This window comes from Motacilla alba, chromosome 1 (assembly GCF_015832195.1).
Source record: "Motacilla alba alba isolate MOTALB_02 chromosome 1, Motacilla_alba_V1.0_pri, whole genome shotgun sequence".
Taxonomy (NCBI): Eukaryota; Metazoa; Chordata; class Aves; order Passeriformes; family Motacillidae; genus Motacilla; species Motacilla alba.
In genome coordinates, this window is record NC_052016.1 from 56,664,245 (window position 1) to 56,795,299 (window position 131,055).

General features: G+C 42.3%; 2 protein-coding genes, 1 long non-coding RNA gene and 2 other non-coding genes across 13 annotated transcripts; 2 read left to right on the forward strand and 3 right to left on the reverse strand.

Moving 5' to 3' along the window:
• Positions 1–1,335: 1,335 nt before the first annotated feature.
• On the reverse strand, positions 1,336–34,655 carry LOC119699416. 6 transcript variants are annotated; one of them, XR_005256416.1, is made up of 7 exons: positions 34,009–34,379; positions 23,916–24,059; positions 23,231–23,401; positions 21,311–21,414; positions 20,911–20,977; positions 15,543–15,686; positions 1,336–2,499 (listed from the first exon to the last, which is right to left on the reverse strand). It is a non-coding gene; the product is annotated as an uncharacterized LOC119699416 (long non-coding RNA). The 6 variants fall into 6 exon arrangements; XR_005256415.1 differs by having other exon boundaries at positions 23,916–24,175; XR_005256419.1 differs by lacking the exon at positions 34,009–34,379 and adding an exon at positions 22,383–22,515 and having other exon boundaries at positions 23,916–32,226.
• A 3-nt stretch (positions 34,656–34,658) lies between these two features.
• On the forward strand, positions 34,659–50,869 carry USPL1 (ubiquitin specific peptidase like 1). Of its 4 annotated transcripts, none has more exons than XM_038132844.1 (9): positions 34,659–34,778; positions 38,902–39,068; positions 39,610–39,738; positions 40,955–41,612; positions 43,725–43,811; positions 44,227–44,356; positions 45,212–45,337; positions 46,001–46,161; positions 47,712–50,869. In XM_038132844.1, exons 2-9 carry the CDS (start codon positions 38,970–38,972, stop codon positions 49,610–49,612), a joined length of 3,291 nt encoding a protein of 1,096 aa, XP_037988772.1. In that variant the 5' UTR covers positions 34,659–34,778; positions 38,902–38,969; the 3' UTR covers positions 49,613–50,869. The 4 variants fall into 4 exon arrangements, with proteins under 4 accessions (XP_037988772.1, XP_037988793.1, XP_037988766.1 ...); XM_038132865.1 differs by having other exon boundaries at positions 34,761–34,778; positions 38,902–38,997; XM_038132838.1 differs by lacking the exon at positions 34,659–34,778 and having other exon boundaries at positions 34,785–39,068.
• Positions 50,870–53,662: 2,793 nt separating this feature from the next.
• Positions 53,663–53,735, reverse strand: TRNAV-AAC. The gene has a single exon. It is a non-coding gene; the product is annotated as a tRNA-Val (tRNA).
• A 247-nt stretch (positions 53,736–53,982) lies between these two features.
• On the reverse strand, positions 53,983–54,056 carry TRNAN-GUU. The gene has a single exon. It is a non-coding gene; the product is annotated as a tRNA-Asn (tRNA).
• A 6,237-nt stretch (positions 54,057–60,293) lies between these two features.
• LOC119709722 (arachidonate 5-lipoxygenase activating protein) lies at positions 60,294–68,574 on the forward strand. Its single transcript, XM_038157845.1, has 5 exons — positions 60,294–60,513; positions 64,540–64,639; positions 65,619–65,689; positions 67,005–67,086; positions 67,712–68,574. Exons 1-5 carry the CDS (start codon positions 60,444–60,446, stop codon positions 67,872–67,874), a joined length of 486 nt encoding a protein of 161 aa, XP_038013773.1. The 5' UTR covers positions 60,294–60,443; the 3' UTR covers positions 67,875–68,574.
• The last annotated feature ends 62,481 nt before the right edge of the window (positions 68,575–131,055 follow it).

Here is a 131,055-nt window from a genome sequence, read left to right on the forward strand (position 1 = left end):
AGACTGTTTATCCCAGAGAAAAACATGCAAAAGCAAAGTATGAGATGGTTTTGTTTTCCTCATAGCAAATCACTAGGCTTGGTGACCAAATCTCAAGCACTATCCATAGATAAAGCAGACATTAACAAGAACTGAAACTCAGACCATGGTCTGGCAAGGTTTCTCTGAAAAAAAACTTACTATGCTACCAAATTCTAACATAAAAAATAACAAGATGAGCTTGTGTTCCTAACACAATTGCTCTGGCACTGGAGCCTACACCCCATCCTCAGTAGTTTACAAACACAGTGGGCCACTACAATTTGACTGGGAAGAAGATTAAAGGGGTAAGCCAAGAGCAAAATTTTCTATTATTAAAGTTTTTGCCATCTATTTGTGAGATCAAGGATCAGAAGGATAGCCCCTGAAATTCATTGTGGAGAGAAGCGGGAACATCTCCTTATTTTTCAATAGGAAAATGTAGGAGAAAAGCCCTCCTTTGATTTTTGTTTCTTCATTTAAATTATTAGCAGACTACAGCAACACCCCTAATGTCTATTGCACTGAGAAGGTCTGGAGGAGCTAGTTTTTGGGTGTGGGAATGCTGAGGAGAAAACAAAAGCTAAAGAGCTGGGGTCAACACTCCACAAATAGTACCTGAGACTTGGAAGCAAACTGGATACAGCCGTGGTGTTAAGCACCCATCCTTCTTCCTTCCCTTCCTCCCACCGGCTGATGTTCTGTGTTTCACTGAGCTGGATATTAACGTTCACAGGCTAGACAGGGAATTGGTTACAACCAGTTTTAAAAGCTTTCATTTTCCTCTTGTTTCTTTTAAAAATACTTTGAGCTATGGCTATAATAAGTGACATTAAAAGAACACTGCTTCATTGCAAAGTTTAAAGGCACTTAACAGCCTTACTCTTTGGCCTCGTGCACTGTGCTGAATTTTTCCACGGGACTGCGGCCACTCCGTGTGTGCAGGACACGGCTCAGGAAGTGAATCAGGGCTGTGCATCAAATTAGATTATTTATTGGTTGGTATACGTGTTGTCTTTAGGAGTTCTGCTGAGAACAAGACAGACAACTACAGGAAGAGAGCGATGGGCATGTGGTTAAGGCAGTTGAATGCTACACAGAACACTTAGTTCTGCCTCTGCCTTCACCAGCAGCCCCCGTGAGCAAGGAGTGAGTCAGACCTCGCACCCTGGCAGATGGCCAACCAACCTTGTCTTCCTCATTTTCTGGGAGTCCAAACAGAAACACCTTGGGCCTTTCACGTAGACATGCAAAGCAGATGATGGCAATAGAAGGTTTGGGTCTTGAGGGAAAAACGGAGCCGGAGGCACAAGGTTAAAGGACAGGAGAATCCATTTAATATCATTGACTTTTACTACTGACTAAAAAAGTGGCTCAGTTTTCTCTTGGTCTAACAGGAAAATGGTGCTTTTCTGTTCAGGGAATATGCAAAAATTCATAAAATACTGTGAAGCTCCTTAGTATCATCAAATACTGTGAAGCTCCTTAATATCATTGTAATAAGCCTAAAAAAACTAAAAAATTTTTTCTGATTCTCTGTATACAAAGGACGTCTGCATCTTTTAATCTTTTAATTATCATACACTGCTAAGTACTTGCTTTAAAAATATATGCAACATAAATACTAACATGTATAGCGATAGAACACATCTATTTTTCCTATCACACTCTATTTGTGATCACACCCTACATGTGATTTTTCAAAGTCCTTTCTACAGCTTCTGCCAAGGCTGTAACTTTACTATTCAGTTAAACTGCAATATGGAATAGGACAGGGAACTTATTGTCAACAAAAGGTATACACTGGCTCACAAAAAATACAAATATCTTCACTCTCAGTTGTATGTTGTGTAACCACAGCCACAGGAATAGAAAAGCAGGAGGAGAGCTAGTAAAAGGGTAATTTCCTACTTATTTTATTAAATCAGCATATCATCATACTGAAAGCTTTCAGTAATACTAGGCTACCAAGTTTGCAAAATAAAATATTATACTTTGTGTCCAGCCAGAAAGAAACAAATCTACCTACATCTTTAAACATAACAGTTTCAACAGTTACTCTGACTTAAAAATCTGAGTTAAGAGAAATACCACAATGATTGAAAACACAGGTGATGATCTTCTCCATTTTAGGTAGAAAGGCACTAAATAGAAAAATCTAACACAATAATCAGTGCAATCATGAGGTTTAGGCACACAACAGAACAGAAATATTTTAACAATGTCTGACAACATCCCAGGCACACAGTGTCTGAACACTACTAGAGTGGATGTGCATGAGAATCAAAGACAACACCATTTTAAAGGATAACTTTCATCATTTAAGAAGCAAACACACAGGAAAACAAAATAGAAATTTAGGTTCAGGCCTACAATCAGATCTTCAGAGCGGGAACCTGCAGCCACCAGAGTCCCATGAACTTCATCAGGCCCCCAGGCTATTGAGGTCCATTTGAACAAATCCAGTTACAGGACTAGGACCTAAATATGTAAAGAGAAAAAGAATGAAATTAGGGCACACAGCTCTAATTAAAGAGACAAACTAATCACAGAAAAATAATCTCAGTGCCTAGACCATGACAAGATCTCTATTTTTACCCTAAAATGCTGCAGCTACAGCAAAGGCAACAGTAATTTCTTATGCCAAGAGATTTATAGAGCATTAATTGATCACAGCACATTCCCCTTCAGGCAAACACAAGTACCTGCAGTGTGTTTGCTCACCTCCTGTGTGCTGCTGCTTTTTCATTGTTGTATGTAATTTGTTTTATTATTTTTAATAAAAGAGAGTGGTCTAAAATCAATAAAGGTGATGTATTTATCTTCATCAGCTCTTCATGGAGATTTTCAGCCTCTTAGTAACATGATGGCCAAAACTAAAATGAGATAATCTGCCTGTATTTTAAAACACTGTAAAATTGACAGAAAGCAAATAATATTTCTATAAGAAGTGTCATTGCTATGACTATCTGAAGGTTGTGAGAAGTTCTAGCTTGGCAGTGTGTCTCCCCAAGGTTTCAGTAAAACTCCATGGTAGCATTGCACCTAGTATCATACAACTGCTAATGAGAAAAGAGACTAGCAAAAAAATGCCTACCTCATAATGAGGTTTGCCCACCGAAATATAGACTTTAACACAACAGGAGAGTGTGACAGAAGCAGTGAAGACACTACAGGAATATCAGATTTATGGTGGCACAAGCACATGGAATCACAGGGTACACCGTGGGGAGCTGTGTCATCCAGGCTTCCACATCAGCACTTATCATCCACCCCAGGAAGGGGTCCATGCTTCCTCTCTACCTGAGGCTATCTCTCAGCTTGGGAGAGATACACCACACCTGTAAATATCATCACTGCACCTTGTACCTTCACTAGCATGAGCTCTTTGAGACAGCCAGCCCAAAGACAGAATGAATTGTCCAGGAGTATGATACCGTTCTTCCTATTACTAGAGCAGAATTGCACCTTCAGAGATCAGCATGTAACCAGACAAATCAATTTGAATACACCTTCTACCCAAAAAAAAAATGTTCAAGACAATCAACAATCTCTGATTACTTTTGTATCTCCTACAGGATGGCTTAAGATGCAGCAAGATCCTTTACGTAAAAAAAAAATAGTAAGTTTAAAAATTAACTCAAGATGCGTGAGGACACGAACATCTTAAATTCACTGAGACATTGATTTGCCTATAGCACTCATAGAGAGATAAGGACTCAAACTGCTATTATTTCTGCATAGGAAAAAATAGTAGTATATACAAAGTTTTCCACACACATGGACATTAAGAAGCCTTTTTTGCCAAGATGACACACTGACTTAGACCACTTATATATAAGGAAACTCAGATATGCAAGGCAGACATTTCCAAAATTCATGAAGAAAAGACATGTGTTTGTCTTTTTAGAATTGGTGTTAGCTCAGGACAGATAACAAAATCTTTACTCCTATTTTAATATTGAATTCCCAGTTATATCCCACATGTATGTCTGAAACAGGCACATGGTAAAGAATCTATAACACTGGACTTAAAATAACCAAAATCTGACACTATATTTAATCTCCAGAGAGTTACAGCCTCAAACCTGGGGTCACTCTGTAGGCACACAGGGACTTGGGGGGAAGATGCAGCCGGCAGGGCTCAGCCTTGTGCAGGCAGAGGTCCCAGTCCCAGGACCCAGTATGCCCGTGGGGTATGTTTGCTCAATGAATTTATGATTTCACAAATTTTCATCAAGCAGAGAGTAATCTACTGCATTATGTGGCTATCAACGCTCTTTCTTTGAAAACCTGAAGCTATTGATGGGCCCTTAATATCAAATTCCTTGCCAGAGTTACATTTCCAAAGAAAAGCTTTAAGAAAAGAAAACCTGCCTTATCTTTTTAATCTGGACACTTAACTACTCAACACCTAAGACAACCTTTCTTCTTGCTCTTGCAAACATACATTGACAGTTTAGATTTCCACACCTGGCAGAAATTTATTGAAAAACAACAACAACAACAAAAAAACTGTTTGGATTTTTTCTTCAGGCTATGCGTCCTTGACGCTAAAGCTGCCTCTTTTCTGGTTTAAGTCAGAAAAGCCTAGAAACAATTCTAACTCACACCTGCTTGCTATCATGTCCATACAACTACACACCACTGGAAACTTAGCCAAGAGCAGATGTATTTCCTCTGTCCCTTCTCAACCTGTGAGTTCTGGGACATGCTAAAGGGGTAAGGGAAAAATTACTGTGGTTGGTATGGGACCTGGCTATAAAATTCTCAAGCAAGCTGAAAGCTTCTTCCTCCTGGGGGGAATTCTTGTATCATTAGGCAGAATTAGAATAAGGAACAGAATCAATTAATTATTACTGAAATACTATGGAGTATTGTTATTAGAAGACTTGACTTCATAATTTAATTGTAAGAAAATTACTGCATCTGTGTTCACCATTACGATAAACCAAATGAGAAGATCAGTGCCTTCCCAGCAAATGCAAAATACATCTTTTCACACTAGGCATCCCACTGTGACATTACAAATCGAACTCAACAATTACTGTCCAGTCCTTTGTGGCAGGTGGGGAAATATTCCAAGCTAATATTATGTGGGAAGCAGTTGTAGGAGTGAGGAACGTCAAATAATAATACAATTATATTTGAGGACAGATTTTACAGTTTTTCCTATGAATGACTTAACTCTTGGTGACACACAGAAAGCTGCATAGTTACACCATCATCCTGCCTATTGCTCAGACATGTAACTCTTGCATCACCTCGCATCCCAAAGATACTCCAAATCCCAAGATTCATATTCATAATTTGCAGATACTTTCAATGCAACATTTCCAAGATGGTATTTTTCTTAATCCTCCCAATCAGCTAAAGTATTCAATCAGATTAATCATCATCATCATGTTTTGATTCAGCAAGATTTTGCTCTCTGCTTTTTGATTCAGCAACATTTTTTTCTCTCTGTTTTTGACAAACACAGCCTCATATCACACTCATTCACCCAGAGAACTGCTGCAAAGACCCTTTTTCCTAGTCAATCACTCGGAGAACACATCACTATCTCCACAGCTCTCCCTGGTTACTTCTGCAGCATCTACCACATGTCTCCACTTTCAAGGTCCATCCTTGCTGATCACCACCACATCTATTGCTCCTTAATCTTTATCAGGAAGGCAGCTGTGATTTGCTCATGTTTGAAACCGGGCCAATTTTCATAAAACATAAAGCTCAAAAGACCATTAGATCATACTGTCTAATTTGATTGTTATGTTGTTTTTGGCTAAAACACTTTAAAAACCCTCCACTTTTTACTGATACAAAAATAAATTTCAGGGATGCTTCTTGTATCTCTTCCCTTCCTATCTCCCACCTGCCATTCAGTGCCAGGAGTCCAGTTTCCAGCTCCTCTCACACCCACATTGTGTATTTTCAAACAAACTTCTTGTGCCTTTTTCTGTCTTACACCTTATACTTTATGGAAACTCCCTCAAATATCTGAAAACGTACTGCATTACTGTTGTTCAAATCTTTCTCTGAAATTCAGCTTACTAACATGCCCCTACAGCCCCTATGAGCAAAATGTGTGATAAGTAGTTATATACACATCACCTGTTTTCAAATGTCAAAAGTAAGCAAGAGTGGGATGCAGGAGACAGATCCTACCCTACAGTAAATAGAGAGAGGCTTCTTGAGAGAGATTTGGTAGAAGGAACTCCTGAAACACTGCAAAATATCCTGTGAAGGAGTCTCTGCATATGCTGTGGAAATGGCCTAAGGAAATCAGTCTTTTGATTTAGTTACAGGAGTTGGATCCCTAAAGTATGAATGTTCCCTGACTACTAGCATTTCCCTTTTCCTCTGTGTATTTTCTACTTTCAACTATATTGTATTTACACTGCTAAAATTTAATTTGCAGATATTCTTTCCAGCACGTCTGCATGATGCAAAGCATCATAGGAACTATTTTACAATCATACAAAAACAGTCTTACAATGCCCTACAGTATTTCATTAGACAGATCCTGATCATGTAATTATCATAGCATTACACACATACGCCTGGTGGATGATGCACAGCTCTGTGCACTAACTTCAACTCTGGCATTTACTAAATTCCTTAATCCTATAATAAAGACCTGGAATGTGTTCATGGCTGGCACCAGCTTTTTTTCTCCCCACTGTGAATCATGGGCAAATCCTCAAGACAAATCAACATAGCTGAAAAACCAGAGAAAGGAAAAATAAGAATATTAGGAAGAATTAGGATATCAAGAAGAATTTATTCATATAAAGGGTGATTTGACATTGAAATGGGCTGCATAAACAATAATCAAAAGTCATACCAGGCACCATGTAAAAAAGAAAACAGAACAGAACTGCTATTGGTTTTAATCTAGTTCTTGCTCCATATAACAGAAAACAAGTTCTTTTAAAGCCCAAAGAGAAAAAGGCCTCCTGAAGCAATCAAACAAAAAATGAGGACACAGTCAGTCATAGACGAAAATCTGATCAAAATCTAACCAGGGAAAATATTGAATTAAATTATTTGATTTCATGATAATAAATGTCCTTAATAGCAAAGAGTTAACCACAAAATGCTGAAAGGGACGTATTTGGTCCTGTATTACAGTACAGTTGTTAATAATTCAGAAACTGGGGCAAGTATCATGGCAGAAAATCTGCAGTTATTTCAGTTACTCAGAATGAAGGAAAATTATTAATCTAACCAAAATTAATAAGTGGACCCCAGAAACACTAAATAAAGTTGAAATTATGACAGACAGATAACCGACACATATTAAAATAAACCCTTTAAAAAAAAACACTCTGTGTTCTATGAGGTTTCAAGTTAAAGACACAACTGTAAGGAACTTAGTGCAATAAAACTCAATGTGTTAGGCAAAGGGAGGGTAACAAAGGGAGGGTTACCTATAAAGTCTCCAGATAAATTGACATTAGTCATTAACATTTAGTCTCCCATAGATTTAATTTACTCACAGTCTTACGTTCACTTACTCACAAGCACTGACACTTATCTCTTTAAAGGTCTGGCCAAGATAACTTCCATGAAAAAAGACAACGGCCATCAGCTATAAAGTCCTTGCCCCATTTCAGGAGTTGTTTTAATTATCAATATCAATTAGACAAGTCATACCACTAAATGGTTTGGTTTGGAGGGGACCTTAAAGATCATCTAGTTCCAACCCTCCCTGCCATGGGTAAGAACACCTTTCACTGGACCAAGTGCTCAAAGACCCATCCAGCCTAGCCTTGAACACCTCCAGGGATGGGGCATCCACAGTTCTCTGAGAAACTTGTTCCAGTACCTCACCACACTCACAGTAAAGAATTACTTCCTAACATCTAATCTAACTCTATCTCCTTCCAGTTTGAAGCCATTAACCCTTGTCCTATCACTACATGCCAGTGTCAGGTGCAAGGGGGTGGAAGGATTGCATCTGTTTAAAGGAAGTCAATCATTAGATCAGTTATCCCATAATGGGAAAACACAACACTTGCTTTGGCCTCAGGAAGGAACCAGGGCCCACTTCAGCAGTTCAGTGAAAAATGTCTGCTTAACACACCATTACAATCAAAATTAAAATAATAAAACAGGCAGCTTAAACAATGCAAGACAATTAGAAGAAAACCAGTGTAATAGGATTATAAAAATCAGTGCTGTGACCTTACCAGAAAAAAAAAAATCCCGTATGAGGTACAGGTCACTCTTCCTCCAAAAGGATACTAAAGATATAGACAGGGTTCAAGTGTGAACAGTACTAAACATAGAAAATATCCTATGAAGAGAAATTAGAAACTTTCAAATCAGGAATATTATGCATGCACATGTAAAGTAATTGCTCTAGAGAGGTAAGATCAGATATGCTTGCTATCTTAACACAAGAAAAAATACAAAGAAGCACTGAAAGTGTGCAGAGCTGAAACTGAGCGGAAGAAATGCTTTTTTCACATCATATATAACACATTCATATTTATTATCATAGGAATTCAGTTATCACTCTAAACACAATGTCCCTATCAATGACAGGATAAATTAAACCAGTTACTACATAGAGAAATCAGGAAGGAACTTACTCGTAGTTAACATCAACTGAAGCATTAGGAGGTATTTTACCAGTCAAATGGGAAACTGTATTATGGTTTAAGCAAATGTGATAATGCCTTTGTAAAAATGTAAATTAAAAAAAAGGAATAGCAACTTGATATCATTATTGAATTTTTATTCACAATCTCACAGTAACTCTTCCTACAGTTTGCATTAAATACTATTTAGAGCTCATTAACAACAGTAGTTGTCTTTAGAAGGTTTGGAAACAACTAAAGTTTGGACACATTAAACTTTTATGTGAGCAGTAAAGTCAAGTACATGAAAAATTAAAAACTGCATGATTATGAACTTGTTTACTCCATCACTGCAGGTTCTATCTAAAATATCTTTTTTCCTCATTTCCAATCACAGCCAGTTTCTTAGAAGCTTGTCTATTTTTCAAAAACCTGATATTGAACAGTGTTCCCTTTATCACTTTTTAAAGGATTACTTTAACAAGGATTCTCATCACAAATCTTGCAAACAAGCACCCAAAAAGTGACTACTTACCACTCACCCACAGACAAGCCAGCTAGAATTAGCTTAAGCACTGAGTCCTTAGCATGCCACAACTATACTGCTTGGTTATCTTGATAAGATCATCCGGGTTTAGTTTGAAATGCACATTGTCACTGCTCATACTGAGACCCACACTGCCCTGCTGTATTAGCAATTACAAAAACATGTATAACATTATAACCTATATAAAACATAAAACATTATAATTTTTTATCAAAGAGTAGAGTCTTAGTTTTATTAGGATAGGCAAAAATGAAAGAGAGCATAAGGATGTGGCTTCATATATTTTGGTTGATTTTTTTTTCATCATATCTGGGAAGGTAAAGAGAATAGGATATTGTCTGGAGATGGGGGAGCAGGAAAGGCTGCCAGCACTGTCAATGCAAGGTTGGACTTAGTCAGGGGCTGGGTCAGGTAAACAGGGCAGAAGTAAAAGGCTGAAGCATCACACAGTACAAGAGACTGCAAAAGTGAAGACTCATACGTCAGTAATATAGAGAGCGCAAAGAACCAGAAAGATTGCTTGGGAACTCTTTCTTGGATAGAGAGAATATAGCATGCACTAGACACAAGAAACTGGGAGATTTAAAAAGCTACATGAACTTCATGTGGTGATATTTAAGTGTAGGCTCTGGTAGAGAAGGGAATTTCAGTCCATGGGCAGTTGTGGGTCTGAGAAGACCTTACTGCCAGCAATGACAGGAAAACTGTCTGGAATAAAAGCAATGCAACAGGTTGCAGAAAGGATGAAAATAAAATTTCTGAACCCAAAAGGCAACATCATCTGTGTTCTGAAAGCAGCAGACCATTCACCAGCAGGATACTAAGAACATAAAAGTTATCCTCCTTGGGTAACTTATTCTGTTTTGCTGTTTCCATGGGCTGTGTATTTGAGTGCAAGAACTGTCCCTTGGCAGATTTACCTTTCAATTCTATAGTTTCTACCTGTGATCATTTTAATAACACATCCCATTAACAAATAACGTCATTTTCTAAAATAAAAGCGACATTTTGCTTTTCTAAAGCTATTATATGCTTGATAGTATGTTCTGAACATACATAACTTGAAATATACCTCATTGGACATTTATCTGAAAAGTTGCCTCATGCTTTTTTTCCTTTTAAGTAGAAGGTGGGCAAGAGCAATAAACTAACTCATGGGAGAAAAGGTGTAAACTTACTTAATTTAGATGTAAAGGAATTTCTTGTTAAGGACACTTCTTTGCTTATTCCAGCAGTACCAAAGCTATTTATTTGGTAATAAGAGTTTCTGGACTGAAACAGACATTTCTGAACTTGTTGTTGAAGATTAATGTACAGTTTAAGAGAGCCATTACTTTGTGACAGGCACTACAGAAGCCAAGTGTCAGATAATATATCAACTTCTGCTCCAGTCTAATTCTAATTTAATGGTTAGAACTCTTACTCTTACGGTCTTGTTTCAAACATGATACTACAAAGAGTTCAGCAGGATACATAGCATTGCTGTAGAAGTCTTGTAGTGCGAATATCATGTGGGCATTAAATTCGATGTATTTTAACATTAGCCAAAGCACGTTTCTGAAAACGAACACGTGCCACAATCCCCTGCACAACCACTACGGAAGAGCTAAGTTTCTGCTGTAAATGAACAAAAGAAACCTGCCACGGAGCCAGCGTGGAGCGGGCGCTCCGCCCGCCCGGCCCAGCGGCTGTTCGGCGGGCAAAGGTCCCTCCAGCCGCGGCCCCAGCCGCTCCCCGGGGCCGCCGCCGGCGACCTGGCGAGGGAGGGGGAGAGAGGGACACGCGACCCGCCGGGTCCTAATGCCGCCGAGCCCGGGCAGGAGCCTCTCGCCTCCCGCCCTGGCGGGCTAAAGGCACCGAGGAGATGTCCGGACCATCCCAATGGAGATATTTCTGGCCGCGCTGGCTCGAGGACAGATCTCACGGGGAACACCTGAGGCCACTCGGACGCGCTCATGTGCGACACGGTCCGTGCGCAGGTAACTGGCAGAGCTGAGCACTGCCACGGGTGAAACCACCTCCCCCCTCCCCCGAGAGAAAAGCACCGAAGGATTCCACGGGAAAAGGAAGAGGGCGGCACCCCAGCCCACCAGCCCCTGACATCGATGCTCCTACTATACCCGTAAGAAACCTTGATTTGTTCATCAAAACTCAGCCCCTGCGCTTTACCTGAGAGCTGCTCATCTTCATCACACAGTACAGCAACAGAAAAAATGCTCTGGAACAGGTGGGAAAGTGAGAGAGCAGGACTAAAACTGTACATGCTGCAGCAGACACGAGAACGATTCCAGGATCTCTCCTGGCAAACAAAGGAAGGCTCTTGACAAGCCAAAGACTGCAAGAAGTCCGGCGAGGCAGCTTTTACACCTATAGATGTGGAAAACACCAGCACATCTGCTTTCTGGCTTGCTGTTGTTACTATGGTCTATTAAAAGCAAATGCAGCAGTATAAGATTACTACCCTCTGCACCTTCATACTATTCTTCCAAACACATCAGTTGGCCAGAACAGTAATTTCTGATGTATTTTCACTTTGCTACCTCCTTTTTCTTGCATCAACATCACTCTAAGATTAAACAGTAGACTTGTTATAACTTTATATGTTTTTAATACCATTTTAGTGAGACATCCTTAAGTGACCTGAGATGACTTGGTCTGGGGGCGCTAGAACTGCAAACAGGATTGAAACAGTTGCTTTTATTGCCTTCCAATGTTTCCTGTGCAATTGCGATCAATGCTACTAGCAGTTGCACATAGTTTGCATTAACGTGCCTAGTCTTGCTGCCAAAGCTGACAAGGGACGGGACAGATGAGCTCCCCATCAGTGAAAGTAGAGTGAGGTGGGCAGTGACAACCTCCTCATGAAAACAAGCAGGGACACAGACAGAAAAAGTTGCACCCAATGTACAGCCATGAGTAATGTTGAGTGAAAAATTTCAATTGAAGAGTGGTCTTCCCATAAATGTGTCTGTTCGCTTTGGCATAAACTCCTCCATTACATACTATGCACGACTGAACAAGACCATTATTTAAAAGCCAAAATACCTGACTTGTGATATGTTTTATCTCTCCTGTCACAGCAATCTGTCTTACTCCTATCAAAACCACAAAACAAAACCACAGAACAAAATTCTGGAGCCATACACATACTTTCACTATATGAATCAATGAAGGCTTAGAGTTAACACAACTATATGGCACATGAAAAAAAGCCCAAATGTCCTAAAGATTCCATACAGTATCAAAAAAATTTTACTTCATATACTTTTCAAAGCCTTTCCTCTCGCTGCTGTGAGTGCACATCTCTCTCCCTGTTACAGATACTGAAGAACTTGCTCCTAGCAACATTCTGATGTGACAATTCTGTAATGTGATAATTTTTGTGACTTCATCAATAGGTAAATCTGTTTAGTCTTCCACATTCTTAATAACATTGAAAAATCAAATGGGTAAGAAAGCCAACATTCAAGGAGAGCTAAGGTAATCAGGTCTAACTTGTTCAATCTAACACTAATTAGTGTTTTCACAATGTGGATAGCATTAGATCTGTGCTATTAACTTCCAAAATAAAGCAATTTCTGAATCTGTCAAAATACTTTTAAAAAATGCACAGGTGGCAATGCAAATCAGATACTTCTGTAGCTTCTCATCAAATAGTCCAGAAATGAATACAATGAAACTGTACCAACTTGTTAAAAGAAACAAAAAACCAACAAAAAACTACTATTTCTCAGTTCCAACTTGGGCTCACCAGACAGATGTATCTTACAAACTCAGCAAATCAACGCTGTGAAAAAGAGCAATCAGACATGGTAAACCACAGCTTTTTGAAAGAACACACCTTGAGTAATTGCTAGCACACGCGTCCGAAGTGCACAAAACTTCCCAAGGATTCAAACGGATATGAGCATCTTCCACATTTTTATGTGCAATGGCATCAAGTTTCACTGTGGGCTGCAATAGCGAGGGCATGCCTTGGGGCTGGCATGTTCATTTAACATATGAGTCATTCAGTGTGGAAACAACATAACAGAAATATCCACAAACCAATGAATTGTGAAAGAACTATAACATTTTCCCCCTCAGGCCTGCACCTACTAAAGTATCACAAATGAAGTTAATATCACAGAAATTATTCAGCAAAAGAGGAATTAAGCAGAAAATGACAGCCAACTCTTTTACAAGTCAATAACTTAACTGTTTTTATTTGAAACCATACCAGTCAGTACAGTCATTTTAGAAAAGATCAACAAAAAAAGACACTCCAGACTTGACTTTTACAACTAGTGCAACCACAGATAAGATACCTCTACAATATGGAAATTGCAAAGTATGTTTTTCTTCACTGGTATCCTACTTCAGAATTGGAGGGAATTTAAAACTGAGAACTTAACACCACTCCCTTAGCCCCTTCTCCCTCCACCCCTCTCCCTGAAAAAAAAGTTGGTTTAAAATATAAATAAGATAAAATAATTAACCAAACACTTGACATGCAATGAACTTGAGCGGAAGATTAGCCTGGCAAGAAAAATAAGTTGTAGAGCAGCCTAGTTTCCTCTCCATTAGCTTCTTACTACATTAGTCCACAGAATCACAGCAGTCAAAAAAAAACCATTTATAAGACATCAAAGCAGGTATCTAAGTTTACATTCATATATCTAACATGCATATTTGTCCAAGTGCAGTTAAGAGAACCTAGTATGCCCCTAAACTTAAGTTGCTGATGTGTGTTTCGTATTTTGGCACTGGAATGAGTATATAGTGCTTTGAGGGTCAGATTTTATCTCCCTCCCACCTTGAAAGTAAGAATGAAAAACTGAATGTTAGAGAAAGGGATATTAAATAGATATTCTTAGTCACCTTGCTTGCCAATCTAATTTCAAATAAGGGGATTGCTTACAATAATCTTTTTAGGTCCAACTTATGCACTTATATGGTCTGTGGAGTGTGGCCACAGACCTTTCAGGAGCTTACCTACCGGGCATTCTTTGTCCTTCCTCCCCCAGTATCTTAATGAGGATGCTCTGTTTCAATTAATGCTGCCCTACGTACGTTAATTATGATGTACATCTATACTGTGCAATGGAGTCCAGAGCAGCTGGGTTCTGCCAGCCTGGCGCTCACCCCCACAAGAATACATCCCTGTTTTCCCGCTCTCACTGTGTGTCCATGGGAAGTATCTGTGTTGGCACAAGGATGTGTCTGAGCTCCTTATCCTTGCCTCTCAGCAGGGCTAAGGCCCCTGACAGGCCCGCTGTTACCACTCAGACATGAACCACCACCCCTCTGACCAACACAGACTATCCGATTAACGCCTAATCCGCTTGTGAATCGGCTCCCGAGCCACCGCTGCTTTCTGCAGGGCATGACAAAATTCAGAGCTCCTGAGGTGTGTCTAAACCCTGATTTCACTGGAAGTAGCACACTCTGGAACAGCTATCTCAGCTATGAAACTGGCTCAGCAGAAGAATGTGCAGTGTCTGTGCTGCTCTTTACTACAGAGCATATGCACATCCAGCAGCTCAAAATACCCTTACCAAAGAGCTTCGAGAACTGCCAGCAGCCATCAGAACAGTTCCCCTTCAATATAAACCAGCAGTGGGATTCAAAGAGTAGGATGAAAAAGAGGCACAAATTCTTTGTTAATTTCAAGAAGTCATTATCCACACAGATAAGAATATACTTGGCTTTGGTGAAAACAAAAATTTTCTCTTAGGGAATTGTTGGCCCAAGTTATTTCAAATACTAAATTTAAAGGAATCACTTGTACTACATTGCAGTTACAGTAAAACTTTAATTTGTGTTTTTACTTGCACTTTCTAATTGTGTACATTATTTAAATAGTGTGAAACTTCCAACAGAGTAGTACCAATCAGTAATTTAGCATGCTGCCATATTTTTTTAACCAATATGAGGATTACAAGTGTCCAGCTATGATTAGTTTGTCAATAATTATGTGTTTTGTATCTCCTGCAAAGCTGGATGCAATGCCTGTTAAAACATTCTCATGTGTAGTGGTGAAATATGCCATGAGAGATTATACTCTAAGTGAAAAAAAGCCTTTTTTTTAAATGATAGTTCAAAAATATTCAGTTCTAAATATTCAGAGAAACAGGCTCACAAAGAGTGAGCCATAAATGGCCACTAACTCCCTCTCTAAAATAACTTTTCTAAAAAGATGTTTTCACTATTTTTATATGCAAGAACTCAATGCTAAGTAAAGTTGTTCTACAAATGCTTCAGAATTTAAAATACTTCATGATGTAGAGGAATCCTACTACTTTTCACATTTTAGAAGAAAATTCCATCAGACAAATCCTCAGAGAGAGACAAAAACACACTTTACTGAGAACTATCACGTAGTGTTTAATAAATTACATGCAAATTCTTACCAGAATGCCACTGCTTTTGAAGATGCCATATCCATTGTTATCCTCAAGATATCCATTCTTATTCATCATTAGTACCCTGCTTCCTTTGCACTCGAGCTTCGGAACGGATTTCTGACAAGCAACCCACTCCTACCAAAATGGTTTCTAGAAAGCAAATTATATAGCTGTAAGACATGGAAAACAAACCAGCAATTTGCAAACCACTGCAAGTGCAATGCAAACACAGCAAATAGAAAATTCATTCTGAAACGTTCATCCTATTATGCTGGACACTAATACAACCACAGCTGTAACATTATACTTTTAAATCATGGTTCACCTATCGAAAAACTGCAAGAGCAAAATTCCTTTTTATCCTGTGGAATCTCATATTTCATCTCATTAAGGGTGGTCATTTGCTTATGAATGATTTTTATAAAAGAACAGCATAAAGGAACATTATTCTAAACTATACTTAAGGTCTTCTAAGGACTTATGAAAATTGAAGTTCCATTTATGCTGGATAGAGCAAATACAACAGAACAGTAAAAGGTCCCCGACCACATTAAAAAAAACCCCAAGTCTAAACAGGTAAGACAGCACAGGGGAAAAGTCCACACACAGCACAAACAGCAGGACTGCAGTAAATGTAACAGTAGTTCTACTTTGCAGGTGGCTTTTGCTTGCAAACAGCCTAGAAGGAGGTACAGGGTAAGGAGGGCACATTGGGTGGGAGGAAGCATATGCAGTATGCAGGAACAAAGCAGAAGTGAAGAGGCAGAATGGACAGCAAGAGGTGGAAGAAACAATCAGTAAGCACAGGACAGAGAACAGCTAATTAAAGTTAGTGAATGTTCTCTGAGTGGTCAAAGGTCCCTGGGCTTTTGGCTCTTTCTGTTCCTGTGAGTTAGTCTCTGGCAAGGTCCTTTCTTTACTGCTCCCAGGCTTAGACTTTATTTTATACTTATTTTCAGTTCTTTTCCCCATCACAAGATGGGGAAATCTTAAGATGGGATCAAAGATCTCTCCCTCACTTGTAGCTTTAAAACAGACATGATCTGAATCTACTCAACAATATCTATATAGAACAAGCACATGCAGATCAGTCCTATTTGCAAGTGATCCAAGTTCTTATATTCTGAATTCAACCTTCCTAACTCTTTCTTAGGTAACAAATACTGGATATTAGAAAAGTGAGACAAGACACTGTTCTATAAAACAGCAGTTGAAAGTTGACAAGAGTACATACAACATTGTACTTCATGCTGAATAACAGAGTGTTAGGATTCAGGATGGGGATAGCTGCTCTATAGGCTCTGGTGCACACAGCCAGATGGAAATATTCTAACCTTCACAGTAAACTGTACTTGTTCTAGCATTAACTGAATAGATTAGGCTTATATCAAAACAAAAGATGCATTTTCATAGTCAAAACACTCATTGTTTATATCCTTTAGCATAAATGGAGATAAGTCAGTGTAAAGAGCAAGTCTGCCTACAAAGGCTAATCAAACCCGTGAAACTGAAGTGGTGTAATTTTTTATGGAGCTGTATGGATAAGGGCAAATAAACTAGACTGAAGTCACTTTCATCTGGTGCAAGATCTCCAATAGGAATAATTTATACTGGCATAGCAACTGCAATATAATTAAAAACAATTCCTGGAACTGGGCCAGCACTCCCAGGTTGTTTCCTTCTAAGTGGAAATAAGCTACCAATAGATACAGTTTAATACTGATACAGCTCTATTCACTCCAGGGAAAGGCGGCTGATACTTTAATTATGCCAGTACAGATAAAGTAGAGAAATGTCTGATAGAAAATCAAGCGTCTCAGATTTAGTCCATTTACCTATTGCAAGATAGCAACAATATTCCTAGCACAGGCAACACTTTAGAGTACTAATTCTTAACTTAAAAAATAATCCCTCCTGTGTCATTCCCAGAACATCACCAACCTTTGAAATGCTAATGGAATTACTAGAGACAAATCAGACTTTGAATTTCTGCCAGATTCTTTCAGGAGTTCATCTGACGAAAGTTTTCTCCATGCCACTCAGGTGTCACTATTCTCTTCACACCTCCTTTTTTTTTTTTTTTTTAAACAAACAATTTTTTTTTTTAGCAACAATGTTGTGGTAATTTTGAATCTTTGTAAAAACACTGGTAAAAGTAAAGTGTGTGTCTTGGCTTGAAAAATACACATAAAAGCAATTATTACTTCTTTGCCAGACTACAGCTTTGGAAATTACCTGTAACTTGCCAATGACAACAACAGGCAAGTAGTTACCCAGCAAAATTCCTTTAGTTCAGCTTCCACACTACCTGCACTTTACTTGGTTGTTTGAAACAGCATCTGCCAATTCCAGCTGTACTGTTAAAAAAAACCCAAAAAGCAAACAAACAAAAAACCCAGCTGTTTTGCTTCTAAAGGAATAAGGTTCAGTTATTTATCCAAGTGTTCTTTAAAGGCCAAAACAAATGAAAAAAGAAAAGTTTTAACTACTGTGCTGTCCCTGGGACACTATGAATGGTAACTCCCAGACAACTGAGTTGAGACACCAGCATAACCTGATAAAACAAGAATGCATTTTCCTTTACTTGTGACTTCTTCCAAAAACAGACTCAAGAGAAATGCATTGGTTTTGTCTCCCTATCTCTGCCTCCTGCTAAAATAAGACCTCTGCTCTCAGGAATCTTTGGAGAAAGTGAAATATCTACAATTGCAACTTACCTATCAAAGGTGAACTGTATGTGCCTCACTAAGAGTATGAACTGCAGCGACCATAACCTAGCACACATACTGATAGGTATATTAGGTATTAAAAAAATAGTAAAATATTGACTTCTAATAGCATCAATGTTCTCATCTCAGGGATCAACCTGTGTTAAAAGTGAGGTGCTTAAAAGTAGGGGGTTTTTGTTTGCTAGTTGATGAACCTCGGTAAGAAGAAAAAAGTTGAAAATAAAAATCAATGGTACAATTCTTGTATAGCATGCTATCATAGATTAATGGAAAGGGCATACTTATATAGAAAATCGTGTTAAACAAACATAATATTTCTAAATAGAGACATTATCTCATTGCAAATAGTTAACAGAACACTTTAAAGACCTGCAAGTAAATGTAGTCTATTATATACAGAAATTATCATTTCTCAATACTCTGAAATTCTGTAAAAATTAATCTAAAATACTTTTAACTTACAGAAAGCATCTTGAAGGATGCAATACTTAATATACTCCTTAAAAATCAACTTCACTGCTCTTTTTGACAGTATTCCATAACGTAGACAATTACCATTCCACAGCATGATAATGAAGTTAATCTTCAAAGCACTATACAGGTTTAATCACCTTTTCTTGGTGAGCATATCAGGAATGGGATATCCTCTTTTGGAAGACCCTGAAACTCCCATAGCTGTATTGCAGATAAGGCAACAGATTCTCCTCCTTCAAAAACACAACCAACCAATCCAATATGACAACAATAAAAGAGTGAGATCCAAGAGGAGAGCATTTAAGCTGGATTTTCATGACCAAGATAACACATTTCTAGGCCTGCTCTCAAAAAAAATGTCATGATGTTGGGACCCAAAATCAGTGTAGCATGTTGGGTGGTATCCAGTCCTGCCATTGTTTCTAATCCCTAACGTAAGCTACACATCAGTTCCTACATGAGCCCTCTCAGACATTCTGGGAACACAAGTCCCAAGAACAAGTTAAGATCCATCCTTCTGAGCAGGCAGGAAGCTAACTGTGTTCTAAAGAACACTGGAACAAAGATACTCCATAAAAATAATATATCAATGGATTACCCACAGAGAGAAGTACAAGCACAGCTTATGTAGTGCTCAGATACTTCTATTTTAAAGGGCTAATGGCACAAATTTGGTATGAACTGTCTCTTAAAATACATCACTTCTCTAAGATTGAATGTGCTGTGTGCTACATGATTTTTGTTTTAAATTATAAAGAACCTTTAATAACTGTTGCTCAGATTTTCTATAACTTTACAAATTCAAGAAGTACAGGAATTTGCCCCAATCATTTAGTATATCCTGTGGCAAGAATTTCAGGGATTACTCATTTCTATAGGGAAAAAAAAAACCCAAACCTTGTATTCTTCACCACTTTGGAACACACAGCTTATTACAAGCATGCGATTCTCCTTCTACTTACTTAAATGAATTAGGAAGCTACTATAAAGCCACCTCTATTTTAGTAGGTTTTTTTTAACAAATTGCTTGGAAGGAATAGTTGCTTACTTTTTAAAGCAGATGATCTATTTCAGATGCAGCTGTTTCTCTCACATTCTATATTGCCTACAGAACTGAACATAGAAAACCCTAAATATATCTCATTGATGTTAACAGTCCATTGAAGTAAAATATCTTAAAAGGTAATACATGTATTTCTTTGATTTGTTGTAATCTTTTATCTTAAAATACTCTCAATTTTTATTCTTGATCCCAAAATACTGATCCTTTTACATTATCTTTCTGGTTTTGAAGCTGGCAAGGAAGTAAGTCTATAGTTGAAATTGGGTAAGTCAAATCTTAAAAACAAATACCCAAATCTGTCATGTTTTCTCTTTGAAACACCTCGACAGAAGGAAAACTGTTTTTTAACAAGGAAAACTTACTGCTTTTTTTAACAATTACAGAACTATTTTCCACTTTTTCCTCCCCATCCCCCTCAAAAAGCAGAGCAAAAGAGGACCCTGGATGATGAACTAGGAGAAGCTACCAGAGAAGGCCATAACAGCTCCTGCTGCCATTGCACACTGCTCCCCTCCAAGTTTCCTGCCTCCAGTACTGAGGCAGCAGCACCGCTGTACTTTACTAGAGCAGAAATAAAGTACAGCAGCACCAGTTCTGGAGGACTTTAAGGCTCTCTGTTACAAACTATACTGAGCTGTCACAACACAAACTGAGTTATCCTGTCCTCGGAGAAAGTGGGGACTAGCCAAAGCAGGAAACAAACCAAGTTTATCCCATGAGCTGAACAGAGCCCCTATAACTTACTCTAATATGGAAGCTGGTAGTTCTAAATTATACATTCAATATCAAAAGACATCTCTTTGCAAAATAAAAACCACAATAGGTGAACCAACTACACCCAGGTTCACATTGGAAAATGGGATTAGAACTAGACATTCATGTTCTGTGTCAGTACAGAAGTCATCTTTAGAAACAGTACTGCTGAAATGTTAGATAATTATATAAGGCTCAAGCTGCAACTAACAAATACACAAATATAGACATGTCTATTTTAAATTAAATGTTAAGTGAGAAATATTTATAGTTTAAGTTGCACACTTTGCTACTTAATTATCATAATTTTAAAAAGAAGACACCTTTAATTTCTTCCTCCAAAGAAGTTATTTACCTGATCTGTAGCTTGGGAGTCCCCAGTAGTCATTTCTGAGATTCTCATCCCACTGAATGTCAAGGACCTAGCATTTGAAGGATGGTATTTCAACACCAGTTATTGACAACTTAACTTTGACTCACCAAAGATAAACCAACCTTCATTCCCACTCAGGTCAGCTCATTGATTTCACAGAAAACACATTTAGAAAGCAGAGTGCTGAATGCTTTCAGAAATTCCACCCATGATATAAAAAGGGGAAAAAAATCCCAGCCAGCAAAAATGAACTGATACAAAATGTTTGAGACCTCTTAATGCATGATGAATCAAGTCTTTTTGTATATTTCTGTGCAAAGTAACAAATAACCAAAATTACTGTTAATTGCTTGCTGAAATGATATAATCTCAAATACCTTACCTTCTTACTCTTCAGATACAGGACTTTGTTCTTTGACCAAAAAACCCAATTTTATCCTTGTACCAGAGGTTGTGTTGGGAAAATAACACTTCAGCTGAAAGAGTCTGAAAAAAAAATACACTTGCTGCTCTCAATATCCATATTATAGACACCATAAGCATTAGTATGAATAATACTGAACTTGGTTTCTGTTTTACTCTTGTCCTACTTTGGGTTCAATGGAACTGTGTTCCATTGAACCCAAAGTAGGGCAAGAGTAAAACAAGTTTGACTTCATGTGTAGCCAGAATAGATTCTCACCAACAGGACCTAATAAGCTTAAGAATAAATATTGTCCTTCAATTACATTAAAAATAAATTTGGATACACCAAAGCTCTCAGTTTTTATAATTCTGTATCATTAAAAAAATTAAAATTGTATCTAGTGAACACTACTCATAGCATTCATACTGCAAAATAGGACCAGATAAGTCTAGGTTGTGATGATTTTATTGACATGCATTTCAATTTTTAAAAGTACACTGAAGCAACAGCCTCCTTTTCCCTACTGCCTTCCCTGTTTGGAGTACACTAACAGTTCAAAAGCTATTTTAAACTAGTTTCTGACTTCTAATTATCCATTATATTTATAAAGCATTTATTTAAAACAACACTTCCATGATTCCTACAAGAATAAGGGGACTAAACTAAAGGCTTACACTTGAAAAAAAAATTATGCTCTTTCTATGTGACCGAAGTTCTCAGTTCTCTACCAGGAAAGCACTGACAGGAAGTCAAATGTGCATGAAAACACACAGAACAGGAGCCTCTGTTTTCAGACCCAAAAGATACCACAGTAATATACCTGAGAAATTTGAAATCTGTTTAATTCTGCAGGATTTTTAGCATGACAAATGATATTAAGTCTTCTCAGATCATATATGCATCTAGAAAGATTCAAGTGATCGAGTAATTTAACTAATAAATTTAATTTAACTAACTAAACGATTAATTTAACTAACAGAGTCGACAGATATCAATAAAAGATTCTTGATTTGTGCATCACTGAAAAGGCTGTCAAACTGTACTCTACCTGATAAGAAGCATTTGGCTGTTGGGTTTTTTTCCCAAATTATCATTTATTTGTCTGCTGGTTGGAACACCAAACTGATCGCCAGTTAAAGAATCCCCACAGTTTGCAATGAGAATACAAGAAATTCAAGTGCCTGTTTAAATAGTCACAATTATTTTATTAATTTACTGCTAATAGTTCTTATTGAATGTACATTGCATATAGCTCCCATACAGAATATTATTAGAAATCAACTTGTGCTGTGAAGTCATGATTAAGTTATAAAAATAATTGGATGTCTTGAAAAAAAAAAACCACTACATACAGAAACCATTAGTCTAAAATTAAACCGTGGTCAGGTGTTACAATGCCAAGATTTAATAACACACTTCAGAAAAAATAAAATTAAAATAATTTTTTTTTAAATTCCAAGGGTGATTTTTGTAAAGTAGAAAATTTTCGAAGTTGTGAAAAACTAACTTTGCCTCCCTTTTTACTGCCTCTGAATGACTTGAGACTTAACATCTTGATGGAAAACAACAACACAGGCTTAGCAAAATACCGAATTTATGTAATAAACACATACAAGAAGTCTGAAAAAGCATGCAGCAAAAAGGAATCGTGTCATTAAGATCATAACAGCTCCACTGACAGCTACTCCAGAGATAATAAACGGTGCCAGAATTATTTTCCAGACTATTTCCCTCTACTCATCTCGTATGTCTACTCCTACATGTGCCTTTTAATTTCAACATACTTCATGCATCAAATGACCAACACAAAGGCTCTGACAGGACACAGCATATATGCTAATGTAAATGAAATGCCAGCATACCAAACCCAAGTAAATATAATTAAACAAAACGTACCTGGACTTGAAAAAGCACCCTTGAGCTGCATCAGTGCTAATTCCCAAATGAAGACTCTTGCAAATGAGTGAGCTTTCTTCAGATCATTATTCTGTGGCACAGGCTCCTCCAAATGGCAGAATGAATGTATTGCCATTATTGAAAATTTACAGATCATCTGAAGTAATTGAACTGAAAGCAAGAAATACAGCAATTTTATTTGGTCTAAAGTTACTGAAAACACTTTACTTAGTTTTCAAGAACTTGTTACTTAACAATAGCATTTAAAATACATAAAGGATATATATATGCAGTGATTGATAAAGGATAAATTAATTCATTAAAACAGACAGACAGTTCATCTAAGCAGAGATGCTCAGATAAGGAACTTCCATTTAATGATGCAGAGCACCATTTCCATACATTTTATGGATGTTTCTTATACATTATACATTTCTTCTCTTCAAAGAGACTCTCACCTGGGTATCTGTAATGATACATGTATTTTGCAGAACATTTGCTTGTAATATAGAATTATCTTCAAGTATCCAAGTTACTCTTTCCAGCATGACTTATTTTGTAACTAAAACCACCAAATGTCATCTACCACCATGGTGCTAGACAGCTTGAGAAGGCTGCCTTCAAGTTTCTTACAACTTTCGCTGATTTTACAGAATGTATTCCGTATTTTACTTGGGATGCTTACTTGAGGGCAAGATGAGTCACAGATTCCAGAGGCATAATCTGATGAGCATCTATTCTGGTAAAATGCCAGTTCAAAGACAGAGGACCCTCCTGCTGCTTGTTCTGATCCTTAGGCCATGATTCCATCTCCTGGTGAAGCCACCCACTAGACCAGAGTGAGGAACTAGCTTGGGTTAGAAATTGCTGCTTGCCACACACCCCTCTCAAAGTCAGGATCAATTTTCTGATTCAAGTCACTGCATGATGGTACAAATCACTGTGCTAATAAAACAGGAGGGAAAGTGAGGGAACAAGACTACACAGCTAATTGAGGCTATAAATGTCAGTACTTAAGAAACTGCTGTTGTCACCTGAGTGTGAACTACAAGGTACATCACAGCTTTGCCACTGAAAGCAGCACAGCATACTACTGGACTGCTTTAACTTTCATTTCCTCTGCATCACGGGTCATCATACCCACAATGGCATCAAAAATGACAACTTGTAGAGCCTCACCAAAATTCTGTGGGGTACAATTTCCTGCCAAAGGCCATATGCTGCAAGTTTAAGGTGGGATGAACTAAACAGGGTGCGTGAGTTTATCAGTATATAGGTTCATCCTTCTCTTGTCTACTAATAACAGAAGCAACTTAGTCAGTGTTTAGACTGCTAAACACAGAAGAGATTAATGCAGTTAAACATCTCTGCTTAGGTTGGGCCTTGCTTTTTCTAACTTTCAAATCCACTCCCTCATTTCAGACTTTATCAAAAAGGAAAACTGAAAAGTCATTCATGGTTTAATAAGAATTCAGAGATTTCAGAAATCCAAGTACTGGGCAGATAGATATAGAAGACCAACCCACAAACAGGCCAAAGTGAAGGACAGACTGCAGTCTATGCCCTTGTTATTAGGGAACAAGCACACAAGCAAGAGACACATGACAAGTACCCCAGCTGCAGCTGGTATTTTTCATTACCTCTAAGATACCACTGCATAGAAAGCTGTTGTATCTTGTGCTCACAGAACTGCTAGACTACCCATGCAGAATTCAAAGCTACTTAAGTGGCATTAAAATAAGAGTCCTTGGTCTGCAAATTCCAGCTCTGCTCTTTGTGTTCCGTTTAGAAGTACAGTATGTACAGCACTTGATAGCTTCCGGTCTCCCGGCACAGCATCTCATCCTAACGAGATGCATTCTTCTTAGCAGATCAGCCACTTCATCCTTTAGAACCACTAAAGGAATGAATAGCATGGAGTCCTGGTGACTCAGGAGTCTTTAGCACTTCATTCTAGCATTCAGTCTTTCACCAATCTAATCCCATAATCAGGTAACATCCAATCAACATTATTTGAAAAGAATAAAATGCCCACAACATCGTTGTGGTGCAGAGCAGCATAAAGAAATAACTCCACTCCTTCCTAGCACCTCTTATTCCTTTTAATTGCTTTCTATACTCCCTAAAAGCCCAAGAGACCTGCCAAGTCCGTAACACATTACTTGCGATGTTACCATACTCCTTGTATTTTTAAATAAAAGCATACAACCAAGTGTTTTCCTGAAATAAGACATGACAGCAACTATAGCCTGTTACTGAGATTAATGCAACTATTGGGAGGCTTAAAATGTTACATAAAAACATTTCTGATTGCATGCAAGTGAAAGTGATCGGCCTTTTAACAGGCAGCAGTTAAGAGATTTCCTCTCCTGTCACCAACTTCTTGCTTAAAAGTAAGTAATTAACAATACTAAATGAGAACAGTTATAGAAGTATCAATGGGTACAAAGTTTATCCAGACACAGGAAGAAAATCCATATGATTCCCTGCACATGAGAAGGATTATTGTTTATTAAACTCAACCAGCTCTGTCTCAACATCTACACATATTCAGATTCTACATAGTATATTCTAACAGTGGGGGGGCTTGTTGAGGTGGTAGTGGGTTTGGGATTTTTTTTAAACGTAAGAATGCCCTCTCACATTGAGTCCTTGCTTGGAAAGTTTTTAGGGCTTTAAGCCTTTCTTAGGCTGCTAACCTGCACTGATGCCTCTGTTACCATAGTCTCAGTACTAGTGGTACCTGAATTAGGCAGAGTAAGTTTAAATCCATTCACACACCTCAATTGCACATAAAGCATCAAATTTTCAGGCACTCTGCTCTGGACTAATTCTAGAATAAGTCAACTGTATGCTAGGAAAGAATTCCTACAAAAGGAATTCAATCTGACATAAAACTGTATACAAAGAATTTGAAACAATACACAAAAAAGGCATGGGTGTATTCCTCTTATTGTTTTAAATCTTAAACTTGGGTCAAATTTGCAGCTCCATGCTACTACATAATGCAATTAGGTAAAATAATGGCAGTGACTTATGAGAGTTTAGCTTATCCAACTAATGATTTTTTTAATAAATGAAGTTATCTATTTGCATAATACAAGTGTGATAATCAAAAAATCATTCTAGTAGGAACAGGCCTAAAAGGTCATCTAGTTCAATCTCTATCAAAGCAGCATTAACATGTGAATACTCATTAATGATACAAGTTGTACTCTCAACCTTGCAGCCCACTTACCGCATGTAATCCTTAATCAAATGCACTCAACTGCCTTTGATAGGATTACTTATCTGCAGAAGGGTTTGTGGGACCAGTCACTTGCCACACACTATTCCTAAGCATGGAACATTATAGCACTTCCAACTGTACTTAGAACCAGTACCACGCTTGCATTTCACTTCAAATGTCTTCCAATCAGGTACTGCTATGAGAGCAGCTTTCCAAGGGGACCTGCTGTACAGAGGTAGATTTTGATGGATGACAAAAGGATGGAATGAAGTAGGGGGTGATGAACTCCTAAGCACAGGGTCGGGTCCTGGCTTCAGGAGGTCCACAGGTTGATGACTGTGGGATAGAGGTCCTGCCCTGAGAGAAACCTATAAACCTAAAAAATCCCTGTAAAGAGAAATTAACACCACTGGCACCAACAGTCCTTTAGATATCAAGGTCAGTGACCAAACTTCAGCTGAGTAAGTTTGGGAACTTCTGCTATAGTCCTGCCATTTTGTTTTGTTCCCCCAGTTTTGCTCTGATAAGGACCTCCATTTTGGATTTGTGCATAAGTTTACATCTTTATTTCATGCATGAAATATGGCGCAGCGTTGCTAATTACAAAAAAAAAATAATTTAAGAAGCCCTCACTAAAACAATCCACAAGTAATAACAAAAGAAGTTGAAATGTTTTATAAAAACATGGTTACCCAAGCTGCATTACAAAATAAATTTGCCTTATATTAGTTCAGTAAAATCCTCTGTTCTGAAGTATGAAATAGTGACAGTTTATCTATGCTGCATGACAATACATGACCTCTGCCAAACAAACTAAATAAAAAAAACTTCATCTTCTAAATAATGATTTCATTTGAACATTTAATACCTGCTATTGTAAGTAACTTCAAATATTAATACTGTGGGCACTACTATAAACAATATAGGCACTATTTAAGTAGTACCAACAGCAACAAGAAATAAATAGCAGAATATGTAGAAAAAAAGAAATTTACTTTAGCAGCTTTGCTAACCTTGGCCTCAGGACCATCCAAAAGGTGTTTTAAAACACTGGGTTCTAGGATATTTTTATATACACTGAAAACCTTCTAAATTCTACAGTTCCAGACATTATTTTCACGCCTTCCCCAAGCATTCATTAGTACCCACTGCTGTTTGCTAGGTCGCACAGAGGGCCTGTCCCTATTCGTCCTCACCTAAACTACAGGATACTCCAACAACATCCACGAAAACAGTTAAATTTTCCACCAGTGTTTAAGTGGCAGAAGTTAGGTCACAGGATGGTGCACCCACATCAACTATTAAGTCATGAAAGAAAGGGACATGGTTCAAAGATGCAGGTAGGAAGCAGCAAGAGACAACAATCAAGCCAGCAATTCTAAAGCCAAAAACAAGAGGTCAGTCAGATTCTCAAACTGACAGAGCATCTTCACCAGCAAATTCCTACTTATATATATCTTTATTTTATACTTGTGTTAAGAAACTTTAATATCTTTTATGATTAATAAAGGTGAGTAATTGATTCTACTAAATATTTAAGTTCCCTTTTAACAATGAACTCTAGTGCTTTTGTGTTGTAGAAAGAAAAAATTTACTTTAAAATAGTTGTTTGCAATAAAACTAACTGCATTTCCATGTTTGCAGCCCTGTCTAGAAGTGTGGTGTTTGGCACACTAGTTGAGAAAGGAAGGTCAATACCTGACTACCAAGCAACACGTCCCCTGTCCTTGCATCCTGTCTGAGAGGAGAGAGAATAAATTGCAAGGAGATGCTCCGTGGTATGTTGCCAACACAGGTATGCCCACACATTGCTAGGTGCTGCTGCCATGTAAAAAACAGATGATTGGTTTTGAGTTTTAGCCAAGGTGCAAAATTACTTTACTGAAAGCTTTTAACTAGGAAAAAAGCAACCAAAAAAAAAAAAAAAAAAGAGAAACAAAGAGTTGTGTCAATTATACTGTATTGTGTACAGAGAATGACATCAGCACACCTCAAAACTTCTGCATTAGCACACCACAGGTTATATAAAAATTACCAGTCTGCCTAGTTAATAACATTTCTGATATTTGGAAAAAGCACTATCAGGCTGAAAAGGACAATTACAGCCATTCCTTCTGTTCTAAAGGCAAAGGTAGAAATGATGCTTTACACAGAACAAGTACTGAACACTACCATAGCTTTGGAACATATCTCTAATTTTAAAGCACAAAGAGAGGCTGAGAGATTGACAGGGAAGACATGCAATTAGATACACTTAACAGGTCAATGGGTTGCAACATTTGAGAAGGAGAGAGGTGCTAAATTTACATCAGCAAACCAGAACTCAGCAATATTTTATTTCAGCTAGAAGTTGAACTTTTGAAATTTTAGGCTAGAGAGAAAAAAGGTAATAATTTTTCTTATCACCATGATCCCACTCATCCACACTCTATACCCCCTGTCAACCCACGGTCCAAGAATTACAGAAAAAATGCTCTAAAAACAGTTTGGAGATTAAAGAAAAAAAAAATTAGAAAAGGGTAGTAGTCTCCAGGCCCAAAATGTCTCCTATTTGAGGGTGAAGAACTACATGCATTCTTACAGCAACTAGCATAATAAAATCATGTGGTGATTCAGCACCAGAAGCAAATAAAAGCTGTCACATAAAAATATCTGGGTCCTATACCTTAATAAAGACAAATTATTTTCTTTCATTAGCCCTACCTAAGGAATGACTTCACATTCAAAAAAATTTTTAGGCATTTAAAAAACCAAACAAAACCACCACAGGATAACTCAGAAACAAGAAAGATTTTGCAAGGGCTTTAAGCTCACACAGAATTAGTCCTACCAACTTTAACAAACTCTTTAGACTCAAGCAACTCGGTGAAAAATCAGGGAAGTATGCAATATGCTGGCCAGAAAGAGGAGACAGGACAAGCATTTTGAAACTCTTCAGAATTCAGCATCAGTCTTTCTTTGCATTTACACAGCACAGCACTTACTTGAAAGACACGCCAGAAGCTGGAGCCTCTGTTCACACACCAGTGTAAAGTGGCTGTAACAATATCAGCATCCTTACACTGGATGTTTAACCAAAGGAGATTGCAAAAACCTCCAAGATTAATAAGAAAAGAACCACAAGATAATGGTGATAAAATGTAGCTCAAGTGCTTCAAGTACCAGAGGGTACCTGAAGTCTCTAATGGACAGGTAAAGGGAAAGTCTCTAATGGACAGGTAATGCTACATCAGTATAAGTTTAAATAGTAAGTAAGAATGAATAATCTGTCACTTCCAAATTTCACTTTTAAAAATGAATCATTGTTCTTTTTTCCTTTGTCGGTATCAATTGACATCTTACAAACTTAGGATTAGTCTACCTGAAAAGACTTCTTCCTTCTGAAAGTACCGGAATACATGAAAAATATCTTCAAAAATATCTTCTACCTGAAAAGACTTCTTCCTTCAAAAGTATCGGAATACATGAAAAATATCTTCAAAAATATCTTCAAGATATCTTCAATATCTTTTTACACATTATGGAGTGTAAAAAGAACTGGCCAATTTCTTGGACAGCGAGTGTGTTACTTAATATTCTTTGCTCTGCTAACACAGGAACTGGGTTCTGCAGCCAAGATACTTAGATTTTTTTTTTTTCTCAAGATTCACAAGGGTTCAACTTTAACTAATATGTTTGATTACCCCTTCTTTGTTCAAGAAAGCAAAACAGCCTATAAACTTACTTTGAAAACAGAATAAAACAACTAAGATTCTTTCTGGAAGTGTCATTTTATCAATTATTGTTTACTGGCATAAATATAATTTAGTATTAATTTCCCTTTTATAAACACACACAAAAGAGTGATAGCACCTTTTACACCATCACAGTTTTCCTAAATTCCTGTACAACACTGTCTTTAGCAACTACTGCTGAAAATCACTATTCTCAAAATGAATGAAACCCTACTGAAAAGACATCTTGGAATTCTGCTAGAAGTCAATCAGTTAAACCTAAAACCACCTTAGAAATTCCAGATTTTCATACAGAAGAGTAGAAAAACAGTATAAAGGCCAAACAAAAAAGGAGAGTCAAATATAACCTGCCTTAAAAGAGTAATTAATGTATGAAACCAGAAACCAGCGTATCACATCTGGGCAAGTGTTAACTATTTGTTCATTTAATTTTAAAACACTTCGCTTGCTGTAATCCTTCTTACTTCGTAAGTCTTTTAACCAATGCAACTCCAAACTTTCCCATCAGTTTTTCAAGTCCTTAACATCAAGCTAGCCAGTATCTTTGTCACTAGAGAGACATGAATTTTATTTGACTGTTGTTATATTACCTCATGCTGAGTCCTATCCAAATCCTTCCATCAACGTTAAGCTGCATTTTCTATTTTTGCTCATTTTCACAAGACTAACAATACAACACCACAACAGAAACATATCCTAACTACTGGAAGATTCCTAAGGACACAAATGCACTACATAACCACTATGATAATATCAGACAGCAGTCAGCTTTCCCTGGGTTTCAGAAACAACATTTCATCACTGGTATTTTCCCACTAGAAAGATTTCTCAAAACACAACAGATACTAAGGTAACTCTTGGCTATTGTTCCCTACTAGAATGGGGTCAGAAGCCTACAGGCTGTAGGAAATGGAGGTAAAATAAGAATAGTATGAAAATTAAGAAATTATTTTGAAGGCCAGCTGCAATTCCCAAATGGGAATCTTTGCAGTGATTTCTGAGAGCACTGCATCAGGTATCAAGTGTTCAGCTTCTCTCTTTCTACACAGCAAAAAAAGCACTCCTGTAAAGGATGACAAAATAAGAGGCACTCTTATAAGACCCAAGAAGAAAAAAGAAATCTACCTTTACCTCAGAGCAATATATAGATTTCTACTGCTCTGTCAAGGCTACAGGCACCATAGTAGGGAAAAAATGCAGCACTTTTTTTTTTTTCCTATACTTTTGAAAATGAGTCATAAAAATGTAAGAAGTTTTTACTCCAGAAAAAATAAAGGGTTTAAACAAGCAGCAGCTGACAAAAAAAATCTGGCCTCTTATTTTAGGATCTCTCTCTTAAAAAAGAACTCCCTCCCTTTGGTTAAAGTACTGCAATGCAATAGCAAAAGGATACTATGTGTATCTATCCCAATCAGTAATGTTACTTATTTGTGGGCTTAAAAATAGTTGAGGAATGCAAGAAAGTTTACAATCACAGTCACCTTGATTTCATATACAAAAAAAGATAATCTAAGCGAGACAATGGCTTTCTTGTGGTCTGTACTTGAAAAAGAGAACATAATTAATATATTTAAGCATTACACAGAGAAAAAGAGGTACATATATAATTAGTTACTTTATTATTCTTACATTAAAATTTAAACTTGCGAAGTGTCATTTTGGAAATGTTCTCATGTTAGGTTTTGGAAAAAGAAAGAAAGTCAAGCAAAAGTAAAATCCAAGAAACAAAACCTTCAGAGCAAAAGTTTTCAGCTGGTACCTCCCACTCCATTCTCAGTTTCTCAGAGACCATCACGCAGTAACAACATGGTTAGAACTGAGCAGCCAGCGGGTGTGTAATTTGCATGTGAAAATATTTTTAGAAGATGCACATGAATAGCATATGCTCTCAGCCCAAGTACAATTTTTTAAATAAATGCCCTGAATATTATTTCCCCAACGTTCCTAACTACGTTCCAGATAATGGTTTCTTGTACAGATTTGTTACTCTTTGAAAGCACCATATATATATATATATACACACACACATACATACATATATATATATATACATACATACATACATATATATATCAAGCCTTAAACAACACTTTCAAGAGTTCATCTTGGGGTTTGGGGGGAGACTCTGAGTCTTCACTGTGTCCATGTAATCACAAAGTTGGCAAATAATGCTTGAACAGAGTGCAACAAGAGGACAATTCCCTGATTCAGGAAGTTAAATCAGACATGGATGTTCATTCACTTGCCTGAACCAAAGGAGCTTCAAAAATTGTATCTTAAAACCCTCCTAATTCTTCCTATGTTATGAAAAAAAGTTTCAAAAGGCAGATAGAAACTGATAAAACAAGAAATAAGCCATGTGCTCATGCACTGTTAGTTAAATCAAAACCAAATCTAGTCAAATTGACACAATATGCTAGACAAAACTCCATTTAAGCAAGTGGCAGTCTAACTAGATCCCAAAGTCATTACCAGTCCACATCTGGAACACTCAAATCAATTCCTAATGACTGCAGAGTTGGCAGCATGTAGTAATTATTACTATAGGACTGTTTCGTTCAGGACAAATGAAGTTCTATGGTAAAATCAGATGAAAAAAATCCGTTTCTTTTCTTTGCCAATGCAAAAATTCTGTTCCTCAGGCATATGGAAAAATTCAGGTTCTGGATTCTGTCTGTGGCAGGAGCTTTCCTTTAATCAACTTGAATGTCAGGAAGGAAAAAAGATAAAGGACACCAGTAAATCCTACTGTGGCACCCACGGGTATATAAAAAACACCTGAAATAATGGAATACTTTGGGTTGGAAGGGACCTTTAAAAGCTCATCTAGTTCAACCTCATGCAATGAGCATGGACATCTACAAGACCAGCTTGCTCAGAGCCCTGACCAAAATGACCTTGAATCTTTCCATGGATGAGGCATCTACCACCTCTCTAGCAACCTGACAGTTTTTCACCACCCTCGTTGTAAAGTATTCCTTCCTAGACCCTGCTAAAATGTCTGTTCCCAAACATAAGTTAATTTACCAAAAAACTTTGGGGTGGGAGGGAGGAGACAAAGTAGAGAATGGAGGTATTAAGTAGCTTTAAAAATACTCTTAAGAGTATTAAGTCATGAATTCTAACTTACCAGAGAACTGGGATCTAGTACTAGAGCTTTTTCAAAACCAGCCCATGCCAATAAGCAGGAAAAACATCTACTTAATCCTTCCAGAGCACAAACACATAAAGTAAACACCTTTTACCACATTATCTCTTAGGCTGTACACACCTGAAACAAGTTTGTGGAAGGCCAAAACAAAACGGCAGGCTCTAGTCACCCCTGGGAAAAGGTAAAACCTGCACTAAAATCAAAGCACTAATGAAGCAAACCCCAGCATCAATCTAAAAATAAGCACTCGTGACATAATTCTTCACAAATTTCCTTGCAGTATTTCTCCAATCAGGCATAAAACTTCCTCCAAACAGAACAAAACACTCTCAAACATTAATTCAACTTTGACAACACTGCTGCACAAATTAAAGGAATAACTACAGCAAAAAAAAAAAACAAACTAGATTACGGATGTTACGGCGGACCCGTTATAGTAACACATCATTTCGCAATGTAAATCATACAGCGCTAAGCGCTTTTTAAAAACGCAACCAGGAGCAGCGTGTCAGGAAAGCAGAGACAGGCGGTAGGAGAGAAGGCATTTTCTGTGCTAGCACTGGAACACTCAGTCTCCTGACTCACTCCCTCCTGCAGCCCCGGGGAGCAGGAGGCTGGGGCCGCACTGACAGCTTTCCTGACGCAAGAGAAGCGGAGCACTGACCTAAATGCCGCAGCTGCTGAGCTCCTTGCAGCTCAGCCCGAGGAAAAGGGGCCAGCACGGATTCAAGTGCCAGCCGCAAACACTCGAGCTCCTGCAGCCCGAGGCTGCTGCTGCTGCACAGACGCTCGCCGAGACCCCCACATCACCTCGACCTCTTGAGCCTGAAACTTCCAAAAACGAATGCGAGGCGAGCTCTAGGCTGAGATTTAGAGCAGATATTTTCAACAGGGAGCCGCGCATCCCCGCAGCGCTTCGGCGGCAGCAGCAGAACCGGCCGCCCCAGGGTCTCGGGCAGAGAGCCACACGAGAGGCACCGGGCCTCGGACAAGGTTAAACCCCACCCTGGGCGCGACTTTAGGCAGGCATTCAATGGCCCGCAGGTTAATCATCAACTCCCTGCCGCGGGCACCGCGCCAGCGGGGCGAGCGCCGCGGGGCCGCCGTCTCCGGGCCTCAGCTGGGGGGAGCAGGTGCGGGCCCCTCCCCACCCGCAGAGGCGCCGCAGCACCGGCCCTCGCCGCCGGGCCCTCCCACCGCGCCGCGTGAGCGACGGAGCGGGGCGGAAGGACGCGGAGGAGAGAGGGAGGGAGCGAGAAATACCTGGGGCGCTGGCTCCGCCTCCGCTGGCTGCCGGAGCGGGGCGGGCCCGCATGGAGGCGGGAGCGCGCCGGAAGCTGCGCAGCCGCCGCGACCGGGCGGAGAGCGGCGGCGGAGGCCACGCGCGGCGGGGTCCGGGGCAGCGGCGGGAGCCGGGAGGGGCGGCGGCCGCAGGTGAGAGCGGGGCCGCCGAGCGCAGCGGGCCGGGGCTCGGCTGGAGCTCCCCGCTCGGGGGGCGGCGGGCCCGGCTTGTCCCGGTGCCTTCGGTGCGACCGGGGCGCGGAGCGGGGGGGGGGTCTCGCGGGTCCCGAAATGCCGACTGAGTATTTCATGTCAGTAGCATTGCGGGGAAGGGTGCGGGCCTTCCGCGCTTCGCTCGGCCGAGGTGCGCCCGGGCAGGCACCGCGTGTGTGTGTCCGCCCGCATCTGCCCCTGGCACGGTATTCTAGTGCTCAGCGATTAACTCTGTGAACGCTTTTTCCCTCTGCAGTAGCGTGTGGATCGCTCTGGATGTGGAATAAGAGCTCAGGCGGCAGTTTAACCGCTAGGTTTATCTGAAAAAGCCGAGCACATTTCGGGGAGGGGGGAGGGCAGTAGCTCCGCACTGGGCCGGCCCAGCCTGACGGCTGGTTAAGTGGCATCCACACCCCCGTGCCTCTGGTTTCCACTGCCTTGGGACACGGATCGCCTGCCTTCCTGAAGTCTTGCCTCTTCGCTGCAGCTATAATAAATAAACTGCACTAGTTTCAGGCTGTGTTTTTCCTACATTCGCATTTTTGTTTCGGAAGCACTGAATGATTTGCCCGCAAAATGTAGTCCCTGTCCCTTGTCATACACCCATAAAAGCATTTAATATGTGGACATTCAGAGAAGTCTGCCTGTAGAACAAACTCTTAGAACAGTGAAGTAATGATGTTGCACGCTGGTTCGTTTTGCAGTGTCATCAGATTTATCTTTATTTGCTTAGTCTACGTTAGGCTATTTTCAGGAAGGGAATTCATGTTTGCTCCCACGCTGTGGAGCCTTGCAGTTCTGCCCAGTACTTACAGGCTGGGCTGGAGAGAGAGTTGCTTTCTTACAGGAACAATGTTACTGTTGCATGTAACAAAATATTTTGTGGCCAAGACTGTCAATTTTTGAGGGAGGGACTGGGATTTGGATATTTGTAGTTATGGCCTCAGATAAAGAAAAACCTTAGTACTCTGATTTCTTATTGCATAAAGAATGGAAAGTAACTAACACCACTTTCTTTTTCTTCACATTTGTTTCTTTTAATCTTTTCAATATCCCCTTGATGAAGGAAACAAGACTTGTAAGGTGATTTACAAAAAGGTTATTTTTAAATGTCATTTTAGCCTGTAAACAAGGATATGTCCTCTTCACTGTAGTGTAATCACTGTTGTTACCTGCTTTTTGCAGTTTGTAACTGATTGTAATTCATAAGGTACTGTTTCATGAGGTACAGTTATTATCAAAAAGGCCCAGATCCTTTTTTCTGTAGAATTGTTTGATGCAGTGGTTTGGGCTGGAAGGGACCTTTAAAGAACATTTAGTTCCAACCCCGCTGCAGTGGGCAGGGATGCTTTCTACTAGACCAGGTTCTTCTAAGTTCTGTCCCACCTGACCTTGAATATTTCCAATGATGAGACATCCACAGCTTCCTTGAGTGACCTCTTCCAGTGTCTCACCATCCTGCTTGTAGAGAATTTCTTCCTTTAATCCAACCTAAATCTGCCCTCTTTAAAACCACTGCACGTTGTACTGTCACTATGGATCCCAGTAAAAGGCCTCTATCTCTTCCTCATAAGCCTTTTTAAATTACTGAAAGGCTGCAGTAAGGTCTCCCCAGAGCCTGCTCTTCTCCAGGATGAACAATCTCAGCTCTCACAGCAGTTCTGCATGGGAGAGGTGTCTGGACTAACTCCAGCAGGTCCACATCATTACTCAGTTCCCAGCACTTCAGGGGGGTTCTCACCAGAGCAGACTGGAGGGGCAGAATCCAGATCCCATAGTCTGTGTCTCTTTGCTGAAGAAAATAAACAGTTTTGGCCCCACTGTGGGCCCTTGAGGGACACCACTGGTTTGTGCTTGGTACATTGAGCTGCAGCTGTTTGGATGTGGCCATCCAGCCAGTTCCTTAGGCATTTAGCAGTTCTATTTCAAGGCCATGTGTCTCTATTACTTCATCTTTTCCTTATTTTCTATCTCTGCCCTCCCTAGGTCATTGGATTTTTCATAGGCCAGTTTAATTCCATGGAATTGCAGAAAAACTTGTTCTTTACTAAGCTTTCTGCTGTTTTGTGAGTTCATTTAGTTCATAAAAAGTCTGATGAGGACATGAGTTGTTGCGGGAGGGAAATAAAAGAGAAAAGCGACGCCCCTATTCTGCAGCAGCAAGTTGTTACATCAACTCATCTACTCAAGGAAGTGTAGCCACAGCACAATGATAATTTAGTCACATCCATAGCATATTTTACATTACATTTTTCAATATTCAGACTTAAAGGAGGAAAGTAGCATTAATTGCTTAGAACATGACCTAGTGAGGCTGAACGTGCCTTCCTTTGTATTTGCCTGTCTGTAATGCAGTTATTGCACGTGGCTGCAGTGAGTTGTTGCAGTACTGATGCAGCAGTCTTTTACTTGGCTGTTTTTCTTGGCAGTGTTGATCTGATGGCCAGCGTTTGTACATTGTGCAAAGATCACCAATACCTTCCTGTAATGTTAGAAACTTTCAAGAGTACAGGCAGGCCTATTTTTTTGCTCATTGTGTTTGTCTTTGAACTAAAAGGATAATTAATTTTTAAAAATGTTATTATATTTGTAAGACAAATAGAAGTCTTTCTTTCGGTATTGTGGTACTGTTGGCTGAGTGATTATAGCTGGGGAAGGTATTGTACATCTCAGAAAATCTTATACATCTCGGTATTCAAGCTTTAAAAAGAACAGCAGAAGTAACAGAAACTGAACACAACCAGAAAAAAACAACTTATTTTCCTTTTGAGAGAGCTGATAGGGTAAACAGGGCCTTGCAAAGAAATGCATGTGTTTTATAAAACCAAGCAGCATGCTTAAAACAGAATAACCTGCAGGTTCTTAGTGTTACTAACCTTTTGAGTATGTGGTGAATTTTTGTGGTGAGAAATTTCTCAGGAGTTTCTGTCATGTCATGGGATCTGTTTTTTATTTACTCTGGAGCACTGAGACTGCTTCATGCCAAAGAATTGACTAAAAGTCCCTTGAAAAGTAAAGTTATGTATTTTAGTATGATATATCCTATGATAAGGGTTGTTATCTGTACAACTTGTAATTGTATAAAAGAAGTCAACTTCCTGGCTAGACTGATATATATGATAGCAGGGTTGAGTTACAGTGTGATAGCACTGTTGCTGCTGTGTGCAAAGTTGGGGTGCTTGTCTTTCCTTAACACTCCACCAAGCTTGTATGCCTTGAACTAATTCATTAATTTTCACCTTGCATGAGCTCTGGACCGTGCTGTTTCTTGTGCACCCTACAACATTACTTGGAAAGCTAAACATGCTCTAAGGGACATGGATTGATAATTTTTATGTTCTTGCCTTCCAACCATCAGTTTAATCAGTCAGGGAATACTGTCTCTACATGATGCAGACTGGTAATTCTGAAAAGAGCTGCTGGACACCCTGAAGGTTTAAATAGGATATAATCTTGTTTTGATCCACTCTTAAGTTGCCACGGGGGTCTGATTTGAAATCTGAGTGGTTGTGTTTTACTGTTGTGCTTTTTTAGTTCATGCTCTGTTGATTTTTAGCATTCCATGCAGTTCTGTAGGGTCTCTTCTTGTCAAATATTGTAAGTAGGTCTAGGTTGAACTAGTATTTATAGAATGCCTGGAGATTTTTTTTTTTTTGGTGAGGAGTTGTTGCTGGACTGTATTAAAGTGTTTAAAGGACATCATGGTGTGTGAGAGAATGTTTTTCAGGGAAGTGATGAAAAGGGAACAGTTGTGGCTCAAGGAAGGATACTGCATTGATGACTTTGCAATTCAGCTTAACTTCCTCATGCATCTTGAAGAGATATATATTTATTCCAGTCAGTTTCAAGTCAACAGGAACAGGATTGGGTCCCTGTAGTTCTTAATTAAAAGTTTTGAGTTCACAGTCTGCTCTAGAACAAGAAAAAGTATTTTCAGTTTAGAAAATACTCTTCTGAATTAATTTCCACAAACTATGCAAGCTGCATTGTTGTTGGTATTTTTTTCCCCCCAAACCTCAGTCTAATTTTTCTTTAATTGTTTTATTCACTTCTTATTTTTCAGGAGTCTTTGAAAAATCCTTAGTGGTCATGACATTGTTACAAGTGACATAAATTAGCCAGTGGCTCAGAATGATGGATACCCAGAAGACTACAAATGGTTTGCAAGTGATTGGAGAAGGGACTGGTATAGGGAAATCGACACTCCACATGGTGGGGTATTTGGGAAAAGTCAGTTGAAACTTGTTTTACATATGTGCAAAGTTCATATTTTTCTCTGTTTTGAGAGATTTTTAATTGGTCTTAATTTTACAAAAAAAAAAATCTCAAAATTATTTTCCACGGAAATCTATAACAATGGCGAAAGATTATTCTAAGTAAATATGTGCCTATGTTTTTTACTGGCACTATTTTTACAACTGTTTGCATTCCTATGAAAATTGATTTGTCTTTCAAAGATCTGAGCTTGTGTTCCCTGGCAATAAGGGTCCTGTGGTTTAGTTCAAGTAAAATAAAATGTGCATAATTGTGTTGTCAAAGACATGTTATTTGAATATTTAAATAAAAAGACAAATTTATTTAAATTATGCTACCGTACAAATATATTAAAAATAACAAAAAAGAAACCAATGTCGTTTGCTTTTTATATTGTATCATATTATATCTAGAAATTGAACAATGATTTTGTATAAGTATGTATATTACCTTGGGATAATGTATGAAATACATAAATTTATGCTGCTTTATCTTTCTTGCTTTGTTTTTATTTTAGAACTGTAATCCTGTAGAAACAACTGCACATGAGTATTGTCCAGTCTGCAAAGAGAAGGGTCAGATCCAAGGTTTACGGACTTACCGCCTTAATTTTCAAGAGTCCATTTTCCTTTGTGAAAATCCTCAGGTATTACTCTAATAAAGAGTTTTATTTGGCCCTGCAGAGGCCTTTACCTTCAGCAGTTACACCTCTCTAAGTCAGTGATTTTGTTGGTGGTAAGCAGACTGTTGAAATAGGACCCCTCTGAGTCTGCATGCTGCAGGATATTTGCTTGTAAATAGGGAAACGAGAACTAACCTGTGTATATGCAGTGTTTAGGCATAGGTAGCTACCCTAAAGGATTAAAAAGAGTAAAAAAAATGAAATAAAGGAGGGTTCTTCTCAATTAGCAAGGGATCACAAGTGATACTAAATAAATTTTTGTACAAGTCAGAGTAAAAGGTGAATATTTGATGATCTGTGGAACTAGTGCATAACTCTAGGAGATCTGAGTCTCCCATTTTCCCTTCTTTAGGTCTGGGTAATGCATATAGGTTTATAATTGTAATTGCTATTTTTTTCCCCTTTTTAATTTTAACCTTAGCTGGATTTCTGTGCTGCTTAATATTTGAGTTGTGATTTTGCAACCTCTCCCTTCACTGCTCCGTGTATGTGGGCAGGGTATAGCAATCCCAAACAGACTTAAATTGCCCTTAAATTAGTAGAAACTTGACTAGATACGTGTCTCAGAGTTGTTTTTCCCATTCTTTCCTGCTTTTAACTAATTATAGCATAGTTCTGGAGATTGGTAATAGGGATTTGTCTATATTCATTGAGCTAGCCTGAAAGATACCCTGTCAGTTTGGGCACCAGTAGTCTCTCAGGCATGAGATAATAATGTCAAATCTGTACCCTGAAGGAGTGGATTTAGCAGAATAAGACAAAAGGACTCTCCTTGGCAAATTTTTTTGCAGAAGTTGGGAGAATTTACTGGAAGAGTCATGTTGAAGTATCACTACTGATATATTTATTTCACAGTTGCTTATAAGACAATGGTGGGTTAACACACCCTTCCTGTCATACCTATGTTGAATATATGTATTTATTTAATTAAAATATCACTTTACAGGAGTCCCTATTGCTGGGTTGGATGGAGGTCTAAACAACTTGGTCCAGTAGAAGGTGTCCCTGCCCATGGCAGGGGGTTTGGAACTGGATGGTCTGTAGCATCCTTTCCAAACCAAGCCATTTTATGATTCTGTGATTCAACTCCATTTTAAAAGTATGTTTTGTACTTTCTTTAGCTCTTGTTCACCTGAAATTGCTTTATAGATTTCACTGTAACCTTCTTTCTTTCCTTTAGTGTATCTACCCACTTGGTTATAAACCATTAAACAGCATAATTTCTTCTACTGGTTCAGAAAATCATCAAGCTCCATCTACTCACAAGAAGAGGAAATTTGGTGATATCAGTGACTTTTCTGCTGTTGAATCAGATCCAAAAATCGCAAAAACTAACAACGTGCTCAATGTTCAGCACGCCATTAGTGCAGACTCTGTTGTGAAAGGCTGCCAGAGTAGTTTGTGTATTCCCAAGGCAGGTCAACACAATGTATTACAAAATGACCAGCAAAACCCTGGCAGCCATGTGGGGTCTTGCATGCAGAATGTGGATTTTGAAACAACCACCAAGACCAACAACTACCAAGAAAGTCTACCAAAGACTTCTAGTCCCAAAACACAACTACTGCCAAACTCTGAGCTTTTATCAACAGCATCTGAAATTTCACTCAAAGAGGATAAAGGTTCCACTAATAACAGAGATTTGTGTCTTCAGTGGAGAAACATACATAATCTTTGTTGGTTAGATTGTATTTTGTCAGCACTGGTACACTTAGAAACTTTAAAATCTGCTCTAGCAGAAGAATGTAATGATGGAAAATGTTTACTCCAGAAACTCTTAAGAAAGTATAATCAAGCATCTGTTCTTCTGAATACCTGTAAAAGGAGTAAAGTAAAAGGTGAGTAAATTTATCTGCTGTTTTCTCATAGTCAGACTGATTTGCTACAAATATGTGGAATTTAGTACAGTGTTCTTATGTATGCCTCTGTTCTATTTCAAGATGGCAAAAAATACAACCATTACCATGAATTTGCAGAATAGTGTGCTTTATCTAGCAAAATCCTGGTAACATGTGAAATTATTTTTCCTGGGCAAACATACATTTTTTGAAGGCATCAAACACCAAGCATCTTTTAAATTTTTTTTGTCATATCCAACAGAAAGATATTATGAATTATTTATGTAATTCACCCTTACTTTGTTTCCTTCCCCTCTGCTGGTTAACATGTGAGGATACTGTTATAATCTTGATCTTCGAAACAATTTCTGTTGTGGTTTATATCCTTGTGTAAATGGGCAGTTGCCTTGTCACACTGAAAATAGTAAAGCTGGGAACATAAGTTATTTTCTGGCTCCAGCTGTGCTCATTGAAGGAATTGCTTTCCCTGAGGTCTGCAAGCTGCTGTAGATGACACCGTTTCCTAACCTGCTTCAGTCAGAAGCAGTCAGACACAACAACCTGCATCATATGGTCTGGAAAGGGTAGTGAGTACTCAGTAACCCTTAACAGGGGGTTAGCAGGTCAGCTTAGCTTAACACATTGGAGGACTGTAACTGAGGAGGATGTGTCACTGTGTTCTACTGGTGTGGCCTTTAGTGATTTTCTGTTATGTGGATTCTGTTTAAGACTCCTAAACTAGATCATGGGTTTTTTATTTCTCTTGAACTGGACCATTGGTGTCATAAGTCTAAACTTCTAAGATATGGTCTGTTACAGAAGGAATAAGGCTCTCTGGTTAGCCAGTACCTCTCCTGAATTCCTGGACAATGTTGGAGTATGTGTATTAGAATATAAAAAGCACAATCACAGAACACCCCTAGGTAACTAGAAAAAGGTCCTATCTTTCCTGGGGAAAACAATGTGTATCAGAAGTTGTTTAATCTGTGTTACCAAGAGGGGAAAAAACCCCAAAATATTCTGAACTAGTTCATGTACAGTGCTTGCCAGGAAGTCAGGCTGCTTGAGTTTAGGTGGGAAGCCCTCTGCTATCCTAGAACCTGTCTGAGATGTTTTTCCTTGTTGAGCTGTGTTTGCAAAGGAGCTCTGCTGGTGTGCAGTAACCCTCAAATGGGAATGTGAAGTGTTGGAATACAGTGTTGTTTTGAAAGAACTTAAACCTTTTCATTTCAATTGCTGCAAAACAAATCAGTTTATTTGGGTAACAATAGAGAGGGGATTGGGTGAAGAGTATTTTTGTGGAGAATAGGTGTAGAATTCATTCTGTTCTTCTGTGTAATTTTACAGTATCTTTTGCATGCAACTGCTTTTAAAAAAATCAAAATCAATATAGCTGGAAGGAACTTTGTTTCTTTTCTTTCTATACACAGTTTATATGTATTAAGCAGTTTCAACAGCCATTCTAAATACTTCCTTTCATTTCTGCAGGTTATGATCATGAATGTGTAGAAGTAATGTTCTTGCTTGTGTTAAAAAATGTGTTTAAACAACATACAAAATTAAAATACTAAGATACATAAAATAAAAAGTTATTTTTAAATTTAAAATTATTTTTACTGTTTTAAAGGCTCACTTAGGACATTGATATTTAATCTGAAACAATACATTAAGATGTTTTATTATTTGAATTGTATAACCTTAGAAAGCATGTCAGCAAATTTTTGTGCTTTTGGCCTTAAAGCTTAAGTTTTAAAGTTTTCTTTTAATCTCTGAATCTTGAGGATTTGTAATGTGTGGTCACACTGTCCTTAAAAATTGTTACTACAAAGCTGTTGGCGCAGGCTCTTAGTCATAATTTAAGTCAGAGCAACTAGTTTTTAGTCAGCAGACTGCAGTAAACTGTGAGAAACTTGTGTAAACTCTTCTCCAATTTTCAAATCGATTAATACCAAGAACTGGCTGTTCTGCCAACAAGTCTTAGTCAAGTATGGGTCAATATAAAAGGCATTGGTTTGCAGAGAGGGAGTGCATGCTGGGGGTACATATGTGTATGAAAAGGTAGGGGGGCTGTTACACATGACTATATGAAGACATACGATTTTTTTTCTTTAGATGTTCTTCCAAAAGCAGAATCTCAGCTCAATGAAATCAGAAACGTAATCTTTACAGAACTTAAGCATCAGCTGAGGGGTGAATTGGGTAAGTAATTAGTGCAGCATCTCAGCAATGACTTTCCGGAAACCCTAGATGTAAAACCTTTTATGCCATCCATAAAAGTATGTGTGTAGGAGTGCATACAAGAAAGTTTGGAAATACATTTGTTTCTGTTGGTAATTTGCACATACTTTACAGTATGATCAGCTGGTTTGTCCTTTGCCCATTTTGACTTTTTAGAGAGCAGATAATCTTTGTAATTATGCTGTAGTCATGAAATTGTCACTGATAACAACCTAATAACATGGATCAATCCCTTTGCTATGATAATTGCAAATAGAGCCTTGAAATAATAACTGACATTTAAGTCATAGTAATAAGCTTATGTTCTTCCTTTTTGAGGTACTGAAAGGTGATTTCCGATATTTAGTGACCTTTTTTTTCTGCCCCATCTTTGAAGGCACTATGAAGAATCCAGTGTTTGCACTTCAGCTACTCTTAAAAGTGGATCAACAAGCTGAGAAACTATTCTTGCATTCTTTTTCATGGAAGTTTGAATGTGTACGTTGTGGCCACAAATACCAGGACCGGTGAGATTTTTACATAAGTAGCTTCTACATAGCTGTTCTATCTTAACTCTTTAAATCTGCATGTAATAGTTGGTTTTCTTCAGATTTCCAGGTTTAAGGTTATTGTTGAAGTTTTACATAATCTGCTTTTTCATTTGCAAATAGTGTACTGCTATTCCATGTCTTAAGCAACCATGCTATCAATTAGTTAAGAAAGAAACAATAGGTAACTGTGTGAGTCTCTGAACATACTCACTCTGATATTTTGCTGAGAGTATACAAATTGCTGTTGTTCTAAAGAATGTATGCCTAGTATACTTGCTGTTGAGAAATACCTGGAATATTCACTTGGGTTACAAAGAATCAGAGATTCTCTAACATAGTTTGTGTATTTTAAAATAGTATTACAGGGGAGTAGTTTCTTGAGAATTGATTTAGTTCTGTGTAGCCGCAGGTACAAGCTCATAATTTAGGCTCCTTTTAGAGTCAGCAGGAAAAGAAACACCTTCAGAAGACAGCTCATCTTATTTGATAAACATCTGTATTAGGTAGTAAATTATGCAGATCCTGGTACAAACTCTGTCTTATGTTGGAAAGGAAACAAATAACATTAAAAGGGAGAAAAAGCAAATAATGTGAAACAGAAGGCCACAGGGCTGCTGAAAACAAATTGTGACTGATGCTGTTTGGCAGAACTGAATTCAGGGCTGACTTGGATGTGATGCTGTCACCGTGAATTCCACACAAATGGCATGAACATGAATAGAATTTGGGTTTTTATAATGTTTTTATAACTTGTTTCCTGGTAAAGGATGTATATTTATTGTTTTCTGATCGCCAACTCAGCTTACTCTTTAAATGTGTGTGTGTGTCCAGATTGAAGAATACACTAACGACGTTTACAAATGTAATCCCTGATTGGCATCCGCTCAATGCTGTTCATACTGGACCATGTATTAACTGTGGTAATACATCTCAAAGACAACAGATGCTCTTGCAAAAGTAAGTTTGAATATGTGAACTTGAAAGTTAACATACATAAAGTTCTGAGACTTTATTTGTTGAACCTATGACTTTTGAAACCAAACTATTACTGTGGGTTTGCAGAGATTCTAAACCTGAAACTCTGATCAGTACTCACTTTTAAAGATTTTTAGATCATTCTTAAAAGCTGAAATAGCAAACAGTGTTTACCGAAGATGAAACAGAGCAGCATTTAACATGCTGATCAGCATATGTGTTTGAGCTTGGTCATAAATACTTAACTATCAAGTAGTAAATACAGACAACTGATACCCACTGTCAGCCTTTTCACAGCCCTGGCTGTGGATAAAAGTCATTTGATCATTTGTTTACTTATTTGACCTGGGAACAATGTCCTTGCTACTGTGTTTATGGCACAGGGGTGTTTTTTCTCAACTTTTCCCCACTCCCCAAATCCCTTATTTGGTGTTGGTTTTTTTTTTTCCCTAATCTATAATTAAATGGAACATCAGTTGGGATATTCTTTTCCCTTTCTGCGTACTGTGCAATATGAAGAGTCTGTGAGGAAGTAGAATAGTAATAGCAGAACCACATACTTTTAGAGGTGTCTTTTTAATTTGGAACTTTTGCCACTTTTATTGTAATAAACTAAAATAAAGTTCTTTATTGTTTCTTTGTCAGAGTACCCTCAATATTAATGTTGCATTTTGATGAAGGCTTGCCACATAACAACCTGGAGAAATATTCATTTCAATTTGAGGAAGCCACCTACCAAATAACATCTGTTGTTCAGTATCAAACAGATAAGAAGCACTTCATTAGCTGGTCGTTGAATCCTGATGGTAAGAATCACAGAATGGGCCCAGTTGGAAGGGACCACAGTGGGTCATCCAACTTCCCTGCTCAAGCAGGGCCATCCCAGAGCACATGGCACGGGATGGCATCCAGATGGTTCTTGAATATATCCTGTGAGGGAAATTCCACAACATCTCAGGGCAATCTGCTCCAGTGTGTGGTCACAGCACAGTGGAAGTCCTTCCTCATCTTCAGGTGGAACTTTCTGTGCATCAGTTTCTGCCTGTTGTCTTCTGTCCTGTCGCTCAGCACTGCTGAGCAGCGCCTGGGTCTGTCTTCTGACACCTCCCTCTGGTTGCTTACAGACACTGATGAGGTCCCCTCTCAGCTGTCCTTTCTCAAGGCTGAACAGGCCCAGCTCCCTCAGTCTTTCCTCATAAAAGAGAGAGATAAGATAGAGTTTATGGTTCTTATCTACCATAATATTTCATCAGTCTACATGAAATGTTTTATGGGTTACTGCAGTAGTCTCAACTGTTGGTATATAATAACAAAGATTTCTTTTGTCTGTGTTCTAAACTTCATATTAAAACGTTGCAAATAATTGGGGGGACTTGTTTCTCAGAGTGCAGGTTTTCGGTTGGTTTTATTGCACTGTGCTGTCTTACAGAGCATTTACTGGAAAATGTAATTTGGCTATAGAGTTTTTTTCCCTTCATAACTTCGTAAAAGTTAAAAAATGCAGTCTGACCATGACTGTGGAACAAATAGTATTGTTTATTTTTAAACCAGTGATTCATCCATTCTTGGCTGGAAGCAAGGTAACCTATGGTAGTATGAGCAATTAATGAAGTTATTTTTTATATCTGAACTTTATGGCACCTCAGGGGTGGGAGGCAGGAATCCATGTTAGAAACAATACTAATGGTATGATGGTTGTACCACTGATGGAAGATCCATAAATAGAGAAGGTGAAAAGATGATATTTTGATAATCATGCCTCTGTAGAGAGCATGGGGTACAGTCTTATGAAGTGTTGTGACAACATGAAAATTGTCTAAGTCATATTGCCAGAGATAAAAAAGAAATGGGAAGAGGAAGCAGCTGGGAAATGCCTAGTTAAGAAGCTCCTATATGTCATATATATGTTTTAAAATTCTTGAAACTATAAAATATTCTTTCACGATCTATGAACAGTTTGCAGGTGATGAGACAAGAGTATTAAAATAAGCAGCTTCTTTCTAGCCCCTGTGCTTCCTACCCAGGCAATTAAAAGGTCTACAGAGAAACTTAATTTGAGAGGTGGTTCTTACCTCAGACTTGAGAGTATTTTCAGACAAGATGTTTCAGCCAAAAAAAACCCTTAGCTAGCTTTGTTTTATGGTTGACCTACTCTGACCTGTAGTAATATTGCTGCAACTTCTTGTATTTGATCTTTTTACAGTGGAAGTCTCCCAGTTTTCTCTGGAGGAAAAAATAAACAAACTCTATTTTCTGCTTTTAGGGGAGTGGGTTAATAAAAATACTTGACAAGTGTGAAGATAGTGATTTCAATTTTAAAAGTCTCTGAGTCTCTGCACTGATTGCTATTTTTCAGGAACTTGGCTTGAATGTGATGATTTAAAGGGTCCATATTGCAAGAGACGTAAAAGATTTGAAGTTCCTCCTTCAGAGATTCATATTGTTATCTGGGAAAAGAAAGCATCCCGTGTGCCACAAGAACTGAATTCACAGTTCCAAAGTAAAAATAGTGAAGATATTACTCTTAATAATGTACATTCAAATTCCACAGTGTTGCATTGTGGTTTTGATAACACTGTCAGCGAAACACCTGCAGAACATCACAGAGAGGATTCTGTGAGGACTCCAAAGAAGAAACAGCAGCAAGTAACTGAGGACAAAAGTATTGTTCATCATGGTTCAGAAAATCTGGCAGATGGTGATCTTGTAACACTGATGCTTGAAGAAGTTCTAGTTGACTCGGAAGATAAATCGCTGCCTGATGGACAGATGGTGGGAAATAACCTTCTTGATGGATGGGGCACACCAGAACAGCAGGAACCAGCTTTTTCACTTAGCACTCCATATACAGCAGAGTTTGCTGGACCTAGTCTAGCTATGAACAATAAATCCATATTCTATGAAAATTCCAGTATTTGCTTACCTCTAGAAGAGTTGAACCCAGTAAATATTACTGCTCCTATGCCCAAAAAACATGACCCTGATTCATCTGACTCATTACCTTCTCAATTAAATGACAGAGCTAATTTAGCTAACAGAGAAGAACATGGATTAAATTCAGAACTACTGCTAAACAAGAAGTTGTTAGCAGTAGAAAATACTGTACAAAAACCACCTGACTTGAAAGATGCAATCAAAACTGTAGTTAATTCTCAAGTTGGCAGTTCTTCTGGTGCCAGTAATTCAGTTCAGTCCTCACACAAAGACAGAAAAGGAGGATTTGTAGGAAGCTGGGTTAAGAAATTAAACAAGAGTACTTCTTTTATGCCTTCAAGTGCCTCAGCTCTCAAGAATGAGAGAAGTTGCAAAACTCCCTCAGTGCAAAAAATAAGTGAAGTTCGGCTTCCAATTAAGGGTGCAAGTAACTTTGGTGGATTTCAAAGCAGAGGTACAATGAAAACAACTGAGACCCCAAAGTTAGTGACTCCTCAGAGTAATAATCATCCTTTATCAAATTTCAAAGGATTTTCTCAAAGCACTTGTCTTCCAACAGCAAATCATACCACTACCGTAGGTCCAACTTGGAATAAGTCAAAAAGCACATTGGGTACCTCAGGTAAAGTGACTCAATTCCCTTTACCTGGCTATAACTCTGGTAAGGCAGAAGAGTCAGACAGTGACAAAACAAAAAAACTTCGCCTAAAATTGTTAAAAAAACTTAATGCTAAAAAGAAGAAGTTGGCTTCACTGGATAGATTAGCAGTGGAGCAGATGAAACAGGAAAAACCTGTGAGTGGAGACGTAAGCACCCCATCGCAGACTGAATCTCAGAATGACAGTGAATTATTGCAGAGCTTTTTAAGGGAGCTGCAGTATCAGATCGATGTCACAGGTAATGAATCTGAATTTAATGCAAACGCTGTGCCAGGGTGCACTGGCCCTGATAACACTGATGAAATACTGGCAGAATTACTGTCCCCTACTTCGACTGTCACTTCCTTGGAGGCGCCAAAGAGCGAAGATGAGTGTATGTACATGGAAATGGTGCACAGCAGCGTGGCAATGACCGTGCCCCATGAGAACACCAGTGTGCCACAGGCAGCAGTGACAAATGAGGACCACAATTACTACAGTCCTGTAAAGGACACCACTTTGGAGCTTGATGCAATAAACAAACACAGTGTGAAAAAACTTTCTTTTGAAAGTCCTACGAGAGATGATATCCTCGAAGACCTGTTCTCCATTTCAGCACCAAGCTCAATGGCAGGTGACATGGATTTACCTCATTTTGATGAAACTCTGTTTGAAACTTGGTAAATACTCAGTTTCTTGAGTTCAAGTATTTTTTCAGTATTATGTATATTTTGAAACAAAGCACTACTAAATTATATTTTATAAATAGTTTAATTGCACACTGGCTGTACTTGAACAATTTACATTTGAGATTTTTTTGTTAATACTTTACTGTAACAAGCAAATAAGGGTTTAATGTATTTTATTCTTCTGAGAAGCAGTTATTTTAGCTGTCAGATATGACAATGATTTTTAATTAAAAGCTCCTACGAGTCTTAATTTTTGCTGCTTTTAATATGAAAAACTTCCATACTCTGGTGAGTTTGAGAACTAATTAAGTTCTGTAGTCTTGATGATGTAATGGTGTAAGAAATACTGTTTTATGTAGTAATTATTTTACAGGACCACTCAACTCCTGAAGTTATTTTGTCCAACATTTAAAAAAAACCTGAAGTACCTTCTGTAATTAGGGAATTTTGCACCCTCTGGTATGAACTTACAGGTTTCTTAGAATTAATTTAACTGTTAGTTAATGCCTATTAGTGTTGTCACTTGGAGTTTTTCATGACTCAGGCAGTGCACCCCCGACCGTATGTGAGATGCCAAGGAGAGGCAAGGTCAGTAGGAAGAAAGTAATGGAAAAATGTGGCAAGACAGCAGTGAGTAAGCAGAGGGATTCACACCTTGGTGTTTCTGGATATGTATAGCTTTCATTTTGCTAGATTGGAGTCTTTTTTAAATGCATGGCCACAAAGCTGAGGGTATTATATGCCAAGTTAGATTAGCTGTACATTTTTCTTGTTCTTGGAAATAAGAAGGATTTTATCAGCAAGTCTGTTTATCAGGCATATTTAGAGCTGTCCTGCATTTTTTCATTGTTTCAGATCTCAAGTTCAAAACATGAAATGCTCTCAGTCTTACTTTTCCAGTAGATGCAGTTAAACATAATGCTATTACAAGGCATGGTTACAGATTCTAATAGTTTTGGATTGCTAGGTTTAAAAAATGTTTGAAAAACTATCATTGGCCCTGAACTTGCTGTGTCCACTTATTTCTGCTGCAGTTGGGTACATTGTTGTCAAACTGGTACTTTAGGCAATGAAGTTTTGAAATTCAAGTTGTTGTGAAGAACTTGAGCTTCTTCTTTGTTTTAAGTACTGTAATTGGTAATGTTACAATAGAAAATGAATGGATTCTGAATGTTAAGGGCTGGTGTACTGCTTGTGAAATGTTTGCCCGTTTGTGAATTCCCTAATTAAAACAAACAAACAAAAAAAAAAAGCTGACCAAAATGAGAGTTTGATTTATCCATGAATGGGTTGCAATGACCTGCAGCTGTGACACGGGAGCTCCTTCACCACTGGCTTGGGACACAAACACAGACCCAGGGGTGAGTAAAGCAGTGAGCCCAGGGTTGGTGATGCAGAATGCACAGGACAACAGGAGGAAGAGACCCTGCTAGAAGCTGAGGAGGTCGTGGTGGAGAGGTTTATAATGAGGTTCATGGCAGAGGAGGGAGGGTGTGGGGGCACACCTGCTGTGCACATACACCTAGGCAGAAGCAAGAACCTCTGGTCATCATTGGCACCCCCTCCACAAACTGAACTTGGGAGTGTTTGGTCTGAAGCTGCGTGGGTTTCAGTGTGGGTACAGGTGTATATATAGAAGATCCAAGAGCAAACAAATAGCACTTGAGATTAAAGAAGGTATGAAAATAAATCTGTTGGTGCTGCATGTTCCTGGTTGCCTTTTTCTCTGAAACAGAAAACTAAAGATGATGCAGTGCAGATTTGTTTGTTTCCATAAATGCTTTACTGCCTCTGATCCTGTGCAAGTGAGAATTCAGCTGGGGTTGAATGAAAACCCCATGACTAAAGAAATTGTTTGGAATTTGAAATGTTACTGGGTGTTTTATATTAGGAGTAGTTTTTAAATGCAGCTCTTAATTTGCCATTAAGAGAATACAAAGTATTGTAGTAGTTTTCTGACAATTGTAAGTACACCAGGTGGGCATATAGTAAGTATGCAGGTAGTGATCAGAAACTGATCCCTGTATTATGGAGGTTTTATTTGTTCTAAGGTAGATTTCCCTAAGTCTAAGGGCTTTGAGCACTGCCATCTTCACCACTAAACCATGTCCCTAAATGCCACACCTACATTTTTGAACACTTCCAGGGATGGTGACTTCACCACTTCCCTGGGCAGTCTCTTCCAATTCCTGACCATCCTTTCAGAGAGGAGATTTTCCCTAACATCCAATCTAGCCTCCCATGGCACAACTTGAAACCATTTCCTCTCATCCTGTCTCTTATTACATACAACAAAAGGCCTGCTCCCACCTGGCTACACTCTCTTTTCAAGTAGTTGTGGAAAGCAGTAAGGTCCCCCCTGAGCTTCCTTTTCTCCAGGCCAAACATCCTCAGCTGCTCCTCATCAGTCTTGCACTCCAGACTCTTCCCCAGCTCTGTTTCCATTCTCTGGACACACTCCAGCCCCTCAATGTCCTTCTTATAGTGAGGGGCCCAACTGAACACAGAACTTCAGGTGTGGCCTCACCAGTGCTGAGTACAGGGGGACGGTCACTGCCCCGGTCCTGCTGGCCACACTACTCCTGATACAGGCCAGGATGCCATCGGCCTTCCTGGCCACCTGGGCACAGGTGGTTCATGTTCAGCTGCCATTGACCAGCATTCCCAGGTCCTTTTTCACTGGGCAGCTTTCCAGCCGCTGCCCTCAGTCTGTAGCTCTGCCTGGGGTTGTTGTGACCCAAGGGCAGGACCAAGTGCTTGGTCTTGTTGAACCTCATACAATCGGCCTTGGCTTATCAACCCAGCCTGTCCAGATCCCTCTGCAGAGTCCTGTTAGTCTGTCTTCTGCCTTGGGAAAGGCATAATCGTGGCACTCGGAGTTTGGAATCAGCTCTGCAGAGATGGTGCTGTGATTCAGATCTCACTACTTGCTGATACATTCAAACACGTATAACACAGTAAAGGGTGAAAAACAGCTGCCTTCTCGCATCCTGCCTGCAATAAACCAGCACATCTGCAAAGGAGCTGCCTGGATAGATTGCTAGCTGTATACCTGCTGGAGCACTCTTCAAGAAATCTATTGTGGTGCTGATTACAAATATGATTTTGATCTTGATGTTTTTCGTGGCTGGGTATTGCCGTTTATTCTTCCATCACTGTTTTTTTGCTTTAAATAATTATTCCCTTCCTGACAATGTATCGGCGAGAGCCATTGTGTCTTGTCTGTGTTCCTTTTGCAAAGCTAAACAGCTGCTCTTGATGTGAGCCCCTTCGTGCCCAGAGTAAAACACATTGCCTTTTGAGCAGCTTGTTCTTGACAGTGTGTGCTGTGCTTTGAAGTCCACCAGGATTCGGTGTCGGAGTGGAAGAACGTCCAGTCTGAGTATTGATCTAAGACAAGATGCAGACAAAGTAAGAAAGAAGAGAAGGTTAGTGGGATAACAAGGCTGATGGAGTTTGAGGCATTTTTAGTTTTACGTTGCTGTGCACAAACACGCTGTGGTTGTTTGCCAGGGAGATGCTGAAGCTGCACAGCCCAAGAGAACACGGCAGAGCCACAGGGCTCACAAAGGAGAGGAAATGCTGCGAAAGGAGTGTAAAGAAGAAGGGGCTGGGTGTCTCCAGCGTATGTTTTCAAGTAAGAGGCTGAAGAAACCCTCAAGAGATGCTTCTCCCCCAACATGGACCTATATTATTTTTTTTATGTAAGTTAATAGCTAAAGGGCCTTCTGTAATGCCCACGGCAAGTGGTTGTAGTTTTTGTCCCAAGTTTTCTCATGCTGTTCAGCCCGTTTCAGCTGAAGCTCCTTTCCCCTCCTCTGGGCGATCTTTCCAGAAAAAAAATGCGTTTGCCGAGGAGCTCGGGCAAGGGAACGAAGCACACCCCCAGCAGGCCCCCAGCCCTGCCCCTGCTCCTCCCTCCCGGCCCCCTGCAGCCCAGGAGGCCGCTCGCCCTCTCCCACTGCGGGGCGGGGGATGAGCCCCGCGGCTAAAGAGGGAACCGGGAAACACGTCCGCGGTGACACGGGAAGAAAAAAAAAAATGGTGTTTCCGCCCGGTTTCGAACCGGGGACCTTTCGCGTGTTAGGCGAACGTGATAACCACTACACTACGGAAACTCCCGTTGAGACGCTATAGTGCTGCAGTCCCTCTTGAGCAATCGGACGGAGCAGCCGGGGCCCCGCTGTGAGCACACGGTGCGGGTGGAACTCCTGTTGGCGGGGCAGGAGAAGCGAGGTCCCGGAGCCAAAAGCGGGTCTCGGGCTGTTCCCGCCGGTGTAAAGGCGGCGCGGGCCGGTTGCAGCCGCCGCCTCTTGCAGGAGGGAAGGAAAAAACACACGGCGAGCCACAAAAAGAGCGGCTTTACGTCCCTGGGTGGGCTCGAACCACCAACCTTTCGGTTAACAGCCGAACGCGCTAACCGATTGCGCCACAGAGACGAGCTGGGAACTGCCGCTGCCGAGCCACGGCTGGGTCCCGCGGCGGCTGGGGCGGGCTCTGTGCTTTTTTGTGCTCTTCCTGTTCCCGCTCCTTCTGGGGCTGCGCGGGTTGGGCTTGTTCATCACCAGCTTTGGGGCCTGATTGCTTTTTTAATCGGAAAAAGCAGTCCTTCCTTGGCTTTCTCCTTCTTTGTTTTCTCTGGGTTTTTTTTTTTGGGTTTTTTTTTTTGTTTGGTTGGTTCTTTTTTGGTTTTTTTTTTGTTTGTTTTTTTCCTGTGTGGCCTTTTCCGTTTCTTTTCCTGAGGGATTGGGGAAGAGCGGACAAGCAGAAAAATGTAGCGGTTGAAGTTCTGGCTGTTGGTGGGACGGTTGCAAATGGGAGCCTGAAAGCTGCTCTCCGAGACAGCTCAGCTGGCAAGAGGAAGCTCTGACAGTATGTGCCAGGGATGAGGAAGGCAAAAATTAGCCTTGCCCTATGTTGGATCCTTCCAAAGATGGAAGGATCCAACATCTTTCCTTCTTATAATTACTGTACCAAAAGGAGTGATTGTGACCAGAGACTTGAAGAACAGAAGACAAAATTAACTCCACAGTGACTTTTGATTCATAGACCTCTGATAATTATTTGCAAGAGCTAATGGAAAGTGGGAAGAGAAATGAGAAGGGTGAAAGAGACTTCTCAAAGCAGGAGAGAAAGACCTGTGAATCCACTGCCCAGACAGCCTCACCTCAGCCTCAAACAGTCTATAAAATGAATTTAAATGAATTATTAATCAAATTGCAGCTGCCTAAAAGGTAATAAGGTGATAATGGCAGCAAACATGAGTTACAAAAAACAAATCAACAAGGAAGATATACCCTAGATGGATGAGGGCCAAGTCTGGGAACACTTAAGCAACCTGCATGTACATAAATCCATTGGCCCTGGTGGGATATACCCACAGGTGCTGAGAGAGATGGTAGATCCATTGCAATCTCCATCAGCTTTGATCAGTCATGGCAATGAGGGGAAGTGCCCAAGGATGGGAATAAAGCAACATCACCCCCATCTTCCAGAATTGCCAGCAGCTGGTCAGTATGGCTTGAACAAGGGGAAGTCGTGTTAGACAATTTGGTAGACTCCCATGGTAAAGTGATTGGCCTGCTAGAAGAGAGGAGGGCAGTGGATATTGTCTGCCTGGACTTCAGCGAGGCCTTTGACACTCTCTCCTTGCAGAGCAGCTGTTGATGTCAGGGTTGGATAAGCAGACAGTGGGGTGGATTGAAAAGTGGCCAAACCTCTGTGTCCAGAGTGTGGTGGCATGATGTAGTTGGATGCCAGTAACTATCAGGGATCAATATTGCACAACATTCCATTAATGATCTGGAAGATGGGCCACAGTTTAGCTTCAGCAAGTTTGCAGACAGCAGCAGACTCACAGGAGTGGCAGACAGAGCCAGAGGGTGATGCTGCTATCCAGAGGGACCTTGACAGGTTGAAGAAATGAGCTGATGGGTACCTCATGAAGTTCAGCAAGGAGAAGTGCAAAGTCCTGCAGCTGTAGACAAAAAAAACATCATGCACTGGGACATGCTGGGGGCACCCATCTAGAATTCAACCTAGCAGAAAGGAATTTGGGTGTCCTGATGGACAGCAGGTTGAACATGAGCCAGCAGTGGGCCTTTGTGGCCAAGAAGGTGAATGGTACCCTGGGTCACATTAGACAAAGCACTGCCAGCAGGTCAAGAGAAGTGATTCTGCTCCTCTGCTCAGCTCTGTTGAGGCCACATCTGAAATACTCTGGGTAGAGTTAATTTTCTTCCTAGTAGCTGGCATGTGGCTCTGTTTTGGATTGGTGGTGGAAACACTGCTGGTCACAAAGAGATGTTTTAGTCACTGCTGAGCAGGACTTACGCAAAGTCTGGGCCTTTTCTGCCTCTCACATCACCCCACCAGCAAGTGGACTGGGGGTGCACAAGAGCTGAGAGGGGACAGAGCGGGGACATCTGACCCCAGCAGATCCACAGATTACCCTATACCATATGGCACCATGCTCAGCATATAAAGCTGGGGGAAGAAGGAGAAAGGAGAGAACATTTGGGGTGATGGCATTGTCTTCCACAGTAACCATTATGTGTGATGGAGCCTGGCTTTCCTGGAAATGGCTGAACACCTTCGTGCCTGTGGGAAGTGGTGAATGCATTTATTGTTTTTATTTGCCTGCATGTGTGGAATTTCCTAGCCCTTTTCTCACTTTTGTCCTTCTGATTCTCTCCCCATCTCACTGGTGGGGAGTGAGCAAGTGCCTATGTGGGCTAAGTTGCTGGCTGGGGTTGAACCGTGACAATGGGACAAAGAGGGTGGGGAGGAGGAGGCTGTGCCAGGGGACCTGGAGGGACTACAGCTTCTGTCTTCCAGCTCTGTTTTGAGCTGAATTTGTACCAAAGGAATATGAAAACAGTGAGTGAAAGGAGGAAGCCTCTGAAATGTGGAGAAGGAGGGGTTTTTTAGGCGGTGCTCTGCCAGCTCATTGTCTTGGCTGTGCAGAATGAAGGCAGCATTTTAAAACCTGCAGCATTGCCCTTTTCTTTGTGCTGCACTTCACAGTTCCAGCTCTGTTCATGCGCTCCGCTGGGGTTTTGTCAGGTGCAGCAAGGACGGGATGCTGAGGCAGGCTGTCATGACGGCAGGGAGTCACCCACACGTGTGCGTGTGCGCTACATCTGATGGGGCTGGGGCGCTTCAAGTTTGCAAAGCACAGTGCTCGTATTAACCAGACAGTCCAAGAGGCTTGTGTCCCCTTGCATTTATGACACAGCATGACAGCTGGGTGTCACCTGGCTTTCATATGTGGGAGCTTCGCACGAGCAGCCTTTATTTTATCAAGAGACACACTTTCATTGGAGTCCTTTCTGCTGAGCTCTGATCAGAGTGCATCAGAGGAGAGATGAACATCCCAAAAGATATTTATAGATCTGCGTTCCCACTCCTTTCCTCTTCACCATGAAAGCAATTCTACAAAGGGATTATTTTGACTGGCTGTTCAAGATTCCAGGGGAGGAGATTAATGTGCAGGAAGCCTCGCAGTGCAACTGGAAAAGCTCGCTGGCTTTGCACATTTTCGTGAGCTTCATGGCTCACTGTGTCAAGGTTATCTTCCTTGGACAGGATGATGTGGCTGTCAAACAGCCATACAACAAGCAAAAGGGCTGGGGTCTGACAGCAGCTGCCAAAGTGCTGAATTGCCTGCGCCTGAAGAGGTCTGACCACAGTTGGGGGTTTCAGAAGGTACAGGCATGGTTCCCAAAGATGTGTATCCCTCCCCCCACACCCCTTTTTCTTGTCTACTCAGGAAAATCCCTTATTTCAAACGCCCAAGTGAGATGTGATGGAGGTGTTCTGCACTGATGTTTCTCCCAGGTGCACAGGGTTTTCCAGTGGTGCCAACTTTGTCTTATCCAGACAGTGATCCTGTGTGTGTTTAGGGAGAGGGAACAATTTAGTGTGCAGATAGGAAAAAGCAGCTAGCAGAGTCATTTTAGCCCTCCCTTGCCAAGGCAATTCCCCAAATTGCAAAAGTATTGCCAGAATCTCCTTCTACCCTGCAGCTATTCCAGTGCCAAGGGGTATGAAAAGGTAATATTCCTTCCCACAAGAGGTTTCTGCTCTGTCTGGCTACACAACGGCGTTGCCTTGCCATGGTAAAGGGACTTCTTCTTCCATGTCTCACATAGCATCTTGATTTCCTTGTTATTCCTCAAGTAGAGCCCTGAGTGTGATGCTGCACTTGAAAAAACAACCAAACAACAAAAAACAACCAAAACAAAACCCTGCAGTTCCTTTCTTAAGGCAGCAATACCAAAGAGATTCTTGCTGGCAAAGCTTTTTTGTCCTTGCACACCAAGAAATCATTTTAACAAGCCCTGGAGTTGATGTCATGGGGTTTTTTTTTACTGCAGGGAGGAGTGTGAAACCCTGCTTTCCTCCACGCATACGTGTGGGATGGCTTTGGAGCAAACCTGGGTGAGAGGAGGGAACAGGCTGGGTTTCCAGAAAAGCACTGGGGATGTCAAGTGCCAAAATGCCACAGTGGTTCCGGGGGAAATGATTCAGAAGGGGCAGAGCAGAAGAGCAAAGTGGGGATGAGTCTGTGGTGAGAGGCGCTGAGCAGCAGCAAAGCAAAGAGCTGCAAAACAAAGAGCAAGACAAGGAGAAAGCAAAGGCATCAGCAGCTCATCTGTCACGATGTGGCCAGCGCACAGGGTGAGGGATGGGAGCTTGGGTCAGCCAGCTGGAAAACCTGCTGGCATAAACTCCTGGTGTGTTGTGGGGTTTTTTGCATTATGGCAGCTTCACACCTCAGCAGCCTGATTCCTACCCTCTTTTATACAAGAGTTCAGTTGAATAGAAGTCACCTCTGGAAAGTCCTTGATATCAGGGAAGCGTGTGTGTTTTCTCGGCAAGTTGGAGCAGGCTCATGTGCTTGTACTGCCGCTTGTAATCAAAAGCAAGCTGCAGGCTGCCTGGTAGGTGTGTACCAGCACAAAACAGGTAGCAGAAGGAGAGTGCCTGCTGCAGGAGGATCAGTGGAAATCCTCCTACCATAGATGCCCCGAGGACCTGTGCTATCCCCTTCGCCCTCTCCTGTCAGCAGCTCCCTCTTGCCAGCAGCTCCTTCCTGCCCATGCTCATGCACAGCTCCTCTCTTTACAGTCATAACACTGATCTCTGCTTAGACAATATTCTTCTTTTGACTTCATTCCATCATGGCTTTTAGGTGATGGGTTCTTCTTCTCAAAACATTAGTAGATGCTTATCATTAAATACTATCCCTAAATACCAGCTACAATCCTGTGCTTAATAGACCACAGAACATAAACATTGATGTTCAGGTAGGAAAAGATCATATTCTGGGGAAAAGGAGAACTTTAGCCTGAATAAAAGCATTCTCAAAGAGCTGTTGTCATTCTCTTTTTGTTCTTGGATTTGGGTTTTTTCCTAAAGCAAATCTGGCAAAAGTTAAAAATCTGAAGAAAAAAATCACAGGCCAAATCTAAACCTTGATATTCTTTATGGCCTTGCTTCTCACACAGCTGCATCTGTATAGACTGTAGGGAAGGCATCCCAGAAAGACAGCCTTTTCCTATGCTGATAACTGTGTCACAGCTCACAGTATTAATCACCTACCTCTCAGCCAGTTCATTTCTGTGTATTTGTTTATACCCAAAGTATATGAGAGTTTTCCAAATGCAAGACTAGGGATTATAAAAATTTGCATAATGGAGAGACTGGGTAAAAACACCATTGTGAGTAAATGTGTCCCCATTGAAAAAGATAGGTTATGCAGGTTGGCTCCTGCTGGGATCTCCTACCTGGCTGTGTCCCACCCAGAGTGAGGTCTGATTTGCCTGTGACAGTAACTGGTGAGTGATCTCTCCCTGCCCTTATCTCAACCCTTTAGCCTTTTGTTGTATTTTTTCTTCCCTGTCCAGCTGAGGAGGGGAGATATAGAGTGGCTTGGGTGAGTGCCTGATGTTCAGCTAAGGTCAGCCCACCCCTCTGTCCAGCACCACAGCCTGTGCTTCTGTGCCAGCTTCATCAAGGGGTTGGATCCGAGCTGTGAACATGCTGCAGCAATTGTGCTCAACTATATTGGGCTCCAGGCACTAAAACTGGGGCACAACTGTGAAGTCTGAGCCTGCTGAGCCTGTAAAACGCTGAATGCTTGTAGCTGTCACTGTCTTCCAAGGAGTTATTTGTAATGGGCAGGATGCAGGATCCATGCCTGGTAACAAAAGACACGTTTCTGTGCTCAGCAGCAGTGCTCACAGCACTGCTGTACTGCCCATTCCAATATGCCAGGGGGTTCAGGAGCTCTGGCATGTGACATGCAGGCCTGGGGTCTCCTCACTGGTGAGACTGATGGAGATGTGACCAGGGAGAGCATCTGCATGAGAGCAGCACCATTGCTGAGACTTGCCAATATTATTTTCCTCCCAGCTGCTTGTGGAGAGGCTGTGCACTTGCTGACTATGCTGTGGTGGCCTGGCTGGTTTCTTCCATCCTTCTGCTGTTCCACACAGCCAGCCAAATGCTCAGACGTGCTTTAGATATCCAGGTTTTGCTTGTGTATAGGAAGGGCAATAGGTATCTTTCCACATTACGTATCATCTTAGATCACAGACGTGTAATCTCTTTTTTCCCTGGGCTTCATCTGCACACGACGAGTGAGTGAGCCTGCGGTGGTTGGTCCGACAGGCACCAGAGCAGAGGGTGCTGCCACTCTCCTGTGAAACCATAGGAAGTGTTTCATGATTCAAGATAAGACCTTCACTTCCTCGTTCTGCGCTTGTACCACTGAGCTGCCACCGAGGCTGCACCATTCACCCTGAGAGCCCTCTCACAAAATGGACCAGGAGACCCTGGGAAGCATTGTCCTGCTTGTCATCGTCACCCTGATCAGTGTTGTCCAGAACGGTAAGACAAAAATAAACATTTATTTAAGGGATAGAAGGGAGCCGAGGAAAGTTCAGGATGACATATGCTGAGCTGATCTTTGGATAGATAATATTTAGTTATAAGGGCATGCATGCTTAGGCATGGGCTTTGGCTTTAGAAACAACCTTCTCGGGATGGAATTTTGTGTGACACTGTGGCAGAATCCTGACAGTCAAATGACTTACTCGCTGACATTCTGGAGTGAGTTTGTTACACATTTCGCTAATGTGAGGACTAATACGCTGGGACACCCAGTGAAAATATGAATTTTGATTTGATGACTGAGACCTCCTTTTCTGACCTAGGTCCCTGCTATGGTCAGGCAGAGCTGCTCTCAAGCTGGAGCCCTGCTGCCATGGGCAGGGATGGAGTCCCTGGGGGGCTGCAATGGGAGCTGGAGCATGGAGCTGGGTGAAGGGAACAGAGTTGGAGGAGTATGTGTGAGCTATTTGTGGGCAGGCAGCTCTGCTGCTTTCCTGCACCTCCAAGTCCTGCAGTATAACTAATCTCAATTAACTGTGGTCCCAAGAACACTGAACATTTCCTGAGATGGTGAAGTTTCCTTCTCCAGCTCTTATTCAGACCTTGTACAGTCCCTTGTATAGTCTTCCAGATTTTAAAAATAAAACAAGTATCTCTCCTGGTGCAAGTTTGATTTTAACATCTTCATCCTCTCTTACAAATACTTTTTTTTAGCAGAAAATTCTGCCCAGAATTCAATGAAAGGATTGAGTTTTGCCTCAGCTGCACTAAGTTTGCCCAGGTTCAAAGAGATTCAAGAGATTCAGCAGTGGGCTGGATGGCTGGTGAAAATTCCAGAAATCTGTAGTGAAGGCTTCTTATTACAAATGGGAGATATGGGAGATTCCCACTGAACACAAAGTCCTAGGAAATGTAGGAAATGGGCTATTCTTGGGCTGCTGCAGAGAGGGGAAGTGGTGGGAGCCCAGCTGCCAAGGAGCAAAAAAAAAAAAAAAAAAAAAAAGAAAAAAGGAGATGCAGACCGGTTTAGTTTCAACATAGGCAGTAAATGCGACATTGTTTAACCTAATGCTATTCTCTGGCAAATGCACAGCGTGTGGCATCCCCAGAACATGGCACATTAAGACCAGCGCACATACCGTAGTTAAGAAAATGTGTCAAATATACATTTCTTGCTATGAAATATGACCGTATGACTTTATATACAGGGCTTTTTTTCTCTTACTTGGACATGTCAGACTTCCATCCATGTGCTTTTATCTGTCTGTGAGATTATGGACGCAACTGCTACAAAGGGGAAGTAGGATCCTTGGCAGAGTCTGCCAAGCACGTGAGGCAGACAGCCCTAAACCATGATTTCAAGCTTTGAGTCATCTGGTTTCCTCTTCCCAAGCTTTCTTTCTAGAAAGACCAGACCTGATACGCAGTCTTGCAGTGAATGCAATTCTGAAAGCAGTTGAAATGTTTGTCAAGGGGTATCAGGAGTGCTGAACTCTTGCTGTGGCTCTCGTTCAGCAAAGCACTTGGGCCTCTGCTTGACTGTCTCTGAGCGCATGAAGTCAGCACCACGTAAATTCATGATGAAATGCTTCTCTGCAGAGGGTGCAGGACTAGACAACAGCTTGAATGCTGCTGCTCCTGGAGATGGAGGTGGGCTGTGGTGCTGCCCCAGTCTGGTGTCCATTTACTGCCAGCTTGTTCATGACGGAATCTCCACCTCCCATAGCAATGACTCAGGTGGCCGCATACCACTGAGTGACACATGCAGCCTAAAGTTTTGTTCTTTTACCAGAGATATGTTGCAATCCAGCAGCTTTCAGGGCAAATCAGTAGTCATTGCTGAGTAAATCAGGACAGAGGAAGCAAAGTGGAGAGAAATAAGGGGCATGTTTGCAAGCACTGGCTATATGGGGTCATCAGCTCCCAGTTTCTGTTGGCACGGACTTGTAAAATTCCAGGCTTACACTGAACTCTTGCCCATTACCTTGATCAGAGTGGGACTGACAGTGGCCACTGTTCAGCCTCTGGGCAGTCTGTGGAACCTTGGAGCCTCAGGGCATTATTTCCTGGAACAACTGAGGTGAATTAAACCTCTCCACTCCAGCCTTGCCCTGCTCACTCCTCTCATGATGGCTTGTGAAAGCACCCTCTTGCCTCCTAGCATAGTGGAACTTCTCTGCAGCAGCAAGCTGATATTTGGGAAGTGGCAGGACCTGCAGCAGTGTAGAGGGAGATAAATAGCTTACTTGGCTTTCTCAGAAAAAAAGAAAGCCAAGTATGTGGTATTTTCTAGAGATTTTCAAGCATGATAAAAGAAAGGGAGGAGGTATGCTACCAGTGAGTCCATGTGGTCCCAGACCTGCAGGAAGTCCATCGCTGCAGCTCAGCACTGAACAAAAAGTGCTGATCAACTCTGTCCTCTTCAATTAGGTTCTCTTAGTGGCTGTAGGCAGAGTAATCTCTTGCCAAAGACTGTGCTGGTGTGCAGATGGAGATGCTGAGAACTCTGTGCCACCGGATGATGTCTGGTCTGGGTACCCCAGGAGCCGGCCAGCGCACTGTGCTGGTGGCAGTGGGAGGATCTGCAGCCTGGCTCAGAGTAGGGGTGCTGGCACTGTGGGTTTTTCTGCAGAAGGGCTGTATGCACCCACAATACTGGGAACTGAAAAATCCAGTTATAGATTTGCAGGCAGCCCTGACAAGGAGGAGAGAATGATGCATCTGACTCCATCTTATCAGAAGGCTAATTAATTACTTTATTATACTATATTATTCTATACTATATTACACTATGTTACATTACATCCAAACTGAATCTGCCAAGCACTCAACTCTGCACACAACTGCACTGAATCCCGTGACTGTCGGCCGACAGTCCCGACTCACACACACGCTTGGCCCTGACAGGCCAAGGAAACAAAACATCCTCACTTTGGGTAAACAATTTCCACATTCCATTCTACTTTGGCACAACACAGGCACAGCAAATAAGATAGGAATTGTGTTTTCTTTCTCTGGGGTTCAGAGAATGTGAAGCCCAGAAATATTCTTGGGAAGAATTGTGCTTTGCTTTTCTCTGGGAAGAAAAATGTGGCGACACTCAGGAGTTTTTGTTAAAGACAGTGGAAGTACAAAAGACCTATTTACACCATCGATGAAGGGGGAAAAAAGAGGCAACTCTTCAGATTGCAGGGATGAAATCCTGCAGGTTATCTAGCTATATTTTTATTGCTATAATAATGTATTTTCTGATGGGCTCTCTTTCCTGTGCATATATTAGGTTAATATTCCAAGCCATAGAGTGATTTGGACGCACTCGAGATAGGGTGCATGACAACAGAAAGCTTGCAGCTTGTAGCCTGCCAGAGCTCTCTCTGGTGTTCTTAGACATATGATTGATGGTCTCTGGTTTACTGTCATCAGATAAAACGTGTTTGTCAAGAGCATGATACATTATCTTGAGGTGCTGCAGTTTTGCAGCAGCTAACACTCTGACACAACTCTGTTGCTTAAAAGGAGGATACACACAGATCAGCCATTAAGACCAGGCTTTCTTTGGGCTTTTCTGGGACAAGAACTAGCCCTGCAGGATGTCCTTGGCTTGGCAAATGGGTTTCACTAAAAGAGAATAGACTCCCTTGTCTCCCTACTCTGTTGGAGAGCAAGATTTGGGGTTGGCAGCTCTGACTGGAAAGCTCTTTTCCCACTGGGAGCTCAAAGGAGCGGCTCAGGGCAGTGCTTCTGCAGCAGAGATGCAGAGACTGCCCAGAGTGCAAAGCTGGGGTTAAGCAGGGATTGGAGGTGAGAGCCTGCTGCCAGTCACATACAGACATGTAGGGATGCATGGAGGGTTTGGTTAAACCTGGGTGACAGAGCGAGCACACCGGCCACATCCTGCACCCTCAGGCACCTGTGTCTTCTCCTGCCATCTGTCCATGGGAACAGAGCTGAGCCCACAATGCCCAGCTTCTGCAATATCTTCAGGTGACATCTCAGACTGAATACTCTGTGGTTTTTTAACAGCTTTTTTTGCTAACAAAGTGGAGCATGAAAGCAGACACTGCAATGGGAAGGTGTTGCAGCGGCAGGGATCCTCCTCCTTTGACCGTGTCTACACTGCCAAGTGAGTAGACAAGAACTGAGGCATCAGTGAGGGCAGAGTGGGGTTCATCATGCTCTGCATTAAAAATAAATCCAAACCCTTTTGGGGGCCGGGGTGGATTCTAGATTGCCTCAGATGAAGGCTTTGTACTTAATCCCTAGCTCTGCTCAGTGTTCAGACATGAGGTTTTTGGATATATTTGCTGGCTGAATCCAGCACCCTTCTTGCCACCATGTGCTGCATCTATATAGGTCTTGCAGCCATCATAAGTATTGTGTTCCTTCATTTGGGAACCAGTTCACTCTTCCCTGCTGGAAGTGTGGCACAGGCACAGCCAGAGTGTCAAGGGTTCAAAAGGAAAGAGCCAGCAGAGACATCAGCCTGCTGAGGAGCAGGTAGGTGGCAGAACTCTCACAATTCCCTTGGTCTCTGGCACCTCACTTGGCACACAGCTCTCCATTTCTCCACTCCTTTGCCACATGGACTCTCAACTTCTTCACTTCTCCCCCTCAGAAAGAATTCACAGCTGAAGGAGGCAGCTGGACACCATTTCTGTTCCCCTGCAAAGACACGTGTTAACTCTGTGAGACACTCTTAGTTGTGATGCAATTCTACCTTTGTTGGTTTTATCCAATAGCTTGATTAATATGACTCAATTAAAAGGACTTTAAGCCAATAAAGCTCACAGCATCTATCATGATCAAACAGGTTAGGGAGAAGGTGGCTTTCACAGGTGCCAGGCAGGCACAGGATGGTTTGTTTTCCTCACCAGGTAGCACAAAGGCATCCATTATTTGAGTTGGAAAACAGGGAAGCAGACCTGGGTGAGGAGCCCAGCCCTTGGCAGGTCAGGGGCCTCCCTCCTCTCTGGGGTAAAAGTCTGCTCTCAAGGGCACTAGTGCAGCCCACATTCACCTGCCACCAGTCTCTGCTGGTGAAACATACAGATTTTTCTCTATTTGCCTGTGGTTTGATTTCTCTCCTATGAATTCCATTCCAGCCAGAACTGTGGACATGCATACCCTACGTTCCTCGCTGTGCTTTGGTGTGCTGGCCTTCTCTGCAGCCAAGGTAACACTCTTTGTTTGTTTTCTTTTCCCCCTTCAACCTGACACTACATTCAGCAAAGGACAGTGAGTACTTTGGAAGCTACACTTTCAGGGATCAAGCCTCCTGCAGCAGGGGAGCCTCCCTTACCCCTCTGTCCTGGAGCTAAGCATGCTGCTTGAGTAGCAGCACTCATGGCATGGCTTGGCTTATGTCAACAGATGTGTTCCCAGACTTGATTCAAGGTGGTCCAGGCCAGGGACGTTTCTCATACTGGCATTATGGATGAGTTGCCTTTGTTTTGGGTGAAGAGTTTAGTACTTGGTTGCTGGATTATTGCCACATTATTCAGTCTCGGGACAGGAAATGGGCTCAATTTATTAAATTGCCAGAACCGCCAGCTCTCCCCTGTGCTGAGGGCCACCCAGAACTACTGACCTGCATTTCTAATTGTGATCCCCTTCAATGCAATGTGAGTTTATCTAATATTAAGATGAGTACTTACCTGGGGTACGTGTCTATTCTTTCTGGAAAAACACCCGAGTTTCCCAACAAGGAGAAGAAGGGGGAGTGGGAAAGGCTAGAATTATGGGGGAAGGACCCTTTTTAATGCTCAAAAGTTAGTGTTGGACCATAGTGTATCCTCCACCTGCTTCTAGTGAAGTACATCTACCAACATCTTCTGGTGAGGACGGTGCCTGAGTTGGTATACTCTTTCCTGAGCCTGGTACAGCCCACACTGGGTTTCACAAAATCATAGAATGGTTTGGGTTGGAAAAGATCTCAAAGATCATCTTTTTACTGCTCCCTTGCCAGAGGCAGGGTCACCTTCCACTAGACCAGATAGTTCAAAGCTCCCTCTAGCCTGGCCTTGAACACTTCCAGGGATGGGGCATCCACAACTTCTCTGGAAAACCTGTGCCAGTGCCTCATCACTCTCACAGTGAAGAACTTCTTCCTTGTATATAATCTAAACCTGCTATCTTTCAGGTTAAAACCATTTCCCCTTTTCCTATGAGTTCATGTCCTTGTGAAAAGTCCCTCTCTAGCTTTCTTGTAGGCACCCTTTAGGTACTGGAAGGACAGTGGTGAGTGTGTGCTCTGCAGTGGGCACAGCTGTGTGCAGGGTTACACCCACAAAGTCTTCAGAAAAGCTGGAGTGAGGGCAAGGCAAGTGCTGTTTCTCATGCAGAGGTCTCTATCCCAGTTCCAGTGTTTGTCCTGTAACCCAAGACTGCAGATTCCCATTTCCATTCCAGCCCAGGCAGCAGTTGGGGGACAGTGTGTACAGTGAGAGCTGGGCTGGTGTGTTTAATGTTTTGTTTTGTCCTTTACCCAGCTCCTGCTGCCTTTGCTGGCCTGATGTACCTCTTTGTGAGGCAGAAGTACTTTGTGGGCTACCTCGGGGAGAGGACTCAGAGGTAAGGACTTGCAGAGCCTCTTTAAAAAATCCAGAAAGTGGTAGCAGCATAGCTGGATGCTACACTTCCACAGGCAGAGCCACTGGCTTCTGGTGCTGCCTGCAAGAGCTGCTGGCATTGGGTAGTACAGGAAAGCTGCTCTCTTTTGGATGAATGGGGGTAGCTTTGGGAAATGTTGGATGTGCAGCAGCACTGGGGTAAGGGGACCTACAGCTCCTGCTCACAGGGCTCTCTGTAAACACAGGTTTGCATGTGTGTGCCACTATTTGCACAAGATTGTCCTTTTATATTAATATTTACACTTTATTTATATTAATAAAGCAAATTACACACATGTGAAACAGAGTTGTCCCACAGCTTGTAATGGATGAGAACACATTCAAGTACCTCTGAACAAACACTTTTGTAAGCAGCAGCCTACAGTGAGAACAGAAGGCCTAATCCAGATCTAAATGGATGCTGAAAATTACATTTAAGTCCTCTCAACTGCCTGGCAATGCAAGACAAAAAAGAAATTTTCCCCCTCTCTCTCAGCCCCTGAGGTCTTTCAGTTGCTCAGTCTGAGGGTTCTCGTGTGAGATGTTGCACATTAACAAATTGCTTTCCCCCATTTCTGTCTCCTCAGCACTCCTGGTTACTTGTTTGGAAAGCGCATCATTTTTTTCCTGTTTCTCATGTCTGTGGCTGGAATTCTCAACTACTATCTCGTCTTCTTTTTCGGAAGTGACTTTGAAATACACATCAAGACGATAACCAGCGCAATCTCTCCATTGTTGCTCATACCCTAACTCCCCACAGCACTGAGGGGGTCAGTACGCTTCATATATTGATGCCCAGAAGCTGCTATAACTCAACTGTTTAAGAAATGAACCCATAACCCTGTGAGATTTCTGTAAATCTCATGCTTGACAAGCTCCGTAGTTTGATTTAGCCTTGCTTTTTTTCTTCAGGAAAAAGATTTATCATGAGCACTTGGCACATCCAAGGAATGGTAACAACTTTCAGTTAATTCTTTAGATTTTTTTTCCCCCAAAGGGCATCTTGCAAGCTGACTGCATGACTGTAAGGGACATTGTATGCTTGCTTCATGTGTCATACTTACCTTTTGTCCCAAACCCTGGATCCTCCCAGTGTCGTTCCTGACTGGTGGCTCCCCCAGTCACCCTCGGATGCAAGAACAGCCTTTCACCAGCATTCCACACGCTCCTGCCCGCACAGAGGCATGGACCAGCCTCTTCACCTGCCCTTTCCCTCCGACTTGATGATGACCAAGCTCTTGCTGTTGCAGGAGGGTGGCAAATTGGCCCCTTTCTGGTCCTCTTGATAAATATTCATGTGCGTAACACTCACCACACTGATCTCATTTACACTTCAGCCTCTTTGTTCTCCCAGAACTGGGAAAAGGAGTGGTTTGTAAATGAGGAGCTGGTGCATCGCCGGTGGGGTTGGGTTTGTTTTGGTTGGCTTTGTTTAATAAAATAGTCTAAAGCGATGAAACGTGTCTGCTGCCGTCTTCTTTGGCCGGTGTGTGATCCCAATGCTCCGTGGCCCAGCAGCTGGCTGGAGAGCAGGGCAAGGGCAGGAGCACGGGGCTCTGTGTGCAAGCTGCTGTGCATGGCCCCGAGAGGACCGAGCTTAACTCCCCCTGTATGAGTGCGTTCAGTGCTCTGCTTCCAGCTCTGACAATGTGCCCCCAAGTCTACGCTGAGGAGAGCTTTGATTAGTGGTGCAGACCGAGGCAGGCAAACAGGTCTGTGCAATCTTTTCAAACATTGCAACCCTCCGAGTGCTTAAGCTCTTAAGCCTGTCTGATTGCTGCATGCAGAATGGATAAAGCTGTATTTTTATGACTCCTTCGGGAGGGAATGAGACTCCTCGCTATGTGAGAAGAGGGTTTGCAGAGCTGTTCACAAAAGCAGGTGCAGAAAGCCATCTGCCTTTGTACTACACCAAGGCTGGAGGGTTTTGGTGCTGTCTCACGAGGCAAAGGTGGTTGTGCATGGCTGCTTTCCTCTGCAGCTGGCAATTCAAATGCCTTTTTTTTTTTTTTTTTTTGTGTCCTACAGGAATCTTAGATGTGAAAGGTTAGTACAGACACATTTATTGCATGATGATTATAAATGTTCTCACTGGTTAGAATAGGTAATAATAAAAAAAATTAATCTTGCCTTCCAACCTATAGCTGCTGAGACACCCTATTCCCAGGCAGGGCACTCATGTTCCTTCTCTCCCATCCTTCTTATAACACACTCCAAATACTCCTCACACCATGCTTTTCTGCCATAGCTCTCTTCACAGCTGATGCCAGCTGCGTATCCTTGGTGGAGACCCGCTACCCTTCTGCCCCATGGTGTCAACCCATCAAGGGATGGCAGCACCCCAGGAGGAGAGGGGTAACCCCAGTGGTCTGGAGCTACAGAGCTCTTCTGCATTGCTGGGATCAGCAAAGGCTCGTGCTGCCATCACCTTTAGCCAGTTCAGAGCAGGAGAAGCTTCACCAGCACCAGTCCTGCTCTCCAGCCTGTTTGGTCTCCCTGAGGTCTGGGACTTGTTAATGAAAACATCATTTGTGGGAGGTGACTCTCCCAACTCTGTGTGTCTACCTTGCAGGTCTCCTCAGATGGCTGAGTCTCCCCTGGGGCTTTTTTGTCCTCTGTATCAAGAAACAGCTCACTTGAACTCCTATTCTCCCCTGTTAGCATGAGAAGTGACTCTCCAGCAGCCAGTGATAAAGGGAAGAATATTCAAGTACCTATTTTGGGTCAGATAACCTATCATAGCACTCTGTGGCCTCTCCACTAGACTTGATGGTCCATGTGGGTCCCTTCCTACTCAAGATATTCTATGATTCTCTGTCAACTGGATGGTTGGTTTTTACGTAGTTGTTCTTGGGTATGATCGGGTCATCTTTCAGAGGAACCAAAGCCCGTCTTTTGCTGCAATATTTTATTTTGCAAGAACGTCTCCTACTTGCTTCCTCAAAACCTTTCTGATAATGAAAGAGATTAAAATGTAGGCAAAATCCATTTTCCATCTATCTGTACATGGAAATAGTGACAGTATCAGACAAACAGGTGCAACATAAATTGATCACTATGTAAATTCTTGGTGAATATCACGATGTGTTTTTCATATTACAGGCAGGCCTTGTGGTTGCATTTGCCTTCACACTCTTTCTGTGGAAGGAAGGCAACATCAGTGATATTTGGCCTTTTCCCATAGTCTTACACAGCTCCAGTTTTTGTTTTCAGCAGCAAAACCACCCTGATCTTGTTGGTACAGTTGTCAGCACTTAGCACACCATCTACTCAGTAAGCTGCACACACAGGCTCTTTGCAACAAGGTTGGACTAGATGACCTTTAAAAGTTCTTTCCATCCCAAACCAGTTTATGATTTTATGATTCTACAGATAAACATGGAAAAATACAAACACCACTGTACACATGCATGCTGGGGTCCCATTCACAAGAACCTGTGAGGACCTGGACTTGGGGATGTGGTTGGTGGCAGAAGTGGCAGTCCTCTCTGATGGCTCCTGCTTAAGGCTGGCTTGAAAAACTCCAGGGGCCAGCACACATGTTTGGTGCAATGCACAGCATGGCAGCTCCTGGCCTGGAGCCACGGCTGTATACGAAGATCTAACGCTTCCCAGTTCTGCTGATCAGCAACAGTGTGGCCAGCAGGACCAGGGAAGTGATCATCCCCCTGTACTGAGCACTGATGTGGCACTGGAGATCTTATTGCTCTCTACAACTACCTGAAAGGTCTCTTCTCCCAAACAGCCAAGCAACAGGACAACAGGGAATTGCATCAAGTTGCACCAGAGGAGGTTTAGATTGGATATTAGGTGAAATTTCTTTACTGAGACGGTGGTCAGGCATTGGAACAGGCTGCCCAGGGAAGTGCCCAGGGAAGTGGTAGAGTCATCATCCTTGGAGGTATATAAAAGCTGTGTAGATGTGGCACTGAGGGACATGGTTTAGTGTTGGACTTGATGGTCCTGGGGTAACATTTGGACTCAATGACCTTCTAAGACTTCTCCAACCTGAATGACACTGTGATTCTATCATTGTGCTGATGCTGCTAGTTGTCCCACTCTCTGTGTTGCCAGGCTGTGGGCTTTGCTTTACCAGTGGTGCCCTGACTCATTGCCACGGCATGCCAATGCCACGCCTCATGGCTGTTCGTACATCAAAACCCCAGGTGCACAAACAAACATTCTGTCCATCCGTGCATATGCATAGGCACGGTGTGTTTGCTTACCATCTCTCTCTCTCTATCTATCTATCTATCTGTCTATCTATCTATCTATCTGTCTATCTATCTATCTATGTATTTATGTCTCTAACCATGCTGTAGGTGCTGAGTCACATGGATGCTGAGGCTGTTCAGGGAAGGCAGGGAAGCAGGCTGCTCAGGCACCAGCCCTCTCGCAGCTTGCCGCCCGTGCACATCAGAGACTGCAGAGCCTGCTGGAAGCTGGGATATCGCAGGTTGCTTTTGATCTGCTGACAAAGGCCTGGAATGCATTGCAATATTTCTGCCACAGTAACCACGTCTGCTTCCTTACAGCACTACAACCCTCTAGTGGAAACTCGGCCCCATCGGCACGCTGGTGCTGCTGGCCGTGGCGTGAGCCGTTCCCTCAAGGTTTGAAGCCTGACAGCAATGCAAAAGCATCCACATTTCTGAACAGGTGTATTGTTACTAGTGAATGCTGGTTTTTATTATTCTTTTAAATAGGAGGCCCAGTCCTGAAGCAGGACCCCTCCCCTACCCGTGCCAAAGCAAGCAGTCCTGCTTAGCACAGGATCTGAGCAAGCAGGTTAAATCCGAGTGAAATAAGAAATTTGTGTGCACCAGCCACAAGGATTTCCTGCAGTAGTTCCTACATTCCTAGTTTCCCAGAGCTTGAAAAATCATCCTGTGCAGTATAAGCTCGGTTTAAGTCACACCTCTGCCAGGTGAGGTTTCCAAATGTGTTTCAGAGGACTGGGAAAGCAATTCTGCTGGCATGGAGAAAAGACTGGCACTGGACACCTTCTTCAACTCTCACCTGCTCTGAGGTTATTTTCTTCTAGCAGAGCAGCAGGTTTAATATCCATAGAAAACTTTCCAATGCCCTATTGGGAATGGATGCTGCAAGGCACTGAGCACTGGCCCTAAGCAGTAGAGTGCCACTTGCATATGGCACTGGGAGCAAGTCTATCCCATGCTTGGAAATAGTCCACCTATAAGTGAAAGGGCAGTAAAAAACTGAGAATAGTGGTGAAACCATTCATTGTGTGATTTTAAGTTGGTCTCGTGTTCCCGCTGGAGTGAGCAGGATGAGCATTCCCATGAAAAAGCCCCTTTTGGAGGGGCTCTGCAGAGCCCAGCAGAGCCTACCAGCATCCTTGCAGAGAACATGAGGACTCGTGGGAGAGAGAAGGATGTTGGATGCCATGATATTCCTTTGGAGCGTGTGGTGGACAGATACCAGCTTCACAATCCCTTTGGGTGAAGAAGACTGCTATCCCTGGAGCTGCCTGGGAGCATGCAGGACACCTCAGCTGTGGTTCCTATCAAGGCAGTCCAATGCCTCAAGGGGTGAGGCTGGAGAATCAGCCATTGCATTGCTGAGTGGCTGCAGTGGAGCAAAAGGTGCTCTTAGCAGTGCTGTTGTGATCCCCAGGTCCCATGGGGAGAGAAGTGGTGAACTGTGCTCCTCATTGTACCTGCCCTGGCAGAGGGAGGCTGTGGGCAGCAGAGCATCAGCTCTGCTCCATCCTGCCTGCCAGAGCATCACACTGCTCCCAGCCAGCACATAGAAACACAGAAGCTGGCAAAAGTGAGATTCTGCCCCAAAGGACAAACAGCCTCCACAGTGAGATGTTTTTCCCCTTTAGAGGAGAAATAAATAACTTTTCAATTTCAGCTGCGAGGATCTTCACACTGTGAGATGATTTCATCAGACAGAGGAGCTCCTGGGGCTTGGTGCTGGCTGCCTACTGAGCTGCTCAGATGCTGTCCTCTGGAGCTTCCTCCTTATCCTCGAGGGAAGGGAACCAGACACCAAAGGGACAGCTGTGACCTGGGCTGCAGAGAGGAAAGGGGATGTGTTTTCCACCTGAAGAAATTAAGGTGTGATGATGTTGCAGTTATGGCAGTGCTGTTCCTGCCATTTGGGAGCTGACAGGGTCTTGCTTGTGTGCCACGACCTCTTGCAAGACCAGGGGATGCTTTGGGTGGCCGGGGAGCAGCAGGCTGCTGCCTGCTATGCTGCTGTTCACCACCGCTTGTACAAGCATTCGATTGATTTATTGTTCCTGTGTTTGCCCAAGAGAGTGCCACTACTGCCTTCATCCCCAAACAATGCTTTCTGTGCTTTTGGCACAGCACTTCAGAGGGTGTCAGTCTGATCCAGCAAGAGCCCCCTTGGTCCTCTGGGATTGAACAGAACAGCATGGTAACTCCTGGCCAGCTGCTTCTTGCTATTCCTTTTGCTGCAGCAAAGGAATTTCTTTTCAAAAGGCAGTGCCAGCCTTCCCACTGCCCTCAGCAGATGGGAGGGGATGTTGGAAGTCTCTGCCAGCAGCTGTGAGGCTGCAGTTGTGTGTCCCTGTGCTCCACCACCACTGTGGGGACCACACACCTTTGCTGGTGGCCAGATTTACCTCCTTCTCTCAGCCCAGGCAGCTTCAGACATAAACCAAAGCTGGCAGTCATTTATCACAGTTCAAGTTCCAGCTCAGTCCTGAGCTATGTTTAAAAATACTGCGGTTTCTTGGAGTATATCTTGCTCGACTTGCCTTCCGCAGAAGCATTGCTGAAGAGCAGAAAATAATAGTTTTCATGGCATGACCCCACTGCTTGGTTCAGCTCTGACCTCATTCCCCAAATCTCATGTGCCCACTCTCCCTGCTCCCTTCAGGCTGCTTCCCAAGCATTCCTTTCTGTGCCTGCTTCACTCATTCATCCCTCTCTGTGTTTGTTGTCCCCTCCATATCCCTCCTAATCAATGCACCTACTGGCAGAGCCACCTGATAAGCCATACAGGGACCTGATCTAGCTGAAAACAACCTTTTTCCCCCCTTTACTGGCTTTTTTTTAACCTACCTCAACTCCCTGGTCCCTATTACTGCATGTGGGGACCTTAACAAAGGTCCTTGTGTGGCTCAAAGTGTGTCCCTTCTGCATGGTGTAAATGCTGTGCTGATGTATCAGTCTTGAGATGCTCCTATGGGGTTTAGTTGTCCTTCCCCTATTTCACACCAAGTCACCACAGAGTCACCCAGAGGCCAACCCTCCTTCTCTCCCCTCACACTGCCTGTAGGATTTACAGCATTCCCTGCAGCACAGAAAACATGACTGGCCTGGGGTTCTTGCCCAGCTTGCAACCTCTGCTGCAGATCTCTGGTAGCACAGACTTTACCCATGACATACCAGTGAGTGACACTGCTCACACGTGTGAAATAGCAGCAGGAAACTCTGCCCAAACTTGTTATGGGGACCAAAAACCCTGCTCATCATTGCTCATCCCACCCATGGCTGGTTTTGTTCGTGGGTTGCTATATTTCAGAGGAGTACTTTCATTTCCCAAACAGAGTCTTTGGTTTGTAAGTTTGTGGGGGCTTTTCTGACTGAAATAGAAGGATGTAGCCCTTCTGACAGGACTGGCAGCAGTGCAGACTTGGCTCAAATTTAGAGGTTGCTAATGACACATTAGCTCCAACTCCTTGGCAAAAGTCAGCTGAACTTTTCCTGTTCACACACAATTCACATGGCCTTGGAAACATTTTTTTATAGCAGAATGAAAACCAGAAAGGGGGACAAACAGTGACACACTCCTACCTGTTCACAGCCCAGCCATCCCAGCGAGGTGCCCTGAGCCAGCAGGCTGTTTGCTCCCATGAGGTGACAAGTCCCCGTCCCACCGGAGCCACCACTTCTCTGTGGGATTGCACGTGCTTCCCCAAGCCTGACATTTCTCAGATGCTGCAAGCCCAGAGCTCATGACTTATCACATTTGCACCTCACTAACAGCTACCTCCAGTATCTCACTGTAAAATGTGTTTGGAAGGGCTGACCTGGTTTCCAAGGTGGGTGTTGAGTGTCCTGCATCACCACTCATTCTGTGGTGGGTTGATTTGGCATGCTGAATCAACTCTTGCCTCTCTTCCCTCTTCTCTCCCAGATCCCCTGTGACATGTTCTGGTTTTCCCCTGCCCTGTGTGGTCTAAGGAGCTTTCAGATGACAGAGTACTCAACGTGCTAATTTGGAACAGCAGGATCCCACCAGGGCTGTGTTCCCAGCACTCATCAGGCACTGGGCACAACGTGCTGGGTGTTTGCTTCCTGTGGGATGCAGAGATGCTCATCTGTGGCCAGGGGCATTGCAGACACACCAACAGCTGTGGGCTGCACAGAGCGGTCTCAGGGAAGCCTCTTGCACTGCTGAGTGGGTGTGAGGGGATCTGGGTGGGTCTCCCACATGCTGCCACCATGCAAATTAGGAGGGTAAGGAAGGTTGAGTTGTGAGGCTGCACATCACATGAAAACACTGTGGTTTCACACACCACTGAGCATATTTGGTATCTTGCAGGCATTGGAAGGAGGTGGTTCGTAACTTTTTGTGCTTATTCCAACCCTTGCTCTCCCAGTCCTGGTCCCAGTGTCTCATCACCACCACTGCTTTGTCACCAGCAGTCAGCAAATCTCTCCCTGAACCACTCTATTCCTTCAAATGGCAGAAGACCTGTCATTTCTGTGGGTTACACCTGTCTGCAGAGAGAGGCTGCCTGAGAGGCTAGATCTTCTGCTAGGTTAATTGCAAGGTGGGAAGTTGTGTTCATCTCTGTGCAGTGTGTTCTGCTCAGTGTAGCTGAAGAGGTTGCACTTGCAGATGCCTGAGTAATTGTGGTGTTGAACTTGGGATCAAGCACAGGCTTATCCTGTGCAGGCTCAAATGCTGCTTTTAAATACAGCCAGAATTTATGGGAGGCCTGGGGAGTATCATTCTGTTTGCCTTGTGTTTACACTTAGTCACAGGGATCTCACTCTCAGCCACCATCAGAGGTAGGATAATGTTGACAAGCATTTTTTGGGTTGACTCAGTGCAGCTGATCTTATTTTATGATGAATTTCTTCTCCCAGCCAATTTTGCAAAGTACACCATGGCTGTCCAGCAAGGCAAGGGGAACAGAGTGGTGATGCACACTACAAACCAATTAAGAGACACCCTGCCAAATTTGTTTCTTTGTCAAACGATTCAGCAAATGACTACAGGATGGTTCAAGTGGCTTTTATTAGTGCAGCATGAAAAATTCAGCACTGTAAATGAGAGAAAGATTCGTCCACAGTCCCTCAAGACCATAGCTTGTTCTCTCCCTCCACCATCTGATGACCATGAGTCACACACAAGCCTGGATGGTACCAAGCTGCTCCAGGGCTTGCAATGGAGAAGTAGCCATCTCCTAACATTTCCCAGAGGAGGACAATTCTCTGCTGGCCTGGGGCATGCCACAATTCTTGTGCAGGAGCTCCACACAGCTGCAGCCCCAAGGACAGTAACAGCATGGAGGTGGGTGCGAACACTCTCCTCAAGGCTTGGGTGAAGGGGACATGTCCTGGGACTTGTGGTGATGGGAGCAGCAGCCCACAGAGTAAAGCATCCCATTGTCATCCCCAGTCCACTTGGGGAAGCTCACACAAGCCTTCAGAGTCACACCTCCTGCATCATGTGCTCAGCCTCCTTCAGCAAAAATGCCACCAAATGCAGGCAGGCTGGGAGCAGACACAGGTCAGACGTGTGGCTCCAGCAGCTGTGAAAGTGTAGCTTGGGACAGCATTTGGCAGGATCCTTAATGCTTCCCCCCGCCCCGCCTTTTGGGCTGAGGGAATGCAGAGGGTGATGCAGCAATCGTTTCATCAGCACAGTCTATGTTGCAGCTCTTTGTTATAGTGGAGCTGTACCAAGCCTGAGAAGGTGGCACATCCCAGGAAGTCTTTATATATGGACAGCTCCCTAACCATAGTTCAAACCAGCCTGCACTGGATTTTCGCAAGTGTCAGCTGGGGAACATTTCCTAAAAGTTTCATTCCAAACATGTCAGTGTTTTTTACTGTTGCTTTGTGGTGTTTTCCAACCCAGATGGCAAATTCCAATTGGCTTTTCCCCATGTCTGGCTAGTGTAATTTATGTAATGGTGTGATAGGGTTTACAGTAACAAGAGATCCAATGTTGATTATTAGTCCAGTTTCTTGATCTTTCCTTATAAAATACAGCAGAAATATGTGGGAGATTTGCTTACGGTATCCATCCCTACCATAAGTGCAGTCGTGGTGTAGCCCTGTCAGAACTATACAAGGGTACATAACTCATTCTTTATACTCATCATGTATGTGGGTAAAGATGAAATGATGAGATATATCCAAAGTTCTTGGGGCAAAGTACTATCCTCAGTGTGCCAGGAGACCCTACTGATTACATGATGGCATTTGTTGTTTTACCACTGACAGAAGTCTAGTGACATTGAGATTTAGGTACAGGATTAGGTGTGTCTTGGATGGAAGATGCAAAGAGCACTTCAGAGAGTCAGAGTCAGCTTCTCGCAAAATACCTCTCTGTGCAGTAGCTGTGAGGGAAGCAGAGCTGTGCCCCCTGCTCCTGAGGACCTGTCACTGTCTGGTGCCTCAAATACTGTAGTTTTGGGGTTGGGGTAAGACAAACTGACCTGGGCTAACTCACACGCTCCTCTTCTGCCTCAGCACATATGATATCACTCAGGTCAGTGCTTTCCAACAGGCCTCAGGATTTAGTGCCATTCATATTTGATCAGGCAGAGATCCCCAAGGAACCGGTTGAATAGCAGAGGATATGAGTACAGAATATGAAGGGACCACCTGGGCCATTAAACCCGGTCCCCTGTTGTCCCTTGCAACCACATAACAGACATTTAATCCAGAAAGGTCTGGATTAAATGGAACTGCCTCAATTTCTCCTCCCCTGTGTGGCTGAAGCCTGCAACATGATATTAAAGCTATCACTGAAAGCACATTTTTTGCTGCAAAAAGGCAGAGCTCCCAGAAAATGGAAAGTCTCTGGTGTCTTTGGCCATAATATATTGCTAGGAATAACACAGTTCCTAGCAATAGCATTTCACACTGAGCCAGACTTGGCATTTCCCCAAACAGTTTCTCAGCCATTCTAGAGATTTATAACTAATAATTGCATAGCTGGATAAATAATTAGACTCTGAGGTTTTGTCTTAGCATTTTCCTTATAAATAAATCCCTTATTCACAAGCTATATTAAAATACCTGTCGGTGGTGTAATGTGCATTTCGTATCGCACTTGCTTATTTACTGCCTGGGTACATTGATTTCATTTCCATTATCTGTACTTTATTTATGCAATTATCAGACCTGTCTTTCATCAGAAATACACTTATTCCATCTGTATAGGTGTATATCACTCTGTTGGAGATGGTTCACATACACAAACTGTTGTGGTTTAACCCCAGCCAGAAACCAAGCGCCATGCAGCTGCTTGCTCACTCCTTTCCATCCCCATGGGATGGGGAGGAGAGTTAAGGAAGGGAAAAAAACCCCTGTGGGTTGAGATAAGGACAGGCGATAATTGAAACAAAGTAAAATAGAATAATAATGATAACAATAACAGCAACAATAATAGTAACAATACCAATGAAGGAAAATAATAAAACTCAATTTAAAAAAATCATGAGTGAAGCACAATGCAATTGCTCACCACCTGCTGACCAATGTCCAGCCCATCTTTGAACATCTGTCAGTCTGTCCCCTGGTCAACAGCCTCAGTTTATATACTGGTCATGGTGTTCTATGGTATGGAATACCCCTTTGGCCAGTTCGGCTCAGCAGTCCTGGCCATGCTCCCACCCAGCTTCTTGAGCAGCTCCTCACTGGCAGAGCGTGGGAAACTGAAAAGTCCTTGACTTAGGCTGAGAGCTACTTAACAATAGCCAAAACATCACTGTATTACCAACATTATTCCCATACTGAATCCAAGACTGTAACAGCACTGTACGAGCTGCTAAGAAAAAAATTATCTCTGTCCCGGAAAAAAACAGGCACAAACACACATACAGAAAGAATAACAGAGAAGTGGGTGAGCACAAGGCAGAAACCCATCATGAAATGATGGAGTTGTTCTAAATTGCATTGGATTGCCCTGAGTGAGTGCTGAGATACCGCAGAGCTATGGCAGACCGCCTTGTCCCACTGAAGGAGCATTCTAAAGGAAGAGCAGTGATTCCCAAGAACAAACTCAAACCCTGCAGAAGAGCTGTTGGTTAATGTTTGGAAGGTATTTATAGGAAGACAGAAGAGCTACTGCAGCACTGTACTCTCACAGGACCTGGTGTTAGAAGACATATATTAAGCATATAAGAAAGTGAGGGATAAAGAAGCACAAAGAGCAGCATGAGCAATATATTCACCTCTCAGAATTTTACACCACTCCCATTTTCATTCTTGGCATGCCCAGAAGTTACAGTCAGGACAGGATAAGAGATATCAGATTAGATTTATAAAAGGACAGGCACCCTCAGCACTGGAAATAGATGAGCACATCTCTTTCTATCAGCTTGAGGCAGATTTGTGGGAAGAAGGACGTGGGAGGCCATCAGGGCTGTTGCTCTCCCCCCACGCCGTTCTGCTGCCTTGTATGGCACATGCGCTGTCCCTAATCAGCACTGCAGCCATTTTAGTTTCTGGCCCCATTTTAATATCCACCCCTGTCAATCCCTGGTGCTGCTTTATCCTCTCTCCCTGTCTTCACTCCTCTCCCGTGTTAGCCAAAGTCTCTTTTGGGTGGTTTGCAGGCCACAGTAATCAGCCTCTCCTTGGGAGATGGTGGAGGGGAGCAAGCAAGGCAAGTGTTGTCTGGGAGCAGAGTGATTTTTACTCAAACAGAAATGTAACCTCAGAAGATCCAAAAGACCCAAAAGACTGTGTTTTCTCCACACTCGATTCTCCTTCCATTGCGTGCCAGCTACCATTGCGTGCTGCTAAGAGCTAAAAGCAATGGAGCTGCTCCAAGAGGGATGGGCAAGACCTGTAACCATTACTGAATTCTACAACAAAGACTGGGTATAGCAGTATGGGCCTGAGCCCACCTGACCTCTCTCATGAAAACTGAACTCACTTCTGTGTCAATAAACTTGATTTCATGGTTGTGTTGGGGAAAAAAACAAATAAAGACACTGGCTTCTGGCCCAACATCTCATGCCTCAGCTCTGACCCTGGGCAAGGGTGACAGACAGAGGATGTGCAAGACATATTTCTTAAAGACACTAATTTCTTTTTGTCCATCTGAAGACCTTTAGCAGAACACCAGCAAGTTCCCATAGTAAAGCAGACAAGCACTGCTTTTCCTGTTTAATGTAATGGTGGGCATATTTTGCATCACTCAGTTGTTAAACACAGACTCTAATGGGCTGAGTCAGACAAAAGCAATCTTAAGAACTCATTACTATTTCCTCCTAATCACATTTTTCTTTTCTCCATTGGGCTCAAGCCTTGCAGCAAGGGTAATAGAGACGCTTCTAAAAATGCACAGATGGATGCATGCATACAAATGAATATGATTCTGCTGGAATTCCACAGAAAGGGGAAGGACAGTGGAGCCAGCAAGCCAGGCTTGGCAACACATCTTCCTGTCGCCCCCACCCCAACCACATGCTGGGCTTCTGAGTTCTCTGCAAAATTGAACATTTTCATATGGCTGGCAACTGGGAGGTTCACTTGCTCCTGGCTTTTGTTGAGGGGCATTGTGGAGCAGCTGCTCCCCCAGAGCCAAGGCAGGGCTGTCACGTGGTCATGGTAGTTGGCTGGCTGCTGGAAGAGGGCCAGGAGTTTCAGGAAATGTATTAGTCATTTGACTTACTAGGAAAAACTTCAGTAACCACCAAGTGCTTTCCTGGCCCTATGAGAGTTTGTTTCGTTGTTTTTTGGTTTTTGATTGGTTTCTTTTTTCTCTCCATTTCTTTGGCCTGTTGACTTTTGGTTTTGATACTACCTTGTGAAAATAACTTATTCTGTGAAACGCTCCAGAGAACCTCTGCCTTTAGCAGCCAAACCTGTTCTGCCTCACTGAGCAGGCAGCTGTCCCCGTGGCCCTGTGGATGCAGCACAGCTCTACTGCTGCACAGCCTTCAGAGGAGCTTCCCTCAGAGACCAACCAGACAGACACTGCTGCCACTGCCCTGTGCTCACAGAAGGGCAGAGGCATTGAAAGAAAGTCAATCTATTCTTTACACCGTTGGGTGCTTTTTTGGGACACTTCACACTGGATGTAGAAGGGAATAAGGGGGTGAACTCACCTATGTTTATCATAAATTTTCACACAGTTTAAAGGACTTTCTGTCTAGGGCCCATGCTGGCCCATGCAGACCTGTGCAGTAAGGTGTGTTCAGGACAACATGGTGGGAACAGACAAACTGTTCCTTGATGAGGTGGCCTGTAGGACAGAAAGGCTGAAGAACATTTCATGGGGCTCCACTGTGTCTCGACTTAGGGAATTCCACTTCATAACCCACACAGAAGGCATTCCCACTGATGTTAAGCCATGTCCTCTCCAATGAAGTTAGAGAAAGGGCAGAGAGGACAAGTAAAATGATCAAGGTAATGAAGCAACTTCTCAGGAAGGCTCTGGAGACAAGGAAACCGTGGGTTATGACTGACATTTGCAAAATCGTGAAGGCAGTGGATGAGGTGATTGCAAAATGGTTATTCATCCCTAGAACTAGGGGAAGCATGATCAAACTAGTGGTAGATTAGTCTAAGATACATAAAAGTGCTTCTTTGCATGTAAGGTAGCGAGCCCTCCTCAGAGCCTTGTCTGAGCTTTCTCATGGAAAGAGCTAGATGGACCACAGGCAAAACTGAACAAAGGAATGAACCACAAACTGAGCAGTGCATTGGCCAAAGAAGGTCATGGTCCATTATCTCCTCTTCTATTAATCATAACCATATGTACGTCTCTAGTATATATTCATCAATGCTTTTTATAGAAGCTTTGTAGGTACTCATGTATTTGCCTTATTACAAGAACACATCCTCAGCCTGTAATTCTTGCAAAGAAAGCAAAATAAGAATTAAGAGCTGTGATTTACAAGAGTGAGTGAAGCAGTGTTTAACCTAGCCAGCTAATTCTTCTTTAAATCTCTGCTGAAAGCCACAGACAGGCTTCCAGAAAGTGAGCCTTTCTTCAGTATTTCCTATACTTTGAACAAGAGTTCAGCTGGAGTTCTAAATTACTGAGGGAAATTGGTTCTTCTCTGTCTGGTTTCCACCAGTTCTGCCAAGATCACACAGAAATTGAAATAAACTTCCTAAAATTTTAAAAACATGCTGTAGCCATTGGAAGTTAGTGGGAAATACTAGTGCAATAACCTACCGGAATGGCTGACTGCAAAAAAAGTGGACCTCTAGCTGCAGTGTGACCTGAGCAGTGTGAGAAGAAACTATTGCTAGGTCATGTATGAGGAAGAATTCCTCATCCACCCAAGTTAGTGGCAGCCACTAGAATGGTTTGGGAACTCCACTTTCCATTCAACCTCCATGGAAAGAAATCTGGAAACTGCCAAACCATCCCCCGCTCCAAGTCAAACAAATCTTTGTCAAGCCTGAAGGAAACATGTTTGCTAGAAATGTTAGTGCTTCTACCCATGCACATTTCCAGTAAAAGGGCAAGAAACATCCTGGGGTAAGTATCCTGCCTTTTCAGTGTGCTCAGCAGCTATTCCTGAACACTGTGAGAAATTTGTTGCGGGTGAGATACAGGCAGGTTGCATGGAGCCACGAGTGGAGCCTGGAAGAATGCAGAGAGGAGAAATTGCTGTACAGCTGAAGATGTTTAATGTGAGCATTAACCTCTAATACTGACATCACTGGGGACACAGGAGACTGCAGGTTCAATTTAACTCACTGCAGAAACCCTTCACTCACTGGAAATGTTTGTTGCATGTTGATTTGTTTAACAAACTTGTGGAGAAAGCTGAGAAGTGAACATTTATCATCTCTCAGGGCTGCTCAATCTATAGGATTTACTTTTAACAGTTATTTTGTAGCTGTGACTTTCAGGCAGAGAATAGAGAAGAGCTTCGTGAAGTGAATGTTAATACTGAGCTGCTCTGGGCTTGGGAGAAAGAGAGGCAGAAATCTGGATAGTTGCAGCCTTTGGAGAGACAGCCATTTCATAGGCTGGTCTCAAACTTTTACAAATCTGGGCAGTGTCTACAGACTTCTGTTCTGCTGAGAGCCCTGATGACACAGGCAGAATTTTCTAGCAGGGCATCTTTCAGCAGCCTCAATGGGCGGCCTCTTCCCTCAGCCGTGTTGTTTGTGGGAGGACGTAGAGACCAGTCCTGGAAATTTATCCAGTTTACTAATAATCTTAAGAAAAAAGAGGTAAGGGGTTATTCCTGGTCCATATCAGTGTGCTGACATAAAGATGGCAGTCAATAAATATTCAGCTGTGGAACGTTCATGAGCAATTAGCAGCAGAAGCTGCTGAAGGTGGCAGCGCTGCAGTAAGAAATGTTTGCACACCCATGTCTTGAAAAGTTAAAACTTTGGCTAGTACTTCAGCAAAGGACTTAAACTGATATGCAGGTCAGCAAGTAGGTAAGCGATGCAGACCAAGAATCTTGTCCCTCCTTACAACTTCCAACACATGAGCTTATCACACTCATCATAAAAACTAAAATATCCTTTCTCAGTATATCCACATCTTAGATACGGCATCATCAAGGATTCTTCCAGCTCCCCATGAGATTTCAACCAACAGATGGCAGTAGCCTTGTTCATAACGGCACTGCTACTGCAGTTTTTGTTCTCATCCAGAGACATGGTCGCCGGGTTCCCTGGGATGCTCCTGACCTCACTGATGAGCCTAGTGGTCAGAAGGGCATAAGAAATGTCCCTGTCACAGAGCAAGAGGCCATGAAACACAAAGAGTCTTGACTGGCTGCAGTTTCCACTGCTTAGGGATAGGATGGCTTAAATGGGATTACATATGCCTTGGAAAGAACAGCTGAGCTCTATCAGAGACATTAAACACCACAGCCCCACAAGCTGCATAGCAGCTGACACTCAGCATCACAGTTTTTTCATACATGAACTCTGCATGGTTTGTGTAACATTTATTTAGGCACTGCCTCCACCGTGTTTGCAAAGCAGCACTTGGCACAAAGTGTGTGTGGGTGGTCCTTTCGGTCAGACACCACAGGCACTTCTCACTTCCACTGGCTCCTTGCCACTTGTCATGTAAAAGCATTTGGCCATTCACAGACTGCCACAGGCTTTTCCCTCTGAAAAACCACTTGAAACTCAATTTTCTCATATGAAAGTTTTCTTTCTCTGAGAGCACTTACCTTTTAGACCTACTCTTTATTTTACAAGTGTAGTTAGATTGTCCATGCACATCAGTGATGTAAAATCAATGTTTTTGTGGTTATCCATCAGTCCCCACCCATCTCGTACACATTTTGCTGTATGTGCAACATACAGCCCCAGGGCTAGAGATATTGTACCAAAATATTTCCTTGGCCTGCCACACTACACCGAGGCAGGGATCCAGTGGATCTGAGAAGTTGGGTATTGCAGGGCTGACTGTGCCTGGCTGAATTCTCTCTCTTCTTCCTGATGGCATTGTGATGGTCACATGCCTCTCCTGGGGCAGTGGTCACTGCACATCTCATGGTGAAAGGTAAGCATGGGGATGGGCGGGACAAATGCCACTGGGAGGTGGCAGCAAAGGGGAAACTGTGCCCTGCTGCTGAAGGGGGAAGGGGATGTGGTGACAATGAACATGAAAGATGCTGACATACCCAATGCCATCCTTGACTTGGCCATGGTCATTCCAGTACAGCTTTCCTTCAGCAGTCCCAGGCTCTTGAGACTCCTGGGAATGTCTGGAGCAAAGAAGAGTTACTCTCACTGGAGGAGGCACAGTTTAGGGAACTGAACTGAATTTAAATCAACTAGACATATAGAAGTCTGTGGGATCTGATGGGAGGCACCCATGAGTGCTGAGGGAGATGTCTAATGTAGCTACAAGGCCACTCCTAACTATACTTGAAAGGTTGTGGTGACCTGGGGAAGTAGCTAAGGATAGAGAGAAAGCAAATATGACTCCTACCTTCAAGTAGACCAAGGAAAAAGTCTGGGGAACCACAGGCTGGTCAGCCTCATATTAATATCTGAGAAGATAAAGGAGCAAATAATCCTGAAAACGATTTCCAAATATATGAAGAAGAAAACCATGACTGGAAGAAGTCAGCATGATTTATGAGGGTTATGAGGGTGAAATCATGTTTGGCCAGCCGAAGAGCATTTTAAGATGAGATGACTGGGGGATGAGCAGAGAGCAGTAGTCTTTGTTTACCCTGATTTTAGTCAAGACATTTTCTCCACAGACCAACTGAGGAAGTTCAAGGTAGGTATGTGAGTGATGAGCTGGACTGCAAGCCAGCTGAACTGCTGAGTTCAGAGGAATGTAGTTGGTGACATGAAATCCTGTCAGAGGTCAGTCCCTAGTGCAGTACCCCAGGGTCCCTACTGGGTCCAATACTGTTTCATTAATGAACTTGATTATGGGACAGAGGATACAGAATGGGGATGAGGGTTTGATGCGCCAGCTGGCTGTGCTGCCATTCAGGGGGACCTCTAGAGATGAAGAAATGCGATGGCAGGGATCTCACCAAGTTCAGCAAAGAGGAGTGCCAAGCTTTGCCCCTCGGCAGGAATAATGGTCCTGGGGTTTGAGGGTCCTCACCTACCATAAGCCAGTGGTGTATCCTTGTGAGAAAGTTGGCCAGCCTCCTCCTGGGCTGCATTAGGAAGAGTGTCACTAGTAGGGCTATGGAGGTGAACATTCCCATCTGCTTAGTCCTGGTGAGACACATCTTGGGTGCTGTATCCCTGTCTGGGATCCTCAGTACAGGAGATAAGTGGACATACTGGACATTGTCCCTCGAAGGACAATGAAGGTAATTAAGGGATTGGAGCACCTGACACATGAGGAAATGCTGAAGGACCTGGGAGTGCTCAGCCCAGAGAAGGGAAGGTTCAGGGGGCTTATAAATGTATACCTGAGGTTGGGAGACAGTGAAGAAGACAGAGACAGACTTTTCTTATTGGTGCTAAATGAATGATTAGGAGGTAATATGAACAACATGAAATACAGAAAAAAATTTTTTACCCTACAAAAGTTATCCAACGCTGCAACAGGTTGCTCTAAGAGGTTATGTAGTCGCTGTCCCTGGAGGTATTCAAAATCCATCTGGATGTGGTCCTGGGCAGCCACCTCTAGGTGGCCTTGCCTGATCAAGGCAAGGGCTCATGCTAGATAATCTCCAGGTGCCTTCCAGCCTCAAACACCCTATGATTGTTGTATTCTTTAAATAACCTTGTTTTAAAATAAAGTCAAATGCATATTTTTCCTGAAGTGAGAGCCGAAGCCAAGGAATGACACAGAAAGATGAATCAGTGGAATCTTATGATTTCAGAAAATGTTTACTGTGATTTCACTGTTCCTTAAAGTAATTGTGTGACTGAGCCTTGTTCTTAACTTTATTCCTTGGAAACTGAAAGCCTGCTTAATTCCAGTCCACATAAAAGTCAACCCTGCCAATACCCCAGACGCCAGACCAATAACCTTCCTCCTCCATCACCATTTGGGCTAAACAAAATACGCTAGACAACTTAATTAGGTATGTGCAGTCGTCTTGGAAGGCACATAGAAAATGACCTAATCCACAATTAGCTCACCAAGTCTGGATTCTGTGGGAATTTTCTTACGCTCTTGATTTTGCTGCATACATCAGCATACCCCTGCAAAAAACCTCGGAGGCTGACAAGAATACACAAGCACACCCATGACTGCACTGTCCTTGTCCTTCTGCTCTTACCGCTGGCCTGTGCTTTGTCCCTGTGGTGCCCCAGTGAGGGACCCTTCTGGAGCTCTGCTCATGAGTATCCCAGGCACAATGGGGCTCTCTTGACTCTGCTGCACGTAAGTACATCAGCTTGCTACTCTCCATCTCATTTATGCACTCCCTAGGGGAGCACTAGTGCTGCTTGCCTCAGAAGAAGGAAAAGAGAAGGCTTACCTTCCCAGCCCTCCCTCAAGGGCCAGGTACAGCTCCCACCTCTGCACGGAGATGAGGACAGTGCCCAATGGTCATCGCAGGGCCTGGCTGTCTATACCTGGGAGGAGGGAGCCAGGGATGTGCGGGGCTGTGATGTTCACAGGGAAGGTGACAGCAGGGCTCGCAGTCCCAGTCATGGTACTCAAAGAGAAATGGGTACACAGTCACGGTACTCAAAGAGAAATGTGCAGCCCTAGAAGATGTTTCACTCTTTTGAGCAAAAGTGAGGCAAAAATAAATCAAAATAAACATTCCAGCTTCCACCGAGTCACTGAAATGCAGCCCAGCTGTAAGAAAAAAAAATCATGCACAGTGTATAGCTCATTTCCCCCTCTGTAGGTTAACCAGAGAAGGTCACAGCAATCATGTTTAATAAAAGAAGGTCTCCCTTATTTCCTGGCACTAGCTCTGAGCAATTGGCCGTAAGGGCTCCTTTCAAATCACTCCCCAGTTATTCTGTCTCTTTTCTGCTCAATATTCCTTGAGGCACTTTGCAGCCAAGTAGATTATCTCTCTCGTTTTGTTTTTTTAAATGAAAAGATTATATTAATTTAGCTCAGATTCCAACCAACACACATTATAAGTCTCCACAGATTGTATATCAGCATGGGAACTTCAAATACACAATAATTGAAATATATTACATTCAAATAGAGTCTCAAGAGGGCAGCTTCAAGTGCCAGTTTAATTCTGCTGGTTTTTTAAAAGTCTGATCATGGTATGAAAATAAGTCACTAGGAGAGACTCTCCCCAGACTGATGAACTGTTTCACTGCTTTCTCCTAATGGTACCTTGTGTTTTTTCTTTGACAGCTATGCTGAACATTTGGTTTGATTATCAGCAGATTTTTCAGGCTGTAGTCCTGGCTGAAAATGGTTTGTGTGGTGCAAACTGTCCTTATTTCATGCCTTGACCATCACTCAGAACACAGCCACTTCTCAGTACCAGCTGACTCACATTACCTGTGGCTACATCCATCTTTCCCAAGAGCAACCACCCTGCCTGCATGCCCAGCCTAGCTGTGGACACTGCTGCAGCTCTGCCTGCAGGATGACTGTGCCAGCCCCTTCTCAGAATGGCAGCAGGATCCACTGGCACCTGCTTATCTGGAACCCCTACCTTTGGGGTCTTCACCAGGGCTGCTGCTCTGTGGGGGCTAGGCAGTGCCACCAGGCCTGCAGAGCTGAAGTAATGCCCACAGGGAATGACTCAGGCAGCACAGCTGTCGCTGCCACCTACCCAAGGAGCTGAGAGCCCTGGCAATGGAGAGGGAGCTGCAGCTTGTCCTAAAAACAGTGCTCACAGTAGCGTGTGCTCATGCACATGCCACCAGTACGGGCTCCTCGGGAGACTGGCCATGCATGAGCCTCAGCCATTAGTGACAGTAATCTTGGGATAGCCTGGTCGTGGCTGAGTTGGGATACTGGACACGACACGGCATCTGCAAAAGGGAGGGAACCAGACAGACATTTCCCAAGCCAGTGCTCCCCAGCTGGGAGGCCTGCTGGAAAATACCCAGCTCAGTGTCCCCAGGAGATGAAGGGCCCTACACAAGGAGGTTCCTGCCACTTCAGACCCACCTACCAGCACAGGTCCTGAAATAGCCAGGCCCCCAGGCCCTCCTAACTCTCAGTGCCCTGGCTTCACTGGTACAGCTTCAGTCTAAAGCAGCCCATGGACTGGGGGGATTTCTGCTTCCCTTTCCTCAGCCCCATTTGCATATTGTTGATAGAAAAACACCCAAAAGTCTGTCTTTCAAGTCAGCTTAGGAGCAGTGGAGCTTTGAGAGCTGGTGCTCCCTGGGAATGTCTGAGGGCAGGGTGTAAGAGGAGGAGGACAACCCCTTATGTGGCTGTGTCTGCACTTCCCCATCATAAAGCTGTCTAGATGCCATGAACGCCCTTTTTGCTTGGAAATTTTAGTGGGAACCATGATTCAGCAGCCTCAGTCTCCAGACATCAGCCTTCCGTACTGCTGGTCTGCATCTCTCATCCCTGCTGCCTACGCCCCAGCTGCCAAAGTTTGCACCCCAGCCTGCCCATGTGTGAACCTCACTGCTGTGACCCCAAGGCAGTTCCCATCCTGCCTGCACTCAGAACACTCTTTCCTTCTCATACACCTATTTCCTGTGGCTGCTCACCTGCTGTATCTTGCAATTGAACACCATGCACACCAGGAATTTTAATAGAAGTTAGCCAGCGGAAGAGATTGGAAGATGCCTCACACTCTTCATGCCCTAAGGAGCTCTAAAACCAAAATATTTCAAAAATTAATTAAATGCTTGTCCACGGTTTTATCTTCAACGCCAGGTTCAGCAGCTAAGATTGATCACCAAGATTGTGACTTTTTATTGGCAAGCTGCACTCGGAGCTGTAAAACTGGGAAGTGGCATGACTACAGCACAAGAAAATGCTGAGGATCTTTGTGCCCTAGAAAAAAGAAGGCAGGGTAGGGAAAAGCCAGCACATGAAATGCTGCCCTTACTGAAGTCAGCTAGAAACAGCTCCCATGAGGATGTTTCCAAGAAGGGTCATTCCTGACAGGCCTGAGGCAGGGATCCGTGCAAACAAGTCAATGGGTGTCATTGCAATGCCTTCAATCTCAGCTGGAAGAGCAGAGGCAGGACAAAAAAGTCTTTAATGTACATATCCCTGTGAAATCTCAGCACATTCTGCAGGATGGTAAGCAAAGCGGTAGAGCCCAAACTGCTCTAAGTTTCTGAGAAAGAATTTAAATATTCACAAAGGCAATAGGACCAAAGTTTAGGCAGAAATAGGATATTACAGTTTAACAATTCTTGACGTTGCTAAGCACTCTTACTCTACTTCAGGCCACAACAGGACAGCTGAAATCACTGTCTCCCACAACTCTCAGTTTTAAGAGATAGTCCTGGGAGAAAATGCTAACAACACCCAGGTGTGTTATTTTCTAAGATGTGCTAGTCAACATATTTTTTCTACAACACAAAGACTTTGAAAACAGGAGGGACCTTTCCGAATACCTGCGCAGAGCAAATAACTTTGAACTGATACAGCTGGAATTTTGGGATGTATAAACACAAGTAGTGCCATTAATTCCAGCAGGATAAGTTTCGATAAAATGAGGAGTTAGTTAATGCTTTTAAGTACTAACGGTCTTTACTGTGGAATAGGGTGGCAGTGTCTTTACCCTAAAGAAATAAAAACTGTGGGCATTAACTATGATGACTTTTTGTTCTAAGCACAAGGAAGATCACCATGGTCAACAGGATGAAAAGTTACGATTTTAAGAACAACCACCAGGAACAAGGAAAGAGAGCCTATTGTGAGTGAAAGGAAAACATGGACAACAGAACATGCCATTTCTTCTTGGTTAAGAAGTACTGGGAAGAAGTAAGCATTGACAAATATCAAAGTGAGTCAGAAACAGAGCAACAAAACAATAAAAAATATGGCAAAAAGCTCTTAGAGCAAAGGGAGCTATTTACAATCAGTACAGGATAAAGACTAGAGACTACCCATGTATAGCATCCAAAACTAACACCCATTTATAGGCCTGTGGTGAGAAACTATCTGGAATACAGTGTACAGTTCCCGCAGATCAGCTTCAGGTAACGTCTGTAATGAAACAAGTACAGGGTATAAATACATAGAGAGAGAAGGGCTCTTCTAAATGAGAAACTGGCTGCCAAAGAATCCTGGCTGGATAGCTGAGGGCAGAAGAAGGATCCTGTAAGAATTTTTCAGAAAAGGTAGTGAGAAAAAGTAGGTCAAATAATTTTGAACTAGCTCATGCAAATCTTTTCAAAGTACTCCTGAAGGTGAGATGCTGTAGACAGTGCATTTCTGGTGCCTGCAGGGGCAAACCACTGGTTGCAATAGACCAGGGAGTATCATCAACACAAATAAACTTATGCAAACTGATTGTAAGGGGGCTCATCTCCAGTAAAAGGAACACTATATTCTCTCTTACACGCTTTCTCTACATGTCAGATAGAACTATCGTATTGATACTTTTTTTTTAATTGAAGTATCATGTTGATACTTTTTTTTATTGAAGTATTTCAACCCAATGAGCAAAACACAAAAAAATTTTGGACTCGTGAAAGAGATGTTAAGTGGTTTCACTCACCATGTTCAATACAACCTGACTACTGACTTTCATGAAGATTACCTTTTGAAAATAGAGAAAGCATTGGTTTGATCTGATGAATTTAATAAAAAATCTCTTAACTGCAGTGATTTTTTTGTTCACATTTTTTCAAGATGTATGTGTGCTAAGTACAAATGTTGCTAAGTTTTAAGGTCAGGCTTCCTACATTGTCCTCAGTAGATTGTTTGCAACACTGTGAATTCAAAGACATTCAGTTTCTCTAAACAGTTGTTTTGTTCACTGATAATGGAAATACCTTGAACCTTTCCTTTGCAATATCATCAAAATAACTGAGAAAGAAGAAGGAAAAAACCCAAGCAGAGCCCCATCTCAGCATCTGGGCTGTGTCCTGGATATTCCTCGGGTAAAGCCACTGCAGAAAAGCCTGTCCCACTTGAATGGTGCCCCACACTCTTCTGTTCTCTGTGAGGCTGCCTGGCTCCATGGACCATGGATTTGCCCAGGCTTCCCCTAGGGCTGGGACAGTAGATTTTGCTATTATTCTTGCACTTCCTCACTGGTTAATGCTACATGGTCCAGCAGGACAAATCTGATCCTGATTAAGGCTTAATACCCAGTTTCCCTTCTATTTCATTATCCTGAGCCCATCAGGATATTTGATCTGACTTCATGCTTCAACCAATCTTCTGATGTGTTGTGGAAGGACAAGGGATGCCTTTTCTGGCATGAAATTACAGTGGCCAACAGCAAACCCAGTCAGGTGTGAAGTGTGAACTCTCACCAGGGTGGGTGGACACTGCCTCTATTCCTTGTGCTATGGCTGCAGGAGTTTTGATTCATTATTGGGCCATGTAAACCCAGATTTATGTCTCTTAGAGCTGCAGCACTGCTCTGATTAACATTGTGTGACTGCGTTTTTTCCCCCTCTCCACCAACACATCATGATGTTTCATAGGAAGGATGATCCTCTCTTCAGGAATGTGATTAAGAGCAGCTGTTCTGACCTGGAAGGCACAGTGGGCTCTTTTCTGCCCTGAATAGAGCAGCACTTTCCCTGTGCTCCCCTCATTGCCCTGTGGCACTAGTGGCAGGACCAGATCTAAGCCACAGCTTGGCATCACAGCCACACTGGTGGAGGAAGTAATGAAGGGGAGGGCCCAGCTCTACCTCAGCCACAAAGTCAGGTGGGCAGCATAGCAGAAAGGCAGGCTAGGGAGAAAGTCTGTCATGCATCTTCAGACTAATTTAGTTTGTCCTTGGTTGTCATTGCAATGCCTTCCACGCTCATTTAAAAATACATTTCTGCAGGCTGAGCAGTGACTAAAGTGGAACGGCACAGTCTGATATGCCGCAGGAGGCAGGACAATAGGAACAAATCCAGTTTTTTCTTCCTTCCCAGAGGTGCTCCTGGAGTTGCAGATTTGCTCTTGGCCATCAGGACATGATTTTGGAGCTGCCAGTGCTTTGGAACTGAGCCCACTCCAGCTTCCCCGTGCTCGGTGCCCCCAGCTTCTGCCGGGGCAGCCAGGAGCTCACTGACCAACCACCTTGTCCTGCTCTTGGCCCCATCTCATGCACGGTTTCGTTGCCTTCAGTTAAAAACTCTGTTTATGTAAACAATAGTAAAACCAAGCTTTTCAAGGAGTTTTAGCTTCATTATGTCCATAAGGTACTTTAGCTCTTAGAAAAAGTAGCTCTTTCTATAAAACCACAACATAATAGTGAAATACTCCAGCCTTCAGCTCATGTATCACAAGTTCCTTAAAATTCAGCCATGTTTAGAAATAAAATTTTCAGTTATTTAACATTAGAAAGAAATTTTTCAGTTATTTAATATTAGAAAGAAAAAAAATTGGAAGTACATTTTTTCCTGCATGAAGAGTCTGTGAACGTTGGTTGGTGTTCAGATCCTCTTTCTGAAATGTTTAATGTGAATTCTTGGTGATTTTGTTTTGCTGCTGTCACATATGCTCCATCTGTAAGATTTGAATCACTCTTGAAGAAAACAGGAAGATCTCCATGGTGACAAACTCCTGTGGTCTGAAAAAAAAAAAGGGGGGGGATAATATTTTCTCTATATTCTTATGTTTTTATTTTGTGGGTTTTTCCCCCTCAAGATGAGTTAACAATAATAAACATATAAAGGCATGGTTTGTAATATTCAGTTAAACAAAATTTTCCTGAATGTTCAAAGAATCTGTCCTCTCTGACATACACCTGCAAAAAGCTATCAGCATGCTGCTATGTAGTGAGAACTCTGCAGGAGGGATACATGAGCAAAAACTGCTGCAGTCTCACCCACACGAGAGTTCCAGAGCTGGTGAATGTTTTTTCCTTAGCCTTCCCTTATGAAAAATTAACACAGAAACATCTCTCTCATAGATCCTACCAAGATGAAAACACACAGCATTCGGTGTTTATACACCCTAGTGAGTGATGCCTGTGAGGCTGCTCTGAGCAAGTGGAGCAGAGGGAATCCCCTTGAAGGGGGCCAGGCTTTGCCCCCCATTATAATGACAGCAACACTCAGAAGTCCTCTTGTTCCCATGACCCACTGTGCAAAGGAGGAAATGGAACATTTGTCCCAAAGGTCTCACATTCCTAGTTACAGACTTTGAGGTGTTTTACTCAAATCACAGAAAATTGTAAAAGACAGAATATCCTTCAAAGTTAGGGTGAAAAAACACCCAGCCTCTTCTACTTTGCACCATCTTGGAATGGTTGGTCTCAAAAACACCATGGGATTGAACTGTGATTTTAGCACAAATTCAACTTACATTATATAAGCAAAGCATTTCTAGCAGTTACCTTGTTGTTGGTACATCATAAAATTTGTGTGAATAAAACTATATGGGTTTTTAACTGGAAGATTAAACTGTGCAAAATGGCTGGCAAAGAAAGCCCAGTTGTGTTTTGCTCCTCCAGTACTCTGTATTCACATTGATCCTGTTAAAAACATTACAGGATTCCCTGTAGGATAGCAGCCAGCTGAGCTTATGCATTTTCTTGTTGCTCCTAACACATTATATAGCAAATTCATTTATGTTAAAGCTTCTTGTAAAATATTTCAGATCATGATTTTTCAGTAAATTGTTTTTCATGTGAAGTTTTTTTCAGTTTCTGTAATTATGACGGGGTACATGCACAGCCAGTTCCCCAAGAAAATGACCTTGGCTTCCCCTAATCTTATACAGGTTTTATAACAGAATATTTATACTTATTCAGTAGGGTTGCTCCTGATTTATATGGGTTTGTCTTTGAGAGAAAAAAGGTAAGGAAAGGTACCACAGAATTATAAGGGTCATGGTTTAACCACAGCCAGCACCTAAGCCCCAGCAGTGGCTCGCTTGCTACCACAGTGGAATGGAGGGAGGGAATCTGAATGGAAAAAGTGATAAAATATGGTGGGTTCAGATGAAGACAGTTTATTAGATAAAGCAAAAACTGTGCATGCATGCAAACAAAGCAAAACAAGGAGTCAATTCACTGCTTTCCATGGTCAGGGAGGTGTTCAGTCATCTCCAGGAAAGCCGGGCTCCATCCCAGTGGCTTAGGAAGACAAGAGCCATGACTCTTAACATCCTCCACATCCTTCATCTTCTCCCAGCTTTATATGCTAAGCATGATGCCACACGTTCTGGGATATCCTTTTGGTCAGCTGGGGTCAGCTGTGTCCTTTCCCAGCCCACTGTGCACTCCCAGCCCACTCCATGCCGGGGATAATGAGGAGCAGAAAAGACCTGGATGCTGTGTAAGCTCTGCCCAGCAATGACTAAAACATCTCTATGTTATCAACTCTGTTTCCAGCACAAAAAAACCCCACAGCTCCATACCAGATACTAAGATAAGAAAATTAACTCTAACCACAGCTAAAGTTAGAACAATAGGATAGAGTTTTTTAAACTTTGAATTCTGGGGAAAAATAATTCTGGAACAAATTAGCAATTTGTAAACATGAAAATGAGTAATGTCACTATAGAACACGAAACGACGACACACACAATGCTGCTCTCAAGGTGAACAAAAAGAGGGAAGTTTATTTTCTGACTCCAACATTTATAGTTTTCCAAAAGTGACAGTGGATTGGAGGGTGACAGTGCCACCTCTCCAATGACACTGGACAAACCAACAGTCCATCAAATCTCTCTTCCTCCATGAAAGAATGCAAAACAATAAAGTTATTTACATAAAGTGTGTGAGAAAGTTTGTTACAAGAATGCAGACATCAGAAGGCTTAGCAAAATCTTAAAAAATCAGGGCGACAAGTAAGAAATAAAATGAATTTGTCAAGGACAATCTGTCAAATTAATCTGCATCACTTCTGTGTGATAGGTCTTGTGAGTAAAGGAGAAATATAAGAAACATAAGTTATACATCTAGAATTCAGCAAAATCTTGGCTATCTTATGTGAAGCTTTCATTGGCAGGAGAGGAAAACATGGACTAAATGCAATTGTGACTAAAAGGTGTAAAAATAATTAGATCGCATACCAGGCTGAAATTAAAAAGATTAACTCATCAAATGAGCAGATAAATTTACTGTAGGACATCTGCTGCCTGTCCTGAGCCGAAGTCCATTGCATTCTTTCATTAGCAATTGACAGCAGCACCAAGCACTCACCCAGGAAACCTATCTGGCAAAAAAGGCAGGGTGCAGCTGTGGCCATTTGAATCACTGTCTAGACTATGCTAATGGTACCAAGTCATCTCCATCGGCTGTAATAAGAGCTGAGATTCCTGTCTCACACAGAGACCCTCCCATTTTTTTTCTTAGTTAAGAGTGGAGTTAGTGAATCATATTTCAGTCAATTTTTAAAGAAGTTATTTTTGACATTCAGTGGTTTAGGTCTAATAGCAAATCATGAAAGAGAGTAAGACTTTTGCCCTGCTCTTCGTGATGGAAGAGGCCTTCAAGTTCTTGGGAGCAAAATTCCTTCATTTGGTTCATTTTATGGTCTTACTGTTACTGACAAATGGAGAACATTAGCTCCTATTACCTGTTTTCTCCCCATTAGCACCAAGCACCTCACAGACAGGATTAGGTAATCCTGCCTTTCTCCAGACACAGAAATAGAGACAACAGATACATGGAAAATCAGTGCAAAACTGAGAGCAAGACCGCATGACTCGTCATATCCACCCACCAGGTCTTGATGTCCTGTGACAGATTTTAACTGCAAATTGTCTTTTTCCTGTTCTAATAGAAATCTGCGTATTTTAATGGAGGTACCAGGCACCAAAACACAGAAGCAATAAAGAAGAAAGAGTGGAGAAAAAGAAAAATTTATAAACTACTACATATGCATTCAAAGTACTGTTGTCTCGCATTTCTCATCGGGGATTCCTGCTCCTGATACTTTACTTAGGCATGTTTGGGATCAGATGGAAATGGAAAAGACTCAATGAGTCCTTTCCACCTTTCATTATATAGGGCTTGATCACATTGTGCAAATGTTTGACCCCCAAAAGGAGCAGAATCAGACAAGAAGGTAACAGTCCTTCTGCCATTATTAAAGCTTTCATGTTCATTAACATCACAGTGGGGAAAAAGCACAAAAATGGAGGCTTCCAGCTAAGCAAAATATATTATAGAATACTGAGAATTTGTGAGTAATGAGATGTATGATCCAGCATCACTCAGCTTTCTCATTTCCAAATTGCAATGAGATCTGAAATTGCCCATTTTCTCGTCAGTTACTGAGGGTTAACAAAAAGAACCATTCTTTCTCACACTGTGCTCCCTAGAGAATTTCTAAATCATGTGATTTTGCCATTGTGGCCCTTTCTGCTTTCAGAAGTGTCTCTGGAAAAATGTCTATTGTCCCCAAATGCCTGTTAATTGTGCTCAGTTTACTATGAAATCATTGTTTTTCCTTCTAATGGCTTCTTCTGCAAATCAAACAGAGATCAGCTCATCCATCTGAGCTCACGCTTTCCTGCACATTAACAACAGTGCAGAGGGAAGCTAAATTATGCCCACAGTTATTGCAGGCAGTCATGATCTTCCAGCTAATCTCAGAGTAATGTCACTGGAATCCCATTATCTTCAGCAGTAGAGATTAGGCTGATTTGAGCAGTTATTTTCTATCAAGTTCCTCCTCTACCAGGTACTGAAGTTTCAGGGCTGATATACAGTGTTAACAACTTTGCAGCACAGCTTGCATTCAGTGCTTCAGTGGAGTGCTCGCTTTCTTGGCTACATTGGCACTGGCCACGTGTGTGCTCAGGTGTTGACAGCAATGCAAGCAGACAAAATTCATTTGCATTGAGCTTCAGCAGTGCAGAAGTACCTGTTCAAAGATGGTCAATACAAGCCATCACTGAACAGATCAAAACTGACCATGAGCAAGGCCAGAAACTGGTTCTCTTACAGTTAGATCAGTGAGGTACTGGCATGGGTTTGTTTTTTTAGAAAAATTAGGTGTTGAAGTGGGAGTAGCTCAGATACAACCATTCTCCTTCATGAGGCTGCAAGAATGCAGTGCTCCAGACTGTTGTCCAGCAACAGACAGCCTCCAAAAGTTACTCCAGATAGGAAAAATGCCTTTTCATGCATGGAGACTGCAGGTTCCCACTCCAGCACCACCTGCCTGCACTTCCCAGCCCTCAGCTGCAGGCTTCCTGGGACAACACTGGAGATCCAGCAAGGAAGTGTGCACTGCTCACCACTAAATACTTTCCTTTTTTTTGATTAAACTGCTGTTTCATCTGAGCTGGTAATTTGCACTCCTAAATTATATATCCCAATTAAATCAAAAAGAAAAAATAAAGTAACTACAAATTGATGTGAAAACTGGAATAATCAGTGGAACCTAAAACCTATGATACATTTTTAACATTTCAGTATTCACAAAAAAGCTATAAATGTATCTGTATAAAGCTCCAACTGCTGCTGTAACAGAAACATGTTCATAAATTTTAGGAAGGTTGTAATTGGGTATTTAGGCATTTGCAGGCTAATTTTGCCCCAGAGCACTCAATTTCCTCTCCTTCTCCCATAATTTTCTTGAGCTGCAATTTGAATTCCTACTCCCCGCAAGACCCACAACGTGGTATGGCATTAGCTACAGTTCTACTCAAGGCACCTGCCAGTTTGCCAAACCAAAGCTGGTTAAGACATACTGCCAAGACATGTCCACTAGCTCAATCAGTCTATCAGTCACATTAAATTGTAGTACTTGAATGGTTGGATGTTTCAAGAGCAGTGTTGGCACCTCTGTATCTGAGTAAATTTAGCCATAAGTTAATTTTTCTGGAGTTAGAATTCTCCATTTGTTCTTGTTACAAACTGAAGTTTACTTATGAAGTGTATTCTCAGTTTAAAACATCACCCTTGCTACTGCTACCACAGCCCAAAATTGCACTTGCTTGGATAGTACATGGGAAACCTGTGGCATCAGGGAGATTGTGTGAAAGGGAAGGAAAATCCTGGAAGTCTCCAAGGCAGCAGAAGTTTGTAAGATGAGAAACCCGCACCTCTTTAAGATGCTTTCTGTGAAGGCTCAGCAAACTCCTTCTCAAATTAATTTTGCACACTTCCAGAGGCCGCTAATGGATGTGAACACTGATGTTTTCTCTGGCAGCTGCAAATAGGGGATCATGCATGAAGTCTTACTGGAGCCAGCTGAGGGCCATGTGGTTTAGCTGAGCAATTGAAATACCTGGATAATGCACTCAGTGTACAATTACTGCATCTTCTTACCACCTCATAATCTTGAGGCTTTCCAACAACAGAACCTCTGTTCTGGCTTCTGAACACAACCAAAGAGCAGCAATTCATTAAAAGACTTGTTAAGTTGACCAGAATATTTTCAGTGTTGTGGAATGGCTTTCAAGCTAAGAAATCAATGAAGCCTTTCCAAGTATCCATAAATCACCTTGAAATATTTCTCAATAATTTAAACTCCTGCCCAACCCTGTTGAAGCCAACAACATTAAACAGGCACAGTTGCAAGACAGAGCTCAGTGAAGGACACAAGCCAAGGGGGAATTTTAGGAAGAACAACAGAAGTCTGAGAAGGGCTCACAAGCAAAACAGTCCATGGTGGCCCTGGGACACTTCCAGCAGAAAACCTCCTGCAGAAATAATTTTTAAAAGATAACCTAAAATTTTACCAGTAGAGGGAAACAGAGCACCTCTGCTGCAACGTGCTCAGAGACACAGGGCTGGCTCTGCTTTTCTGATGAGGAGCTGCTCTCCTGCCCCTTCTCCTGCTTACCCACTTGCACCCTGCAGCTGCACACTTGCATGCAGGCAGCCCTATGCCCGGGGGCAGCCGAGGGCACTGCCCTGGCCACTCCATCTGCTCAGGTCAGAGATGAGCAACGCCTTTATCATCTTGCTGCCCAGGCTTTTCTCTTCCTGAAAATGGGATCGTTTGCCCTTGGTATATAAATGAAACCTTCAAAGTTTGTTTCATGAAGTTAGGTTGCTAAATATCCATTAAAGCTCTTAAATACAAGTAGCTTCATCTTCAAAGCTGTTACATACCTCTGACTTAATGGAATTTGTGGCTTCTCAGTACTTCTGAAAATCCGGCCCCTAAATGTGTATTTCATCACTCATGTTTGGCATTAGTATCCTGCCTAGAGAGACAGAGTTGTTTGGAGCGGTGTAGGTTGATTTGTTTCCCTCAATCTGTCATGAAATATTGAAATACTTTTATATTAAAACTATAATTGCTATTTTCACTTGCTCTTCAGACTCTGCTTTTTTCATAGATGTGATTTGTGGTGTACAAGTTTAGATAAAAAGGCGTTATACCTGTGACTTGTATGGTATGAGCAGAGCAGCAGTTTCTTGCAAGCAATGATAGCATGAAGTCTCAAAAGGAAAAATAATTCCATGCCTTCCCTTGGTTGGATCCTGTCTTTGGCAGCTGGGTAGAAATAGCATGGTCAGAGGAATTTTCTACTCATGCAAACCTATGTGCAATTTGTGCTTCACCACCCATCTCAGCTTCCCCTTCTGTGTTCCATGTTCTGCAGTGGCACCTGAAAAATTGCTTCTCTTAGTAGTGGTAAAGAAGGGAAGCTGGCTGGCTGTGTTTTAAATCTGCCATCATTAGTGCAGCAGTTATACAGAGCAATGTCAGGCCAGTTGTTTTAACCTACAACAAGTTGTAAATAACTTTTAAAATGGATTTCATTTCCTGAAGTCACACAGTGGGGAGGAAGAGCAGGAGGTCAGGGGTCTGGGCCTCCCATCACCAAAGTCAGGTGAGGTTCTGCCTTTGGCCAGACAGCACAACTCACTCCAGGTTGCAGCCAGGATGTGACTGTGATGGGCACCTGGGCCTTAAGGGCACTTCTGGATCCTGAAACTGAGAGCGCTCCTTGAAGAGACCTAAAAGTGCAATCACTTATCTGTGTGTACAAAGGCAGCAGCCTCGATTGATGCTTTAATTCCTGAAAGCCACAGTCTCACAGCAAAGTGGTTCAGAGGTGTGAGTCATCATTAGTGGAGCTTTTACAGGTTCAGTTTCACTGTTGGGTAACCCCATGCCCATTAATACAGTCTTCTTCTTAAAGGAGTCAATATTCTACAACCATTCAACAGCAATTAAAAAAAAAAAAAGTGTCTCATTTAGGAGGATTATCATTCTCTAGATGATTTTTCCAAGAATCTAGGTTATTTTGGGGTTTAGTCTCACCACTAAAATTTCCTTGCATTGAGAAATTGGTCTTACAGAGAACCATTGAGGAATTACTGGAAATGAGAGAGTCTGGAAGTGTTGCACAGGAAATGTGTGTTTTTTCAGTTGTGCATTTATAGATTTGTCAGTGAAAGGTGTAGATGTAGCACCACATCGGTATTTCATGGGCAAGAATCTTTATTTTTACTCCTTCTTATATAACATACCATTATAATAATCACTGCTTATCATGATAAGCTTGTACATTGCTGGAAAAATGTTGGACAAATGATACAGCACGTGAAATTATTGGTATCATTTGTTTCAAAGTGAAAGTAGCAGACTGTTTTAGTATAGGCATTTTTACAGGCTCTTTTTTTCTGCAGTTTTGTTCTGTTTGGCTTTAATAACAGTCTGTGCAGGAGTGATACAAAGAAATAGTTACAACCTTTTTTTCAGAGTGAACTATAAACTACAAGTAAAATACAACAGATAGGATTATACTAAATTGCCTCAGCCATCAAGCTTTTTCTTCTGCCTATTATCTTTTACATTTAAAGCATTGCTTATTTGATTCATTTTTGCATCTTGCTTGTTGAGAGGGGAAAAGGAGAAAATTTTCTTACAGGTCACTCATTCTGGCTGATCTTTTTTTTTAAAGAATTATTGGGTTATCTAAAACTAAATTTGGTATTGACAGTGGTAGCTGTTCTACAACATGAATTAGGTTACAGAAATCATAATACTGGATCAAAAATAATTTCTTCCAAGTAGTTTAGTCTGAAAATTTGTTTCCTTTTTAAGTAATCTGTATCATGCTTAAAGGCTTTTCCTTCTAGGTACAAGGTCAAGGAACTTGCTTTCTAATGGAAGAAGTGCAGGGTTTTTTCCATTTTCCTTTGATACTAAAGGATAAATATCAAATACATTGCATGTATAATAACAAGAACTTCCTGAGAGCTGGAACCAATAATTAACAGTATTGTCAAGATTGTCACGGGCTGGTGGATAAAGCTGGAAAACAGCTTCATCAAAAGCTTTTTATTCATCTATTTAGTGCTTGTATTGACAATTGGAAAGAATAATTTTGTAACTTTAAATGATTTTTTAAGCCTCTCCATTTCTGTATGAGTTTGGCTGAGGGATGCTTTAGGTAACAGAAACTTAATTATATGGTTTTTTTCCTTTTTCATAAAATATGAACCCTTGTTAAGGAAAAAAAAAAGTAAAACCACTCACTGAAACGCAGAAAAATATTCTCTTCCAAAGCAATAGGTGATAGCAGTACCGATGATGTTTTGCTTAACTGAGCTCTATTGCTCACCTCCCATTGTATGAAGACTACAGAGAAGATAATTTTAGGCAAGCCATTAGTATTCTTCAAAAATGTCTAAATAAAAAAAAAAAAATACAATGCATATGGCAATTGTATGTATTGCCCGTATGTATTGCCTGTCCTGTCTTTTTTCATCTTGCATTTAAAATTGTTACAATTTAAAAACCACACAAAACCACAAACAAATAACATATAACAAACAAAAAAACAGCAGGAAACCCCCAAACAAACAAACAAAAATAAATAGTCCACGTGGTGCTCCCTGTCTCAGTCAGAGTGTGGCTTTTTGATGATTTAGGCAGCAGGAGTGTGTCTCCCCTAGTTCCCCTAATTCTCCTGCCATTCACTGGAAGTGATCATGAATGATGACTGCTTGATCTGAAGTTATTTTATTTGCTACTTATTTCTCCCATGTCCTGAAGACTTAAGCAAATAGCAAGGCAGATTTGGAGGTCCGAACAAAACATAAAATACACTTCTTATTTCACTAAACTGATCTACATTCAAAGTAGTTATTCATTGGAAGAGATACCTTCCTATGGCAATAAGTTCCAAAAATAAAGTACTTTGCAATGGCCAGGTGAAAACCATCTTTGCATCTGTATCTCTGCAAGTGTTATCATACTCTGCTTAAGTGCTTTTAGCTTGTAAATTATTCAGATGGAAACATTTTGCTGCATATGATGACACTGAAGAGCTGTGAAATGAAGAGTGGTGCACAGGGACAGAAGTATGCACAGACTTTGCAAGTACCTTTCTCTGTTCCTCAAAATCCTAAATCTGCAAGGATTTCTGATGTGTACAGGACAAAAAAATTGCTCTCCAGTGCTTAACTTGATAAGGAATGTTCTCACCCTTCTATGCCATTACTTCTGCTGAAGCACTGTAGCAGCAGACAAATACTGTTCATAGCAGATGCTTCTGGGGTTTTGTGCTATTTGGTTAACTTCATAACACTAACAAGTTTAATATTGGACCAGCTTTCTTCTCCCTTACTTTGTCCCCACAGTCTTGCCTTGTTTTTATTTCGTAAGCTGTTTGTAACTCCTCGGGCAGTGGAGCAATCCAGACTGTCAAAGACAAAATAAAGCTCCTGGTACCACTCAGTTTGGCTTACAGCAGTCTCTGGTACCTGGCTTCTGTGTGGACACGACACAAATTCCAGCCTATGTGACAACAGCTTAGGACTCAAGGAATTTTGCCCTGCTTGTAGTCTTATGCATGAATTTCATGCTAACAACTCAGTGTGGCAGTCACGTACAGCCTTCCTCCACCTCCTCCCCCACTGCTGGTGTGTTAGGAGAAATAATTCTCATTCTGTGGCTGCTAGATAACAAAAGATAACAAAAAAAATCCCTGTAATGCATGAACCAGGCACCCCTTACCAATTCAAGCTCAGCTGTGACATTTTGCTACAGGATGGCCTCACATATGACCTGGAACATGGACCACAGGTCAATCAAACAATTTTGTAAGGATGCTCATGGGCATGATCTACAGGAGGCAGGGATTGTAAGTGTGCTGCTAGTTGTACTCTCTGCTCAAGTGTGTATCAGGGATGTTTGGGTTTTCTTTTTCTGCATGCTGGAGCCTGGATGAGACAAGCTGGTTTTTGATTATAGGGATTGGAGCTACATGCATATTGTTCTCAGCTACACAGCATGTTAGATTACTAACATTTTAGAAATCACCAACTCCTCTTCTGGCAAAACCGATTCTTTTCTGCAGTCTCGCAGCATGAGCATTGTTGTCACTTGAAAATGAATTTTTCAGGATTGTGGTTTATATCACAGTTCTCTTCTTCCTCTAATTTAGTTTCCACCTGTGTTTTTCATAGATGCAGATGGAGTATATGCTGGAAAAGCACCAAGCAGGGCATCATTCTTTTGCTTTCACTATTAACACGCTCCTGTTGATAATAGCTGCTGTGACAGGTGGGAGCCCTGAATCTGTAGCAGGTTCCCACTGAGCTAGTGACTCCATAAACCCAGGAAATTATGAGCTACATCATGGGAGTTTACACCAGAAGTGTGTGCAATAGGTACATATCAAATACATGAGTACAAGAAAATCTATGTAATATGGTGAAGGAGGGGAGACAAATAAAACAAGCTTAGTAAACAGAGAATGGCTTGGCTGGGGAGGGGCCTTAAAAATCACCTAGTTCCAACATCTCCTCAAGGGCAGGACACTTTATACTAGACCAGGCTGCTCAGAGCTCCATCCAGCTTGTCCCGAAATACTTCCATGGATGGGGCATCTACAGCTTCTCTGGGAAACCTGTTCTGGTGCCTCACTACCCTTACAGTAATAATTTCTTCCTAATATCTAGTCTGAACCTGCTCTCTTTCAGTTTGGAACCAGTCTCCCTTGTCGTGTCACTACTGAATTGTCTCTCAGGGTAAATGCCTCAGAGTGTGCAAGTGCTCAGCCTCACTTCAAGCCTGCAAAGAGCTTCTGGAAAGGAAATGTGTGATGAATGCTGCACTGTGCATCCCTCAACTCCTAAATGTCTCTTCTGTGAACAGGACTTGGCAAAGAGGAACCAGACAGTCAGACACAGAGCTGTCACAGGCAGTTTGGGAGAACCTAATTACCAATAATGTGTGAAAAAACCATGGGTTTGGCATGCTGAGTTACATGGCTGGCTGTTCAGATGGAAGATGGAGTATAAGCCAAAAACATCCAAATGGTTCTGCAATTCTAACTCCTAGATATTGGCTCTGCAATGAGCAGCTCTGATCTGACAGAGGAATCAAACTTCCCGTTTTCATAGTATGAGCTTCCCAAAAGGGGGGTTGCTGCTCAGGCAAGCCATTCCCAGATACTTGCATGTGTTGGTCAGGACAGAAGTCAGCAGTGAACACACAAAGTGTGGAGCTGAGGTGAAGCTCTGTTTTTCCTGACTGAGCTCAGCCTCCAACTGTTGGAGGAAAAATGAAAGAATGTGTGGATGGGCAGGAGGTAACACTGAGGAAAGGAAGCTGGGATGCTGGAGCCTGTAGCATTGTTTGAAGACAACAAAAGCTACTGAGGATGCAAATGCTCTGGCAGCAAGTGCAGCTAGACGGGCATAGGAGAAACTACTAACTGGAGGAAATTCCTGCCCATGAATGTTGGCTGCTTTGTCTTCTGAGTCTTGCTGGGTTTCTGAGAGGACACAGTGACATGAGCTGCTTCTTGGGGAATGACAATGCTGAGGCTGTGTGCAGGACCTGAGCGTGCATGACATGAATAGCGGATTTCCTCAAGTCAGATCTCTCTGAATAAAGAAATGTCATCTCTTTCTTCAGCCAATTATTTATTCACTTTCATGAAAGCAGGATGGGGTGAGAGAGAGAAAGAATACCAGCAGACATTGGAATTTGAGGGTAGAATTAGAATTGTAGTCTGTCTTTTACTCATGAGGCAAAATTCTTAATATAAACATTAGGTATTGCATGCTCCCATTACGATGGCTGCGTGAATAGGCATTGCTGCTGCTGGTGGGGGGGCCTGCCTTGTCAACAACTGGCTTCGATGCAGTCAGGTGTGCAAGAAAGAGAGGTAAAGGGGCCAGGCAGCAGCTCTTCCTCAGGGCATCAGCAAGAGAAGGAGCCAAGGCTGGGATGGCTATAACCTGGGTTTAAAAGAAAGTTAAAGTCAAGTCTGGCTGGGACCTTCTGCTGCAGAGAAGATAGAGATGACATCAACAGGAGCAGCAGCTGGAGCTGTCAGGGCTGGGCTTTGCAGTCACTTGGAGATGCCTGTACAATCCTGCTGGGACTGCCTTTGGAAGGCCAACAGAGCTGAGCAAATTTCCATCCCTTTCAGTATTGCCCCTCTTAGTTCCTGCCCTCCTCAAATCCCTTCCCAAAGGTTTCCTGTGCAGAATACAAACATGTCTGCTGGGGCCAACCCTTTTGCTGCTTTCATCCTGCTGCCTCTCCTGCAGGATCTACCCAGCTCCTGCTTCAGCAGCTGGATCCTGGCTCTGGGCTGTTTGTACAACGTTATTAATGTGGCAGCGCGGCTCTGGACGATCCCTGCTGGTGCCACCTGCAGTGTGTGTACTGATAATGAAGCAAAGTGCTGCTCTGCCCCATCACTTACCATCTCAGGATCTTGTTAATTACTACTGCTCAAGGAGCTTATTTGTGCAGTAAATTATTGATGAAAGCAGCTCTGTGAAAATTTGAAATTTCTGTGTGTCATTCTCCTGAATGAATAACAGTGCATGAACACTTGCAGCAAACACCACATCTCCCTGATCTGAAGAAAGGGAGGGGAAAATAGACAAAAGCATTTTCCTTGGGTGACTGCAAAGGTACAGAAAATATTTTGCTTCTCTATGATCATATTTGATTTTCCTAGGAGCTATGTTCATATTAAAGAGAGACTGAGCACTGGAACAGACTGCCCAGAGGGGTTGTGGATTCTCCATCACTGGAGAAATTCAAGAACCATCTGGATGCAATCCTGTGCCATGTGCTCCAGGATAGCCCTGCTTGAGCAGGGAGGTTGGACCAGATGCCCCACTGTGGTCCCTTCCAGCCTGACCCTTCTGTGTTTCTGTGAGTGTAGTGAGCTCCCAGCAGCTATCAAGAGACACTCAGCTTGAAACGAGGAGACAGCGGGGGATTAAATGTAGGATGCTTCCTTCAAAGTGTTGTATCCTCATTGTCTTATTTTGGGAGTGTGTTTAAATGGGATCTTGCTTGCATAAATATAGTAAATTTATTTAAGAAAATAATCGGAGAGGAAAAGAATTCTCTGCTGATTAATCCAGAGCTGCTCCTCCTAGAAGCACAAACTCCAGGCGCTGGGGCAATTCACTGCACAGCATCACTGTGAGTGTGGCTAGCAGCACCATGGGTGACTTTTGTCTTTAACACTTGCTTTCTGCTGTCACTTTGCAACTTTGGACAAAAAATGACTCTTGAAGAATTTCAGAGGCAGAATTCTGTATTTCAGGTATGGGTTTGCCAGCAAAATGACTATCTGTATTAGAGCATGAGAACAAATGCCCAGAATGGGCCAAGGAGGGAAGGAGAAAACAGCTGTCAAAAGGGGAAGTTCCATTCTGTTGGAGCAGGAAGCCTGGCAATTGCCTGGAAAGGCAGGAGTAGGTTGGGCAGCCTACACAAAGCAGGCTGCAATACTGCCAAAGAGGAAGAGCTATTCCTTTGCTCCCCCTCCAAACTGTAATTGGGCAGCTAAATGCATCCCTTTTCCTGCTACTGTTGGCAAGATGAAAACTGGAGCTGTGCTGGGAGATTCCCACATGGCTGTGGGAGGGGGGCAGGGGAGCAGGGGTGATCAAAACCTCTGCCTGTTCTCCCAGCTATGCCCCAGCTCGGGGTGCTGATCCAGCATGGGAATTGTGGCAAAAATGAAAAGAGCAAGGTTTTAGTTTGGCAAATTGCTTGCTGTGGAGTCCTGGGGATAGTGCTGTGATCCTTTAAATAATAAATAGACAGCCCTGGTTTCTGGGTGACCTGACATGATCACATCTCTTGGAACTGGCACGTGGTGGCTCAGTCCGCCCTGAGGGCCACGAGGGACAGCAACGACAGGAGGACACAAGGGCTGCCTGAGGAGGTGACACAGCCTGGGCAGAGGCAGGACTGGGGGAAGAGGATGCAGTGCTCACTCAGTCTCTCCACTTATTCCATGGAAATTGCTCTGTGGACTGGACTCTGCAACAGGCTGAGCCTCAGGAAGGAGAAAAGAGTGGAAATGAGAACCTGAATGGGGGAAAAGTGGAGCAGAGAGATGAGAGAAAGGAGCAAGGGCAAGGAACCAGGGAGGAGGAAAAGTAAGAAGCCAGACAAGATATGCCAGAAGGAAGAAAATCAGCCCAAATCAGAAAGCCAGCTTCAGAGGTGTCAGAGAAATGGAAAGGTGTGAACAGGTCGGCCACTTTCAGGTTAGAGTATCCTGATAAGGGTATTTGCACATTTCAAAGGGGTGTGGGGGCTGCAGTGGGAGCACTGCTCTGCACTTCCAGGGGCTTGGGGACATGTTCCACCTGCCAACCACTGCTCAAAAGCTGCTCTCAAGTCCCAGGAGGGGCTTTCTGGGTATCCAGAAAAAATTGTCCCACTCCTGTGTACACAAGATCCATAACTTAACCTGGCACCTTTAAAACACTTTACCATACTTACATAGACTTTTCACAAGCTGCAAACTATGCTTTTCTCAACAATGAGAAATTAGTATTTCTAAGAAACCTGAAATGACCATAATTTGTTTTGTACTGCAGAAAAAGCCCTGGGCTTCTTGCCTGGCTTTTGTTTTCCTCCATTATTAAACAATAATTATGCCACTGTATCCAGATGTCTAAAAAGTAGCCAAACAGGTTTTCATTTTATTTAATAGTATAGCCAGATTAAAAGAAGAAGGGAATTAAGCCCAGTTGCCATGATCTGCTGGAGTCAGGTGAGAAGATCCTTCCCAAGATCCTAAGACAAGATAAAGCTGTAATTTATCAGCTACTGGAATCATGAGTTCATTATGGATTTAAAAAAATTATTGTATTTCTAGAGAGAATTGTTCAGAAGTGCAAGCTCACATTAACACACTCATTTATGAATGATCCTTAAGCAAACCCAAAATAACTTTGCTCAGAAATGTGTCTTCCACTCCTAGGAGCTGGAAAAAAAAGGCTTTAGGTCAGTGCCTGTGGAGAAGTTCAAGTGGGTAATAAAGAAGTGCATGAGTCCACATAGCACTGTCCATGAACTACAAATTTTAAAAGGCTAAAAATCAGGACTACTATTTGCTAAAGCACAGCTCTGTTCTGTGGGCCTAATCCTGAAGACCTTTAAGATCCTTTAAGACCTTTTAAGATCTTTTAGACCTGAAGATTCTTTAAGAGCAGTATAATGTTGGAGACACTGAATTGCCCAGAATACCCTGAAACACAGAATATTTAAAAATATTAAATTAAAAATTTAAAAATATGGAAAAGCTATATTTTTAACATACATTTTCTCTCCATGTCCAGAGTGGTTACTTGTTCATGGTTATGGAATGTGGGAGTGTGAGGTGTTTGCCTTAAGTAAAAACTATAGGATAGCTCTGCAAACGGTATTAGAAAATTTGGCTACATTCATATTTGCTTTGTCATGACAGATATGACATTCTAATGTAAAATGAACCTTAATCTGGTCTATATGTGGGGAAAAAATTAATTCCTAAAATTCTGATACTCGTCCAGAAATCAACATGAAGACAAAGACTGTGAAACCATACTATTTCCAGCTGAGTAAAAATCTGCTGTGAAAATAAAGCATTCTAGTTCAATTACTCTTCACATAATGTCTGTGTCAAAGTTGTGTCATACATACTTTTCAGAGTCATCAGCAAGTTGAAAAACGTTTCATGGAAAAGTCTGCATTGCAACAGGAAGAATTCAGTGTGTGTGTGTGTGTGTGTGTGTGCATGTGGGACAGCATTGGGGTCTTGTAATTTGGTTTTTCTCACTTGGAGGAAAAGTCTTTCAAGCAAAAACAGGAATAAGAGCTGCAGCTTCAGAAGTTCATAAATAGGATTTTAGTAAAGGTTTGCAATATAGTAAAGAGAGGAAGTATTACATGAGATTCAAATTTCACATTAAAATTCTCCTGTAATATGAAAATTTTCAGTCTGTTTTACACAAGATATTGCTTGAGTTTTGTACAAATTGAGCAATATATTTGGAAAATTATCCTTATTTCCTGATCCTGCTCAAACTGGCCCAAAGGCAGGATCCACACCACCGTCCCTGCTTCTTTCCCTGTGCAGCAATAATCACATGCTGGATACTCTTCTAGAAACCACAGGAGCCTTTCCATGACACTCCCAAATGCAGCCATATGTTGTGAAGACCTGAGGCAAGGGTCAGCCCCCCTGGCAGAAAAGGGTGCTGTGGAATATCTGATTTGTCCGTGCCATAAGCAACGAGCAGGATGCTGATCCCAGGTGGATTTGATGTCTCTTCCCTCTCCATTGTATTTAATAGGAAGCTGCTGTGCTGCACTCAGCCTGGTGAGGGTCACATTCTGTTTGCCTTCCCTCTCTGCAAGGTGTCTGGGGTGTCCCCTCGGCTGAGTGAGGAGACAGCCACACACAGAGACCTGAGGTGGCAGCAGCACCTTGTCCGCTCATGGAGCGTGAGGGTGGCAACTCCTCGTGTGCTTTTTTAGGAGGCTGTCAAGCAGAAGCCAAAGTGGGTGTTGACTCTCACTGTTTCACAGCACAGCAAATTCCTTCTGGGAAGAGAGCAAGTGGTTCATGCTCGCACTATTGGATCCCCCTGGCCTTGATATCAATTCAGGTCTTATGTGATGTTCCTCCACAATATGCTGTTGGATGTACAAAGCTGTAGCATTAAATAGGTCACTTTGTCTCTCTTCATTATAGTCTTAATTTTATCACTCCACTCACATTATATGCTTGGGTGTTTACTGATCTTGAAGTCAGATAAAAATGGTAGTGTATGGCTGCATCCTGCCCTTGATGAGAGTGAACGTGAAATCCAGCTAATTCCATTTGAGGGCCTGCCTCCAAAATATTTGGCACTAAGGCAGGTTCAGTACAAATGGGAAGTGACACTGATTGACAATACCAGCTTCCTCATGCCTGGCCATTCCCTGCTTTACACTGGGGTTGGAGGAAAATGTTTTACCTCTCCCAAAGAAGGGCATTTTGCCTTCTGCTGTGAGAATTGGAGGCCATTTGCCTGAGGAGAGCAGTGGGTAAGTGGGTTTTCTTTCAAACGACAAAAAGCAAGGTTGGACCCAATGCAAGAAAACCTCCCTGTTAACTACTGTGCGGTACACCAAACAGCCTGCTGTTGCAATAAAATATTTATAACTAATCATTTTGTTAAATGAAACATGTACTTTATGACACCTTTTATAATTAACAAGCCATGTTCCAGCTGATTTTGCACATGGTGTTTCACGGTTTATTACCAGGTACTATGAGGAGACATAATAAGTACCTACAATAAGTACCTACAAATAACCGCCCATATTAAGATGTAGTATTGCAAAGAGAAGCAATTAAGCTCCTGGGAAGCTTCGTGTTATTTGTTTGTAAACAAGTGTAAGGGTAGGAACTTTGCCAAACAAAAGATTGGGTTAGTGGGATGATAAAGCAATAAACCTCGCAGTGCATGGACACACTGTGGTGGAGCTACAGTCAGGGAGTCATGAGGAGGCTTTAGCAGAGACTTTAATGAAGCTGGATTTTGCTGACAAATGGTGCTTAAAGATACTGGTATGGTTAAGCTGTATTTAATGATGCCTTAGATGTCCTGAGTGCTGGGATTAACACTGAAATAATGGCTCATGATCTCAGTAAGGTGATCTCGGTGGACTTTGGTCACATGAACATATTCAACATTCACCATTAAATTCTCCAATTTGCAGATTAAAGACTAAAGTAAGAGGCTTGAGGGTGTTGTGCTGAGGAGAAACCTCAAACACCTGTCTTTCATATTTTCCTCAGCAAGTCAGAGGTTGTAGATACAAGGAACTCAGAGAGATTCATTTTAATCAAACCAGAGAGCAGCGATGTTGCAGAGATCACTGACTTGACCACAGCAATGCAGAGAGCTAAGTCATCTCCTAAATTTTCCTGCTGTGCAAGCACAGGACAGCCACTGCCCCACTGCCACCATTTTCCATGGCTGCCTGTCAGCACAAATCTAGTCAGGATGGGTTTACTCGCGTGCTTCATCTTGTAGTCAAAAGCTAGAACAGGTTAAAACAACTAAAACTCAACATTTTCATATGGCAGATGTCATCTGAGGTCACAGCTCCAAATGCTCATTGAAGCGTCTTCTGAGGAAGAATTATCCCTTGATTAGAGCAAAAAAAAAGTAGGTGTCTTGCTCCTGTTATCCCTGCCTGGCAGAACAAACCGGATGTGCAATGTGGAAGAAAGCCCGGTCTGGTGCACCTGAGCGAGCCTTCCTCCATCAGAGCTTCCCAGCACATGCCCCAGCACTCCCTGGGGAGGGATGGAGTAGGGAATACCCCTCTGATACACACAGATGCCCTTCATCTCCCCTGAGCTGCTGCCTGCTTGCCTGGCATGTGCAACCCCCATGGCAGGGGGACAAAGCTCCTCACCCCACAGGGACACCACTGCCACTCAGTCCAAGCCAAGGGACAGGCAGGGACTCTGCATGCTCACTGCCAGGCACGTGCCATGGTCTTGGGTCCCAGCACTGCAGGACTGGCCATCCGGTGAATTAACCAGAAATGTGGCAACCTCTGTCTTGCTCTGAATGTAAAGGCTGAGGCTGGCTCTGTTGGTTATTTGGAAACTGGCAGTCCTCATATATTTTTACTTTGATTGGTGCTCTGGGTTCAATTTTTGCAAATTGCTGAGAAGTTTTGCCAAACCAGTGGCAAAACTTCAGCTCTCACTGGCTTAATTGGTCCTTTGGTAACAAACTTCTATAATGCAAATTAACCATCTGCAAATGCTGCCCCACTCTATTTGTGCCAAATCTCCACATCCTTATTTGAGATCAGGGACTGAGGGGGCAAAACAAGTCTACATACATGATTTTCTTGCAAAACATTTCCTGATTGTTTCCTTTTTTTAAGGCTGTGTCAATATTTGGCTCATGTTCTCTACAGGGTTCTCTTTTGTGTTTCAAATGCAATGCAAAGCCAGGTAAAAAATTAAGGCTCAGTTTGAATGCTGAAAAAATTATTGTGAATTTTCACTTCATTTAACTTTCTTATCTTTGTTCTATCTTACCTTGATCTGTCTGCAGGATTACTGATGTTCCTGGGCAGTCTTTCTCTGGTTAGGTATACCCATCCTTGGGTTTTTTGATGTTGTGGGATCGGTTTCTTTGAATTTGCCCTAAAACTGGAGGCAGAAGAGCTGAAGAGACATGAAACTGGATGAAAAACTCCTGTTTTTTTCTTTCGTGCTGAAGCCAGCAGATGGTGCTTACTGCCTTTGCACATTTCTTGGAGAAGCCCTACATTATCTGTCAGTTAATTTATGGTATTTACCAGGGAACAGCAATAAGGCTTGCAGCAACTTGTCACTTTTCAGAGAGATGAAGAATTGGGTTCTGAAAGCAAGACACATCCCACAATGTTGAGAGCTTTAGAATTTCAACTCCCTACAATTTTAGATGTTTTCACGAACTGTTTTCTCAAAATGATGCTTTGCTGCTATCACAATAATTGGTGCAGTTTGTGTTGTTGTTGGGAGCTTTCCCTCCTTAAAATTGGAAAGAGTGAGGAAGAGTGCGAGTCACAGCATCTCCTTGGATGGGTTTTAGAGTGGAGCTTACAGAAGTAGACTGTAAGGGACAGGTTATGCCTCTGGTATGGGGTAGCTGAGGCCCAGGGGAGCCAGTTCAAGTTGGGATGATTTGCAGGGAATGCTGAGCAGCATGTGCTTCCAGGAAGGGTGCTCTGAGACATCTTCAGCCCAGAGAAAAAAGGCAATAAGCTCTCAGAAAAGCATCTTCCCAGCCCATCCCCAGCACTGATAACAAAGCACTATCTATCCTCAGTGATGAGTATAGAAAGTCATCGTGCTCCCATGTGTGCTTTGGGAGACTTTTACAGCCTGAGTATTTTCCCAGAACAGCTATAGCTGTTTTCTCTCCCAGTGTGGCTGATACCTGCTGAAAGGTGCAGAGAGGTTGAGTGTCCTAGGGTGACGTTATGATGCTTGTATCCCCATTTGTGTGTTCTGTTTATGCTGGATATTATGTTCTGTGCCTTCAAGACTGGCTCTGAAGAGTGAATGTTTTGTTTTGGGTTTTGTTATCAGCCCGCTCCCCCACGGCTGGCGGGACACAGAGACACGGAGTACATAGTGCGGCTTTTGCTTTTTGCTGGGCTTTTTGCTTTGCTCTTGCTCTGGCTTCTGCTTGCTCCTGCTTTGCTCTTGCTTTTGCTTCTGCTTCTGCTCATTAGCTAGTTTAGCTAAGCAGTCCAATTTTTTTCCTGGACTGTTTTTCTTTTTTTTTCCTTTTTTTCTTTCCCTCCCCTTTTTGGAACTACTCGAACCTGCTCTGGACGGGGACCTGGAAACACCGAGAGCTTGCACCTCGTGGCTTCTAGCAGCCATCTCCAGCGCCGGAGGGACTGACAACAGAGCAACCACCCCCCAAGAGAGACTTTCTGAATTTGTCATCCTTTTCAGAGTGGTGAAGGAGTGTTATCATCTGGTATTGTTCATTCTGTGTGCTGGGGGGTGCTTTGCCTGTTAAATAAACAGGTTCTTTCCACTTCTCTCCGAGGAATCCTTCCCGAACCGGTTGGAGGGAGGGGCTGTGTGGGTTTGCTTTCTGGAGGGGCCTCCTTTTGCAGATTTTCTCCCAAATTTGCCCTAAACTAGGACATGGTTTAGAAATACCCCATAAGCAGAGGTGCTCTCTCATGTGATGATGGAGAGCGTGAGCAGCAGTGCTGAGGATAAAAGTCTCTGTTACACATTTACACTCACTTCTTCTGTGCAAAGAGCTTAACTTGTACATTATATTTACATAAGTATTTCCTTTCTATCTAAATAGGAACTTACCTGGCAGACTGCATCTTTCTGTGAGCATCTTCTATTCAATATTAACCTCATTCTCTTCCTTGTAGCTGAATCATTATGTCTACATTAAAGCAGTAATTTCTATTTCCAGCCCCAAGTCAACAGCTTTAGTATTCAGTACCAAATTTGCTTATGTTTAAAACCAGTAGGAATTTCTTTTTAAGATAATGTGTGTCCAATTTCTCCCTGCTTCCAGCCCCAGCACAGTGTCTGTCAGTGCCATCTGCATTTCAAGGAGTAGCCTCAGGTTTAAACTTTTCATTTGATGATGCAAGCTGAGTAAGTACTCTCTTTTTTATTTTCTTTTTCATTATGGATTACCCGATGTAAAAACACAGCTAGGTTTTCTACATGGAAGGGCAATTTCCAGACCCAGCAAAGTTTATTAGAAAAGTCAGGAATCTGACAGCTGGGCTGGATGAATTTTCTGACCACTTTTACCAGATTTGGCAGCTAACCCCGGAGAATGAGAGCTTCAGGGAAGCTGTGCTGCTCAGTGCTCTACTCTTTCAGTCCTCAGGTTCTCTCCAAAAGACTTTTTTCCTCCCTATCTGTGTGTTTACACTGGAAACTTGGTGAAATTACAGAAATACTGGTGTTTTCCTGAGGCTGACAGCTAGTTCTTTTTACCTCACTGACAATAATTAAGATAAAAGATAAAAATCTCTGATGATTAATATTTTTATGATTTGATCAAAGTGGGTAGTATGAATCAAGGATTTTCTAAATAATACAGGCCACACGAGAGTGTGGCTAGGCTTGGGCAGAGGAACCAGGCAAGGTCTGGCCCCTTGTGAATCCTTACTGAGGAATTGGTGTATTTCAAATACTTGGAACTAATATCCATGGCTTTAACAACAACAACAAAAAAATCCTCTTGGGATAACTTTAGTTTTCGTCTGTGTCCAGGAGTGCTGAGCACCTGCCCTTCATACTAGCATTCTATCACTGTCTGAAAAAATGAATACTGGAAGCAAATGGCAAGTGGTTACTGAGGTATTATAAAGCTACTACTCAGTTTTTGGTTTATGTCATATGCAGGCTGACCTACCTTGGTCCTTAAATAACCTATCTACAAGAAAAAGGCTTGCATAATCAGGTTTTTTTCTGTCCTGCTTCTGGGAGAAGGTGTTGTTAGCAAAGGCAAAAAGTGCTCAGCAGCTCTGTGGCCCTGCTTCAGCAAAGCACAGGCAGCTCCTGAGCACCGAGCTCCATAGGAGATGTGAAAATGGCCTTCCTTGCTTTGATGCACTGGAGACATAGAAAGGTCTCTCAAATCTGCTCTGCTCCCAAAGAAATCAATAACAGAGTTCTTCTTGATTTCAATGAGAAAAACAAACCCTACTGTTTATGGGTAAGTAAGTAAATTTATTTCACAGATTTAGAGGTCAGTGCTCACAGAGCTTTGCAACATGAAGCACTGAGCACCTCTAGCACCACAGTGGGGTCGGTGCTGCCTTGCTGTGGTGTTCTTTATCACTCAGCCCAGACCTTCCCCCATCCAGGCTGCGCTCATCTGCCTACAGGAACAAAATGAGAGGGATCACGTTTCCTCCAGGTCACCTTGGGTTTCCATAGTGACTATTTGAATGTGATTGTCTTATCAATCAGAACCTTCTTTACTCTCATAAGCAACTATAAAATCTCCTCTGGTTTCTATAGCAACCATATTTAAACCCATATATTTATTTTCTCTAGGCTTAGCTGAATTGTTGGAAATAGTGCAAATTACCTGCTAGTGCAATATTTCTTATATTTTTTCCCTTTAGCTATCCTTTACTGTCATCCAGAACAACACTTATGATGAGGCTACTGTCCTTATGTTTCAGTTACTCAGAGATCCTCTTTGCTTGACTAACCACATGAGCAATGCCTCTTAAACACCATGGGTTTCATGAGGAGCATGGTAAACCCCAAAAGCTCTGGAGTTCAGTCTTTCCCTTCCCAGTTCAGGCCCCTATGCCATTCCATCCCCATGCACTCAGCACAAAAAAAAGAAAAAAAATGGTGTTGTTTTGTTACCCCAAATCTCTTCTTTTAATAATATGCAAGAATAGCACCTTCCCTTCAGTAAGCTCAAAGAAAACTACAGCTGTTACTTAACAGCAACCTGTGAATTGCTTGAATATTATTGTTGGTGCAGCACAATGTGCACAAGGTTAATGGTCCATTTACACTCCACAAGCAATAAATGTCAAGAAGTTTATGGGGTTTTTTCAACCTAAATATGGTAACTGGAGACAAGGCTGATACCACATTGCCTATGATTTCCTTTCACCAGGCAGCAGGTTCACATGAAGTTTTCTGTAGAACCCCTCCAGTGGGATAGGGGTGAGAAAAAAAGTAAAATTCGTGGGTTGAGATAAAGACAGTTTAATAGAACAGAAAAGGAAGTTATAATAGTAACAATAATTGTAATAGCAATAATAATAATAATAATAATTATAATAATAATATACAAAACAAGTGATGCCCAATACCCTTGCTCACCACCCACAAGAATTCAAGGTTACAATGTGTCTAATTCAAGGTTATAAAGTTATTAATAGATAATTATTCTGCTCTGTGGCAGTGTTTTCTGGAATCTTGTTGGCAGCAGCAAGTTGCAGACATACCATATCTGCCTCTGTGCAACCTCCAGGTTTGCAGGGCAAGAGAGGCTCTCAGCTCCTTCTGTGGTGCTGCTTTCTAGCTGTCCTGGGCTCTTCTTTCTCCTGTTTCTCTGTAGAAGGAAAACTATTTTGTTTTTGGCATGAGATGAGAGCCTTGTTTGTTTTTCTCTTCATTTCTAACTTTTCTCTAGAAAGGTTTGGTCCCTACAGTGTCTCCATCTGCTCCCCCTTGCCCAGAGCTGCTGGGTTGCTGGCAGAGGGCAAGTTCGTGCCTGTTCTGCACGTGCAGAGACACCAACAAAGCTGCAGTCAGTCCACCTTGCTTCTTAGGAAAACACTTACCAACAAAATCGAAGAAGTTCAAAGAAAGGTGAAAAAAGAGCCAGAAAACTGAGGCTGTGGTCACGTATTAGGGAAGGACAAAATATTTTTGTGCCAGCTGCTGGGAAATTCAGTTACTGAAATCCTATGGGTATGAGAGGAGGAATACATCGAGATAATAAAAAGGAGAGGAGTTAACTACTTCTAAAATTAAAAAGAGGAATGTGTAGTGACTCAGGATCACACTGCTGAATTCACAAAAGGTGGTTGGTACTGCAGGGGCTTGGGCCCCTGCAGCTGCCTGGCTGTGCTCAGGGAGGTTTCCAGGCTTTTCCAGGGTGTACCATTGGTGATCCTGATGCTGAGCTGCAGATGAAGGAGGGGAAGGGGAAATGGGATGCCTTGAGGCTGGCTGTGAGAACTCCTCCAAGGAGAGCTGCAGGGGAGCAGACCGTATTTAAAACCCCCAAGGAACCATTTGTGCTCAGTAACAGTCATGGCCTGCTTGTGACAGGAGGAGGGCACTGGGTAGTGCCTGACTTGCTGGCCGGGGGCTGTGGTGTGCCCGCACAGAGCTGGGGGCAGAGCTGTGCTGGCCTGGCTGCTAGTGCAGGGAGGGAGTCACTGGTGTGTGTGCTGACTGTGAGCTCAGGGCCATGGCTCTGTTGCACTGCTTCAGACATGGCCAGACGCCCCAGAGCACAGCGTGGCAGCTCTTTGCTATCCATACAGCAACTCCTCTGCTCATACAAACCCCAGAGTAAAATCACTCCTATAAAGAGATGTTTTTCAGAAACACATTTTGTTTTTCCAGTGGGAGCTTGCCTGTAGCTCTTCTTCATCTCTAAAATTTTCGATCCCGCATCATTTTTTTCCACACAGGTGCCCCCCCAGGTGCACAGGGCTTTTAGCTCTGTGCAGGGTCCTGCAGCACTGCTGCATGCTACCAGGGCACTTGCAAACCTGCTTACAAATCTGCTGGGTCCTAATCAGAGTGGGGATGCCAGGAGCCCAGGTGACTTTGGGTTTGCAGAGGAGATGGCTGCAGGCAGAGATGGGGCACAAGGAAGGCACAGAACAATACTCATCAGCAGGAAGAGCTGCTTCCTTCAGGCAGACACTTGTAGTACCTCTGCCTTCCTTCAGCGAAGGGTTGCTTCTGCTGGCTAAATCTTCCTAGGAAAGCATCACAACTTCAGACTTGGGACCATTACATTTGACTTGACATGGTAAGAAACTCACAGGTTTATATAAGAACAGTCTAACATGAAGCTGTTCTTACCTAAACTTCAGCCAATGTGCAGGCATGTTCAGAAGCCATGTAGCTCCCACCTTTTACCTTCACAGGTCTGAAGATACTAAAATCATAGTCATAGAATGATTATATAAAATACTTATATATCCACTGTTGAGGTCTGTAAAAGCTACACCAATCTGTTTCTTTCTATGCAGATTTCCTGAAATTGTCTAATATCTGAATGTGTAACTCGTATATAATCTGTAAAAAATAAGCACATGCCCATTGCTGGCAGTAGATGAGCATTTACAGAGCTGAAGTCAAATACTTAAGATCAGGGAGATGCTGAAGTTATCATTGTGGTTTTAGCTTGTAAATGCTCCAAAGAACAGAGTGTTTCTTGCTCCACTTCCCACCTCCCTCCCCAGGCAGGCTGAGCTTTTCTTTATTCTCTTTTCTCTGTGGACTCCCAGAGCTGCTGGCTTTCAGCTTGCACAAGGACAAGCAGGGACGAGTGCTGTGCTTGCTTTTATGCACCTGGCATGCAACCCCTTTGTGTTACTGTGGATACATTGCTTTTCACTTCCTAAAAGTGAGGAAAAGGGGCAGCTGGGGAGAAGGGGTGAGAGAGGGTGTTTTTGCATTGTGGTTTTCCCCCGAAGCCTGTGGTTGGGTGGGTGCAAGGCCTGTGAGAGCACAACACAAAAATGACAGCTATGTGCCATAGCTGGGGCAGATAAGAACCACATGGCTTGCAAGGACTGAAAGCCTCATTGCCCTTTTCTCAGTTTTCAGAGCCACTGAAGCCCCATGTCTTTCTTTCTCCTGTTTGCTTAATTTATTGGGAAACTGCTGCTGAGCAGCTACACATGCTCATGTCCTCCTTGGGGCGTGTACAGCATGGCCTGCAGTCCCTCCCTCCCTCTCTGCTGCTCTCCCCCCCTCCCTCAGGAGCGTGGGGGGCACAGGCTGTGCTTATTTAACACCCCACTCTCTAGCTGCACATCCCAGGCATCTTCTCAGCAGCTGCCCCCAGGAGCACGACTTTGTTATTTATGCTGCTCCCACTCCCACCGCGCTGTGTGGGTCCAGAGCCTGCTGTGGGTTTTCCCTCGGGTGAATGACTCAAGTGACAATAAGACCCAGCAGCTGTGCTGGAGACTGCCACAGCAGTTTCCACTAGATTAACCCTGGAGGACTGCCAGTAGGATAGAGGGTCTGGCATGCTGCTCACTGGGATCTCACATCCCTGCGAGGTGGCTTCAGCCCCATGCCTTGAGATGACTTGACTTCCAGCCTTCCTCTGAAGCATCTGAGCAGCTCCCACAAAAATAGGAGCAGTTTCTGTAGGAGGGACTGTGGAAAATCACTGGACTCAGATTTAAAACCAGCTAGCAACACCACTGTCTCCATCCCTCACTGGAAGAGGGTCAGATGTGCTCTGAGCACAGTCATAGAGCAGGTCTTGCAAATGATGTGATGGTTGTCCTCTCCTGTGATACCCACAGTGTCCAGGTCCGGGTAGCTGTCCACCCAGCAGTGCCTGCTTACATGTAGCCTCTGGACAAACAGATCCAAGTTCCTGTTCATCCTCTGGCCAGCATTGTAGTACTGGTCAGGGACCAGAGGTCTGAGCAAAGATGACATAAGGACACACCTTTTCCATGATGTTCAACAGAAAAGAAATCCATGGCATGAAAGTGGGGACAAGGAGTGAGAATTTCAGCAGAACCTTTGAAACACCTTTCTAACCCCAAACTTTCTTTAATTTTTTTTTAAATTTTATTTAAAGACATCTGAAGTGTGGGATTTTGAAATAAGAAAGCAGTTATTTGAGCCTCCTGATGCTCACAGAGAGGCAGGACTCACCTGTTTGACTTGATAGCAGTGGGTGAAGCTACATTTCCTTTTATACTGGTTACACCTCTGTAGGCACTATGGCTGCTGCTGCAGCGGAGAAGGCTGTGTTTGAATCCTGTGCTAGGCTGGCTGCAGGAGGCAGATGACAGAGGCCTGGGGAGAAGGAGTTACAACATCAGGCAGTGCCTGAGTGCTCTGAAGAGGGGCAAGCAGTTAACGAATTTCTGGAAAACTCAAAATCATTTAAAGTACATAAATGAGAGTGGATTAGGCTTTTCTTTTTCTTGCAGAAGGAAAGTGTGATGAGATCTGTGACTGCACCTACGAAGAGGTGAACAGGAGTAAGTAAAGTTTTCCCTGACATTGTGTAAGTCTTGTCCCAGGGTCAGATGCATCTGGTGGGAGTTTATACTGCAAGTAACTGTGCCTTTCTGTGGGAGGTTCCTCCCCTGAGACATTCCTGAGGGATTAGTCAGATTTGTATGCCTCAAAAAGAAATGTGTACTATGGCTTTTGGAAAGAAAAGAATAGAAATCTACCCAAGCAGAGCTGTGGTGCAAGCAGAGGGAGCTGCCCAGCCTGGTTGAGCAGGCTGGCGCTGCCCATGGCTGGCTCTGCCCACCCACAGAGTGTGTGCAAGTCAGACACAGCTCTAAAAAAATGAATAGTCTGTGCTGTTCAACAGAAAACAAAATTGGGGCTTGAAGACGGGGATGAGGGTGGGAAGTAAGTTTGTAGACAGCAGCAAGCTGGGCGGGAGTGTTGATCAGCTGGAGAGCAGGAAGGCTCTGCAGGGGGATCTGGACAGGCTGGATCAAAAGGCTGAGGCCAGTAGTGTGAGACTCAGAGAGACCAAGAGCTTGGTCCTGCACTTGCATCACAACAACCCCAGGCAGTGCTTGCTACAGGCTGGGGGCAGTGGCTGGAAATCTGCCAGGTGGAAAAGGAGCTGGGGGTGCTGGTCAATGGCAGCTGGACATGAGCCAGTGTATGTCCAGGTGGGCAAGAAGGCCAATGGCATCCTGGCCTGGATCAGCAATGGTGTGGCCAGCAGGACCAGGGCAGTGGTGGTCCCCCCAGACTTGGCACAGCGGGTTCACACCTCAATTCTTGTGCTCAGTTCTGGGCCCCTGTCTAAAAGGAGGACATTGAGGTGCTGGAGCGTGTCCAAAGAAAGGCAACAGAGCTGAGGAAGGGTCTGGAGCACAAGGCTTATGGAGACCTGCTGAGGAAGCTTGGGTATTTAGCCTGGAGAAAAGGAGGCTCAAGAAGACCTTATCACTCTCTACAATTGCTTGAAATGAAGGTGTAGCGAGGTGGGGGTTGGTCTCTTCTCCCAGGTAGCAAGTGACAGGACAAGAGGAAGTGGTCTCAAATTGTACATGGGGAGTTTCAGATTGGATATCAGGAAAAATTTCTTCACTGAAAGAGTGGTCAGGCATTGGAACAGACTGCCCAGGGAAGTGGTGGAACCACCATCCCTGGAAGTATTCAAAAAACAGGTAGATGTGGCATTTGGGGACGTGGTTTAGCAGTAAGCACAGTGCTGCTGGGCTAACAGCTGAACTTGATGCTCTTAGACGTCTCTTCCAACCTTAAACATTTCTATGGTTCTATACATTTAAGTGGAAAGTTTGTGCTACTTTCCAAAATCCAAACTTTCCTTGTTTCTTTTGTCTGTTTTCCTTTAAAGACAGCTGAAGTGGCGCTATTTAGTCTTGCATAGCCCAATTGTGCTAAGCAGAGGACCAAGTGCATCAATAAAAGGTTCTGCAGTTTCTGAGAGGAGCACTAATTGCAGAATGGAAAATTATTACTATTCCATCCCTTTAGAGACCAGTGGGTAAATTTGCTCATGTTTGAGTACTTGAATTAACAATGTGTAAGTACCACATCTCTTTCTAATTTCTGAAAAGTGTGTTGGTAAATCAAAGACATCCAGAGCTGTGTCCTGAATGTTTTTCTGGGTGTGTTGTGGCTGTTGGGTGGGAAAAAATGTGTGCTTTCTAAGTAGAAAGAAAGATATGATCTATTATCATAAAATAATGTGAAATTGTTTTAAATGAAAACCTAAACTTGGTGTTTAGAGCATGGTAAAAATTTAAATAGACCAAAAATCACTATCACCAGTAGAATTGGCTTTTTGGGCTGGAAACCAAAACTGTGCCCAAGATACACAAAAGCCTCAGGGGTCTTTCCCCAGGGTAAGTGGTGTTAAACTGTCCATCTGCCCTCTCTGCCCCACTGAGAAGCCACCCAGTTGCTTGGCTGTGGGCTGACTTTGGAACATGGAAGCAATTTTGTTGAGGTCAGCTTGACTAATCAGCTCAGAGAGATGGGTGTGTCTGTACATTTTTGCAGAAACACCATGAGGTTTTATTGTCCTCTGAATGCAGAATTGTGGATGAGGATTTGGCAGATGAGGTCCATTCATGCTCAAAAATGTCAGCCCTTTGGCAGAACAACATGGTAAGGATGCACCTTGGGTCAGTATTTTGAGTGTATTAGTTAATTAGAGAAGTAAGTTATTGCATAGGGTAAGGCAGCATGGCATAACTGATAAAAACTTGGTTTTGATTTAATTCAGGCAAATGAGATTTTTGTGGTAAGATGTTAACGTAATCATAGAATTGCATGATCCTCAGTCACTGCCTTTCATAAGATCTAGGAGGAAAAGTCAGAGACAGGAACAATAAAAACTTGGGAAGGGCCAGGCTGTTAAAACTGCGTGGGTGTGAACTGAGATGGGGGGTGGAAATCAGGCACCACCAAGCTTGGGGCAGGGTGTGGTTTATGTGTATGGTCTGCGCAAGCTGAAGAACTTGCCAAAAGTGAAACAGGAGGACAAACGTTTCTTTTGTGTTTCTTCTCTGCTTCCATCCGGCCCCACGACTACAAAGGAGATATCCAGTGTGACAGCCACCGTCCACTCACTGTCCTTGCTCCCCTTTGTTACAGAGCGGATAGTGTGGTTTGGATCTTGACTTCCAGCTTCAACTGCCATGGAACTCACACTCTCCTTCCCACTGACTGTGCTGGTGGAAAAGGCAAGGGCTGCTTGGGAAAACAATAAATATCACCCAGCTTCCAAAAGTCTCTGCAAAACCAACATTGAGAAAAGTATTTAAGATAGATTGAAACGGTTGGGTTTGACTTGTATGTTTGCTTCTGCCACATATTTATCTTACAAAACTAATTTGAAGTGTATTTCTAATGGAAAACAAAACTGGCTTTGTTCTGAAAATGCTTAAACAGCCTCTTAGAGGCTTGCTGGACTCTACAAAGGTTTTGCCCTGAAGTGAAATCTTAGTAAAATCCATCATTCAGAAGATTGTTTCACATTTGACTCAGGTTTTCTGGTGTAAAATCTTTCCTGCTTTCTTTGACCAGCCCTATTGAAAGCTGTCAGTGGTGATAGCTGATGCCAGCAGTGGCCTTGTGAGGCTGTGAAGGGAGCTCTAAGAAGTGCTTATCAATGCATTACCACTTGCTTCAGAAAAAGATTTTCACTTTACCTTCAACACAGTAATGGGGACATCTTGCTGTGTCAACATGATGTGTTTTATTCATTTAACATAATTTGTTAAAGAAAAGTAATTCTGAATGCTGCAAGTGGAGTAATTCTTATGTCTTTTCACACTTAAGCAGGCTTGCAGTGGACATACAGGTTTTTTCTTCCTATTGCTTTCCAGGCCGCAGTCACAAGTGGTACCCAAGAAATATTTCTGTAGGCTTCCATGGCTGGGTTGGGGTCTGGAGCAGTGAATTTCATTTCCAGTGGGCCTCAAGGCAGGAGTTAACACTAGAATGTTGCCCATGTCCCAGCATGGGTTGCAGCTGTGTGCTGTGCATAGTGGTTTTTTTTTTTAAAAAGACTATGCTTATGTGTTACTTGAAAACTGTGACTTGTTTCACAGTTTGCAGTGATAACTACTCTTCCCTGTCCCTCTGCTTTTAATTCATGAACAAGTAGATGCAGATTATTGATTCTGCAATATCTTAAAACAAATCTCTTCATTTGATGACAGTGTAACACACTTCTCGTGTGGGGCAAAATCTGCACTGGCCCTGCCATGACACAGTGATCCAAAAGAGCTCTGATTTTTCCCTGATAACAAGACTTGCTCTAATGTCTTTTTTCTATTTTAAGGTTGAGGGTTTTTTCATCAAATATGTATATTTTTTCTATATATATTTTTTTTTTTTATTTATTAAAGTTTTGAATGAAAAAATAATTTCTTAGAAGACGCCCAGAGAATACTTGAGGTGAATGGTAAGGCTGATACAGGCAGTGTGTTAGGGAGCTCTAGTAAATAAACACCTTGTACGCATGATGATCAGTGGAGGGAGGCTTGGGATCACTGCTTCTAACTCTAATTTCAGCCTCTGTGTGTTCCCCTTCCAACAGACTCACATTCTGCCATTACTGAGAAATGGTTTTGCCATCACCATTTGTTTTTCTGCAGGTTTCTTCTATTCCTGGAGCCTGCTTGGCTTCACACCCCTCAGTGTGTGTACACCACGTAGAGCCAAACTTGGCACCGTGCATGCAACTCCAGACATGAAAGGAAGGAGGAAAAGCATTTTCTCTCTGAAAAATTGCTGCTGACATGCATCCAGCCACTCTGGGTTTTGATACAGGCTTCCATGATGTAGTGTATGCCCATTAAACAGCCCATGCTCTGCTGTCACAGACTGTAAATTGCTGATTAATCATACAGCCAGCCTGGATGTCCATCTCAGTCCAAGCTCAGCTTCTCCATGTGGCTGATGGCAATGGATGTGTGCATGCTGACAGCACCAAGTGTCACATCCTTGGGAATTCAGAGCAGGAGCCACCACAATGAATGTGGTGCAACTTGCTCTGACTTAGATAAACTGTTTGAGAGGTTGTAGGTATGTGTGCACATTTGAGCAAACACGATAAGAGAAAATAAGGATTTAAATGAGCAATGTCCTGCCCTGTATAACAATAAACCAAACAAATCAAAATCCCTTCTTCTCCCCACACATTAATCCCTTTTCTCCTCTTGTTCATTCTCACAAATCTGTCCTTGGTATTGCAGTTTACAGCATAGCAAAGTTTGCCCCTGTGTAGCATTTCAAGTAAAGCAATTTAATGGCCCATTGGCTAAACGCTAACTAACCTACTTTGAATGCAGTGGGAGGTAAGGACTGAGCATAAGCTCAGCAAGGATTTTGGCATAGCATCCCATGACACTCACATCCTTGCAGTTTAGTGGGAGCTATTTACCCACGTGGGGCTTTTTCATGCTCTGCATGAAAACTGTTTTCACATTTTGTTGCATTGAAACAGCATTACTGGGGTCCTTACTCAGTTTTCACTTGTCAGGTTTTGTGCTTGGCCCTGCACAAAGCCTGGCCTCTTTGAGATGCCATTCATGGACACATTCTTCTCTACTGACCTCTATTTGTGCATGACTGAGAATTGTATGGGATGTTACACATTCATTCCCTGATTTGCTGTAGATAGGAATCACAGGCAAGCACACAGGAACGGTTATGGTGTAGGTATGGTCTTCCATAGCTCAGTTTGGGCTGGAAACATCCAAAAGCACACAGGCCTGTAGCCAGCTGCTTTTCAATGGCAGTGTGATTAAGTTACTTAACTACCATCCCCCTGGCAGAACAGGAACCTCAGCTCTGACCTAAAAGCAGGCAGCACAAGGCAGTGATGCTGTCACAGGGCTCCTGGTAGGCACCTGTGGATCTCTGTGCTGTTCTGCCTCTGCTTCGATACATCAGAGTTGATGTGCAAAGACAGAGTCCTACTGTCCCTGCCTTTGGATGGCACAGCTCATCTCTGGAGTCTGCCTGGAGACCACAGGGGTAGGTAATGCTAAGGGCTAAGCAAGTGGCACATAGCAGGTGTACAGGGAAGGAAAACCTGCAGGAAGCCAGCATGGCCTTTCCTAATCACCCTCCTGCTGGAGCCATGGGTGGGTGAGCCCACACAGCTTCGATTCATGGACTGCACTTAGTGTTTAGACCTGTGCTTTTCTCATGTCTCTTCTGCTTTAGTGTCCATCTGTATTTTAAATCATTAGGTGACAGGATGAGGTTTCTTCATTCCCAAGGGGGTGCCTTTGGGATTTTTCTATTTTTTCTATGCAACTTTCATTCTGAGGAGGAAATACATAGGCAAAAATTTTTACTTCCTTTAGCCAGGATAACTATAGGCCAGTTTATAAGACAATGCAAAATCTAAAATGCTAAGAGGTTTTATTATGCCTGCTATGTCTTTTTAACAATAACAAACCATGGAAATTTTATGCTAAAGTTCTGTTTTGTTCTATTCAGCTTTGTCTCCTTCACTACTTTTGAAAGTCAGTTGAAAGCTTTCTGAATTAAAACTCATTGAAATCAGTGCCAGTTTGGGGGAATTGATGGTCCATGAATGTCCATGGAATATTGGATTTGGAATATTCCATGTCCATGGAATAAACAAACATCTCTCTTTTTGGAATATTTTTCAAGGAGCTGTGCTGTGGTTTAATCACAGGGAGGCACAAAGCACAAATATATGCATGGAACACAAACATTATCTGTACCAGAGCAGTAGACTCCCTGACAATCAGATGCTCAGCTGCAACAACAAAATTAAAAACTCAAATTTAGCAACTCACCTGCCAGTTCAGTGACTTCACCTGCAGAGTTTACCAGTACTCCTAATTTACATGAACAAAGAGCCAACCTGATAAATGAGAACTTTATTATAAATGACACAAGTATATTGGGTATTTCAGATAAATTATCTTATTTGGGCCCCATCATTTGCAACACACACCCCCCTCAGGAAAGTCAAACTATTACAAAATGGGAGCAGTAAATAATAAAATGAATATTTCACTGAGGGGCAATATACCTGATCAAGAATGAAAATGTATCATTTAGATATCAGTAGTAGCCAGTCTATGTAGTGGTAGTCTGCCAAAACACACTGTGTGAAAGAGGTTATACAATAGATAAATTTTAGGACTTTACCCTTTTTTATTACTTATTTTGCCCATATCTTTTTTTGTGGTTCTAAGCATTTCTTGGCTTAAAATACTTTAAAATTTCATGTAAAAATATAGTTTCTCTGACTGTGCATAATCTCACAATTCTTCATTCCACTAAATCTTTTAGGAAAAAAAAATGGCAAAGGAAAATACAACAGTTATGATAAGTCTCATGTATTTTACAGAAATTTTAATCATCTAAGACTCAGAATTGGACAAAGAGTGAATTTTAGGCAATCTGATGTGCGATGTGAGTTTATAAAATCTACTTTAAAGACTGAGTTAACTCACAAATCTGTTATGGTTAAGGAATATGGTTATGGAAAGGTGGTTAAGGAATACTTATGTACGTAATTAAGGTTAATAATGATCCAAAAAGGCAATCTGATTAGGTTCATTTTGAGTGTTTTCCCCTAATATGATGCTAAACATTTTTAGTGGGGCATTTGAGTTTTTTGTATACAGCACACATTTTCTGAATAATAAATAAACATTTGTATTTGTAAGACACTTTTCTATGATATGTCAAAGGACTCAAGCATTTCAGAACACAGCTTGAGAAAGGCCGTGTCTCAAAAATAAAACCACACTGAATACTGATATAAATTCTCCCCTGTCACTACAGCAAAACAGCTGTAAAGACTTCGGTAAAATTGGGAACTCTGAGAAACACATTATATGTGAATGCAACAATACACAGCACCAAAAATCCTTTTTGAAAAGAATTGCAAAAGCTTGCTTTAGAGGAATCAAGTTATCTTTCTCTCTCCTTCCAACAGGAGAGTCAAACCTTTGTGCAGTATTCAGTCAGTAAAATATTAAGGCCATTACACCCTTGTACCAGTGAGATTCAACTGGCCAGTAATCTCTTTCTTGTGGTGCTGTTTTTGTGCTATGTTGCAGCATGAAGGGAACTGAACCATCCTGAACCTCCTCATCTCCCTGTCACTGATACTGAGATCAAAGTGAAACTGGCACAGAGGATTTCCATATGTGTCTGGTAAAAGGTAAATTAGAAAGCAAAGTCATTAAACTGGGGCAAAAGGAGGGAAGGTAAAGTTGTATCACTGATCTATTCTTGTTTTCTTTCTTCCTCCTCTCAGGGTAAAACACAAGCACTGTAAAGATTTAAATAAGCCACTTAATCATAAGGGATTTGTCACTTACCACACCATTAGCTGGTATGAAATAGTTAACACTGCAGAAATCTAGAAAAAAAAAAAAATCCAGCCCAGATTCATCTGTTCCCAGTGCAGACTTTTTATGAAGGTTCATTAGAGGAAAATTAGAGGGAAAATTCAGTACCTTCTACAGAGGTAACTCAATACATGGCAATCCATCAGCACCAGAAAAGCTGCTTTTTGTAGATTCAGGACTAGTCCTTCTGACAGAATTCTACTTCAAATGCCTCTACAAAATTTTCCACTGATTAAGCTAAGCTTTCTCCTAAGGCATCTTACTGATTTTGCAATATAAGTCCACTTCCATTCCAGCAATAATGTAAGCAAGCAGTAGTCTGTTAGTAAAAGTTAACCCTTGATGACACCACTCTACTGGTACCAACACAGAAACACTTCTCCATACCTCAGACATGGTTTTGAAGTTTGGTCTGACTTTCAACCCCTTAGCACTAGCAAAAGGAAAAATCAAAATATTCCTATGTTGCTAACTGTACACAATTGTCTAATGGATCAGCAGAAGTGCAAAACAGACAGCTCAAAGCAGCCAGTAACAGTGATCTGCGTTTTGATAACCCAGTTATCAAATGGGTTATATGTAGTCAATATAGTCAATGCAGAAAACTACTGCAGGAAACTGCATTAGAGCTCCTACTCTGGCTGTGAGAAGACTCATGGAAGGCTGATGCTAAAAACACCAACTAGAAGAAAAAGACTTGCCTTGGATAGGATTAGCTGGCCCTTGAAAGCACCAGTCCTCTCATCTGTACTCCCTCTTTAGTAGCTCCAGTGGCACCAATTTATCTTTTCTCCATTAGGTTTTGTTGTTCCAGATAAAATACTGCTGTAGCCACAATAAACCCTCATTAAAAAAAAAACAAAAACACCAAAAAAAAAAAAGCACTTTTGCATTTAGTGACACTGATCTTTAAGCATCTGGTGCCACATGCTTACATATGGAATCTGTGCTTCCATGCATCAGCAGAGTTAACACCCTTCAGAATATGCTTACAAGAAAAATTCTCCCCACAGCATTTCAGGTGCCTAACATTCCCTAGTGTAATTTGATGTTTAACACAGAGCATGCTGCCCTGCACCAAGTATGCAAAAAAATCATCTCTGATAGACTAGAGAGATCTTCTTGAGAGGAATTCTTAGTTTTTAAAACCTTTACCAAGGCCTAACCAGAGCAACTTGAATGGGCTGAAAATATCATTATTTCAGTTTAGTCTATAACAAAAAGCAGAGCCTGGCCAAGTATTCAGCCAGGCTTTAACATCTTACTCTGAACTGTGGATTACAATTTCTAAGTTTTAGAGGTCTGTGAGGCTGGAAATAAATCCCCACAGACCAATGTCTACAGAACAGGTATTTATTTGCTTCTTGCAGCACTGGTGATGAGGGGGATTTCTTCACCTAACTCACGCACTTTTGTCAAATGCTGTGGTGTATTTATACAGTAAGTGCTCCTTAGTATCACTATGTCCCTACAACATCATCACATGTATGATCTCATGGTTATTAGATAGTTCTTTTGCACTGCACCCCTGCCTCCCCATTTCAGGGGTCATTAGGGGTCTGTGATGAAGGCTTCCAAGGTCTTCTTTGCATCCAAACTTTTCAACCTTGTCTTCAGAGCATGTGCAGTTATGGTATTCCTTGGTCTGTCTGGTCTTAACTGGCCTAAATTCTTTGTTTTGTGGCTAATTGCCTTTACATTTGCCAATTTCTCATTAGCAGTATATTATCTATCTCTAAAACTGTCCACCTGGTGAGTTTTTCCTTCTTCTTTGTCTATTCAGCATTAAGCAACTAGTTAACCATACACCAGCCATTACATTGTATAGAAAGTTATTTATATCAGGTTACATAGGTATAAAAATTATGATTCAGGTTATATTGGTATCAGGTTATACAGATACATTAGGTTATATTGATCTCTTATAACTC

What these genes read in the sequence shown, in the direction of transcription:
- USPL1 (XM_038132844.1), top strand. Translation starts at nt 38,970, where the DNA reads ATGATGGATACCCAGAAGACTACAAATGGTTTGCAAGTGATTGGAGAA. An exon ending in GGCCACAAATACCAGGACCG is followed by an intron (nt 44,357 to 45,211) that starts GTGAGATTTTTA and finishes GTGTGTGTCCAG; the next exon opens with ATTGAAGAATACACTAACGA. An exon ending in CTGGTCGTTGAATCCTGATG is followed by an intron (nt 46,162 to 47,711) that starts GTAAGAATCACA and finishes GCTATTTTTCAG; the next exon opens with GAACTTGGCTTGAATGTGAT.
- LOC119709722 (XM_038157845.1), top strand. Translation starts at nt 60,444, where the DNA reads ATGGACCAGGAGACCCTGGGAAGCATTGTCCTGCTTGTCATCGTCACC. An exon ending in GACCGTGTCTACACTGCCAA is followed by an intron (nt 64,640 to 65,618) that starts GTGAGTAGACAA and finishes ATTCCATTCCAG; the next exon opens with CCAGAACTGTGGACATGCAT. An exon ending in TGGCCTTCTCTGCAGCCAAG is followed by an intron (nt 65,690 to 67,004) that starts GTAACACTCTTT and finishes TCCTTTACCCAG; the next exon opens with CTCCTGCTGCCTTTGCTGGC.